This window comes from Bactrocera oleae, chromosome 2 (genome assembly GCF_042242935.1).
Source record: "Bactrocera oleae isolate idBacOlea1 chromosome 2, idBacOlea1, whole genome shotgun sequence".
NCBI classification, from domain to species: Eukaryota; Metazoa; Arthropoda; class Insecta; order Diptera; family Tephritidae; genus Bactrocera; species Bactrocera oleae.
Window position 1 is genome coordinate 36,311,772 of NC_091536.1, and position 144,179 is coordinate 36,455,950.

A 144,179-nucleotide genomic window follows, 5' to 3' on the forward strand; every position below is an offset into this window, starting at 1 on the left:
CCATTAGAATTTAGATACCCTTAAAATGCCAGAAATCGATGGTTAAAAATGGGATTTAACAAGCCGTGTGACCTTTTACTGGGGAATGATTCTATATTTAAATATGTGAAAACGATAAACATTGAAAACAAAGAAAATTATGCAGGTGCAAGTTTGTTCGTTGGAAGAAAGTGAAGTTAGTAACATTCAACTCGACCATTTAAACCCAGAAGAAAGGACAAAAATATGTAAATTATTAAAAAAATTCGAAAAGCTAATTTATAAAGAAGAAGATCATCTGACAAACACGAACACCGTTGTTCATGAAATTAGAACAACAACGCATCAGCAAATTAATTCGTGAATTTACAGATTGCTTCCCAAACATGCGGAAGAGGCGGAAATGCAATTTGAAGAAATGGAAGGCAAGGAATAATACGAAAAAGCCGAAGCATATAAAGCTCACCAATAATAAATGTGCCAAAGAAATCAGATAGTTCCGGTATAAACAAATTTCGATTAGTGGTTGATTACAGGAGGTTAAAGCAAATTACTGTTGACGATAAATATCCGGTATGGTATGAATATGTCAGGATGCCTTTTGGGCTTAAAATGCTTTAGCCACTTTTCAGAGATTAATACACGACATCCTAAGTGAGCATATTAATAAAATATAATATGTGTAGTCTATCTAGATGACATATTAATATTTTCTACGTCACTAGAAGAACATACATTGTCTTTGACTGTACAAAAGTTTAAATACACCAATAAAATTTCACTTTTTTTTGGAAAAAATTATTTTAACAAAAATTTAAGTAGGAAGTTTATTTATAGTAAATTATTTACTTACATTGAAATTAAAAAAAGCTTTCAATATAGCTTAGATAACTGTAAATTCATCAAAAACATAAAATTACGCGGGACAAAAGTTTAAATACATTAATAGAGTTTCTTATCGCGACTGAATTAAACTAAAATATAGGACATAAAATATATTTAGCATTTTGTTGGTCCACCTCGTGCTTCAATAACTGCTTTTAGACGGCGTGGCATAGATAGAACCAAATTTTCTGTTTCCGATGGCGCAATTTTCGACCATGCCTTTTTCAGAGCTTATTTCAAGGATGTTTTGCTAGTTGAAGACGTATTATCAATTTTCCGTGCCAATAGCTCCCAAACATGCTCAATCGGGTTCAAGTCTGGTGATTGTGGCGGAGTTGACGAGGAGCATAATACAACAGCCATTCCTTCACCAAACCCGCGGTATGCTTAGGGTCATTGTCTTGTTGGAATATCCAAGAACTTCCGAGGTCTAAGCAATCCACCGAAGACTGCATGTGTTGCTCCAGAATAGTTTTGTAAACATATTTGTTCATTATACCATCGATAAACGTTAGATGTCCTACGCCAGCTGCTCCCATCGCTCCCTAAACCATGACGCTACCCCCCCCATGCTTAAATTTTGGGTTTGATGTGCTGTTCCTGTTTTACGCCAAATTTTTGTACGACCATCGCTTCCGAAAAGGTTGAACTTAGATTCGTCAGTAAACAGGACTCTTCTCCAAGAAGATTCATCCATATCCTCGTATTTGTTTGCAAATTTGTTTCCCGTAAGGCTCTTGCTACAGTTTTTGGGTGTACAGATTTACCAGAAGCTGCAGCGATGCTATCGGCTATCTTTGGAGCAGTTATTTTGGGATTTGTTGTCACTTCTTTGATGATTAAACTAACATCTCGCCGAGAAAGCTTCCTTGGACGCCCAGACTTTGGCCTATTTTCCACGGATTTGTGCGTTTTCTACTTCCGAATAATATTTTGCCCACTTGCACAAGATAGATTAAGGATTTTCCCTATATCTCGGTAAGATTTTCCATCTTGAAAATGTTTAAATAATAAATTTTTAACGCCACTCTCTATTTGTTTTCCTTTACCCATTTTTTTATTCTATGTCCACTCTTGGAGAAGAAATCGCTTCTAATACCGAATAAAAATGTATAAGTTGATAAATCATCGAATATAAAGGCACTTTTTTTCTAAAGAATTTGTGAAACATACTTATGCGATGCGTATTTTTCAGTGGTTGTATTTAAACTTTTGTGTTTCTGATGAATTAATCGCTATTTGAGCTATATTGAATGTTTTTTTTTTGTTTCAAAGTTAATAATAATTTACTAAAATTAAACTTCATGCTTACATTTGCGTTAAAATACTTTGTTTGCATAAAAAGTGATATTTTGTTGGTGTATTTAAACTTTTGTCTTTGACTGTATATTCACTAGGAACATTTTTTTCAAAGCTTCAGGAAAATAACCTAAAAATCCAGACAAATAAGTGTAGTTTCTTAAAAAGAGAAACCGAATTTCGGGGCGAAATTTTGACAGAAGACGGTATTAAGTATAACCCGGAAAAAATTTTAACCATACAAAAAGTACCAATTCCAATAAAATAAAGGCAATTAAAAAGGTTTTTAGGGACCACAGGTTATTATAGACAGTTAATTAAAGATTACTCTAGAAAAGCTTACCAATGATAAAATATTTAAAGAAAGATATCAAAATAAATCCGAAAGATCCTTAATATATGGCCAGCTTTGAAAATTTAAAAACCCTTATCTCATTACATCCAATTTCAAAATTTCCTGAATATGACAAAAAAAAAGCAAGTCCAACCAATATGCTCTATCTCAAGAACATTAAACTATCATGAGCAGAAATATGCGACGACAGACAAGGAATTCCTTGCAATCATGTATGCAGTGACTCATTTTAAACCATACATATACGGAGAAAATTTAAAATAGTAACTAATCAATGCCCGAATAAGTATCTCAATAACAAGTATAAGGGAAAGAATTTGCACCACGCCATCAAAGGTAGCTTTTAAAACTCTAGGAGTACAATTACGAAATGGAGTATTTAAAGGATAAAGATAACGTAGTAGCGGATTTCTTAAGTCGAATTGAAAATTCGACTAAAATAACAGAAGGGAACGACGATGAATCAAATTTAGAAAGGTCGGATACGGTTCATTCTGCAGAAGAAGAACTGCTAGAACACTTTGCAATCAAGAAAGAAATTGTGAATAAGCATAAAATTCAAATCATATTGACGTACGGGAAAATTTGAAATGCAGAGACTCCATGGGAGAAAGATGATAGAGATCAACCCAATGGAGGAAGAGTACATAATAAAAGAGGTGTTAAGTCGGCACATTAAAGAATAAGGGATTTCGATGTTTTCACATGATAATAATTTTAAATTTGTCAAATGTACAAAAAGAGCAACAGAAATTTCGCAAAGTCAAACGGTATAGTCGCTTGAGATTTCTTTATATATATTCTGCTTGATTTGCATAGTGGAAAAGGAAAGAATCGGATGGAATTCAAAATGGTGTTATATGAGACATAAGAATAGGCGAGGTTTTTATCCGATTTCGCACTATCACATAGAAATATGAAAATAATGTTATGTACCGAGGTTGGTTGAAATCGGTTAAGCAAAGCCCAAGACATGGGTTTTCACCTAAAAGTGGGCGGTGCAACGCCAACTATCTAATTCTGAACGTGGTTCCTATAAAGTCATCTCATACCATCCCAGAGATAAAATTTAATGTGACTGGCGTATTTAGTGCTTGATTTATCGCGCTTTTATTAGTTTATAACAGTACCCTTATATGGTTAGCGGACTGGGTTGTCACCCGATTTCCCCCATTTTCTCACTGTCGATGGAGGTGCTAAAACCATATGCTTGCATGTTATGATAGATTCAGCGGTTTAGGAGATATGCACATTAAACCTATTAGGAGGACCACGCCAGATGTCACTGCATAAGCCCCTCCCTAATGTGATCTTCTATACCAAATAACAGTCTTGTATTTTATTGCGGAGCTTAGTTATGGCAATTTATTTTTTTTCGATTAATGGCATTTTGTGGGCGTGGTAGTGGTCCGATTATGCTCATCTGCAATACCAACGGTGTCACACGGTGTCAAGAAACATGTGTACCAAGTTTCATAAAGTTATATCAATTTTTACTCAAGTTACAGCTTGCACGGACGGACGGATAGACAGTCACCCGCATTTCAACTCGACTCTTCATCCTGATCATTAATATATATATAATATAACCCTATAACTAACTCCATTAGTTTTAGGTGATACAAACAACCGTTAGGTGAAAAAAACTATTATACTCAGTAGCAAGAGCTTGCGAGAGTATAAAAAATAGTTATTCATGGGTTAATGTACTTAAAGAATATGTAAAATTAATGACACCATTACCAAATAAACAAAACATGCAAATAAATAGATGAATTAATTGTAATTATAAATAAAGAACACTATGTGTATAAGGAAAATACTGTATTTAAAAAATTAACGCTGAGCACGAATTGTATCTTTTCTGATGATTGTGAATTTGTGTATAATAATACAACACTAGGTCAAGAAATAAGTGATGACACCTTAATAATAAAGAATGCACATAATGAAAGTCTCATTCAGACTTGTGATGAACTAAAATGTCTTAAAGTGTAAAATTACGATTAATCAAGAAAGCTCTAGTAACAACAAAACCATATTTATTGAGAAACTTGTACATCCTGTGAGGATGATGAATCAAACTTATGAAACAAAAATAAGCTTTGATAATATGGTATTATATAATTTTAGAAACATCAAGAAAATAGAAGAGTTAAAATATGATAAGAATATAACTTATGGCATTATCGCTACCGTAATTATAATTATAATACAAGTACATTAATCAATATAACTATTGTAATTCTCATCTCATCATCAAAAAATAAGAATATATGTTTTAAAATTATAAATAAAATAAGCCAGGCGACTTCTCAGAGTGGCTCTGGGGAGTTATGTGTAACGACGGCATGCACTGCACCACATCGCATGATCCGCCAATACGTGACTCAAACAGCGTACTCAGCATATTTTGAGTTGTTGATCTTATGCGAGAGGCATTCGGCTTGAAGTGTGAAGGGACTATATAGGACAGGAAGAAAGCACTTCAGGACCCCACAGACAAACTAATTCTAATTCTGCACGGCAACCTGTACAGAATGACACTCGGCAATCAAGACGCTCATATGGCCCAACATTCATGGATGTTGACGCTATGAGTAGAGCAGAGGAAACAAATAACAACGATACCAATTAGCCTCGGAAAATCAAAATAAAATTTTGATTTCACTCAGTCTATTTAATAAGAAATGGTGTGCATTAGTAGACCCAGGCTCTACCAAAAGCCTAATGAAAAGAGCGAGTTTTGAAAAGTATAATTTACCAGTTTTAGAAAATATAAAACAATAATTAGTACACTGAATGGAGAAATAAGAGCGATGAAGGAAAGAGTTTAGACATCATGCCCATTAGAATTTAGATACCCTTAAAATGCCAGAAATCGTTGGTTGAAAATGGGTTTTAACAAGACGTACGACCGTTTACTGGGGAATGATTTTATATTTAAAAATGTAAAAACGATAAACATTGAAAACAAAGAAATGGCATTGAGAAATGGTGTCAAGCTTCTATTCCATAGGAAAATTATGCAGGAGCAAGTTTACTCGTTGGAAGAAAGTAATGTTAGTATTATTCAACTCGACCATTTAAACCCAGAAGAAAGGACAAAAATATGTAAACTATTTAAAAAATTCGAAAAGCTTACTTATAATGAAGGAGATAATCTGACAAACACGAACACCGTTGATTATACTTTTACTCTAGAATAGCTTACACAATGATACAATATTTAAAGAAAGACAACAAAATAAATCCGAGAGATTCTTAATATATAACCAGCTTTGAAAATTTAAAAAACCCTTATCTCATGGCATCCAATTTTAATATTTCCTGAATATGACAAAAAATTTACAATTACTATGGAGGCAAGCGACTACGCTATTGGAGCTTCTCTTTCACAGCAAGGCCAACCAATATGCTCTATCTCAAGAACATTAAACTATCATGCAGTCTTCGACTAACTCTCGTGCCGATAAGACGTCTGTTTTGAATCGGAGTTCTCTTGATTAGTTAGTTTCTTCTCACCCCACTTCTAAGTGTGTTGAATATTTTCTTTAGTTATTTTTCTTTCTTGCCTATCACATAAGCATAGTTGTTGTTAAAGTAAACGTGCAAAATGGGCCGTAGGCCACGAATTCGCGAATCTAATCGTTTCGCAATACTCGATACCGGTCAAATAAAAAGAAAAAAGAAAAGTGATCTCGAAATAAGTGCACCCTTATCTGCATTCCCTTTACTCCCTGAAACCAAAATCGTTGACCCAAAATTCATAATAATTAGTACAACCGACCCATTAAAACCCCTTTCATTCTACTCCTGTTTCGCTATACACCGTGCCATCCAGCAGATCAGCAGCCAAGTGCACTCAATAACCTTCCTACGTGATGGAAAATTACTTCTTCTAGTAAAAAGCAGTGAAATCGCATACAAATTCCTCAGAGTTAAGACTCTTGGAGACATATGTGATGTGTCTGTCACATTCCATCAATCCCTAAACCACGTGAAAGGCACAATTTATGCGCCGTTCCTTAATAATGTACCTGAAGAGGAAATTATTAAAGAACTGAGCTCTCAAGGTGTCGTAGCAGCATATAAATTCCAAAAAAACATAGAAGGAAAAGAACGTCCTACGGGAGTGTTGTTGCTAACTTTTAATCTTTATAACCTACCCAGTAAAATTGATATTGCCTGGTGTACAGTTTTAGTTCGACAATATATACCCCTTCCCATGCGCTGCAAATCATGTCAGCTTCTAGGGCATACAACAAAACATTGTAACCGTTCTCCAATTTGTGTAAATTGCTCCCTTCCTCCCCATACCCCACAAGAATGCGAACGCATTCTTTGCGCCAACTGTTCCCAACAACACCCATCCTCCTCCAAAGAATGCAGTAAGTTCCTCCAAGCAAAAGAAATCCTCAAAATAAAAACAATAAATAAATGTTCTATGCGCGAAGCTATCAAAATGCACAAAGAACAACAAACCATTCAAAGCTCTCCTAGCAGCTCTTACGCTGCCATAGTATCTAACCAAAATGCAAACAAAAATGATTCTCTACCAACAACCAACAAAAACAACGAAGTAAAAAATTCAGATGAAACAAAAAATAACAAAGACAATAACCAAATTGTAAATCTTGATCATAAAGAAAACACCTCCTCCAATTATCCCCCTCCTATGGACTTGACCAACTCTCCCCACTCAACAGAAACAGAACCCACCTCATTTGTAAATCTTACTCATAACGAAAAAAACTCTTCCAATTGTTCCCCTTCTATGGACCTTACCAACACACCTCACTCTTCAGCAACAGAACCCACCTCATTTGTAGAAACAAATAATCAGGAGTATGACTTCTCGTCTTATTCCTCATCTCTTAATATTTTATATAATTCTTCATATCTCAACCAAACCAACAATGATTTCACCACAGATCAACATACTCTCACCAGCACATCCCCCTCCCACCCTGCTGAACCCCAAACTCTTTACGACCCTCTCCCTTCACTCTCACGAGTAATCTCCACTTCTCAAATGCATGTCACGTCAGACGATGACATGTGACTTACACAAAACCAAACTCATCTATAAATTAAAATTAAATACACCTCTATACATATATATATTTACATCTGCTTCCCACTATATTTTTTAATGACGTTTAAAGTTGTCCAATGGAACATGAACGGCTATATTCATAATTACCATGAGCTTGAATTGCTCATTAAAGAGAAAAATCCAGATGTTATATGCATTCAAGAGACTCATATAGGTGTATTATCCAATAACAATTTTGTTTATCCCAAACAATACCTTGGTTATTTTGCTAATTTGCAAAATATACAAACAAACAAACAAGGTGTTGGAATAATCATAAAACGGGTAATTCCACACGAATTGATACACATAAACTCTACCCTGTCTACAATAGCTTTAAAAGTAAAACTTAATTCTACACTCTGTATTGCAAATACATATATCCCTCCCTCACAAGATTTTAATGATGCTGAACTTATTAATTTATTCCTGCAACTACCTGAGCCTCTGTTGTGGCGATTTTAATGCCTGGAACCGACTTTGGGGCTCGCACAACTCCAACAGAAGAGGACTTTTAATTTAAAACTTTGTCTCAAACCATAATCTAACCATATTAAATAATGATTCCCCAACCCACATTTCAACACACTCATCTTTAACAAATGTTGACATAACTCTTTCGTCTCCACAAATCTCCCCCAGAATGAACTGGGAAGTCAGCTCCGACCTTCACGGTAGCGACCACTTCCCTATTTTAATCACTATTCAAGTCAACCTACACTCAATAAAATATAACCATCTTCCTAAGTTCAAAACAGATCTGGCTAACTGGGAGCTGTTTCAAACAGAAATTAGAAACAATCTACCCAATTCACCAGCAAATAATATCCATCAAGAAACAGCAGTTCTTACGAAAATAATACGTTCGGCGGCAAATAAGTCGATTCCCCAAAGCAAGCCAAAGTTTTCCAACTACTCACCTATTTGGTGGAACAAAGATCTTCTACAACTTCGCACTCACAAAAATGAGAGGTTGAAAATTTTCCGACGTGATATATCAAACGAAAATCTTATGGCCTATAAAAGGGCCAACTCCATTTTCAAAAAAGCGGCTAAAACAGCCAAAAGGAAAAGCCTCGAAATCTTCACCTCCAAAATTTCACCATCTTCCACCCCCAAAAAAATATGGTCGGATATTAAACGGCTAACTGGAGTCCCTCCAACACCTATAACTGCCATTCAATCTAACAATACGTTACTGATGAGCCCCGAAGACATTGCAGCCACATTCGCCAATTTTTGGCATAACCTTTCAGATGACAAAAGTTTTCCCGCGGAGTACATCCCCGAAAAGCAGCACTGGCTCTCAACACCATATAACCTGATGAATCTTTCACGATCTGCACAATATGTAGAAGACAAAATAACCTTTTGCGAATTAGAAGCCGGACTCAAGCATGCGAAAGGCAAAACTCCTGGTATCGATCGGATATCTTATCCTATGCTCTCTAATCTACCGTTACTAGCCAAACATAGGCTACTTTCTCTCTATAACTCTATTTTCTCCAAGAGCACGTATCCGCATATTTGGCGCACAGCCACAGTGATTCCAATAGCCAAACCAAGTAAGCCCATCAATTTACCCTCGTCATTCCGTCCCATTTCTTTACTGTCTTGTCTCACCAAAACGTTTGAAAAAATTTTGGCTAAAAGGTTGATGTGGTTTGTTACTAAAAAAAATCTTATCAAACATAACCAAACCGCCTTTAAAAACAAGCACAGCACAATGGACTCACTTATTCAACTCCAGCACTTTATTTCTGACTCTCTTTCTACAAAAAACCATGCCTCAATTTTAGCTACCGACTTCGAGAAAGCTTTCGACCGCGTGGGTGTTCATGCAGTTCTAAGCCAACTCGCGTCCTGGAAAATTGGTCCAAAAGCTTTCCAAATAGTAAAAGCTTTCATGGCTCACCGAAAATTTAGGGTACGCGTCAATAACGTCTTTTCAGATACACATCAACTCAAAAACGGTATACCTCAAGGCTCGCCCTTATCAGTAGTACTTTTTATTATTGCTTTCGACAAACTCACTGATATTTGTTTAAATATCAAGAGCGTCAAACTCACACTGTATGCCGATGATGCCATTGTTTATACTAACTTAAAAGATACACAAGCGGTTAATGAGACCTTCCATAAAGTACTATCAGAATTTAAAAAATGGGGCCTTAAATCAGGAGCATCCATCTCTATACCCAAATGCAAACTTCTTCATATTTGCAAAAAAGTTAAATGTAATTTTCCACAACTAGTCTTTGACAATACTATTATTCAGTCGGTATCCAATTTAAAAATTTTAGGTATATGGTTTGATAATAAGTTTACTTTTAAGCATCAATGTATTAACCTCAGAAAAAATCTTTCTAAGAGACTCAATATTATTAAGTATATATCAAGCAAAAAATCATTCATACACTCCAATACTCTCATCAATATTACAAAAGCCATAATACTCTCCAAGATCGACTATGGCTTACCTATCTTTGGCTGGTGCGCCAACACAAACATCAAGCAACTTGAACCCATCTATCACGCCTCAATTCGTCGCAGTATTAACGCTTTCCCTACATCTCCTATAAAATGCATCCTAGGAGAGGCTGGGTTTCCGGCATTGCGACAAAGAGTATACAATACCACGATTCAACTCATTCCAAAAGTTTTACATTCTCCTAACTATGAACTTCATAAGACTTTAATAGCTGCCTCCAGACACAAAAGAAGTTTCCGGCTAAAGTCGACTCTTCGTCGATGCGTCAGATATTGTCAACTTTTGAAAATCAATATACCACCGAATTTTAATAAAACCAATACGCATCCTGATTGGCTTATTAGCCAATCCATGATAGATACATCACTTCACACCTTAAAAAAATGAAACACAAGTAACACCACTTTTCAACAACGATTTCTGGAGCTAGTTGACACTTACAAACAAAGAAACTTTACACCAATTTACACAGACGGCTCCAAAGCAACAAATACTGCCTTTGCAGCCACCTTATCCAATGGAACTATTATAACAGGGGGTATTCTTACACCTCACTCGTCTGTATTTACGGCCGAAACTTTTGCTATCTACAAAGCATTAGAGTACGCAATTCATCAAAAAGGTAAATACGTGATTTGCTCGGATAGCCTCTCCTGCTTGAACGCAGTAACAAACATACGTAACAGCTCAAACGTTATTGGAAAAATCCGAGATCTATGCATTAAACATAGGCAAAAAATTGCTTTGCTCTGGGTACCTGGCCACGTCGGAATTCCCGGTAATGAGCAAGCCGATAATGCAGCGAAATATTTCGAATCAGCGCCAACCTTTCAATATGAGCCCCAGGACCAAAATGATGTTAAGAAAATGCTTCAAGAACATAGTCGCAATAAAAGTATTATGGAGTGGAGACGCTTTGAACACCGATACACAAATCTCAATCCTGCTCGGAACAAAGTCATTTACCCCACCAGCATCAGTCGCCTACAATCAACCATTTTCACTCGCCTAAGGATAGGTCATACTCAGTTATCACATCAACACATTCTCACCGGCAGGCAGCCTCCAAATTGCCCTTACTGCGGGAACAACTTGTCCATCGATCATATTTTCAACAATTGTTTGGCTTTAGAGAGTATTAGGAATAATCACTTCATCACTGAGCAGTATCATAAATTATTAACTACACCATCTTATGATAATATTACAAAGATTTATAATTTTCTAGTAGAATGTAACTTGCAAAATAGAATATAAGTTTTACTTTAGCTTTTTCTTTATATAATATATTAACATTCGGAGCCGATGGCCACCGTTGCTTGTGCTCCTCTATGTAATTAGGTCTAATATTTGTATATTATTCCTAATAAACAATAATAATAATAATAAACTATCATGAGCAGAAATATGCGACGACAGACAAGGAATTCCTTGCAATCATGTATGCAGTGACTTATTTTAAACTATACATACATATATGCATAAAATTTAAGATAGTAACTGATCACTGCCCGATTAAGTATCTAAATAACAAGTACAAAGGGAAAGAATTTGCACCACGCCATCAAAGGTGGCTTCTAAAACACCAGGATTAAAAATACGAAATGGAGTATGTAAAGGATGAAAATAACGTAGTAGCGGATTTCATAAGTCGAATTGAAAATTAGCCTAAAATAACAGAAGGGAACGACAATGAATCAAATTTATAAATGTCGGATACAGTACATTCTGCAGAAGAAGAACTGCTAGAACACTTTGTAATTAAGAAAGAAATTGTGAATAAACATAAAATTCAAATCATATAAACATACAGAACAAAATTTGAAATACAGAGATTCCATGGGAGAAAGATGATATAGATCAACCCAATGGAGGAAAAGTACATAATAAAAGAGGTGTTAAATCGGCACTTTAAGAATAAGGGATTTCGATGTTTTCACATGATAATAATTTTAAATTTGTCAAATATACAAAAAGGGCAACAGAAATCTCGCAAAGTCAAACGGTATAATCGCTTGAGATTTTTTTATATATATTCTGCTTGATTTGCATAGTGGAAAGTGAAAGAATCAGATGGAATTCAAAATGGTGTTATATGAGAAATAAGAATAGGCGAGGTTGTTATCCGATTTCGCACTATCACATAGAAATATGAAAATAATGTTATGTACCGAAGTTGGTTGAAATCGGTTAAGCAGAGCCCAAGACATGGGTTTTCACCTAAAAGTGCTTGATTTATCGCACTTTTATTAGTTTATAACAGTATCCTTATATGGTTAGCGGACTGGGTTGTTACCCAATTTCACCCATTTTCTCACTATCGATACAGGTGCTAAAACCATTTGCTCAATTTTTACTCAAGTTACAGCTTGCACGGACGGACGGATAGACAGTCACCCGCATTTCAACTCGTCTTTTCATCTAACTCAATTAGTTTTAGGTGATACAAACAACCGTTAGGTGAACAAAACTATTTTACTCTGTAGCAACAGCTTGCAAGAGTATAAAAAAAATGCTAATTTATGGACCAATATATTTAAAGAATATGTAAAATTAATTACACCATTATCAAATAAACAAAACTTGCAAATAAATAGATGAATTAATTGCATTAATAAATAAAGAACACTATGTGTATAAGGAAATTACTGTATTTAAAAAATTAAAGCTGAGCACGAATTGTATAATTTCTCATGATTGTGAATTTGTGTATAATAATAGAACACTATTTCAATATTCAGGAAATAAGTGATGACACCTCAATAATAAGGAATGCACATAATAAAGTCTCATTTAGACTTGTGATGAAAGGAACTTCATATTGCAAACTAATTAAACAATAAATTTCGCAAATTGTAAAATTCCGATTAATCACGAAAGTTCTAGTAACAACAAATATTTATTGAGAAACTTGTACATCTTGTGAGGAAGATGAACCAAACTTATGAAACAAAAATAAGCTTTGATATAGTACTAAATAATTTAAAAACATCAAGGAAATAGAAGAGTTTTATATGATAAGAATATAACTTATGGCATTACCGCCATCGTAATTATAATTACATTAATAAGTATAACTATTATAATTGTCATCTAAAGAAAATAAGAATGATAAGAATGTTAGGTTTAAAAGTATAACTAAAAGAAGTCAGGAGACAGGAGTTATGTATAACGACGGCATGCCCTGCACCACATCGCATGATCCGCCAATACGTGACTCAAACAGCGAACTCATATTTTAAGTTGTTGATCTGATGCGAGAGGCAGTCTGATTGAAGTAAGCTAATAATCAAGTTGTTTTCTTCTTTTTAGGAAAAATTAAAGAACTGAACACAATTGTTTAAATATATATATATATGTACATATAATATAAAAAAACATAGAAGCAAAGAAACCAGTGCGATTCCTGAGATTTTCCTGCTGAAACCGTAGGCCAGTCAAAATGAAGGGTTTTATAATAAACAGCAGCAGCAGCAAACAACAGTGGCAGTAAGGGCAATACAGTCAATAGCAGCAGCAGTTTTACGTGGGTAGCATTGGCAATAGTAAAAGCGGCAAGTGAATGTTATAGATTCAAAGCATACTTTTATAAGCTTATATTAATTTATATTATATAATATTATTAAAATAATTTGAAGCCTACTTTAATGAGAGGCTTAAAATACGAATTGGTAAATATACAAGATACACTTATTTGTTGAACTCTATTCTATCTATTCATAAAAATCTGTGAAGATGGCTCAAAATGTACAAGATTGTTTAGTTCCCATTACCCAATTGTTGCAACAAAACTCACATAAACAAAATGTAACATTTAGGCAAAAAGTCAAAAAGGACTTAAAATATCTAGCTCCCGTCGAATGTAAAAGAATTGCCATCCTTCATTGAGGCTATTGACAGAGCATGAAGGGACTATGTAGGACAGAAAGAAATAGTTTTTAGGGTTTACTGGGGAATGATTTTAATTTAAAAATGTGAAAACGATAAACATTGAAAATAAAGAAATGGCATTGAGAAATGGTGTCAAGCTTCTAGTCCATAGGAAAATTATGCAGGAGCAAGTTTATTCGATGGGAGAAAGTTAAGTTAGTAACATTCAACTCGACCATTTAAACCCAGAAGAAAGGACAAAAATATGTAAACTACTAAAAAAGTTCGAAAAGCTAACTTATAAAAAAGAAGATAATCTGACAAACACGAACACGGTTGTTTATGAAATTAGAACAACAACGGATCAGCAAATTAATTCGTGAATTTACAGATTGCTTCCTAAACATGTGGAAGAGGCGGAAAGGCAAATTGAAGAAATGGACGGCAAGGAATAATACGAAAAAGTCGCAGCATATAAAGCTCACCAAAAATTAATGTGCCAAAGAAATCAGATAGTTCCGGTATAAACAAATTTCGATTAGTGGTTGATTACAGGAGGTTAAAGAATATTACTGTTGACGATAAATATCCGGTATGGTATGAATATGTCAGGATGCCTTTTGGGCTTAAAATGCTTCAGCCACTTTTCAGAGATTAATACACGACATCCTAAGGGAACATATTAACAAAATATGTGTAGTCTATCTAGATGACATATTAATATTTTCTACGTCACTAGAAGAACATATATGTTCACTAGGAACATTTTTTTCAAAGCTTCAGGAAAATAACCTAAAAATCCAGGCAAATAAGTGTAGTTTCTTAAAAAGAGAAACCGAATTTTGGGGCGAAATTTCGATAGAAGACGGCATTAAGCCCAACCCGGAAAAAATTTTAGCCATACAAAAAGTACCAATTCCAATAAAATAAAGGCAATTAAAAAGGTTTTTAGGGACCACAGGCTATTATAGACAGTTTATTAAAGATTACTCTAGAATAGCTTACCAATGATAAAATATTTAAAGAAAGATATCAAAATAAATCCGAGAGATCCTTAATATATGGCCAGCTTTGAAAATTTAAAAACCCTTATTTCATTACATCCAATTTTAAAACTTCCTGAATATGACAAAAAATTTACAAATATTTCGGATGCAAGCGATTACGCTATTAGAGCTTTTCTTTCACAGCAAGTCCAACCAATATGCTCTATCTCAAGAACATTAAACTATCATGAGCAAAAATATGCGACGACAGACAAGGAATTCCTTGCAATCATGTATGCAGTGACTTATTTTAAGCCATACATATACGGAGCAAATTTAAAATGGTAACTAATCACTGCCCGAATAAGTATCTAAATAACAAGTATAAGAGAAAGAATTTGCACCACGCCATCAAATGTAGCTTCTAAAACTCCAGGAGTACAATTACGAAATGGAGTATGTAAAGGATAAAGATAACGTAGTAGTGGATTTACTAAGTCGAATTGAAAATTCGCCTAAAATAACAGAAGGGACCGACGATGAATTAAATTTAGAAATGTCGGATACGGTACATTCTGCAGAAAAAGAACTGCTAGAACACTTTGTAATCAAGGAAGAAATTGTAAATAAGCATAAAATTCAAATCATATTGACGTACGGGACAAAATGTGAAATGCAGAGACTCCATGGGAGAAAGATGATAGAGATCAACCCAATGGAGGAAGAGTACATAATAAAAGAGGTGTTAAGTCGGCACATTAAAGAAAAAGGGATTTTGATGTTTTCACATGATAATAATTTTAAATTTGTCAAGTTTCAAAAAGAGCAATAGAAATAGAAAAAGAAGAAGATATACATAAGCAAATCTCTCCAAAGAGTTAAGTCAGATAGGAAACTGATAAGACCAAAGCTTAAACTAACAGAAACACCAACAGATAAAAACGAAATAATACATGCAGAGCACACTAAGAATTATAAGAAGGCTATTATAATTGAACATTTTGCGAAATTTGGAAAACACAAACAAATCATAATGGATAATGAATTTAGGGCAGAGAAAAACTAACAGGAATTGATTATCCAAGCCTCTCACCAGAAATGAGGATTCAGATCGTTATAGGTAACTATAATGGCCAATATCACTCAACCATTAAATATACATCCAATAACGCAAAAAATAGTATAGATCCAACCATTTAAAGAATAACAATAGACCAGGTGAAACAACACATAATACAATATAATAAAAAAACATAGGTACAGAGAGGACTACGAAGAACTCAGATCGTCAGGCCAATAAAAAACTACAAACGAGTAGGACACAAGGACGAACCGTATTCCCGAATTACCTCCCTGCAAAACATTTATGTAGCAAACATAAATAGGTCATATAAATTAGCTAAAGCAGAGAAGTTAGCCACCGAAGAGGAGGATGAGAGGTTGAGTTTAATAGTACATAATAGTGACATAACAAAAATACATGTAAGAAAGGGCTAAGTTCGAGTGTAACCGAACATTTTATACTCTCGTAAAGTCAAACGGTATACGCGTTTGAGATTTCTTTATATATTTTACTTGATTTGCATAGTGGAAATTGAAAGAATCAGATGGACTTCAAAATGGTGTTATATAAGAAATAGGCGAGATTGTTATCCGATTTTGCACTATCTCATAGAAATATGAGAATTGTGTTATGTACCGAAGTTGGTTGAAATCGGTTAAACAGATCCCAAGTTATGGGTTTTCACCTAAAAGTGGGCGGTTCCACGCAAACTATCTAATTTTGAACGTGGCCTTTCGCAACCTGTTGCTACAGAGTATAATAGTTTTGTTCACCTAATGGTTGTTTGTATCACCTAAAACTGATCGAGTTAGATATAGGGTTTTAGGGGTTGAAATCCGGGTGACTGTCTGTCCGTCCGTCCGTGCAAGCTGTAACTTGAGTAAAAATTGAGATATCTTTATGAAACTTGGACTCCGCAATAAGATACAAGACTGTTATTTGGTACACAGGATCACATTAGGGAGAGGCATCTGCAGTTAATTTTTTTTAACTTCCCGCTAAGAAAATGGAAAATTTTCTAAAAATCGGGAAGATATTGGTTTCACCCCATTTTGCAAAAATCGAGTTCTCAACAGATCTCGACGTTCTGAGGGTCGAGGAAGCTTCCCCGAACATTTCTACGATGATGTCCGTATGTCTGTATGTATGTGTGGATGTATGTGTGTGTGTGTGGAGTATGTGACCCTCTTATAACTATTAAACTGCTCAACCGATTTGAATAAACTAAACGGCATTCCAAAGGGTTTCATTGCACTTGAATTTCGTGTAAGTTTGGACCCAATCGGACCAGTAGATTTCGAGAAATCTCAAAAATAAAAATTTTGAAAAATCGTTTTTTTCGAATTTTTTCCAAACGACTTGACCGATCGACACCAAAAACTAATCAGTTCTAAACCTTGAAGAAACACATCGTTTGCCGCAAACCGGGTCGAAATCGGTTGATTTACTTACTAGATATCGAAACGAAAAATTTCGAAGAGCTCAAAAGCAGTGAAAAAAGCGAAATTTGAACGTTAGCGTATGAAATTAGAGGGAAGTTGCAGGGATGGCCTTGAGGCCAACCGTTTTCCACATTTTTTTTTTAAGTGTACGTGGTCCCGCCCCTAATAGGTTTAATGTGCATATCTCCTAAACTATTAAAGCTATAATAACAAAATTCACTGGCAGCAAATGTTTTTAGCACCTCTACCTATGGTGTGAAAATGGGTGAAATCGGGTGACAAGCCCGCCCACTCCCCATATAACGGTACTGTTAAAAAATACTAAAAGCGCGATAAACCAAGCACTAAATACGCCAGAGACATTAAATTTTATCTCTGGGATGGTATGAGATGACTTTATAGGAACCGCGTTCAAAATTAGTCAGTGGGCGTGGCACCGCCCACTTTTAGGTGAAAATCCATATCTTGGGATCTGCTTAACCGATTTCAACCAAATTCGGTGCATAACGTTCTTTTCATATTTCTATTTTATAGTGCGCAAATGGGAGAGATCGGACTACAACCACGCCTATTTTCCGTACAACACCATTTTCAATTCTATCTGATTGTTGCACTTTCCCCTATGCATATCAAGGAACAATGATTATATCGGGGAAAAACTTTGCGTGAATAATACGTTTAAAGTATGCCACCTTATGATCAAAAATTGTCTAAATCGAACCAAAACTGTTCAAGCCCCTAAGTACTAAATATGTGGACCCCAGTGCCTATAGTTGACCTTCTACCGAAAATTTTAGTCAATCCACAAAGAAATCTCAAACGAGTATACCATTTGACTTCGCGAGGGTATAAAATGTTCGGTTACATCCGAACTTAGCCCTTCCTTACTTTTTTTTTTTTTAATTTCGGGAGTACAAAATGTTCAGTTACACCTGAACTTGGCCCTTCCTGACTTGTTTCATTTATGCTCTATCTTGTAGGGTGCGGTCAACTCCTCGTTCGCTACAGATTCGCAGAATTATATTAGCAATTACTTACTGTGAGCGTATTTTGTTGTCATGAACGGGTTTTTAAAAAGAAACAGCTACAAAGTTTAATTACAGCAAGGTGACGCTGATTATGTCCAAAAACATAGTATTTATTTTGGTTTTATAACTTAAGTTGATACTAAATCTAGTTACAATAATTGCTTACTATCTAATTTTGGCATATAATTATAATGAATATGTTTAATAATTATTTATTTATCCAATTCAATATTATTTTAGAAGATTTTCTGTATTTTTGATTTTTAATTATTTTATTTTTATGGATACAATTTCAACAATAGTTCATCTAATATGTATGTAGTTATATCAAGTGTACATTTTATGTGTTTTTCCATAACTCTTAACATATGTTCATTTGTAACTCATATGTCAGAGGCTATGCAAGCGCGGGGTCACACACTTGTGCTGCTAGTCCCGTTGAACGATTCTAATTAAGAACAAGTAAGGAAGGGTTCGGTTGTAACCAAATATTTGATACTTTTGCAACTTACAAGGATCAAAGACGGTGAATTCAATATTCATCTTTGGACGAAGTCGTGAATGGATAACAATCAAATGTGGAATCTTATTACTTAATATTGACGGTTATGTACACACTTAGTTTTTTTTACCATATTTTAATCGTTATTAATTTTAATCCCATTATGTGCCAACAATAGAGAAAGGGTTGGGCTAATTGCACAAACTTTTGACATTACTCAGGTATACTCTATACTACTATACTGTACTATATATGATGCCGGATCTTCGGAAATTTATACTTTAATTATATAGAGTCTAGATCAAGTTTTCACCCGATTTTGTTCATTTTAGGCATAAAGATACACTGTTATGAGTAAAACATGCTCTCTCACTGTCATTAAGAGAACTCACATAGTGGCCGATGTATACGGTATAAAGTCACCGAGAAGGAAGATATATTATTGAAATTCCTATTCCTGTTAAGAATATGTGGTATTGCCAAAAATAGATAAAATCGTGTCAATACTATTATATATATACCTAATAAAAGATTTTCAAACTTCCGGGTGGCTTTAATACTTAGTAAAATTAGCTGAAGGTGTAATATTGGATATACGATACACCTTATTTTGTTTTTACACGGCAGATTGGTTCCAGAAAAAAACGTGGTCGTATTAAAATTTGTTAAAGGGAAATGAAAATTTTTCAAGCACAAGTAAGAGTTTTTTCTTATCAAATAACATATAATATATAATGTTTATTAACACAAGCATATTTATTGAAGAGTAAAAAAAGATATGTACTCTGAGCTTAAACGTAATGTAAATTAAATATTAGGTTAAGTAAAAAGTTCGTTCGGTTTTTATCTAAGAGATGGCGTTATTGTCCATACTATACGGCGCTGAAAACGTGTTTATTCGCTAAAAGTTTGTCTTTGACAGTTTTTCGATTTATTGACTAAGTACGTTGTGAGCGCTCGTCAAAGATGGACACCAGCAAAGAGAAAATTCGCTGTATTTTACAATTTTTCTTCGATCAAGGCGAAAAAGCAGCCAAAGCGACTGAAAAAATTAATTTAGTTTATGGGCTCGATACTGTAAATGAACGTGTAGCACAAAAGTGGTTTGCTAGGTTCCGTTCCGGTAATTTCGATGTCAAAGATGCAACACACGTCGGCAGGCCTGTCGTCGAAAATTGCGATAAAATCATGAAAATAGTGGAAACAGACCATCACGTGAGCACTTATTTAATTGCTGAGGAACTAAAGATAAGCCAGAAAACCGTTTGGAACCATTTGCCTAACCTTGGATTCAAAGAGAAGCTCGATGTTTGGGTGCCACACGAACTAACGCAAAAAAACATGATGGACCGAATTTCCATCTGCGAATCGCTGCTAAATCGCAACAAAATCGACCCGTTTCTGAAGCGGATTGTGACTGGCGATGAAAAATGGGTCACTTACGACAACATCGAGCGCAAACGGTCGTGGTCAAAGCTCGGGGAAGCGGCCCAGACGGTGGCCAAGACCGGATTGACGGCCAGGAAGGTTTTGCTGTGTGTTTGGTGGGATTGGCAAGGAATCATCTTCTACGAGCTGCTCCCCTATTGCCAAACGCTCAAATCGGCCCTCTACTGCCAACAACTGGACCGCTTGAAGGCAGCACTCATTCAGAAGAGGCCATCTTTGATCAACAGAGGCCGAATTGTGTTCCATCAGGACAACGCCAGGCCACACACGTCTTTGGTGACTCGCCAGAAGCTCCTGGAGCTCGGATGGGAGGTTCTAATGCACCCACCTTATAGTCCGGACCTGGCACCAAGTGATGAAGTTGACATCCCGTTGGCAACAAGTTTACGAACAAAACGGCGCACATTGGACTTAAATCGGACAAATGCACACAAAGTTATCATCTTTTAAAAAATGAATAAAAAAACCGAACGAACTTTTTACTTTACCAATATATGGCAAGTTCAGAAACTAAAAACAATCATGTAAAACAGCAATAATAACTGAATGAATATAACATATTTTTTGGCTTTTTGGAGTTGGATAAACAAATTTGCCAATAAAATATGTCTTTACCAAGCACGTCTGATTGCACTGATATTTCACAAAATATTAATACATTTTAAATTTGCTTATATAAGGTATGGAACGACTTGGCGCATTTTAAGTCGAGAGCATGAATTGAAACCGTAAAAATACAGCTTTTGCAAGAACTCTCTTCGCTCTATGGGTTGTTGAAAAGTTCCAAGAAGATCCGATGTATTTTGTTCTGCGATGAGGCCCATTTCTGGCTCTATGGGTATATAAACAAAAAACATTGCTGCATTTGGGACGAATATAATCCTAAAGAGATTCAAGAGCTGCCATTTCATGGAGAAAAAATAATGATTTGGTGTGGTTTGTGGGCTGGTGGAATCATCGCTCCATATTTCTTCAAAAATGATGCCGGTGAGAAAGTCCCCGTCAATGGCGACCGTTATCGCGCCATGTTAACCGGCTATTTGAAGCCTTAAATTGAAACTCTTGATCTCATCGACATTTGGTTTCGACAAGACGGCGCCACTTCCCAAGAATCGCTTTAATCATTGGGTTTATTGAGAGAATACTTTAAGCCACCAATATCCTGGGATATCATGCCGTTAGACGTTTTCCTGTGGGGATATGTAAAGTCTAAAATCTATGCGGACAATCCCGCTTCGGTTAAGGTCTTGGAGCAAAACATCACGCGTGTTATTCGCCAGTTACCAGTCGAAATGCCCGAACGAGTCACCGAAATTTGGACTCAACGGAGGGACTATCTGAGACGTAGCCGCGGCCAACATTTGAAAGAGATAATGTTCAAAAAATAAATGCTAGAGAATGTTCTTTCGAATAATAATAAACAATCCCCATTAAATTAAAATTGTCTGTGTTTTTTTCTTTAAAAAGTAGGAAACCTCAAAATAGATCACCCTATGGGTTAAATTGCATTTCTTCTAAACTACTAAAGCTATCATAACCAAATTCACTCAAGACAAATCCTTGTAGCACTCCTACCGATAGTGTGAAACGGGTGGAATCGGGTGATAACCCCACCCACTCCCCATATAACGGTTTTGATTAAAACTAACTAAAAGTGCGTTAACTTATTAAATAAATAGTACAGATAAGCTTTATAAAAGCCAATACAAAAATTAGTCACCTTTAGGGGGAAGCCCAAACTCGGTATATGGTATTCTTCGCATATTCCAATAGTATAATGCGAAAATTGGGAAAATCGGACTACAACCACGCCTACTTCACATACAACGCAATTTTAAATACCATCTGATTCCTTCACTTTTCGGTTAACAAATCAAGAAGCAATTAATATAACCGCATAAAACTTTCTACGAATAGTGCCTTTAAAGTATTCCAGATAATTACTAAAAATTGTCCAAATCGAACCAAAACTGTTCAAGCGTGTGATGTATAATATAAATTCAGAGAGGATTCTGATAATAGAACGTCCGTATGTCCAAAATGGGTTGAATCGTGTCAATACTTCCCTTAGCCCCCAAATACCTAATAATATAAAGATTTTCGAACTTCCGGAACTATATACCGCACATATCGGCCAAATATGTGAGTTATCTCAGTGAAAAAGGTGGCAATATTTCAAGCTGTAATTTTTTGGCTGTGAACTTTTGTGTTTTATTTTACAAAATTCTTCAATTTTAATTAATTTTTTTAGTGATTTAATACAACATTTAGTGATTTCACTCTGAGTTGCACGCTAAGTATTAAAGTTTTGTGCATTATCTAAAAGTTTAAATTTTTGGTGCCGAGTCAGCTTTTGGTTTCATTTTGTCTCAGTGCATCTAAAACTGCTAAAACGCTATATTCTTCATATAAATCATACACTTCAACTGAGGAAAGGTGTCTGTTGCAAACAGACCTAAACAATTTGGTTGCATGGTGTGATAGAAATGATTTGCCATTGAATCTCAATAAATGTAAGACGATGTGCTTTTACCGTAGATCTGTGCACCCCTCTTCTTATGTAATAAAACACCATATTCTGAAGCAAGTTTTTAACTATGTTGATTTGAGAGTTAATATGGACACTAAGCTTAATTTTTGTCTTCATATTGACACCATGGTCTTGAACGCAAAAGTTGCCCTCATTTTTGTTAAACGTACGTCTAAAGAATTTAGAGATCCTATTATCATTGCAGCACATTTGACTTATCTGACTCACTTTTCAAAATTAAAAAGATTTTATTGTTTTTTCTTAATGAATGAAAATGTAACAACATATTATATTGTAACTATAAATCTTAGCTGTTGAAATTTTTGTTTCTGTAGCTGAGCAGTTTTATATCTCAACACTTAAAAACTCTTTTGCCTTTCCTGACTCGGCTAATTCCGCACGTATGCGGATTGCGCCCCTCGCGTCGGTTGGGAGAGAGGAGGATAATCGTTGGGTTATAATTATTATTACTAAAACACTTTATACAACTTTGGTTAGACCTATATTGGAATATGGCTCTGTTGTATGGAACCCTAGCTACCAAATCCATTCTGACAAGTTAGAGTCTGTTCAAAAACAATTTTTACTTTTCGCCTTAGCGCATTTCCGATGGGATTGTAGGGTAAGTCTACCTCCATACACTATTCATTTAAAACTTATTAATCTACCTACACTTTCTAGTCGTAGGGAAATGCTTGGCGTAATATTCTTAGTGAAATCTTGAACGGAGCAGTTAGCAGTTCTTTTCTCTTGGCTGAAATTAAATTTAATATCCCGGTTCGCTTTTCGAGGCAGTTAAGACCTTTACTGTTAAAATCCTGTAGATCAAATTTTGAACTAAACGAACTATTCCGCCGTATATGCCATAATTTTAATTCTCATTCAGCACATTTGACTTAGCTGACTCACTTTTCAAAATTAACAAAGACTTTATTGTTTTCTCTTAATAAATGAAAATGTAATAATTTATTATCTCGTAACTACAATATAAATCTTAGCTGTTGAAATTTTTGTTTCTGTAGCTGAGCAGTTTTAGATCTCAATACTTAAAAAACTCTGTTGCCTTTTCTGACTCGGCTAGGAGGAGGGTAATCGTTGGGTTATTATTATCAAAAATGAAAGAGCGTGTTTCTCTAATAAAAGTGTATCTTTTTGTCTAAAATGGATAAAATTAGGTGAAATCTTGACCTAGGCCCCATATAACTAACATAATATCACGATTTTCAAACATCCTGCTGGCTTCATGTACATATTTTGGTGATGGTAAGTGTACCTTAATAAACCTCGGGAGCATATTCTTAGTATATGGCATGTTAGTAGTATGTGATAATGCCAAACATTGATAAAATCGGGTTAATACTACGCCCAATTCCCATACACTGCTTATAATGATTGTCGTTTTTTATACTCTCGCAACATGTTGCTACAGAGTATAATAGTTTTGTTCACCTAATGGTTGTTTGTATCACCTAAAACTAATCGAGTTAGATATAGGGTTATGTATATATAAATGATCAGGATGAAGAGACGAGTTGAAATGCGGTTGACTGTCTGTCCGTCCGTCCGTGCAAGCTGTAACTTCAGTAAAAATTGAGATGTCTTTATGAAACTTGGTACACATGGTACCATAAGACGGTTGGTCGGTTGGACGGATGATTATATCGGGGAAAAACTTTGCGTGAATAATACGTTTAAAGTATGCCACCTTATGATCAAAAATTGTCTAAATCGAACCAAAACTGTTCAAGCCCATAAGTACTAAATATGTGGACCCCAGTGCCTATAGTTGACCTTCTACCGAAAATTTTAGTCAATCCACAAAGAAATCTCAAACGAGTATACCATTTGACTTCGCGAGGGTATAAAATGTTCGGTTACATCCGAACTTAGCCCTTCCTTACTTTTTTTTTAATTTCGGGAGTACAAAATGTTCAGTTACACCTGAACTTGGCCCTTCCTGACTTGTTTCATTTATGCTCTATCTTGTAGGGTGCGGTCAACTCCTCGTTCGCTACAGATTCGCAGAATTATATTAGCAATTACTTACTGTGAGCGTATTTTGTTGTCATGAACGGGTTTTTAAAAAGAAACAGATACAAAGTTTAATTACAGCAAGGTGACGCTGATTATGTCCAAAAACATAGTATTTATTTTGGTTTTATAACTTAAGTTGATACTAAATCTAGTTACAATAATTGCTTACTATCTAATTTTGGCATATAATTATAATGAATATGTTTAATAATTATTTATTTATCCAATTCAATATTATTTTAGAAGATTTTCTGTATTTTTGATTTTTAATTATTTTATTTTTATGGATACAATTTCAACAATAGTTCATCTAATATGTATGTAGTTATATCAAGTGTACATTTTATGTGTTTTTCCATAACTCTTAACATATGTTCATTTGTAACTCATATGTCAGAGGCTATGCAAGCGCGGGGTCACACACTTGTGCTGCTAGTCCCGTTGAACGATTCTAATTAAGAACAAGTAAGGAAGGGTTCGGTTGTAACCAAATATTTGATACTTTTGCAACTTACAAGGATCAAAGACGGTGAATTCAATATTCATCTTTGGACGAAGTCGTGAATGGATAACAATCAAATGTGGAATCTTATTACTTAATATTGACGGTTATGTACACACTTAGTTTTTTTTACCATATTTTAATCGTTATTAATTTTAATCCCATTATGTGCCAACAATAGAGAAAGGGTTGGGCTAATTGCACAAACTTTTGACATTACTCAGGTATACTCTATACTACTATACTGTACTATATATGATGCCGGATCTTCGGAAATTTATACTTTAATTATATAGAGTCTAGATCAAGTTTTCACCCGATTTTGTTCATTTTAGGCATAAAGATACACTGTTATGAGTAAAACATGCTCTCTCACTGTCATTGAGAGAACTCACATAGTGGCCGATGTATACGGTATAAAGTCACCGAGAAGGAAGATATATTATTGAAATTCGGTCCTTTCCTGATAATGGTATGTCTAATTGTTAAAAAAAAGTGTTGAATTGGGTAAATATTTCCTTTAGCCCCCTTATATTTAATCTAAAGATTTGAGAGCTTGCGATTGACTTCATTCCGCATATACTGGTCAATATGTGAGTTATCTTAATAAAAGTTTGTAAACGTGTTTTCTAATAATGGTGAACCTTTGTGCTGAAAATGAACTGGGTCGAAACTCGCCCTAGCCCCATATACCTAATATCAAGCCTTTCAAACATACTGCTAACTTTACTCCATATACTCGTATATTGGTCATGGTATGTGAGGTACCTTAATAAAACTCAGAGAGCACCTATTCCTGTTAACAATATGTGGTATTGCCAAAAATAGATAAAATCGTGTCAATACTATTATATATATACCTAATAAAAGATTTTCAAACTTCCGGGTGGCTTTAATACTTAGTAAAATTAGCTGAAGGTGTAATATTGGATATACGATACACCCTATTTTGTTTTTACACGGCAGATTGGTTCCAGAAAAAAACGTGGTCGTATTAAAATTTGTTAAAGGGAAATGAAAATTTTTCAAGCACAAGTAAGAGTTTTTTCTTATCAAATAACATATAATATATAATGTTTATTAACACAAGCATATTTATTGAAGAGTAAAAAAAGATATGTACTCTGAGCTTAAACGTAATGTAAATAAAATATTAGGTTAAGTAAAAAGTTCGTTCGGTTTTTATCTAAGAGATGGCGTTATTGTCCAGACTATACGGCGCTGAAAACGTGTTTATTCGCTAAAAGTTTGTCTTTGACAGTTTTTCGATTTATTGACGAAGTACGTTGTGAGCGCTCGTCAAAGATGGACACCAGCAAAGAGAAAATTCGCTGTATTTTACAATTTTTCTTCGATCAAGGCGAAAAAGCAGCCAAAGCGACTGAAAAAATTAAATTAGTTTATGGGCTCGATACTGTAAATGAACGTGTAGCTCAAAAGTGGGTTGCTAGGTTCCGTTCCGGTAATTTCGATGTCAAAGATGCAACACACGTCGGCAGGCCTGTCGTCGAAAATTGCGATAAAATCATGAAAATAGTGGAAACAGACCATCACGTGAGCACTTATTTAATTGCTGAGGAACTAAAGATAAGCCAGAAAACCGTTTGGAACCATTTGTCTAACCTTGGATTCAAAAAGAAGCTCGATGTTTGGGTGCCACACGAACTAACGCAAAAAAACATGATGGACCGAATTTCCATCTGCGAATCGCTGCTAAATCGCAACAAAATCGACCCGTTTCTGAAGCGGATTGTGACTGGCGATGAAAAATGGGTCACTTACGACAACATCGAGCGCAAACGGTCGTGGTCAAAGCTCGGGGAAGCGGCCCAGACGGTGGCCAAGACCGGATTGACGGCCAGGAAGGTTTTGCTGTGTGTTTGGTGGGATTGGCAAGGAATCATCTTCTACGAGCTGCTCCCCTATTGCCAAACGCTCAAATCGGCCCTCTACTGCCAACAACTGGACCGCTTGAAGGCAGCACTCATTCAGAAGAGGCCATCTTTGATCAACAGAGGCCGAATTGTGTTCCATCAGGACAACGCCAGGCCACACACGTCTTTGGTGACTCGCCAGAAGCTCCTGGAGCTCGGATGGGAGGTTCTAATGCACCCACCTTATAGTTCGGACCTGGCACCAAGTGATGAAGTTGGCATCTCGTTGGCAACAAGTTTACGAACAAAACGGCGCACATTGGACTTAAATCGGACAAATGCACACAAAGTTATCATCTTTTAAAAAATCAATAAAAAAAACCGAGCGAACTTTTTACTTTACCAATATATGGCAAGTTCAGAAACTAAAAACAATCATGTAAAACAGCAATAATAACTGAATGAATATAACATATTTTTTGGCTTTTTTGGAGTTGGATAAACAAATTTGCCAATAAAATATGTCTTTACCAAGCACGTCTGATTGCACTGATATTTCACAAAATATTAATACATTTTAAATTTGCTTATATAAGGTATGGAACGACTTGGCGCATTTTAAGTCGAGAGCATGAATTGAAACCGTAAAAATACAGCTTTTGCAAGAACTCTCTTCGCTCTATGGGTTGTTGAAAAGTTCCAAGAAGATCCGATGTATTTTGTTCTGCGATGAGGCCCATTTCTGGCTCTATGGGTATATAAACAAAAAACATTGCTGCATTTGGGACGAATATAATCCTAAAGAGATTCAAGAGCTGCCATTTCATGGAGAAAAAATAATGATTTGGTGTGGTTTGTGGGCTGGTGGAATCATCGCTCCATATTTCTTCAAAAATGATGCCGGTGAGAAAGTCCCCGTCAATGGTGACCGTTATCGCGCCATGTTAACCGGCTATTTGAAGCCTTAAATTGAAACTCTTGATCTCATCGACATTTGGTTTCGACAAGACGGCGCCACTTCCCAAGAATCGCTTCAATCATTGGGTTTATTGAGAGAATACTTTAAGCCACCAATATCCTGGGATATCATGCCGTTAGACGTTTTCCTGTGGGGATATGTAAAGTCTAAAATCTATGCGGACAATCCCGCTTCGATTAAGGTCTTGGAGCAAAACATCACGCGTGTTATTCGCCAGTTACCAGTCGAAATGCCCGAACGAGTCACCGAAATTTGGACTCAACGGAGGGACTATCTGAGACGTAGCCGCGGCCAACATTTGAAAGAGATAATGTTCAAAAAATAAATGCTAAAGAATGTTCTTTCGAATAATAATAAACAATCCCCATTAAATTAAAATTGTCTGTGTTTTTTTCTTTAAAAAGTAGGAAACCTCAAAATAGATCACCCTATGGGTTAAATTGCATTTCTTCTAAACTACTAAAGCTATCATAACCAAATTCACTCAAGACAAATCCTTGTAGCACTCCTACCGATAGTGTGAAACGGGTGGAATCGGGTGATAACCCCACCCACTCCCCATATAACGGTTTTGATTAAAACTAACTAAAAGTGCGTTAACTTATTAAATAAATAGTACAGATAAGCTTTATAAAAGCCAATACAAAAATTAGTCACCTTTAGGGGGAAACCCAAACTCGGTATATGGTATTCTTCGCATATTCCAATAGTATAATGCGAAAATTGGGAAAATCGGACTACAACCACGCCTACTTCACATACAACGCAATTTTAAATACCATCTGATTCCTTCACTTTTCGGTTAACAAATCAAGAAGCAATTAATATAACCGCATAAAACTTTCTACGAATAGTGCCTTTAAAGTATTCCAGATAATTACTAAAAATTGTCCAAATCGAACCAAAACTGTTCAAGCGTGTGATGTATAATATAAATTCAGAGAGGATTCTGATAATAGAACGTCCGTATGTCCAAAATGGGTTGAATCGTGTCAATACTTCCCTTAGCCCCCAAATACCTAATAATATAAAGATTTTCGAACTTCCGGAACTATATACCGCACATATCGGCCAAATATGTGAGTTATCTCAGTGAAAAAGGTGGCAATATTTCAAGCTGTAATTTTTTGGCTGTGAACTTTTGTGTTTTATTTTACAAAATTCTTCAATTTTAATTAATTTTTTTAGTGATTTAATACAACATTTAGTGATTTCACTCTGAGTTGCACGCTAAGTATTAAAGTTTTGTGCATTATCTAAAAGTTTAAATTTTTGGTGCCGAGTCAGCTTTTGGTTTCATTTTGTCTCAGTGCATCTAAAACTGCTAAAACGCTATATTCTTCATATAAATCATACACTTCAACTGAGGAAAGGTGTCTGTTGCAAACAGACCTAAACAATTTGGTTGCATGGTGTGATAGAAATGATTTGCCATTGAATCTCAATAAATGTAAGACGATGTGCTTTTACCGTAGATCTGTGCACCCCTCTTCTTATGTAATAAAACACCATATTCTGAAGCAAGTTTTTAACTATGTTGATTTGAGAGTTAATATGGACACTAAGCTTAATTTTTGTCTTCATATTGACACCATGGTCTTGAACGCAAAAGTTGCCCTCATTTTTGTTAAACGTACGTCTAAAGAATTTAGAGATCCTATTATCATTGCAGCACATTTGACTTATCTGACTCACTTTTCAAAATTAAAAAGATTTTATTGTTTTTTCTTAATGAATGAAAATGTAACAACATATTATATTGTAACTATAAATCTTAGCTGTTGAAATTTTTGTTTCTGTAGCTGAGCAGTTTTATATCTCAACACTTAAAAACTCTTTTGCCTTTCCTGACTCGGCTAATTCCGCACGTATGCGGATTGCGCCCCTCGCGTCGGTTGGGAGAGAGGAGGATAATCGTTGGGTTATAATTATTATTACTAAAACACTTTATACAACTTTGGTTAGACCTATATTGGAATATGGCTCTGTTGTATGGAACCCTAGCTACCAAATCCATTCTGACAAGTTAGAGTCTGTTCAAAAACAATTTTTAGTTTTCGCCTTAGCGCATTTCCGATGGGATTGCAGGGTAAGTCTACCTCCATACACTATTCATTTAAAACTTATTAATCTACCTACACTTTCTAGTCGTAGGGAAATGCTTGGCGTAATATTCTTAGTGAAATCTTGAACGGAGCAGTTAGCAGTTCTTTTCTCTTGGCTGAAATTAAATTTAATATCCCGGTTCGCTTTTCGAGGCAGTTAAGACCTTTACTGTTAAAATCCTGTAGATCAAATTTTGAACTAAACGAACTATTACGCCGTATATGCCATAATTTTAATTCTCATTCAGCACATTTGACTTAGCTGACTCACTTTTCAAAAGTAACAAAGACTTTATTGTTTTCTCTTAATAAATGAAAATGTAATAATTTATTATCTCGTAACTACAATATAAATCTTAGCTGTTGAAATTTTTGTTTCTGTAGCTGAGCAGTTTTAGATCTCAATACTTAAAAAACTCTGTTGCCTTTTCTGACTCGGCTAGGAGGAGGGTAATCGTTGGGTTATTATTATCAAAAATGAAAGAGCGTGTTTCTCTAATAAAAGTGTATCTTTTTGTCTAAAATGGATAAAATTAGGTAAAATCTTGACCTAGGCCCCATATAACTAACATAATATCACGATTTTCAAACATCCTGCTGGCTTCATGTACATATATTGGTGATGGTAAGTGTACCTTAATAAACCTCGGGAGCATATTCTTAGTATATGGCATGTTAGTAGTATGTGATAATGCCAAACATTGATAAAATCGGGTTAATACTACGCCCAATTCCCATACACTGCTTATAATGATTGTCGTTTTTTATACTCTCGCAACATGTTGCTACAGAGTATAATAGTTTTGTTCCCCTAACGGTTGTTTGTATCACCTAAAACTAATCGAGTTAGATATAGGGTTATGTATATATAAATGATCAGGATGAAGAGACGAGTTGAAATGCGGTTGACTGTCTGTCCGTCCGTCCGTGCAAGCTGTAACTTCAGTAAAAATTGAGATGTCTTTATGAAACTTGGTACACATGGTACCATAAGACGGTTGGTCGGTTGGACGGATGATTATATCGGGGAAAAACTTTGCGTGAATAATACGTTTAAAGTATGCCACCTTATGATCAAAAATTGTCTAAATCGAACCAAAACTGTTCAAGCCCATAAATATGTGGACCCCAGTGCCTATAGTTGACCTTCTACCGAAAATTTTAGTCAATCCACAAAGAAATCTCAAACGAGTATACCATTTGACTTCGCGAGGGTATAAAATGTTCGGTTACATCCGAACTTAGCCCTTCCTTACTTTTTTTTTAATTTTGGGAGTACAAAATGTTCAGTTACACCTGAACTTGGCCCTTCCTGACTTGTTTCATTTATGCTCTATCTTGTAGGGTGCGGTCAACTCCTCGTTCGCTACAGATTCGCAGAATTATATTAGCAATTACTTACTGTGAGCGTATTTTGTTGTCATGAACGGGTTTTTAAAAAGAAACAGCTACAAAGTTTAATTACAGCAAGGTGACGCTGATTATGTCCAAAAACATAGTATTTATTTTGGTTTTATAACTTAAGTTGATACTAAATCTAGTTACAATAATTGCTTACTATCTAATTTTGGCATATAATTATAATGAATATGTTTAATAATTATTTATTTATCCAATTCAATATTATTTTAGAAAATTTTCTGTATTTTTGATTTTTAATTATTTTATTTTTATGGATACAATTTCAACAATAGTTCATCTAATATGTATGTAGTTATATCAAGTGTACATTTTATGTGTTTTTCCATAACTCTTAACATATGTTCATTTGTAACTCATATGTCAGAGGCTATGCAAGCGCGGGGTCACACACTTGTGCTGCTAGTCCCGTTGAACGATTCTAATTAAGAACAAGTAAGGAAGGGTTCGGTTGTAACCAAATATTTGATACTTTTGCAACTTACAAGGATCAAAGACGGTGAATTCAATATTCATCTTTGGACGAAGTCGTGAATGGATAACAATCAAATGTGGAATCTTATTACTTAATATTGACGGTTATGTACACACTTAGTTTTTTTTACCATATTTTAATCGTTATTAATTTTAATCCCATTATGTGCCAACAATAGAGAAAGGGTTGGGCTAGTTGCACAAACTTTTGACATTACTCATGTATACTCTATACTACTATACTGTACTATATATGATGCCGGATCTTCGGAAATTTATACTTTAATTATATAGAGTCTAGATCAAGTTTTCACCCGATTTTGTTCATTTTAGGCATAAAGATACACTGTTATGAGTAAAACATGCTCTCTCACTGTCATTGAGAGAACTCACATAGTGGCCGATGTATACGGTATAAAGTCACCGAGAAGGAAGATATATTATTGAAATTCGGTCCTTTCCTGATAATGGTATGTCTAATTGTTAAAAAAAAGTGTTGAATTGGGTAAATATTTCCTTTAGCCCCCTTATACTTAATCTAAAGATTTGAGAGCTTGCGATTGACTTCATTCCGCATATACTGGTCAATATGTGAGTTATCTTAATAAAAGTTTGTAAACGTGTTTTCTAATAACGGTGAACCTTTGTGCTGAAAATGAACTGGGTCGAAACTCGCCCTAGCCCCATATACCTAATATCAAGCCTTTCAAACATACTGCTAACTTTACTCCATATACTCGTATATTGGTCATGGTATGTGAGGTACCTTAATAAAACTCAGAGAGCACCTATTCCTGTTAACAATATGTGGTATTGCCAAAAATAGATAAAATCGTGTCAATACTATTATATATATACCTAATAAAAGATTTTCAAACTTCCGGGTGGCTTTAATACTTAGTAAAATTAGCTGAAGGTGTAATATTGGATATACGATACACCCTATTTTGTTTTTACACGGCAGATTGGTTCCAGAAAAAAACGTGGTCGTATTAAAATTTGTTAAAGGGAAATGAAAATTTTTCAAGCACAAGTAAGAGTTTTTTCTTATCAAATAACATATAATATATAATGTTTATTAACACAAGCATATTTATTGAAGAGTAAAAAAAGATATGTACTCCGAGCTTAAACGTAATGTAAATTAAATATTAGGTTAAGTAAAAAGTTCGTTCGGTTTTTATCTAAGAGATGGCGTTATTGTCCATACTATACGGCGCTGAAAACGTGTTTATTCGCTAAAAGTTTGTCTTTGACAGTTTTTCGATTTATTGACGAAGTACGTTGTGAGCGCTCGTCAAAGATGGACACCAGCAAAGAGAAAATTCGCTGTATTTTACAATTTTTCTTCGATCAAGGCGAAAAAGCAGCCAAAGCGACTGAAAAAATTAAATAAGTTTATGGGCTCGATACTGTAAATGAACGTGTAGCTCAAAAGTGGTTTGCTAGGTTCCGTTCCGGTAATTTCGATGTCAAAGATGCAACACACGTCGGCAGGCCTGTCGTCGAAAATTGCGATAAAATCATGAAAATAGTGGAAACAGACCATCACGTGAGCACTTATTTAATTGCTGAGGAACTAAAGATAAGCCAGAAAACCGTTTGGAACCATTTGTCTAACCTTGGATTCAAAAAGAAGCTCGATGTTTGGGTGCCACACGAACTAACGCAAAAAAACATGATGGACCGAATTTCCATCTGCGAATCGCTGCTAAATCGCAACAAAATCGACCCGTTTCTGAAGCGGATTGTGACTGGCGATGAAAAATGGGTCACTTACGACAACATCGAGCGCAAACGGTAGTGGTCAAAGCTCGGGGAAGCGGCCCAGACGGTGGCCAAGACCGGATTGACGGCCAGGAAGGTTTTGCTGTGTGTTTGGTGGGATTGGCAAGGAATCATCTTCTACGAGCTGCTCCCCTATTGCCAAACGCTCAAATCGGCCCTCTACTGCCAACAACTGGACCGCTTGAAGGCAGCACTCATTCAGAAGAGGCCATCTTTGATCAACAGAGGCCGAATTGTGTTCCATCAGGACAACGCCAGGCCACACACGTCTTTGGTGACTCGCCAGAAGCTCCTGGAGCTCGGATGGGAGGTTCTAATGCACCCACCTTATAGTCCGGACCTGGCACCAAGTGATGAAGTTGGCATCTCGTTGGCAACAAGTTTACGAACAAAACGGCGCACATTGGACTTAAATCGGACAAATGCACACAAAGTTATCATCTTTTAAAAAATCAATAAAAAAAACCGAGCGAACTTTTTACTTTACCAATATATGGCAAGTTCAGAAACTAAAAACAATCATGTAAAACAGCAATAATAACTGAATGAATATAACATATTTTTTGGCTTTTTTGGAGTTGGATAAACAAATTTGCCAATAAAATATGTCTTTACCAAGCACGTCTGATTGCACTGATATTTCACAAAATATTAATACATTTTAAATTTGCTTATATAAGGTATGGAACGACTTGGCGCATTTTAAGTCGAGAGCATGAATTGAAACCGTAAAAATACTGCTTTTGCAAGAACTCTCTTCGCTCTATGGGTTGTTGAAAAGTTCCAAGAAGATCCGATGTATTTTGTTCTGCGATGAGGCCCATTTCTGGCTCTATGGGTATATAAACAAAAAACATTGCTGCATTTGGGACGAATATAATCCTAAAGAGATTCAAGAGCTGCCATTTCATGGAGAAAAAATAATGATTTGGTGTGGTTTGTGGGCTGGTGGAATCATCGCTCCATATTTCTTCAAAAATGATGCCGGTGAGAAAGTCCCCGTCAATGGTGACCGTTATCGCGCCATGTTAACCGGCTATTTGAAGCCTTAAATTGAAACTCTTGATCTCATCGACATTTGGTTTCGACAAGACGGCGCCACTTCCCAAGAATCGCTTCAATCATTGGGTTTATTGAGAGAATACTTTAAGCCACCAATATCCTGGGATATCATGCCGTTAGACGTTTTCCTGTGGGGATATGTAAAGTCTAAAATCTATGCGGACAATCCCGCTTCGATTAAGGTCTTGGAGCAAAACATCACGCGTGTTATTCGCCAGTTACCAGTCGAAATGCCCGAACGAGTCACCGAAATTTGGACTCAACGGAGGGACTATCTGAGACGTAGCCGCGGCCAACATTTGAAAGAGATAATGTTCAAAAAATAAATGCTAAAGAATGTTCTTTCGAATAATAATAAACAATCCCCATTAAATTAAAATTGTCTGTGTTTTTTTCTTTAAAAAGTAGTGAACAAATTTGTATAAAATATATTGGGCTAACCGCTTTTTGTGAGCTTTTATGACTTAACACTACGAACAACTAAAAGGAAAATACGCTTGTTGTGTACACTTTTTTCTGTTTATTTAGTTAACCATTTAGGTTCACTAATCATTTCAACCGAAACAAATTTAAATTTATCCAATCCAATCCAAGGGGAATCCGGAAAAGGGTCGTTGAAACTCGTACTCGGAAAAAAGAAGTTGACGTGGCTTAGATTCGAATGTTTAAGCTTGATGTGGCGCTCAGGCCCGTAGACGAAAACGAATGTTTTTGCGAAAAAGTCTAGGATCGCTGTATTAGCGGTCTAATAAGCGAATGGTGTTTAGCGATGATCCCGTCCTTTTTGTTAGGTGTCTTCGTGCATGTTGTACTCAGAGGTTGAGTGTGGTGGTGTCATCATGTGTAGTGTTCTCAAATGTTGAGTCCGGTGTGGTGTGTTTCATTAGGGTGTGCCAGTTTTACACAAGTAGAGTGGTGTGTATATGTAGGGGTGGCTTATCTCATTTGAACATCCTGGGCCCCCTAGGCGAATATTTTGCCTAGTATTACACGTATATGCTTATATTGCATGTATTTCGGCGTACTGCTGGTTGAGTAGCCGAGGGCGGGGCATACATGGGGATTGAGTTATATCCATATTTACATGTATGGGCAGAAGGCATATTCGGTATGCATTTTGCTGTGCGTGCAAAAGATATGTAACTTAATTTTGCAGGTTTTGAGGTTGTATGCGCTTTTCATACTTATTGTATTGCGGTTGTTTCTTTTATAATTTTATTATCTGTACTGTTTGTTTAACATTTCTTTACCATCGGTTTATTACGGTTAGCGACTCCACGCCTGGCTCAGATATGGCCTGAATGGGGGCTCCTTTGAAACCTTTGAAGAGGGATCTTGCGAGAGTGAGATTTGTGATTTTCGCCCACTTTTTGAAGTGAGGTTTACAACTTTTACAAGTGTTTCCCATAAACTACCCGTTTGATGAGCGCTTAGATAGTTGCGATAAGTGCGACCTTTGCTTTTTGCCAGTCTGGGTGCTTCACTGTATCACATTGCAAGTATGGTGACCCTTAACTTTAATTTTGAATTGTATTTGATTGTGAAAATTTAAGCAACTATGAGACACTATAGTAAGAGAAATGTCGATTTTTGGACATTCTATAACAATTACTCGTATGTTGCGGACGATATTATGTATGGAAGTGGGCGGTTGTGGCCAAGAATCGGTAGATTCTGATATCGTTAAGATTGTTTGAGGACTGTGATCATTTTTCTAAGTGAAGAATAATTAGGATTTTCGCTTGTATCATAATTGGCGAAAGCCATCCTGCGGGGTCAAAAATGTTATTGCGGATATTGATTCAGTAGGATATGAAAGCTGATCAGATATCGCATTCCATTGGATCCCCTGTAGTTTTATGTTGTACTGCCCTTTTAAAATTTAAGGAAATTAGTGTACAACAAATTTTCTTTTCGAATACTTAGTAATAAATCTCGATGATTTGGTTGAATTATAGATATTTGTGTTTTTAACACTGTAGTTTTCAGAAGAAACTCTGACATGGTTTTTTGTGCCAATTTGTAGAGTGTTGGAAGATTGTGGCTTTGGTGGTAGTCGTACGACGTACCGGCTATTATTTGATCGAGTAGTTGTGGCTTTGTAGAAGTCTTTACAATACTGATCTTCTGGGGTTGTAATTGATATGAGGGGGCGTTTTTCCAACTCCCGAAATTTTTTCAATTGTGAATTGAGGTATTCGTTTGAGATTTCCTCAACCTGAGTAGTCATGGTTGTAACTGGTTCCGTAACTAGTCCACTTATGATCCAACCGAAACTAGTATTTTGTGCCAGAAGTGTATTTGAAATTTTCTCAATACCTTCGAGTATTATCTGTGGTATGAGATCGCTGCCTAATAGAAGGTCTATTTGAGCGGGAGTGTTGCAGTTGGGATCTGCTAGCTTTAGGTGTGAAACCTTTTGCCAATGCTTGCTATTTATATGATAGCTTGGAAGCATATTTGTAAGTTGCGGTAAGACTATAGCTTCTGCTTTAATTCTCTTATCCGCTTGGGGGGAAATTAAGGTAATGGGGCAGATTTTATTAGAGTTTTGAACTACTCTTCCGCCCATTCCTGTAATTTCAAAGTTGGCTTGTTTTGTTGGCAGTTGTAGCCTATTTTGAGCCCTAGACGCTATGAAAGATCGTTGTGATCCTTGGTCTATTAAGGCCCTAAGTTTAAACAGTTCTCCTCGGTGTTCGATGGAGATGACTGCTGTGGGTAGTAATACCCTATTTTGTATTTCGCTGTGTAGCGTTTGAGTTTTTTGTGCCTTTGAGCAACATGGTGTCTTTTGGCAATTTTTGGGATTTCGGTTTTTGGGAGTTGTTGTTACCACTAAACCTGTGGTTCTTTTTGTATAAGCGCTTCTTTGGGGTGATATGGGAAATTTGCTGTAATGAAGCATTGAGTGGTGTCTTTTGTGACAATATAGGCAATTGAATTTGCTTTTACAATTTTTATATGTATGCGCATGTGACAAGCAATTTGTACATAATTTTTTTGATCTCACGAAATAGTTTCTTTCTATAATTTTTAATTTTTTGAATTTCTCGCAAGATTGTAGTTTATGCCCTCTCGTGCATAGTTCGCATGACGTATGATTATTTTGTTCGGATGTGAACGATTGAGATTTGTAAAAGCTTCTGTTTAATTTATTTTTGCTACTAGCTTGGGGTCTATTGAAGCTTCTTTTTTGGTCGTGTTGTACATTTTTTGTTTTAATTAGCTTTTTGTCTACCCTTTCAGCGATTTCGTACTGGGTAGTTAGAAAGTCTTTCATTTGTTGCCACGTGGGGCATTTATTTCGTGATGGGAGCGATTGCTCCCATAAAAGTAACGATTTTTCTGGTAATGCTGCGGTGCATATATTTACCAGAATAGGGTCCCAGCAGTCTGTGGGAATATTTTGAGTCGATAGAACCGACAAACAATTAGAAACAGTGGATTGTAGTCTAACAAATTCTTCACTTGTTTCTTTTTTAATCTTAGGCAAGTTTATTAGTGTCGTTACTTGTTTATCGACCAATATTCTTTCATTTTCATATCTTTCTTTTAGAGCTTCCCAATCTAAATTGAAATTGTCGTCATTTAGTGCGAACTGTTTGACTATGACGCCTGCTTGACCTTTAGTTTTGTATCGGAGGTGATACAATTTTTGCGCTTTTGATAATTTTGGATGGTTGATGTATACGGCAGTGAACATGTCCCGGAAGGACGGCCATTCTTCATAACCTCCATAAAATATTTCTGTGTCACATGCGGGCACCTCGAGATGGATGCCTGAACTCGCCTCTTGACTTTGAATTTGTGGCAGCTCTACTCTCGGATGTGGAGTAGGTGCCATCGCTTTTATTAGCTTTAATTGATCAGAAATCATAGCTTTTGTTTCTTCGTACTGGTCTAAGCAGTTTTCGTAAAGTGCGTAAGCCGATGATTTAAAATCGTGTGGTAGATCTGAATTGTCTACTATGGCGTCATGAGCCGTTTGGAGACGAGTCCAAAAATTGTCAATATTTTGTTTTTTTATTTCCAATAACGATTCAGAGATGTCTTGAATCGGTGAAGATGAAAATCGAGTGCAGTAGCGTGTTAATCTGTCACTCTCAGAAATGAATTTGGTGGCACACATATTTTTGCCTTTTATTTGCTTTGTGGTAACCTGTCTTGCGCGTGTAGCTTCTGCAGGTGTAATTTGATTTTTATCGTCATTAACCATTTTTGTTATGTTATTTACCGAATACTCTTTTACGTATACTTGTATACGAGTTTTTTTCGGACTAGATAAATATTTAAATGCGAAATAAATTTTTTAATTTGTAAATTATTTTAAATATTTTGTTGTGAGTGTAATTTAAATTTTCTTAATTTTATTATTAAGAATCGCTCTTTTAATTTAACAATATTTTTTATGTCCTTATTGTTGATGTATTTAGGTACACCCTAATACACGGACTTGTTAGTATATATTTATGTGCTCGTGAAATTGAGAGCTCGTTGAAGAGATCAATACACTTTGTACATAAGTATGCACGGATTGTTTGTGCGTATGTATGTATATTTTCTAATGCAATTGAGAGCTCGTTGTAGAGATCAATTTGCTTTTACTTTTGTGTACGCAATCCTGCTTGTTTGTTACAAGGGGTATTGCGGGGTGTATGCCAATGTGGACTTTAAAAATATGTTTATTTTTGTTTTTAATAAATTATTTATTATTTTTAATTTTTTGATATCTACAAGCAATTGTAGTAGTGTTAATTTTTCCACAACGTTTATTGTTTTATTTTTCATGCAATTTTACAACTTTTTATATTGTAAATTTTCAATGTGTAATTGACCCAATGTATATAGGGTATATAAGCATAGGCATAGATTATATGCCGTATGTATAAATACGTATGTTCGCACTGCGAAGAGAGCGCGAAAGCGAAGTGAATAATGTGCAGGTATTATCCCTTACGCAATTATGTTTATATGTACTTATATTAAAGTAAGTATAGATATAATAGGTATGCATATATGTATGTTAGGTTTGTTTTTTCTCTTTGTTTTCCTTTTATATTTTATAATTTTGATTTGGTCTTTTGCTTACGTATTTTATGCAATCCTGCTTATTGTTTTTTTTTTTTTTTTTTTTTTAAGATAAGGGGTATTGCTTGAGAAATGTGCAAGTATATGTACTTGAATTTGTTTTTTGTGTTTGTTAATAGGTGTGTTGGAATACACAAAGGTAAGCTTATAAGGAGTTTATTTATTACTTCTTTTTTTTTTTTTTTTTTTTTTTTTTTTTTTTTTTTGTTACAATTTTATGTTTACTAATCAACTGTAACCTTTAACATACATAAATGCATGACGACATGAAATAGGAAAAGATACGACTCACTTTATGCTCCCTCAAGGGTTTTTTGAGGGGATAATATATGTATGTACGAGTGTGTGTTCCTTTGTTGTCAATTCCTTTTCCTCTACTTCCAGTTGTGCCTGGTTTTAGTGAGTGTTGCTCTTGTTTTTATCTTTTGTTTTAAATGTGCGCCCGTATAAATTGTTGGTATTTATGTATGTTTACTAGGTATTTTAATATTTCGCGCCCGAATTGGGTTTTTGGGTTTTTGAACAATTTTGCTTGCACACATGTATGTATGTATGTATGTACATATGCATATTTTTATGTCACTGCACCCGTTTGCTTTGCCACTTTTGTTCTGTTCTTTTTGCGTCACTACATTTTTTTATTTTATTTAATCACCGCACTTTGTATATTTTTATATGTGTAAGTTATTATGTTTTTTTTTGTTTTGTTTTTCCAATAGTGCCTTTCTGTGAGGCTCGAAGGACCATGAACAAATTTGTATAAAATATATTGGGCTAACCGCTTTTTGTGAGCTTTTATGACTTAACACTACGAACAACTAAAAGGAAAATACGCTTGTTGTGTACACTTTTTTCTGTTTATTTAGTTAACCATTTAGGTTCACTAATCATTTCAACCGAAACAAATTTAAATTTATCCAATCCAATCCAAGGGGAATCCGGAAAAGGGTCGTTGAAACTCGTACTCGGAAAAAAGAAGTTGACGTGGCTTAGATTCGAATGTTTAAGCTTGATGTGGCGCTCAGGCCCGTAGACGAAAACGAATGTTTTTGCGAAAAAGTCTAGGATCGCTGTATTAGCGGTCTAATAAGCGAATGGTGTTTAGCGATGATCCCGTCCTTTTTGTTAGGTGTCTTCGTGCATGTTGTACTCAGAGGTTGAGTGTGGTGGTGTCATCATGTGTAGTGTTCTCAAATGTTGAGTCCGGTGTGGTGTGTTTCATTAGGGTGTGCCAGTTTTACACAAGTAGAGTGGTGTGTATATGTAGGGGTGGCTTATCTCATTTGAACAAGTAGGAAACCTCAAAATAGATCACCCTATGGGTTAAATTGCATTTCTAAACTACTAAAGCTATCATAACCAAATTCACTCAAGACAAATCCTTGTAGCACTCCTACCGATAGTGTGAAACGGGTGGAATCGGGTGATAACCCCACCCACTCCCCATATAACGGTTTTGATTAAAACTAACTAAAAGTGCGTTAACTTATTAAATAAATAGTACAGATAAGCTTTATAAAAGCCAATACAAAAATTAGTCACCTTTAGGGGGAAACCCAAACTCGGTATATGGTATTCTTCGCATATTCCAATAGTATAATGCGAAAATTGGGAAAATCGGACTACAACCACGCCTACTTCACATACAACGCAATTTTAAATACCATCTGATTCCTTCACTTTTCGGTTAACAAATCAAGAAGCAATTAATATAACCGCATAAAACTTTCTACGAATAGTGCCTTTAAAGTATTCCAGATAATTACTAAAAATTGTCCAAATCGAACCAAAACTGTTCAAGCGTGTGATGTATAATATAAATTCAGAGAGGATTCTGATAATAGAACGTTCGTATGTCCAAAATGGGTTGAATCGTGTCAATACTTCCCTTAGCCCCCAAATACCTAATAATATAAAGATTTTCGAACTTCCGGAACTATATACCGCACATATCGGCCAAATATGTGAGTTATCTCAGTGAAAAAGGTGGCAATATTTCAAGCTGTAATTTTTTGGCTGCGAACTTTTGTGTTTTATTTTACAAAATTCTTCAATTTTAATTAATTTTTTTAGTGATTTAATACAACATTTAGTGATTTCACTCTGAGTTGCACGCTAAGTATTAAAGTTTTGTGCATTATCTAAAAGTTTAAATTTTTGGTGCCGAGTCAGCTTTTGGTTTCATTTTGTCTCAGTGCATCTAAAACTGCTAAAACGCTATATTCTTCATATAAATCATACACTTCAACTGAGGAAAGGTGTCTGTTGCAAACAGACCTAAACAATTTGGTTGCATGGTGTGATAGAAATGATTTGCCATTGAATCTCAATAAATGTAAGACGATGTGCTTTTACCGTAGATCTGTGCACCCCTCTTCTTATGTAATAAAACACCATATTCATCATTCAACATCCATTCTGACAAGTTAGAGTCTGTTCAAAAACAATTTTTACTTTTCGCCTTAGCGCATTTCCGATGGAATTGTAGGGTAAGTCTACCTCCATACACTATTCATTTAAAACTTATTAATCTACCTACACTTTCTAGTCGTAGGGAAATGCTTGGCGTAATATTCTTAGTGAAATCTTGAACGGAGCAGTTAGCAGTTCTTTTCTCTTGGCTGAAATTAAATTTAATATCCCGGTTCGCTTTTCGAGGCAGTTAAGCCCTTTACTGTTAAAATCCTGTAGATCAAATTTTGAACTAAACGAACTATTCCGCCGTATATGCCATAATTTTAATTCTCATTCAGCACATTTGACTTAGCTGACTCACTTTTCAAAATTAACAAAGACTTTATTGTTTTCTCTTAATAAATGAAAATGTAATAATTTATTATCTCGTAACTACAATATAAATCTTAGCTGTTGAAATTTTTGTTTCTGTAGCTGAGCAGTTTTAGATCTCAATACTTAAAAAACTCTGTTGCCTTTTCTGACTCGGCTAGGAGGAGGGTAATCGTTGGGTTATTATTATCAAAAATGAAACAGCTTGTTTCTCTAATAAAAGTGTATCTTTTTGTCTAAAATGGATAAAATTAGGTGAAATCTTGACCTAGGCCCCATATAACTAACATAATATCACGATTTTCAAACATCCTGCTGGCTTCATGTACATATTTTGGTGATGGTAAGTGTACCTTAATAAACCTCGGGAGCATATTCTTAGTATATGGCATGTTAGTAGTATGTGATAATGCCAAACATTGATAAAATCGGGTTAATACTACGCCCAATTCCCATACACTGCTTATAATGATTGTCGTTTTTTATACTCTCGCAACATGTTGCTACAGAGTATAATAGTTTTGTTCACCTAACGGTTGTTTGTATCACCTAAAACTAATCGAGTTAGATATAGGGTTATGTATATATAAATGATCAGGATGAACAGACGAGTTGAAATGCGGTTGACTGTCTGTCCGTCCGTCCGTGCAAGCTGTAACTTCAGTAAAAATTGAGATATCTTTATGAAACTTGGTACACATGGTACCATAAGACGGTTGGTGTTGCAGATGGGCGTAATCGGACCACTGCCACGCCCACAAAACCCCATTAATCAAAACAAATAAATTGCCATAACTAAGCTCCGCAATAAGATACAAGACTGTTATTTGGTACACAGGATCACACTAGGGAAGGGCACGCGCAGTTAAATTTTTTTTTGAAGTGGACGTGGTCCCGCCCCTAATAGATTTAATGTGCATATCTCCTAAACTATTAAAGCTATAATAACAAAATTCACTGGCAGCAAATGTTTTTAGCACCTCTACCTACGGTGTGAAAATGGGTGAAATCGGGTGACAAGCCCGCCCACTCCCCATATAACGGTACTGTTAAAAAATACTAAAAGCGCGATAAACCAAGCACTAAATACGCCAGAGACATTAAATTTTATCTATGGGATGGTATGAGATGACTTTATAGGAACCGCGTTCAAAATTAGTCAGTGGGCGTGGCACCGCCCACTTTTAGATAAAAATCCATATCTTGGGATCTGCTTAACCGATTTCAACCAAATTCGGTGCATAACGTTCTTTTCATATTTCTATTTTATAGTGCGCAAATGGGAGACATCGGACTACAACCACGCCTATTTCCCGTACAACACCATTTTCAATTCTATCTGATTGTTGCACTTTCCACTATGCATATCAAGGAACAATGATTATATCGGGGAAAAACTTTGCGTGAATAATACGTTTAAAGTATGCCACGTTATGATCAAAAATTGTCTAAATCGAACCAAAACTGTTCAAGCCCCTAAGTACTAAATATGTGGACCCCAGTGCCTATAGTTGACCTTCTACCGAAAATTTTAGTCAATCCACAAAGAAATCTCAAACGAGTATACCATTTGACTTCGCGAGGGTATAAAATGTTCGGTTACATCCGAACTTAGCCCTTCCTTACTTTTTTTTTTTTTAATTTCGGGAGTACAAAATGTTCAGTTACACCTGAACTTGGCCCTTCCTGACTTGTTTCATTTATGCTCTATCTTGTAGGGTGCGGTCAACTCCTCGTTCGCTACAGATTCGCAGAATTATATTAGCAATTACTTACTGTGAGCGTATTTTGTTGTCATGAACGGGTTTTTAAAAAGAAACAGCTACAAAGTTTAATTACAGCAAGGTGACGCTGATTATGTCCAAAAACATAGTATTTTTTTTGGTTTTATAACTTAGGTTGATACTAAATCTAGTTACAATAATTGCTTACTATCTAATTTTGGCATATAATTATAATGAATATGTTTAATAATTATTTATTTATCCAATTCAATATTATTTTAGAAGATTTTCTGTATTTTTGATTTTTAATTATTTTATTTTTATGGATACAATTTCAACAATAGTTCATCTAATATGTATGTAGTTATATCAAGTGTACATTTTATGTGTTTTTCCATAACTCTTAACATATGTTCATTTGTAACTCATATGTCAGAGGCTATGCAAGCGCGGGGTCACACACTTGTGCTGCTAGTCCCGTTGAACGATTCTAATTAAGAACAAGTAAGGAAGGGTTCGGTTGTAACCAAATATTTGATACTTTTGCAACTTACAAGGATCAAAGACGGTGAATTCAATATTCATCTTTGGACGAAGTCGTGAATGGATAACAATCAAATGTGGAATCTTATTACTTAATATTGACGGTTATGTACACACTTAGTTTTTTTTACCATATTTTAATCGTTATTAATTTTAATCCCATTATGTGCCAACAATAGAGAAAGGGTTGGGCTAATTGCACAAACTTTTGACATTACTCAGGTATACTCTATACTACTATACTGTACTATATATGATGCCGGATCTTCGGAAATTTATACTTTAATTATATAGAGTCTAGATCAAGTTTTCACCCGATTTTGTTCATTTTAGGCATAAAGATACACTGTTATGAGTAAAACATGCTCTCTCACTGTCATTGAGAGAACTCACATAGTGGCCGATGTATACGGTATAAAGTCACCGAGAAGGAAGATATATTATTGAAATTCGGTCCTTTCCTGATAATGGTATGTCTAATTGTTAAAAAAAAGTGTTGAATTGGGTAAATATTTCCTTTAGCCCCCTTATACTTAATCTAAAGATTTGAGAGCTTGCGATTGACTTCATTCCGCATATACTGGTCAATATGTGAGTTATCTTAATAAAAGTTTGTAAACGTGTTTTCTAATAACGGTGAACCTTTGTGCTGAAAATGAACTGGGTCGAAACTCGCCCTAGCCCCATATACCTAATATCAAGCCTTTCAAACATACTGCTAACTTTACTCCATATACTCGTATATTGGTCATGGTATGTGAGGTACCTTAATAGAACTCAGAGAGCACCTATTCCTGTTAACAATATGTGGTATTGCCAAAAATAGATAAAATCGTGTCAATACTATTATATATATACCTAATAAAAGATTTTCAAACTTCCGGGTGGCTTTAATACTTAGTAAAATTAGCTGAAGGTGTAATATTGGATATACGATACACCCTATTTGGTTTTTACACGGCAGATTGGTTCCAGAAAAAAACGTGGTCGTATTAAAATTTGTTAAAGGGAAATGAAAATTTTTCAAGCACAAGTAAGAGTTTTTTCTTATCAAATAACATATAATATATAATGTTTATTAACACAAGCATATGTATTGAAGAGTAAAAAAAGATATGTACTCCGAGCTTAAACGTAATGTAAATTAAATATTAGGTTAAGTAAAAAGTTCGTTCGGTTTTTATCTAAGAGATGGCGTTATTGTCCATACTATACGGCGCTGAAAACGTGTTTATTTGCTAAAAGTTTGTCTTTGACAGTTTTTCGATTTATTGACGAAGTACGTTGTGAGCGCTCGTCAAAGATGGACACCAGCAAAGAGAAAATTCGCTGTATTTTACAATTTTTCTTCGATCAAGGCGAAAAAGCAGCCAAAGCGACTGAAAAAATTAAATAAGTTTATGGGCTCGATACTGTAAATGAACGTGTAGCTCAAAAGTGGTTTGCTAGGTTCCGTTCCGGTAATTTCGATGTCAAAGATGCAACACACGTCGGCAGGCCTGTCGTCGAAAATTGCGATAAAATCATGAAAATAGTGGAAACAGACCATCACGTGAGCACTTATTTAATTGCTGAGGAACTAAAGATAAGCCAGAAAACCGTTTGGAACCATTTGTCTAACCTTGGATTCAAAAAGAAGCTCGATGTTTGGGTGCCACACGAACTAACGCAAAAAAACATGATGGACCGAATTTCCATCTGCGAATCGCTGCTAAATCGCAACAAAATCGACCCGTTTCTGAAGCGGATTGTGACTGGCGATGAAAAATGGGTCACTTACGACAACATCGAGCGCAAACGGTCGTGGTCAAAGCTCGGGGAAGCGGCCCAGACGGTGGCCAAGACCGGATTGACGGCCAGGAAGGTTTTGCTGTGTGTTTGGTGGGATTGGCAAGGAATCATCTTCTACGAGCTGCTCCCCTATTGCCAAACGCTCAAATCGGCCCTCTACTGCCAACAACTGGACCGCTTGAAGGCAGCACTCATTCAGAAGAGGCCATCTTTGATCAACAGAGGCCGAATTGTGTTCCATCAGGACAACGCCAGGCCACACACGTCTTTGGTGACTCGCCAGAAGCTCCTGGAGCTCGGATGGGAGGTTCTAATGCACCCACCTTATAGTCCGGACCTGGCACCAAGTGATGAAGTTGGCATCTCGTTGGCAACAAGTTTACGAACAAAACGGCGCACATTGGACTTAAATCGGACAAATGCACACAAAGTTATCATCTTTTAAAAAATCAATAAAAAAAACCGAGCGAACTTTTTACTTTACCAATATATGGCAAGTTCAGAAACTAAAAACAATCATGTAAAACAGCAATAATAACTGAATGAATATAACATATTTTTTGGCTTTTTTGGAGTTGGATAAACAAATTTGCCAATAAAATATGTCTTTACCAAGCACGTCTGATTGCACTGATATTTCACAAAATATTAATACATTTTAAATTTGCTTATATGAGGTATGGAACGACTTGGCGCATTTTAAGTCGAGAGCATGAATTGAAACCGTAAAAATACTGCTTTTGCAAGAACTCTCTTCGCTCTATGGGTTGTTGAAAAGTTCCAAGAAGATCCGATGTATTTTGCTCTGCGATGAGGCCCATTTCTGGCTCTATGGGTATATAAACAAAAAACATTGCTGCATTTGGGACGAATATAATCCTAAAGAGATTCAAGAGCTGCCATTTCATGGAGAAAAAATAATGATTTGGTGTGGTTTGTGGGCTGGTGGAATCATCGCTCCATATTTCTTCAAAAATGATGCCGGTGAGAAAGTCCCCGTCAATGGTGACCGTTATCGCGCCATGTTAACCGGCTATTTGAAGCCTTAAATTGAAACTCTTGATCTCATCGACATTTGGTTTCGACAAGACGGCGCCACTTCCCAAGAATCGCTTCAATCATTGGGTTTATTGAGAGAATACTTTAAGCCACCAATATCCTGGGATATCATGCCGTTAGACGTTTTCCTGTGGGGATATGTAAAGTCTAAAATCTATGCGGACAATCCCGCTTCGATTAAGGTCTTGGAGCAAAACATCACGCGTGTTATTCGCCAGTTACCAGTCGAAATGCCCGAACGAGTCACCGAAATTTGGACTCAACGGAGGGACTATCTGAGACGTAGCCGCGGCCAACATTTGAAAGAGATAATGTTCAAAAAATAAATGCTAAAGAATGTTCTTTCGAATAATAATAAACAATCCCCATTAAATTAAAATTGTCTGTGTTTTTTTCTTTAAAAAGTAGGAAACCTCAAAATAGATCACCCTATGGGTTAAATTGCATTTCTTCTAAACTACTAAAGCTATCATAACCAAATTCACTCAAGACAAATCCTTGTAGCACTCCTACCGATAGTGTGAAACGGGTGGAATCGGGTGATAACCCCACCCACTCCCCATATAACGGTTTTGATTAAAACTAACTAAAAGTGCGTTAACTTATTAAATAAATAGTACAGATAAGCTTTATAAAAGCCAATACAAAAATTAGTCACCTTTAGGGGGAAACCCAAACTCGGTATATGGTATTCTTCGCATATTCCAATAGTATAATGCTAAAATTGGGAAAATCGGACTACAACCACGCCTACTTCACATACAACGCAATTTTAAATACCATCTGATTCCTTCACTTTTCGGTTAACAAATCAAGAAGCAATTAATATAACCGCATAAAACTTTCTACGAATAGTGCCTTTAAAGTATTCTAGATAATTACTAAAAATTGTCCAAATCGAACCAAAACTGTTCAAGCGTGTGATGTATAATATAAATTCAGAGAGGATTCTGATAATAGAACGTCCGTATGTCCAAAATGGGTTGAATCGTGTCAATACTTCCCTTAGCCCCCAAATACCTAATAATATAAAGATTTTCGAACTTCCGGAACTATATACCGCACATATCGGCCAAATATGTGAGTTATCTCAGTGAAAAAGGTGGCAATATTTCAAGCTGTAATTTTTTGGCTGTGAACTTTTGTGTTTTATTTTACAAAATTCTTCAATTTTAATTAATTTTTTTAGTGATTTAATACAACATTTAGTGATTTCACTCTGAGTTGCACGCTAAGTATTAAAGTTTTGTGCATTATCTAAAAGTTTAAATTTTTGGTGCCGAGTCAGCTTTTGGTTTCATTTTGTCTCAGTGCATCTAAAACTGCTAAAACGCTATATTCTTCATATAAATCATACACTTCAACTGAGGAAAGGTGTCTGTTGCAAACAGACCTAAACAATTTGGTTGCATGGTGTGATAGAAATGATTTGCCATTGAATCTCAATAAATGTAAGACGATGTGCTTTTACCGTAGATCTGTGCACCCCTCTTCTTATGTAATAAAACACCATATTCATCATTCAACATCCATTCTGACAAGTTAGAGTCTGTTCAAAAACAATTTTTACTTTTCGCCTTAGCGCATTTCCGATGGAATTGTAGGGTAAGTCTACCTCCATACACTATTCATTTAAAACTTATTAATCTACCTACACTTTCTAGTCGTAGGGAAATGCTTGGCGTAATATTCTTAGTGAAATCTTGAACGGAGCAGTTAGCAGTTCTTTTCTCTTGGCTGAAATTAAATTTAATATCCCGGTTCGCTTTTCGAGGCAGTTAAGCCCTTTACTGTTAAAATCCTGTAGATCAAATTTTGAACTAAACGAACTATTCCGCCGTATATGCCATAATTTTAATTCTCATTCAGCACATTTGACTTAGCTGACTCACTTTTCAAAATTAACAAAGACTTTATTGTTTTCTCTTAATAAATGAAAATGTAATAATTTATTATCTCGTAACTACAATATAAATCTTAGCTGTTGAAATTTTTGTTTCTGTAGCTGAGCAGTTTTAGATCTCAATACTTAAAAAACTCTGTTGCCTTTTCTGACTCGGCTAGGAGGAGGGTAATCGTTGGGTTATTATTATCAAAAATGAAAGAGCGTGTTTCTCTAATAAAAGTGTATCTTTTTGTCTAAAATGGATAAAATTAGGTGAAATATGGACCTATTCCCCATATAACTAACATAATATCACGATTTTCAAACATCCTGCTGGCTTCATGTACATATATTGGTGATGGTAAGTGTACCTTAATAAACCTCGGGAGCATATTCTTAGTATATGGCATGTTAGTAGTATGTGATAATGCCAAACATTGATAAAATCGGGTTAATACTACGCCCAATTCCCATACACTGCTTATAATGATTGTCGTTTTTTATACTCTCGCAACATGTTGCTACAGAGTATAATAGTTTTGTTCACCTAACGGTTGTTTGTATCACCTAAAACTAATCGAGTTAGATATAGGGTTATGTATATATAAATGATCAAGCTGTAACTTCAGTAAAAATTGAGATATCTTTATGAAACTTGGTACACATGGTACCATAAGACGGTTGGTGTTGCAGATGGGCGTAATCGGACCACTGCCACGCCCACAAAACCCCATTAATCAAAACAAATAAATTGCCATAACTAAGCTCCGCAATAAGATACAAGACTGTTATTTGGTACGCAGGATCACACTAGGGAAGGGCACGCGCAGTTAAATTTTTTTTTGAAGTGGACGTGGTCCCGCCCCTAATAGATTTAATGTGCATATCTCCTAAACTATTAAAGCTATAATAACAAAATTCACTGGCAGCAAATGTTTTTAGCACCTCTACCTACGGTGTGAAAATGGGTGAAATGGGTGAAATCGGGTGACAAGCCCGCCCACTCCCCATATAACGGTACTGTTAAAAAATACTAAAAGCGCGATAAACCAAGCACTAAATACGCCAGAGACATTAAATTTTATCTATGGGATGGTATGAGATGACTTTATAGGAACCGCGTTCAAAATTAGTCAGTGGGCGTGGCACCGCCCACTTTTAGATAAAAATCCATATCTTGGGATCTGCTTAACCGATTTCAACCAAATTCGGTGCATAACGTTCTTTTCATATTTCTATTTTATAGTGCGCAAATGGGAGACATCGGACTACAACCACGCCTATTTCCCGTACAACACCATTTTCAATTCTATCTGATTGTTGCACTTTCCACTATGCATATGAAGGAACAATGATTATATCGGGGAAAAACTTTGCGTGAATAATACGTTTAAAGTATGCCACGTTATGATCAAAAATTGTCTAAATCGAACCAAAACTGTTCAAGCCCCTAAGTACTAAATATGTGGACCCCAGTGCCTATAGTTGACCTTCTACCGAAAATTTTAGTCAATCCACAAAGAAATCTCAAACGAGTATACCATTTGACTTCGCGAGGGTATAAAATGTTCGGTTACATCCGAACTTAGCCCTTCCTTACTTGTTTTTTTTTTTAATTTCGGGAGTACAAAATGTTCAGTTACACCTGAACTTGGCCCTTCCTGACTTGTTTCATTTATGCTCTATCTTGTAGGGTGCGGTCAACTCCTCGTTCGCTACAGATTCGCAGAATTATATTAGCAATTACTTACTGTGAGCGTATTTTGTTGTCATGAACGGGTTTTTAAAAAGAAACAGCTACAAAGTTTAATTACAGCAAGGTGACGCTGATTATGTCCAAAAACATAGTATTTTTTTTGGTTTTATAACTTAGGTTGATACTAAATCTAGTTACAATAATTGCTTACTATCTAATTTTGGCATATAATTATAATGAATATGTTTAATAATTATTTATTTATCCAATTCAATATTATTTTAGAAGATTTTCTGTATTTTTGATTTTTAATTATTTTATTTTTATGGATACAATTTCAACAATAGTTCATCTAATATGTATGTAGTTATATCAAGTGTACATTTTATGTGTTTTTCCATAACTCTTAACATATGTTCATTTGTAACTCATATGTCAGAGGCTATGCAAGCGCGGGGTCACACACTTGTGCTGCTAGTCCCGTTGAACGATTCTAATTAAGAACAAGTAAGGAAGGGTTCGGTTGTAACCAAATATTTGATACTTTTGCAACTTACAAGGATCAAAGACGGTGAATTCAATATTCATCTTTGGACGAAGTCGTGAATGGATAACAATCAAATGTGGAATCTTATTACTTAATATTGACGGTTATGTACACACTTAGTTTTTTTTACCATATTTTAATCGTTATTAATTTTAATCCCATTATGTGCCAACAATAGAGAAAGGGTTGGGCTAATTGCACAAACTTTTGACATTACTCAGGTATACTCTATACTACTATACTGTACTATATATGATGCCGGATCTTCGGAAATTTATACTTTAATTATATAGAGTCTAGATCAAGTTTTCACCCGATTTTGTTCATTTTAGGCATAAAGATACACTGTTATGAGTAAAACATGCTCTCTCACTGTCATTGAGAGAACTCACATAGTGGCCGATGTATACGGTATAAAGTCACCGAGAAGGAAGATATATTATTGAAATTCGGTCCTTTCCTGATAATGGTATGTCTAATTGTTAAAAAAAAGTGTTGAATTGGGTAAATATTTCCTTTAGCCCCCTTATACTTAATCTAAAGATTTGAGAGCTTGCGATTGACTTCATTCCGCATATACTGGTCAATATGTGAGTTATCTTAATAAAAGTTTGTAAACGTGTTTTCTAATAACGGTGAACCTTTGTGCTGAAAATGAACTGGGTCGAAACTCGCCCTAGCCCCATATACCTAATATCAAGCCTTTTAAACATACTGCTAACTTTACTCCATATACTCGTATATTGGTCATGGTATGTGAGGTACCTTAATAAAACTCAGAGAGCACCTATTCCTGTTAAGAATATGTGGTATTGCCAAAAATAGATAAAATCGTGTCAATACTATTATATATATACCTAATAAAAGATTTTCAAACTTCCGGGTGGCTTTAATACTTAGTAAAATTAGCGATACACCCTATTTTGTTTTTATACGGCAGATTGGTTCCAGAAAAAAACGTGGTCGTATTAAAATTTGTTAAAGGGAAATGAAAATTTTTCAAGCACAAGTAAGAGTTTTTTCTTATCAAATAACATATAATATATAATGTTTATTAACACAAGCATATTTATTGAAGAGTAAAAAAAGATATGTACTCTGAGCTTAAACGTAATGTAAATTAAATATTAGGTTAAGTAAAAAGTTCGTTCGGTTTTTATCTAAGAGATGGCGTTATTGTCCATACTATACGGCGCTGAAAACGTGTTTATTCGCTAAAAGTTTGTCTTTGACAGTTTTTCGATTTATTGACGAAGTACGTTGTGAGCGCTCGTCAAAGATGGACACCAGCAAAGAGAAAATTCGCTGTATTTTACACTTTTTCTTCGATCAAGGCGAAAAAGCAGCCAAAGCGACTGAAAAAATTAAATTAGTTTATGGGCTCGATACTGTAAATGAACGTGTAGCACAAAAGTGGTTTGCTAGGTTCCGTTCCGGTAATTTCGATGTCAAAGATGCAACACACGTCGGCAGGCCTGTCGTCGAAAATTGCGATAAAATCATGAAAATAGTGGAAACAGACCATCCCGTGAGCACTTATTTAATTGCTGAGGAACTAAAGATAAGCCAGAAAACCGTTTGGAACCATTTGCCTAACCTTGGATTCAAAAAGAAGCTCGATGTTTGGGTGCCACACGAACTAACGCAAAAAAACATGATGGACCGAATTTCCATCTGCGAATCGCTGCTAAATCGCAACCAAATCGACCCGTTTCTGAAGCGGATTGTGACTGGCGATGAAAAATGGGTCACTTACGACAACATCGAGCACGAACGGTCGTGGTCAAAGCTCGGGGAAGCGGCCCAGACGGTGGCCAAGACCGGATTGACGGCCAGGAAGGTTTTGCTGTGTGTTTGGTGGGATTGGCAAGGAATCATCTACTACGAGCTGCTCCCCTATTGCCAAACGCTCAATTCGGCCCTCTACTGCCAACAACTGGACCGCTTGAAGGCAGCACTCATTCAGAAGAGGCCATCTTTGATCAACAGAGGCCGAATTGTGTTCCATCAGGACAACGCCAGGCCACACACGTCTTTGGTGGCTCGCCAGAAGCTCCTGGAGCTCGGATGGGAGGTTCTAATGCACCCACCTTATAGTCCGGACCTGGCACCAAGTGATGAAGTTGGCATCTCGTTGGCAACAAGTTTACGAACAAAACGGCGCACATTGGACTTAAATCGGACAAATGCACACAAAGTTATCATCTTTTAAAAAATCAATAAAAAAACCGAACGAACTTTTTACTTTACCAATATATGGCAAGTTCAGAAACTAAAAACAATCATGTAAAACAGCAATAATAACTGAATGAGTATAACATATTTTTTGGCTTTTTTGGAGTTGGATAAACAAATTTGCCAATAAAATATGTCTTTACCAAGCACGTCTGATTGCACTGATATTTCACAAAATATTAATACATTTTAAATTTGCTTGTATGAGGTATGGAACGACTTGGCGCATTTTAAGTCGAGAGCATGAATTGAAACCGTACAAAATACAGCTTTTGCAAGAACTCTCTTCGGTCTATGGGTTGTTGAAAAGTTCCAAGAAGATCCGATGTATTTTGTTCTGCGATGAGGCCAATTTCTGGCTCTATGGGTATATAAACAAAAAACATTGCTGCATTTGGGACGAATATAATCCTAAAGAGATTCAAGAGCTGCCATTTCATGGAGAAAAAATAATGATTTGGTGTGGTTTGTGGGCTGGTGGAATCATCGCTCCATATTTCTTCAAAAATGATGCCGGTGAGAAAGTCCCCGTCAATGGCGACCGTTATCGCGCCATGTTAACCGGCTATTTGAAGCCTTAAATTGAAACTCTTGATCTCATCGACATTTGGTTTCGACAAGACGGCGCCACTTCCCAAGAATCGCTTCAATCATTGGGTTTATTGAGAGAATACTTTAAGCCACCAATATCCTGGGATATCATGCCGTTAGACGTTTTCCTGTGGGGATATGTAAAGTCTAAAATCTATGCGGACAATCCCGCTTCGGTTAAGGTCTTGGAGCAAAACATCACGCGTGTTATTCGCCAGTTACCAGTCGAAATGCCCGAACGAGTCACCGAAATTTGGACTCAACGGAGGGACTATCTGAGACGTAGCCGCGGCCAACATTTGAAAGAGATAATGTTCAAAAAATAAATGCTAAAGAATGTTCTTTCGAATAATAATAAACAATCCCCATTAAATTAAAATTGTCTGTGTTTTTTTCTTTAAAAAGTAGGAAAACTCAAAATAGATCACCCTATGGGTTAAATTGCATTTCTTCTAAACTACTAAAGCTATCATAACCAAATTCACTCAAGACAAATCCTTGTAGCACTCCTACCGATAGTGTGAAACGGGTGGAATCGGGTGATAACCCCACCCACTCCCCATATAACGGTTTTGATTAAAACTAACTAAAAGTGCGTTAACTTATTAAATAAATAGAACAGATAAGCTTTATAAAAGCCAATACAAAAATTAGTCACCTTTAGGGGGAAGCCCAAACTCGGTATATGGTATTCTTCGCATATTCCAATAGTATAATGCGAAAATTGGGAAAATCGGACTACAACCACGCCTACTTCACATACAACGCAATTTTAAATACCATCTGATTCCTTCACTTTTCGGTTAACAAATCAAGAAGCAATTAATATAACCGCATAAAACTTTCTACGAATAGTGCCTTTAAAGTATTCCAGATAATTACTAAAAATTGTCCAAATCGAACCAAAACTGTTCAAGCGTGTGATGTATAATATAAATTCAGAGAGGATTCTGATAATAGAACGTCCGTATGTCCAAAATGGGTTGAATCGTGTCAATACTTCCCTTAGCCCCCAAATACCTAATAATATAAAGATTTTCGAACTTCCGGAACAATATACCGCACATATCGGCCAAATATGTGAGTTATCTCAGTGAAAAAGGTGGCAATATTTCAAGCTGTAATTTTTTGGCTGTGAACTTTTGTGTTTTATTTTACAAAATTCTTCAATTTTAATTAATTTTTTTAGTGATTTAATACAACATTTAGTGATTTCACTCTGAGTTGCACGCTAAGTATTAAAGTTTTGTGCATTATCTAAAAGTTTAAATTTTTGGTGCCGAGTCAGCTTTTGGTTTCATTTTGTCTCAGTGCATCTAAAACTGCTAAAACGCTATATTCTTAATATAAATCATACACTTCAACTGAGGAAAGGTGTCTGTTGCAAACAGACCTAAACAATTTGGTTGCATGGTGTGATAGAAATGATTTGCCATTGAATCTCATTAAATGTAAGACGATGTGCTTTTACCGTAGATCTGTGCACCCCTCTTCTTATGTAATAAAACACCATATTCTGAAGCAAGTTTTTAACTATGTTGATTTGAGAGTTAATATGGACACTAAGCTTAATTTTTGTCTTCATATTGACACCATGGTCTTGAACACAAAAGTTGCCCTCATTTTTGTTAAACGTACGTCTAAAGAATTTAGAGATCCTATTATCATTGCAGCACATTTGACTTATCTGACTCACTTTTCAAAATTAAAAAGATTTTATTGTTTTTTCTTAATGAATGAAAATGTAACAACATATTATATTGTAACTATAAATCTTAGCTGTTGAAATTTTTGTTTCTGTAGCTGAGCAGTTTTATATCTCAACACTTAAAAACTCTTTTGCCTTTCCTGACTCGGCTAATTCCGCACGTATGCGGATTGCGCCCCTCGCGTCGGTTGGGAGAGAGGAGGATAATCGTTGGGTTATAATTATTATTACTAAAACACTTTATACAACTTTGGTTAGACCTATATTGGAATATGGCTCTGTTGTATGGAACCCTAGCTACCAAATCCATTCTGACAAGTTAGAGTCTGTTCAAAAACAATTTTTACTTTTCGCCTTAGCGCATTTCCGATGGGATTGTAGGGTAAGTCTACCTCCATACACTATTCATTTAAAACTTATTAATCTACCTACACTTAGCAGTTAGCAGTTCTTTTCTCTTGGCTGAAATTAAATTTAATATCCCGGTTCGCTTTTCGAGGCAGCTAAGACCTTTACTGTTAAAATCCTGTAGATCAAATTTTGAACTAAACGAACTATTCCGCCGTATATGCCATAATTTTAATTCTCATTCAGCACATTTGACTTAGCTGACTCACTTTTCAAAAGTAACAAATACTTTATTGTTTTCTCTTAATAAATGAAAATGTAATAATTTATTATCTCGTAACTACAATATAAATCTTAGCTGTTGAAATTTTTGTTTCTGTAGCTGAGCAGTTTTAGATCTCAATACTTAAAAAACTCTGTTGCCTTTTCTGACTCGGCTAGGAGGAGGGTAATCGTTGGGTTATTATTATCAAAAATGGAAGAGCGTGTTTCTCTTATAAAAATGTATCTTTTTGTCTAAAATGGATAAAATTAGGTGAAATATGGACCTATTCCCCATATAACTAACATAATATCACGATTTTCAAACATCCTGCTGGCTTCATGTACATATATTGGTGATGGTAAGTGTACCTTAATAAACCTCGGGAGCATATTCTTAGTATATGGCATGTTAGTAGTATGTGATAATGCCAAACATTGATAAAATCGGGTTAATACTACGCCCAATTCCCATACACTGCTTATAATGATTGTCGTTTTTTATACTCTCGCAACATGTTGCTACAGAGTATAATAGTTTTGTTCACCTAACGGTTGTTTGTATCACCTAAAACTAATCGAGTTAGATATAGGGTTTTGTATATATAAATGATCAGGATGAAGAGACGAGTTGAAATCCGGGTGACTGTCTGTCCGTCCGTCCGTCTGTCCGTCCGTGCAAGCTGTAACTTGAGTAAAAACTAAGATATCTTTATGAAACTTGGTATACATGTTTCTTGGTACAGTAAGACGGTTGGTATTGCAGATGGGCGTAATCGGACCACTGCCACGCCCACAAAACGCCATTAATTAAAAACAAATAAATTGTCATAACTAAGCTCCGCAATAAGATACAAGACTGTTATTTGGTACACGACATCACATTAGGGAGGGGCATCTGCAGTTAAAATTTTTTTTAAGTGGGCATGGTCCCTCCCCTAATAGATTTAATGTGCATATCTCCTAAACTACTAAAGCTATAATAACAAAATTCACTGGAAGCAAATGGTTTAAGCACCTCTATTGACGGAGTGTAACTTTAATGTGCATATCTCCTAAACTACTAAAGCTATAATAAAAAAAATTCACTGGAAGCAAATGCTTTTAGAACCTCAACCTACAGTGTGAAAATAGTTGAAATCGGGTGGTAACTCCGCCCACTTCCCATATAACGGCACTGTTAAAAGCTACTAAAAGCGCGATAAATCAAGCACTATACAAGCCAGAGACATTGAATTTTATCTCTGGGATGGCTTAAGATGAGTTTATAGGAACCATGTTCAAAATTAGACAGTGGGCGTGGCACCGCGAAAATGGGCGAAATCGGACTACAACCACGCCTATTTCCCATATAACACTATCTTCAATTCCATCTGATTCTTTCACTTTACACTATGCATATCAAGCAACAATGATTATATCGGGGAAAAACTTTGCGTGAATAATACGTTTAAAGTATGCCACCTTATGATGAAAAATTGTCTAAATCGAACCAAAACTGTTCAAGCCCCTAAGTACTAAATATGTGGACCCCAGTGCCTATAGTTGACCTTCTACCGAAAATTTTAGTCAATCCACAAAGAAATCTCAAACGAGTATACCATTTGACTTCGCGAGGGTATAAAATTTTCGGTTACATCCGAACTTAGCCCTTCCTTACTTGTTTCTAATAAGTATTATGCCGAAAATGTTGGTCAGTAAATGTTGTTAATATATAAAATATGTTCTCGAGTATACTGAGAATACTAGCTTCAGCAGCCCTAATTAACCGCGTGGCAATAGAACAGCCTGAGTTTGTCCTTATTCAGGAGGATTGAGTACAATGAAATTGTGAAGGTAAAGTTAGAGCATGCATAATGGCAAAGAAAAACTTTAACGTTTTTATCATACATTATTATAGCAACAATGACAGAGCAGCAGTATGCTGGGATCGGGCACAAGAAGTTACCGGCTCGTGTCGTGCTTTATGCCAAGTACTAGATATCACACTTGTGTCAGAAGAACTACTTAACAGTGTAACCCAATGCAGAGTTCTCGAAGAACACTCCTTTTCAGACCACCGATATATTGAATGTATGATAGAGGAAAGGGCCGATAGACGCAATAACTTCAGGAATCATAGAAAGTGAACATGCAAGAGCTGGAAAAACGTATCGCTATGATTTCGCCGTTTCAGTCCAAAAGTAAGGAAGATCTCGACATCCTCGTTAATCGATTCACGGAATCTTGCCGGCAAGCATTAGAAGTGGCTTGTCCAATAACACAAAGTAGGGGTAGAATTAGGCCCCCATGGTGGTCTCCCGAATTTAAAAAATTACAGAACGAACGCAGAACGCGGAGTTCAATTTAGCTAAGCTATCCCAAAGCGAGTCAGACTGGGATTATGGTTATAACCTCCTAAGCTCATACCAAAAGGAAGTTAGAAGAGCAAAAAGAAATTCTTGGAAATCTTTTTTTTAATGATATCGAGAACACGGCGGACGCGTCTCGATTTAGGAAAATAATGGCACAATCGGTGCATAGTATTGGATATCTTCAGAAGGCAGACCGCAGTTGGACGGTATCCAGGGAAGAGTCACTAGGTTTACTAGGTATGGATACCCACTTCCAGGGTAGCTCTGAAAGCCATACTGTTGAATATACTCAAGACCGCGGAGCAGAAATAGACTCCACTCCTATAAACATAGTGTCAGAAAGTAACGTACGCTGGGCAATAAATAGCTTCAAGTCGCCGGAATCAGACGGTCTATTCTCAGCTCAATTACAGCAGTCGCAGAATTAGATAATAGATTGGCTAGTAACTATTCTTAAGGGAGCGCGACAATTAACCTACATATATCCCTTCGCTTTGAAGGGTAGTCATATAATTATAAGGCAGGCAAAAGCTCGCATACAAGTCCAAAGGATTTCAGACCAAATAGCCTCTCCTCAGAAAAGTTGGCTGGTTCGCAGCATGGCTCTAAGCTCTGTGGTGGCGGAGATTGAAAAATCTCTGAAAGTTAAAGAACACACTCCAATTGAGTTCTTAGATTTAGAACGAGGCTTCAATAATATCTAGCCTAGGGTCATACTGAGTGCGGTTAAGGGTCTGGACATCTCTGAACGCTGGGAGCGTCAACGATGTGCAGATCTGTCCAAAGGGGTACAGCTCAAGGAGGCGTGTTATCCTCACTTCTCAAGATTCTGACAATGAATAAGTTGCTGTTGGATCTAGAAAGAAGGGTGTACATGTGCGGCCTACGCTAACGATGTGGCAGTTTCGGTTAGAGGTAAATTCTAGAATACTCACGCTTAATCTTATCCCAACAATTTTAGACGATATAAAACGTTGGGCAGTATCGTGCGGACTAAACCTAAATGCTGGTAAGACGGAACTAATATTGTTCACCAGAAAACACAATACTCCAGTAGTTACGGCATCAATATTAAATGGTTGATATTGTTAATTAAAGTGCAAGTTTGTACAAGATGCGTTCCAAAGTAAACAGTAAAAAAGTAACAAAGTAAACTCTAGTGGCGTCATCTATATGTCGACTAGTGCGTTATAATCTGCTATCCTTTATCGACTTCCAGTAAAAATTAGTGAAGTTATTGCGTTTTAAGTGTCAGTATGTTTTTGTCATCGGTGCGAAAATGAGCTTGGAACAAAGAGCCAACATTAAATTTTATTTTAAAATTGGTAAAACTTTTACCGAAACGTTTCAATTGATGAAACAAGTTTATGGCGATGATTGCCTATCCCGTAGCAGAGTGCACGAGTGGTTTCAACGTTTTCAAAGTGGTTGTGAGGGCATAAATGAGAAATGAGCCGAAACCCAAAAAATCGCACCTGGAGAAGTCAAAAGTGAAGACAATGCTGATTTGTAGAGTATTGTCCACAAAGAATTTGTTCCACCCGGCCAAAACGTTAATGCGGTATTCTTCCTTGGAGTTTTTAAGCGTTTGTTGCGCCGTATTCGACGTGTTCGGCCCGAATATCGCGAAGATGGAAGTTGGCGTTTGTTGCACGATAATGCGCCGTCTCATCGATCGACGCTTGTGGCCGATTATTTGACCAAAAATCACATTTTAACAATCAACCACTCCCCTTATTCACCTGATATGGCACCGTGCAACTTCTACCTTTTCGGAAAAATGCATTTGCCGATGAAAGGAAAGCGTTATGCAGACGTGGAGGACATTCAAAAGGGTTGTACCGGCATACTGGCGGCCATACCGGGAAACGAGCTAAAACACTCGTTCGACATGCTTTTGGACCGTGCAAAAAGCTGTATTAAAGCAGAGGAGACTATTTTGAATAAAATTAATTGATCTTGCCGTTAAAACCATTTGTTTTTTCTTTTTTTTAAAGTCCTGTTTACTTTGGAAAGTACCTTGTACAAGTATGTATATATACGGATAGCCAAGTGGCCTTGAAATCACTCAAGTCTCCTATGGTTTCATCAAAGATAGTAAAAGAATGTCTTGATCTATTACGGGATTTAACATCCTACATCTTGTTAAACCTACAATAACTGCGAAGCAGATGAATTAGCCAGAACAAGTGCTATTTTACAATAAACTTCCGAAAAAGAGGGAATTTTTATGCTTCTGGCAACTTGTAAACACTTAATTAGCGAAAATGTTATAAATCTAGCTGAATCTCAGTGGAGACAATCACTAACATGCTCAAATAGCAGAAAATCGTGGCAGGAATGGAGCATGAGCCGCACAGACCGACTATTAAAATTCAAAAGAAATGAAAAGCTCTTATAGAAGTACTAACAGGTCACTGTCTAATTAGTTGACATTCCAGCAGGCTAGGTGTACCTTACAACGACTTTTGTACAATAAAAGAAGAGGAGGCTGTAAAATATCTTCTATGCGAATGTAAGGCTCTATACAGGAAAAGAATCGCAACTATTGGTCGAGGGTTCCTTGACGACATATCAGAAGTTGCTCATGTAAAACTATTTATACTGATGAACTTCATAAGAAACACAGGTTGGTTTAGAGAGGAGACAATAGAGTGAGGAAACATTTGTCCTGGTGGTATCTTAATAGGTGATGGACAACCACTCTACCTACCTATTAGACCTGAGCAATGTCATAATTAATATATTCAGCCCATCCCTTTCTCTATCCCAAATATATCTCATAAAATGATTTCTATCTTTCCACTTGATTTAAAATCATTTAGGTTGGACAAAATGTGTAGTGTTTTAATAAATTAATTGGAAAAGTTTTCCTAAAAATTATGAACATCGTTTACAAATTCTTCAACTTTATTACGAAAATTCAATGCAGCTTGTTCAAAAACTGAAGTCGCTCGACCTTCCCAAGCGACATCGCTTCGCTCAATGGGCTTTTGAAAAGTTTCAAAAAAATCCGACGTTTCCGAGCCAAATTTTGTTCAGCGATGAGGTCCAATTATGGATCTATGGGTATGTAAACAAGCAAAATTGCCGCATTTGGGACGAATGAATCATCAGTTCATATTTCTTCAAAAATCATGCCGGTGAGAACGAGACCTGCAATGGATTTATTGAGAGCAAATAATTTCACGTTTCGGGCCGATCGAATGGCCACCAAGATTGTCTGATATCACACCGTTAGACGTTTTCCTGTGGGGATATCTAAATTCTAAAGTTTATGCAATAAACAATCCCGCTTCGGCTTAGGCCTTGGAGCAAAACATCACGCGTGTCATTCGCCAGTGTTACCAATCGAAATGTCATCGAAAATTGGACTCAACGGATAGACCATCTGAGATGTAGGCGTGGTCACCATTTGGAACAGAAAATTTTCAAAAAATAAATGGCAAAGAATGTTCTTTCGAATGATAATAGGCATTCCTCATTAAATTAAAATTTTCTGTGTTTTTTTCTTTAAAAAAGAAGGGAACCTCGAAAGGGATCGCCCTATATAATCAATTCCGATCCTCTGGTTGGCGTTTTGGACATCAACTCAATATATTAAAATTAACGTATTCGTTTGAGTTTATGTCACATATATCTCATATGAGAATGATTTTAATATAACTTTCGGAAGTAAAATATAGTTACAAAACTATGACCTATATAATAAGTTAATAAGATATCAAATATCAATGAATGGTGAATTCTGTTTATATAAAAATGTGCCAATACTTGAAGGTATTTATCCGGCTTTGATCGTTGGAAGTTGCAAAGTATAAAATGTTCGGTTGCACCTGAACTTAGACTTCCTTACCTTTTTAAGTAATATTTTTTTTTTTTGTTATGATTCATGAGCAGAAAATGTTATTCTAGAAATGAAACCGAACAAAACCTGGAAATACTTTCAAGTGTTGGCAAAACTATGTATTTATTAAAAAATGTTGCGAAAGAATTTAACGTTCATTGTTCGGAGAAACCGAATGGTTTACAATCAAATTTGTCAAGGACTCGTATTTTATAAATAAATGACTCATATACTGACCGACATATTCGGCATACGGTTTGTTAGAAAAACGAAAATTATTACATAATTACAGATATTTCCGGCATTAAACTGAAGTATACCCAATATTACACGTTCAGTTAATTTTGCAAAGATATCTTGCATATTGAGCGGTATATACGGTATAAAGCCAATAGGGAGTTTGAAAATCGTATATTAGGTATGTAGAAGATAGGGTAGTATTGACCCGATTCTATCTATTATATTTTTGGCATTACCACATATTATGATGCCCTCTGAGTTTTATTAAGGTACCTCACTTACCATAACCAATATGTTAGGAGTAAAGTCTACCGGATGTTTGAAAGTTTTGGTATTAGTTATATGGGGGCTAGAGCAAGTTTAAACCAATTTTTATCAATTTAAAGTAAAAAGATAAATTATTCTTAGAAAATAACGCTGTTTAATTTTTATTGAGAAAACCCATATATTGACCGATATATATGTATATGCGGTAAAAATTTAGTCAGAAACTCGAAAATTTGTCTATATTAGGTATATGGGACTAAGAAAATTGTTGAACCGTTTCAATCCATTTTTGACGTACGGGCATACTATTATCAGAAAAGGTTCACCCGAAATTTTAAAATATATCTCACAAATTGACCAATATTTTTGATAACGTACTTACACAATACTCACTTCAACAAATTTTCACAAACTTATTTTAAATTTTTGGTACACGTATTACTTTCAATTAACAGTCTTCAGTTCATGACACCCGAATCCCTGATTCTAAGTTTTCGATGACATTGGATGCTGATCACTGTTATGTTTCTGCTCACTTTCATAGGATTTTGGAATGTCTACGTCGTTCTCATCAAGCCATTCAACATAATGGTGCTCTAAATTTTGAGTAATGTACATCAGTTCATTAGCACGACGAGCAGCGACTCTTACAGTCCTAACTTTTATATTCGTGTGCGTGTTTACTTTTTTATGGATCTTATCGATGGGACGATTAAGTGATTTAACGGATATGATGAAGACCACATGTTTTTCATGCTAGACTTAATAGGTTAAATTTTACCGTCGGACAAAGATGATCGTAGGGCATTTGCATTGAAAATTGCCCTCTCCCAAGTCATCAACTGTTTATTTTACTTTTATTGGTGGTGGAAGAAGCTTGTTGTTTCGTAATCCAAATAGTCCACTTCTTGAATGACAGCTTTCTATGTTTCTATATTTTACATTTTGAAGCAAGTATTGGCTTTCACGCACATTTTCTGAAAATCATTTAATGTCTGGAAAATCAGGAAGATTATATTCTCCCGGTACCCATCGTCAATTTCCTTTGTACTCCATACTTCTGCAAACTCGAAATTAGATATTTTTAAATGTTGATTAACTGTAACGCCATGTTCATCCGATTGAGACCCAAAATGGTCAGCAGGCAATATTAAAACGCCATTTCCCGACTAAAAGGAGCCATTCTAAACTATACTCTATTATACGCACTTCTAGATCAACCAATCCATGGTCACTTTTAGCCAATGGTTGAAACTTTTCAAGTTCGAGAAGCGCTCGAACTCCTGAGCATGAATATTATCAGTAGATGAACTATACTCTCCAATTCGGCTTGCGGTTGTCCTAACCTACTATAAGCGACTTTGATACCAGATAAGCAGATGGTATTAATATATGCTGCTCAGCTATTTCCCGGTCGTGATCACGCAATTTGATTCTATACGCCATTAGAAGAGGTGCTTGCTTATTTGCCGCAATTACATCAATAAGGACTCGAGCTTTATCATCTTGTGATATGAAAAATACTTGATCTGGTACAAGTATAAATGATATGTTCTCTAAAAAATTAATTGATCATTCAGCGAAACTACTATCCAAGTTGCTTTTGTGGTGATCAGTCTTAGCCCAAAGGAGCTTAACAGGGACTATCGATACATGTCTTCGTCCTCTTGCAGCATTGGAATTCTGGGAGTCAATTGAATTTTTTTTACGTAATTCTTGTATGAACTCATCAAGAGGTTTTTTACGCTGCGAACAGATTCGGTTCGCCTGCTGCACTCTCAGATAAAGCAATACCCGCAATTGTTTTCAAGAGTAATTGTTGATAATTTGCTGGGACAGGATGTCCCACTGAATCCCTCAGGGATAGTTTTCCTTTTTTTCTGGTTTTTCATGTCTAGGTTTAAGCGTAGTCTCCCAAAGAACCAGACCCTATCTGAGAGCTGGGTCTGAAAACTGAGCTGTAAAGTGAGTAGTCGCTGCGGTTACTCCTGGCCGCTCACTTTCCGTTAATCCCATCTATGGAAGAAGTACCCCTTGGAGAGCTTCAAGAAGGCTATAAAGCCTTCTCAGCCGACGGCATTATAACAGCACGGCTTCAGAATGCAACAAATCATGCAATTGGATGGCTCCCATCTACGCGAACTGTGTCAGATTAGGTCACATTCCGGTGGCTTGGACGCAGGTTATAGTGGCGTTCGTCCGGAAGGCCGGTAATAGCTCTTATGTCACTGCCAAGGACTCTAGACCTGTCAGCATCTCCTCGTTTCTATTGAAAACACTGGAGAGGCACAAAGTACCAGCCAGAGTACTGCCAGAGGCGATTATTCAGCTCAAAATACTTTTTTGCTTATCAATCTTATTTTATATCATGATTAAAATATTAAAAATTAAAGATTATTTAAAAGCCACACCCGGTAATTGAAGAAAAATCTATATAATAAATATTACCTCTATACTTCGGGGTAGACCATAATATCTTGTAATCATTAAACATCTAAATTTTTGTTTTATGTATAATAAGCAAAAAGAAAGTTTTTGGCCATTTCTCATATTATTTCTAGTTCTTATACCGAAAATTATTTCATCACTCATCCTGAAAAAAAAATGTAGAACATTGGATTTATTCTTAGTCGCTGCTTGTAATTATTCTTCAATTCTCTTAGATATAATAATCAAGTGCCTTGTATGACTTTGCTTGTAATTTATTATTACACCACATTTCGTTAACTAAACTTTGTACATTTTGTACTTTGTATGAGGTTTTTTTATAACTTTCGAAAAATTTTTGGTCCAATTTAATCTTTTCTATTTGAAACGACATCTTAATAACCCATTAAATTGAATCAACTGTAAGATTCTAAGCAAATACCTAAACTTATATATTATTTGTGGGAATCCCCGAAAATGTTTCCAAGCATAGACAATGTGTACGTTGCCATATGTCTAAAAAGGTAAATAACAAAATATGGACCACTCAATTTTATCTATGCAGTTTTAGTATTACTAAACAAAGTTACAAACATACAGGTGAAAGTAATAAAAGCGTTATAAAGTGTCTAATTTGTTATGAGATATTTTATCTAAACCTATCTAATGTACTTAATAATAAGTTTAAAATTTTAATATATTTGAAGTATGCAAAGTTCTCAGTACAGGTGGTCTTTGCATGGTAATTTGCCAATGTGTGTTCAAAACGAATATCAAACGGATGTGTTTACTTCCAGTTGACTTAGACTCTAGGTCTTAGCGTATATATACCGAGGGAGATATTAAATGATTATTTTGGCTCAACTTGGTTTAATGCCAAAAGTTGAAATCGATCTGGCAATTGGTTTACATTTTCACTAAATAAGGAGTGCTTTATTATATGCAGCATTATACTCTCACAACATGTTGCAATAGAGTTTCTAGTTTTTTTCAACTAACGGTTGATTATAACTCCTGAATCTAATATAAAGTTATTTATATTTATACATAAAAATTAGGATAACGAGAGGAGTGGAATTCCAGTCGACTGTCAGTTCGTTCGTCCATACAACCGATAATTTGAGAAAAACGATATCTTTATAAGTTCGTTACACGTGCACTATAAGAAGGCGTTCCATAGATGGGTGGAATCGAACCATTACATAACACATAAACTACTAAAAATTGTCGCGATCGAACAAGATACCAGACTACCACCTGCCGATATGTGGACCTCAGTGCCTATGGCTAAATTTTTACCGAAACTAATGTGGTAATAGTATAACGTGTTGTCAAACATGGATAAAGTTACTCCAATACTTCCCTAAGAACCCATATAACTAGTATAAGAATTCCAAACTTCCGGTTCGCTTTATACTTTCTACATAAGTATACATATAATATTTAAGTAAACATATAATATTGGATATACCATAGAATTATTCCAGCTCCCATATATAATATTATACATATACAACTTTTTGCAAAATACGACGATTAGTGTGTGAGTTCTCTTCATAAAAATGCGTGAAAATATGTCCAAGTTAATCAGTTCATCTTTCGTTAATATTGGAAATATTTTAATGTGGTTAAACGCTGAATATGAATGAAATCTGTGTAGAACATGGGTGACCAAAAAATTTAACTTCGTAGTCACACGCCAATAAAAATTACAAAAACAACATCGTAATGACAAAATATAATTCGCCTCAAAACTATATTTCAATGTGAGGGAATGACAATCCCGTTAGTTTCGAGTGAGCCAGCGCCAGTCAGACGGCGTCAACACAAATCACCTTGCTCGCTTTTTAAGCATTCCATGTCAACTTAACTCTTTCAAGCGGTGGTGCCAGAAAATTTCCATGAAAAATCTGTCAAGTGAAGATGAAATTGAACAAATTTGAGAAAAAAAATATTTTTCCAAAACAAATATCTATTTTAAACGTTTTAATAAAAAAAATCTTCAAATTTATTTATAAAATAAAAACTTGTGTAACGTTAAGTATAATAAACAAACAAAAAATTAACAAATGTAATTCAGCATAAAAAGGTAGCAAAAAGCTGGGATAAATTAAATTTTGTACATCGTAGTTTTTAAATGTTTTAATAAATTTTTCACTTGAGTGTATATTATTATATTCAATTACGATTTTTTTGAATGCCGTTTAAGGTTGTGGTTTCCAGCTTGTTACGAATTTAGTTTTTATTTATTTTCTTTCGCTGTTGATACCATCAAGGTCAATATGTTAAAAACATTTTTTTTAAGTGAAGGAAAAATAATAAGTGTCATACATTTTTTTTTAAGTTTAATATAATAGAACAAAACTTCTCAAGATCCATTTGTAAGCTAATACGTAATTCCCTCTAATCAGAATCTATCACTTGTATGTTTCGCATTTAAAAAAAATCAAGGGTTTACCGATGTATAACATAGCTATCCTGTTTTCGCATGTGCAAAATTAAATAGCTGACAAAGTGACAAATTTGTGTATCAACTATAAGTATTACCAGATATCTTGATAGTGAAGATATTTTTGTATGAAATTTTGATTTCGTTTTAATATCTTTACTGTAAGATTATTTTTTACAAAAGCATTTTCATTTTGAAGATAAATCTTCACTTCTGGCAGCACTGCTTTCAAGTTGTAAGGATATCCATTGCTCGACAACGACAGTACTTAGCGATTCCTTACCTTTTTCATTTAAACTTATTTTTCGCGTTTAGGCAACATGGTAACTTATTTAGTTCGTATTTATTTTTCCTATTATTCAATGTCATCATAATTAAATTTTTTATAATTTTAGACGAATCGAAAGAGCCATCATGTAATTGATAATTAAGATTATGCAAGTTTGTTCGAATTTGAAAACTTTACTACTGTGCTATGTCACAAGATCAAGTAATTAGTGGCGACAAACTTTTGTATATTTGTAGCGAAAAAAAATCTAAACAGAAAATACGTAGAAAAATTTAGAAGATAAACGTTTTTGGCGCTCTTACATACATCTGTGTGTTATACGTATTTGATTCAGTAAAAAATGTATTATGTACACACGTTCATATACTCGTATAAGAAAAAAAAATCACATAAATAATATAAAATTGTTTTCGTCGAAATCAGCGGCATCCTTCAACTTTAAGCTTTCAAAATAATATACATATGTATGTACTCATTATTGCTATATTGATATTGAATAGCCTTTTCTGCAGAGGAAAATAATGAAAAAATCATTAGAATTAAAAATGTTTAATTATCTCATACTTTTTTCTAGACGTAATATCAATGGAATATTTTCTTCGGTAATTATGTACTTAATGACCCCCACTTCGGAGGGGGTTGGGGTTGCAGATGGTATGGGAAGGGAGTCTGTGAAATACAATTTCAGTGGATTTAGCCGTCGGCCGCTCTTCAAAAAAATTATATCAAGGGTTAAAATTTCGTGAAAACAGCATATTCCCAAATTCAACCCTGGTCGGTCAAAAACCGGGGTGTTCATAATTCAATCGCGTCAAACTCCTTTCTGCACTGGCGGCCTTCGGCCGCGCTTCAAAAAAATAACCCTGGTCGATCCAAAACCGGGGTGTTCATAATTCAATCGCGTTAAAATCCTTTTCGCTGCTGTTTGTGCAGAAAGGAGTTTGACGCGATTGTATTATGAACACCCCGGTTTTTGAGCGACCAGGATTATTTTTTTGAAGCGCGGCCGAAGGCCGCCAGTGCCGAAAGGAGTTCGACGATTTCCGATATTCATTCATTCCATAAAAACGCGGCACAAAAGAAATTTTGACTATTACATTTCTTCAGTATATTTTTTCATAAGAAATTGTTTAACACACTGAACTGTTAATTACAGCTAAGAGATCTGAATTCTACAGAATTTTGCCGCTACAACAACAACAACAACTAAGTGACTTGAATATGTGATATGTGCAAAGTGTGTAAATAAATATTGAAAAATATACATAAATTATTGAAAAAATTCACTTTCCGCTCACGGATTTGTAATCTACATAACGTTTTTTAAGGGGTGACCGACGGGTAATTCCTTCGAATTCATAAAAAGGACACTTAATTGTGTCACCCCTTACAACCCCAACCCCCTACGAAGTGGGGGTCATTAAGTACATATTTACCTTTTCTTCTACCTCTGGTAAAGAACACATCGTTGCTTTTATGATGTACATATGTACATGAATGTATGTCTATATGAAAGTATTATGTTCGTATTTGAATAAAGGTAATTATTAAATATTTTAATTAAATTTAAACATTTGAAACAAATTAATAAAATTAGACATCCAAATTAATTTTGAAATATTTTGATTCTCTAGATCATCTGCATACCTTCCACCAAATTGCACGAATTTAGTAACTGCAACTGTCGTTAGGAATAAAATTACATGATTAGACACCCTAAGAAATATTAAAATAAAATCAGAACCCTTAGCAACAAAGCGCTCTTATTATGTATATATTTACTTATGTGTGTAGTCTGACAAGTTTGTAGAGAAACTTTTATTAACAAATATGTACATATGTGTGCCCGTAATAACCCCCAAATTTGTGCACGTGGCTTCAGACACGTGCTTAACATTTAGGTTAAATTTGCGATTATTTTAATCGCTGATTAGTTATAGAAGTATTAGGAAGTTAAACAAACACTTCATTTGCAGATGCGAAAATTTTCGCTTTTCAGTATACAATACTTTAATTCTGTATGTAAGTATGTATGTACGTATTTACTATATACATACATATATACGACATACCCATAAAACATATATGTACATATAATATTTAAATTTGTGATTATGTAATGTATGCAATGTAATTGGAAAATATTTAAAAAAAAATTTACATGAAACTATCTCGAATCAACAATCAGTTCCAGATATCTCTATAAATCAATAAAGATATCGGAATGAAACCTTGCACAAATAACGCTTTCTAGTTGTGACCACTGTGATTTAAAATATAGTCGAATTTTGTCGAATAATGAATGTTAAATTCATAAGCAACATTCCTCCTCGCAGCATGTTTGACCGTGTTTAGTAGTTTCCTCCTAGTAATAATTGTTTATAAAACCATCGAGTTATATACATACATAACAACAAAGTTCATTTGTAAGCGAACATTTCATACGCTTGCAACTTGACAGGATTTAAGCCGGGAACAATCCTTCAGATGTTACCAAAATTTTATTTTAAAAATGTTGCAAAGGAATTCAACATTCATTGTTCTACGGATCGTGAATGGATTACAATCAAATTTGTATCTTATTAACTTATATTAAGGGTCATAGACTAAATTAGTTGTATAACTATATTTTACATCCCGACAGCGTAGTATTGGGTAGTATTGACCCGACTATATCTATTTTTTGCATTACTACATATTATTAAAAGATGCTCTCGGAGTTGTCTTAACCTACCATACCATCGACAATATATAAGGGATAAAATTAACAAGATATTCAAAAATCCTGGCAAGTTTTCACCCGATTTTATCTATTTTAGGCGTAAAGATGCTCAGTTATTTGAAAAACACTAACATTTGTCGATAAATGCGGTATTAAGTGAGCCGGAAGTTCGAAAACCTTTCTATTAGGTATATGGGTACTAAAGGAGTGATTCATCCGATAAAAGGATTTTATCGGAATTTCTATAATATATCTCAAAGATTGACCAATATTTTCGATGAAAAGTACGCAATTAGAACTGAGGTAAACATTTTCGGTATTTGGGGCTTGAATATTTTTGGTCCGAATTGGACAATTTTTGGTCATAGAGTGCCACACCCAAAACGCACTATTCGTGCAAAGTTTAATCAGGATGACATTTCCCGAGCTAATGGTTCTCACCTAAATGTGAGCTGTGCTACGCCCATCCTCAAAATTTTAAACCGGCTCCTATAAAGCCTTTTCGTACCATCTCTATGTCTCTGGCGCATTTGTTTACATATTTATCGCACTTTTAGTAGTTTATAACAAAACAGTGCTATGGGGAGTGGGCGGGTTTATAATCAGAATTGACCCATTTTCACAGAGTGGATAGGGATGCCAAAAATATTGTCTCTGATCGAATGTGGTTATTATAGCATGAATGGTTACGGTTGACATGTAACTTTTTAAAAAAATTTTAACCATAGATATCCCTCTTTAATGCAATCCGTTGTACTAAATAATTACCTTGGTAAGACAGACAGAGACCAACATCTTGCAAGAGTATAAAAATATATCGAAAGAATTCCATACTCTTTGTTCGGTGAAATCGTAAATGGAATACGATCAAAATTCTTATTTACTTATCTTATAGGTCATAAACTCACTTAGTTATATAACTATGTTTTACTTTCCGTCAGCGAAAATCATAATAAAATCGTTTTCATATGAGATATATCTGGTTTTCCAATCTAAGTGCCCTTTCGGCCATTTTAAATATTATATGTCACGATATGTAATTTTTTTTTATTGTATTCAGTAATGTTTACAATTTCATCATGGAAAGATATACATATGTAAGAACAACGTTACAAATTATTTAATTCTATTATCAAAATAATCGTTCTCCAATAGCTAATTTAATAAAGTCATCTGCTCCGATAACCGAATTATTCCGAGAAAAGTTTAGAGATTCGATAATTTCAAGAAATTGTGGCATTGAATGGCCTCTAAGAAGTTGTGATCTAACACCATTAGACTACTTCTTGTGGGGTTATTTGAAGTCATTGGTCTTTAGTAATAAACCCGGCTCTCTTCAAGCTTTTGAAGTTAATACTGAACGTGCTATTCATGACATACGACTTGATTTAGCGGAAAAAGAGAAGTCGTGGGAGTCATTTGAATGATTATATATTTAGAACATAATTGTATCGATTGTACTTCACATTAAAGAAAAAATATTTGAACTTCCTTAACAATTAGTGTGTTTTTTTGAAAAAAATCAGAGGATAAATCTACTATATTGAGTTGATGTCCAAAACGCCAGAGGATTGGAATAATTATATTAAGGATATGAGGTTCAAAGAAAGGTATAGACTAATTCAATTAATATTCGGCGCTAAACCACGTGATATATTCAGAAAACTTGTTCACTTAATTTCTTTAAATTATCAAACATTTTGACCAACTTAATAGGTTTAAAGTCTAGTGGAAAGTCGGAAATCACTGTATAATGTGTGGGGGCAGAGAAGTTTGGGATGGTTGCATTAACTTTTGACATTAACATTTTAAGAGAACGGAACATATGACAGAAAACGGAGCAGATGAACTGTTTATTAACGATAGCAAGAAGTATTTTCACACATTCTTACTTATTTAAATTTATTTACACAAAATTTAAACTTTATTTTCTTGTACTTATTTTAAATTTAATGTTTAGCCTATCTTATTTCCTTAAGGATACAAATAATTAATTGATTACATCGCCTTTGGCATCAATGCCTGGTGGTGGTACCAGCAAACTGGTTAAAATTGATTCAAACAAATTGTGCGCAAAGTCAATTGTAAATTTGGACCAAATTTCGGATATTTCAGCAATTGTGTCATTGCTTTGTCGGTCCTTATCAGTTGTCCTTTGACATTTGACAAAGTCCAAATATTTTCTATAATGTTTAGGTAGTCCAGCCTATCCCTATTAATTTGCGACATTCCCTTTGTGTCATCACCGGTGTCCACTGCTCTGATTCAAAGCAAATCAAAGAATAAGTGCTAATTCGCATTATGTAACTACTTTTGAAGCACTAAAAATAAATGTAAGTACTTTTGATTACCGTTTTTGGTCCTAGCGGTTACAGTGAAATGTGTGTCATTGTGCAAATACTTTTCATTACCTCTGTATTTACGAAAATTATTATATGTAGTATATGGAAGCCGAGGTAGTTCGTAGACCAATTTCACATATTTTCGACTTCGATTCTATTAAACTATAGTATATCCAACGTTATACGCTCTGTTAATTTTGCTTTCTTATATATTAACCGATATATACGGTATCAAGCCCACCGGAAGTTTAAAAAACTTACATTAGGTATATGGAAAATAATTCTGTATTGAACTGATTTTATCTACCTTTGGCATAACCACACATTATAACAAAAATATTCTCTCTGAGTTTCATTAATTACCTCACAGCCAACACTAATATACATATATAGAAGGTATAAAGTCAACCGAATGTTTTAAAATACTGATATTTGTTATATAGGGCAAGTTTTCACCCAATTCTATTCATGTAAGGCACAAAGATGCATTGTGAAAAAACACGCTATCTCAATATCATTAACATAACTCACATATTCAAACTACACTGGAAGTTCGAAAATCTGCATATTAGGTATATGGGGGCTTCGTTTCTACCCATTTCCCACCTGTTTTTAAATCCGATCCTCTGGTTGGTGTTTTGCACATCATCTCAATATGTTTTATTAAACTTAGCCTCTTCGATTGAGTTTGTGTCAAATTTTGTCTTATTTGAAGTTGTTTTTAATATAATATAATTTCCGCTGACGGCAAGTGAAATATAGTTATAAAACTAATTTAGTCTATGACCTAACATATAATATAAGTTATAAAATACAAATTTGATTTTATTCCAATCACAATTACGTTGAACAATGAATGTTGAATTCGGTTGTTTGTATCACCTAAAACTAATCGAGTTAGATATAGGGTTATGTATATATAAATGATCAGGATGAAGAGACGAGTTGAAATCCGGGTGACTGTCTGTCCGTCCGTCCGTCTGTCCGTCCGTGCAAGCTGTAACTTGAGTAAAAACTAAGATATCTTTATGAAACTTGGTATACATGTTTCTTGGTACAGTAAGACGGTTGGTATTGCAGATGGGCGTAATCGGACCACTGCCACGCCCACAAAACGCCAATATTCAAAAACAAATAAATTGCCATAACTAAGCTCCACAACAAGATACAAGACTCTTATTTGGTATACAAGATCACAATAGGGAGTGGCATCTGCAGTTAACATTTTTTTTTAAAGTGGGCGTGGTCCCGCGCCTAATAGGTTTAATGTGCATATCTCCTAAGCCGCTCATATTATAATAACAAAATTCACTGGAAGAAAATGTTTTAGACCTACAGTGTGAAAATAGTTGAAATCGGGTGGCAACTCCGCCCACTCCCCTTATAACGGTGCTGTTAAAGACTACAAAAAGCGCGATAAATCAAGCACTAAACACGCCAGAGACATTAAATTTTATCTCTAGGATGGTATGAGATGACTTTATGGGAACCGCGTTGAAATTATACAGTGGGCGTGGCACTGCCCACTTTTAGGTGAAACCCCATATCTTGAGATCTGCTTAACCGATTTCAACCAAATTCGGCGCATAACGTTCTTTTCATATTTCTATGTCATAGTGCGAAAATGGGCGAAATCAACTAACTACAACCACGCCTATTTCCCATATAACACCACATTCCATCTGATTCTGTCACTTTCCACTATGCATATCAAACAAAAATGATGGTATCGGGGTAAAACTTTGCGTGAATAATGCGTTTGAAGTATGCTACCTTGTGACCAAAAATTGTCTAAATCGAGTCAAAACTGTTCAAGCCTCTAGGTAATGAATATGTGGACCCCAAGGCCTATAGCTGACTTTTTACCGAAAATATCGGTCAACATAGAACAAGGCGGCAAGATCCACAAAGAAATCTAAAACGAGTATACCATTTGATTTTGCGAGAGTATAAAATGTTCGGTTACATCCGAACTTAGCCCTTCCTTACTTGTTAAATAAAGTTTTGTCAACACCTAAAGGTACTTCCCCGGATTTGATCTTGGCAAGTTGAAAGAGTATGAAACGTTCGGTTACACCCGAACTTAAACCTTCCTTACTTGTTCAGTATTATTTTCAGGCAACATGACCAAATTTTTCCACAGCTTTCGCTTCATCTTAGAAGTTTTATGCCCTTTAGTATCATAAAGGTAACAGCAAAGTATATTTTTATTGTCGTATTAAGATATCTTATTTTCGAATGATTTCCTTTTACTAATTTTCTTGCTATTTTTCCGAATTGCTTCACCCACTATATATTTTCTCTAAATTGCCTCATGTTTAAATCATTTTTGGGGTTAGGGGTAGTCAGAATTTTCAAAAAATGATTTTGCATTTTCGTTAAGTGTAATATCTTGAAAATATTCTCTGAAAATTTCAAGTTGATCCGATAATTGCTTTTTGAGCTATTCGACAAAGAGCGCTCGGGCACTTCAAAGCGCTCGGGAGTATGAAATTTTAATTGCGTTTTTCTCAAAACTATGTTTTTTGAACTAGTGACAACTGTAACTCGAAAACCGTTCAGTAGACTTAAAGGAAATTTATACAAAAAACAAAGCTTCGATCAGGCCCAGGATTATCTATTTATAAATACTAATTCATCCGGCTGATTTTCGATAAATCTACAAGGACTTATAAATGTCTCCGCAAGGACCGTTTTTTTGGAACTGGGTCAACACAGACAGTTATAACTTTGGAAATTAAATTTTTTTGTTGTAATTTTTGGGACTTCAAGTCAAAACATTGTATAATAATGCCATATTACTACTTTTGAAAATAACATGATTTAATTGCAATAAAAAATACTGAAAATTCTAATTTTTTCGTGCCTCTGACTACCCCTAACCCCTTATACCCTCAATGTCGTACTATGTCAATCCATTGATACAATGTTGTCACTATGCATTGCCAGTTCTTTTATACACTAAAGAAATTTTGCTGAATTTTTTCTACTCTTTTAATTTTTCTAGCAACATGGCCCAACAGAGTTTAAAGTGTGACGATATAAGGTCTACAAACACAGAAATGACCAAATGAGATATAAGTAAAAAAGTTAAATGATCATAGACGATTTTTCGAGAAATTCGCTACAATAGTTTTGTTCACTAACAGTTGTTTGTAGCACCTAAAACTAATCGAGAGAGATTTATTTGTATTTCAATTTGAGATTCCCTACTGAAGCCAGAAGAAGTTATTTCAGTAACGTACTAAAACGTATAAAAATATCCTTATCGATAACAAACAAAACAATAAACATTAAAACACCTTTCATCAACAACAAGCCAATGTACCTTAAAAAATGTATGGACTTTCATGGAAGCAATAAAGGACTCAATCAACATCCGAAATATTACAGTGCCCCAGGAATTGAGAAAACAAAAAACACAGGATACGCCAATCAAAACACAAAAATGGATTCTTATTCAACAACCAACCGGTTAGATCAAGGGGGGCTACCAAAATTATTAATAACAATACAAATACATACTTGTACACACAAGTATACTTTTATATACATATATTGTTTATTGCTTTATCAGAGTACATTACTCCCTTATAGCAAGAGGTTAGGTAATATTTACATAAATTATCTGTTCAATAAAAAGCATATATAATACAACACAAAATTATAAAATATTTAGAGTTTACAGCATCAAATTTGTCTCTAAATACACTCAGTTTCATACCAATCATAGTTCTAACATGTACAGTATAATTTCTTTTTTTTTATCATACATATGTAAATATGTAAGTAGTTCTCAGAATGATAAGAAATACGTCGCCTCATAACTGAATTTCTACTGAACTTACAACAAAGCAATGATTGCTTTAACTAAGTGAATGCGAGCCAAGGCCTGCCAGTACTGAATGCATGACGATTATCTCGTTAGTTTCGAGCAAGCTATCGTCAGAGGTAAGACTTGCTAAATTGCTCGATGTGATCATTTTGAGTGGGTTTCTGAAAATACTGTGTTATTTATGTATGTACTCACTTATGACGTGAGGGTTAGCCTACACCCTGGTTCGGCTTTAGTATTTTCATTCCACGATTTCAGAGTTAAAAGGGGTACGGTTGGATGGAGTAGATTCTCCAGATTAGGAATATATTATAGCTACCGGAAACTTATAGTTTTTGAGATATTTGCATTTTAAGTTGAATTTAGTTAAAAATTATAAATTATTTTTTTGAAGCACGGTCCTGCAAAGTTTCCTCTACATTATTGCTGATTATCGTCTTTTATGTACATACGTGTGGTTATATAAAATCGTACAAAGCAGAAACATATTTGCAGTATTCTATAGCAAAGTATCCAAAGCACTCAATTTAGCATTATACAAAACTGAGATGTTCGGAGACCGAAATAATGTATCTAAGAAGGCTTATTCAAACCAGGAATCAGTCAGAGTATTCGCAATCTTTAAGGATGACAACTATCCCCTAGAGTAAACGTGGTGCTAACCCGAACCATGTTTGCTGGAGTCAGCGACTCTGCTGGGCGATTATGTAGGTCAAATTTTGGACTCTGCACGCGATGCTTCGCTTGCATCGAACTAAGCCAAGGCAAAACAAAAAAAGTAGCGAGAACAAGTAAGGAAGGGCTAAGTTCGGATGTAACCGAACATTTTATACTCTCGCAAAGTCAAATGGTATACTCGTTTGAGATTTCTTTGTGGATTGACTGATATTTTCGGTAGAAGGTCAACTCTAGGCACTGGGGTCCACATATTTAGTACTTAGGGGTTTGAACAGTTTTGGTTCGATTTAGACAACTTTTGGCCGCAAGGTGGTATACTTTAATTGCATTATTTACGCAAAGTTTTACCCCGATATAATCATTGTTACCTGATTTGCATAGTGGAAAGTGAAAGAATCAGATGGAATTGAAAATGGTGTTACATGGGAAGTAAGCGTGGTTGTAGTCCGATTTCGCCCATTTTCGCACTATGACATAGAAACATGAAAAGAACGTTATGCACCGAATTTGGTTTAAATCCGTTGAGCAGATCTCAAGATATGGGTTTTCACCTAAAAGTGGGCTGTGCCACGCCCACTGTCTAATTTGGAACGCGGTTCCTATAAAGCCAATTTATACCATCTCAGAGATAAAATTTAATGTTTCTGGCGTGTTTAGTGCTTGATTTATCGCGCTTTTAGTAGTTTTTAACAGTACCGTTATATGGGGAGTGGGCGGAGTTGCCACCCGATTTCAACTATTTTCACACCGTCAATAGAAGTGCAAAAACTTCCAGTGAATTTTGTTATTATAGCATTAGTGGTTTAGGAGATATGTACATTAAACCTATTAGAGGCGGGACCACGCCCACTTTTTAAAAAAAAGTTCTAACTGCAGATGCCCCTCCCTAATGTGATCCTGTGTACCAAATAACAGTCTTGTATCTTATTTCGGGGCTTAGTTATGGCAAGTTATTTGTTTTTGATTAATGGCGTTTTGTGGGCGTGGCAGTGGTCCGATTACGCCCATCTGCAATACCAACCGTCTCACGGTACCAAGAAACATGTCTACCAAGTTTCATAAAGATATCTCAATTTTTACTCAAGTTAGAGCTTGCACGGACGGACGGACAGACGGACGGACGGACAGACAGTCACCCGGATTTCAACTCGTCTCTTCATCCTGATCATTTATATATAACCCTATATCTAACTCGATTAGTTTAAGTGATACAAACAACCGTTAGGTGAACAAAACTATTATACTCTGTAGCAACAGGTTGCGAAAATATATGTATTTAAAAATACATATCGTATGCACACTAATTTAATACATATACATATATTAACATGGCCGTGCTGCCACCCACTCATGCCGAAGTTCATTAAGCATGATAACTCAACCTGCTTGTTTGACATTTTGTATTGTACGTTTTTCTATTCCTTTAATGGTAAATAAATCACGAGACGCGTCCTCTTTCTTCTTGGCAACGTGTCCACACTAACCTATATGTAAAGGGTGTTTTTTTAGAGGCATAGAATTTTAAATCGCAATGAAACAACGATAGATTAGTCGATTGACATAAATTTTATTTATCCGAAAGATAATCTTGTGACATTATATTTTAAATATGACCTCTGGCATATGACCGCCACGGCTGGCTTGGATGTAGTCCAATCTGAACGTCCAATTTTCAATGAATTTTTCGAACATTTGTGGCCGTATATCGGTGATAACACGGCGAATGTTGTCTTCCAAATGGTTAAGCATTTGTGGCTTATGCTTATAGACCAATGACTTTACATAACCCCACATAAAGTTGTCTCGCGGTGTTAAATCACAAGATCTTGGAGGCCAATTCACAGGTTCAAAACGTGTCTTTCAATAAATCGATTGTGACACGAGCTGTGTGACATGTAGCGCCGTCTTGTTGGAACCAAAGCTTCTGACATCATGGCTGTTAAATTCAGGAATGAAAAAGTTAGTAGTCATGGCTCTATACCGATCACCATTGACTGTAACGTTCAAGCCATCATCGTTTTTGAAGAAGTACGGACCAATGATTCCACCAGCCCATAAAGCGCACCAAAGAGTCAGTTTTTCTGGATGTAACGGTGTTTCGACATACACTTGAGGATTAGGTCGCTCCAAATGCGGCAGTTTTGTGTGTTGACGTAGCCATTCAACCAGAAGTGCACTTCATCATAAAATGAACGTAGTGCGCGATACATATTCCATAAAGAACCATTATTTTCGAAATAAAATTGGACTATTTACAAGCGTTGTTCATTCGTGAGTCTATTCATGATAAATTGCCAAACCAAATTGAGAATAAATCCCTTGGCAGCTGTTAAATCGGTCGCCATCTTGAACAGCAATGCCAACTTAAAGTTCTATACCTCGAAAAAAACACCCGTTATATGTACCATATATTCATTTTATTGAGCACATATGTAAATGACAAAAAATTTTAATACACCTGCAGAAGTTAAGCGCTTAAAACAAGTTGGTACAACGCCAAAAAATGCAATGATTTTACAGGTGATACATTTACTTCTGAAGATGACAGTTTAATAAGATACTGACTTGACTTTAAACTTCAGAGTTATCCTGATTCGGTATTAGAAATCAAAAATCAAAATCTTGACAATTTTCTCTATGATTTCCGATCAATTTAAGCTATTAAAGCCAATTGCTTCTCTACATCCTAGAGTAGAGCTGCCACAAATACGCCACACAGGTGACACAGAAATATTTCATTTTGGTTTTGAACAATGAATGTCTTTCCGGGACATGTTTACAGTCGTTTGCCTAAACCATTTAAAATTATCTCAAACACAGAAGTTGTAACGCCTCCGGTACAATACAAAAGGTAAAGCAAGCCTAATAGTAAAACAGTGGAAAGCTCTAAAAGCAAGATACGAAAATGAAGGAATATTGGTTGATAAACAAGTAACGATACCAATGAACTTGTAAAAAATTCGAAAAGAAACCAATGAAAAATGTACTAAGCTACAACCCACTATCTAGTACGAATTTGAAAAAAGGGAAGACTCCTGACAGGGACATGAACTCAAAGAAGCTCCAATAGACCCCAAGCTAGTAGCAACAAAAACTTAAAGAGACTTTTTACAAAATGCAATCGTTCACATCCGAACAGAATAAACAATCGTCATGCGAACTATGCATAGGAGCGCATGAAATTGAAATCTTGCGATATATTCGAAACAATAAATATCAATGATAGAAAAAATTTAGAATAGGGTATTGTTACAAACAACACGTTTCCATCGAACACCGAGGTGAACTGTTTAAGCTTAGGGCTTTAATAGAACAAGGATCACAACGATTATTAATAGTGTCTAAGGACCATATTAAGCTAAAACAACACAAGCCAATTATGAAATAACTAGAATAACCGGAAGAGCAGTCCAAGACTCTAATAAAATTAGTTGCATTATACCAATTTCGCTCCAAACGGATAAGCGAACTAAAGCACAAGTTATATTCCTACAGCAATTTTCAAATGTGCTTCTAAGATATATAAACGATTGGCAAAAGTTTTATCTAAAGCTGGTAGATCCCATCTGCAGCACCCCCGCTCTAATCAACATTTGGTTGGGCAGCGACCTTATACCGCAAATAATACCTAAAGGAATTTCAAACACCCTTCGAACTCAAAACACTTTCGTTTTGATACTACCTAAGTGGACAAGTTAAAGAAACAGTTTCCACAGTTTCAGAGTTTGAAGAATTACTCCATATTAATTACAACTCCATAAGATCAGTATCATTTATACCACATGTTTATTACTGCAAATCACCCAAACATATTAAAAAATATTTCAAAAGAAATATTTTTGGGCATTAATTTCCTTAAATTCAAAAAGGAAAGTTCAACAAAAACTCTCAGCATCCAATGGAATGCCATATCTGACCAGTTTTCATACAGTAGTGGGTCTGCATTATCCGCTATAACAAAAAGACAAATTTTATCTTCAGTGGCTGTTTGACCCTGCAGGATGTCTTTCGCCTTTGCCAACCCATTATATCAAATTTTAAAATTAGAATTGCGCAAATCTCTGACACAGATGAATTCGTTTCTTCGTGTAACCGGTAACTATCGGAAATTTATAAAAGATTTTTCAAAGGTAGCTTACCCTATGATAACATACACGAACCAAAGTGTTATATATTAACTCATTCGGAAAACCTAAAAAAATAATTACAGGGTCGCCGGTACTTATGTATTCAGATTTTAAGAAAGATTTCCAGCTCGTGACAGATGCGTGTTTCGACGCTCTTGGTGCAGTTTTACAAAGGGATGATCACCTAATATGTTATGCGAGTAAAAAGTAAAACGATCATGTTAAAAATTATTCGTATACCGAACGAAAACTACTTGTTGCTATTGTTTGGTCTACGAATTATTTTCGACAATACCTGTACGATGCCAAGTCCTGTCAGATCATCATTCATTGCAATGGGTTATTATCAAATCGCAAGGAAAAATGAGTCCAAGGCTACATCATTGGTTAATCAAATTAAGGGAATTTAATATTAATATGTCTTACATTAAAGACAAAAATAATTTTGTAGCGGACTACCTTAGCAGAATTAACGCAGACACTAACGAAATTTTATATAATAACATATCAAACGATTTTGACACAATTCACTCATAATCTGACCACATGCCAATTTTGGAAATTGTTGTAAATATGTAAGGTTTAAAACTCTAATTATTTTAACAGATCATAAAACTAAAGATACGGAAGTAAAACATAAAAATTAAAGGATTTATATAAGCGTTTTTGATTTAGAAAACAACTTAGAAATAACTTGCTTGGAGGATGTAAAAAGCTTAAATTCGTTCGTTGTTCATACCAAGCAAAATATATCGAAACAGAAGAAGAAGCCTTTAACCTAATTAATAATTATCATAAAAACGAAACTGGTCACACTGGTATTGATAAAAACTATTTTGTTTTAAAAAAGACAATTTATATTCTTAATTTGAAATTTTTAATCCAAAAATACATTAATAATTGCTCTTTTGTACCAAATCTAAATTTGATCGAAATCCAATTAAAGCCAAATTCCATTTGACTGAAACTCCAACAGATATAAAACGAATAATACATATAGACGTCTACACCAATACAAGTCAACATTTATTGATCGTTTTCCGAAATTTGTTGTTACCTTTTATCTCGAAGATATAACCAATCAAACTACAATAGAAAAATTAGAGTTTATAAATTTCAAAAGGGGCATTTCACTAAATTAATTGGCCATAATGAATTCAAAAGTGTACACATAAAAGATTATTAAAAAACAGAAAATATAAATTTTCATTTAGTGAAGCCAGACAACCACACTGGCAAAGTCGATGCCGAAAGATTACATAACATTACTTCTGAAAAAATTAGAGTATTACTGATAGTACAAAAATCCCTTAGTATTAAAGAAAAAGTTAGCAAGGCAATAAAATCTTATAATTATTCATATCATTCGGTAAAAAAAATGCCAATATACATTGAATTAAGAAATTATACAATAATAAGAGGAAAGTTTATGAAAATATTTTAAAAAGAAAACATAAATAAATGAAATTAAAATAGAGAATTTTATAAAAAACAGAGGTCTGATGGATAGATGATAAAACATTCATAGCTCTAGTATTAAAAGGAAATTAAAATTCAAAAACACTATTAGAATCTAAGATATATCTTCAATTCTAACGATGGAAATGTTACATATTATAATAATTCACCATATATATTTTTTGTAGTTACATATTATAATAACTCACCATATATATTTTGTAATGTTACTTTTGTACATAACTTTTCTCTCTCATTTATGATCATCAATTTCTTTACTTTACTGTAACTTTCAAATAACCTTTAGAAATGATGTACTCTCATTTGAATTCTTCTTACCGTTGTATAATTGAATTTGTCCTTCATTCTTGTGGTCGACATATAAGTGAAAAGTTTAATGTAATGTATTTAAGCTGTTGAACATATTTATAAAATATGATGTATATACTTGTATATATATACTACCTGACCCAGTAAACGTTGTTTTGCCATACACCTTACAATTTTTTCAATAAACATTTTTTTAGGAAAAATTTTTCAAAATAACTAAGTGTTTCGGGGATTTAAATAAAATTGAAATCGGAATGAAAAGTTGTAAATAAATAAAGTATACTTTGTCTAAGTTAGTAAATTAAGAAAAAAGAAACGAATATCATATATATTGTATTAATTTACAATTATTGATAGTTACCTATACATCGAAAGTTGCTAAATCTTCTGCTACTAATTATGGCAATTATAAAAATAAACAATGATTAATCTCTCAACGCAATTGTAAATACAATATTTTTGGTCAGTACGTTTTAATGAATACAAATAAACTGGACAAGATTTGGCCTTATCTAATTGGAAATTGAGAGCGTTTAAATATAATTTGCCCTTCTGTAGGAATCATGGGAATTCGTGACAGCAATACATTTTCGTCTCGGAACCTGACATTAAAAATTTGACTTGGTAATTTTTTCCATTAATTTTTTATACTCTCGCAACAAGTTGCTACAGAGTATAACCGTTTTGTTCACCTAACGGTTGTTTGTATCACCTAAAACTAATCAAGTTAGATATAGGGTTATATAATATGTATGTAAAAGATCAGGATGAAGAGACGAGTTGAAATCCGGGTGACTGTCTGTCCGTCCGTCCGTCCGTGCAAGCTGTAACTTGAGTAAAAAGTGAGATATCTTTATGAAACTTGGTGCAAATGTTTATTGAGGGGCATCTGCAGTTTCAATATTTTTTAAAAGTGGGCGTGGTCCCGCCTCCTAATAGATTTAATGTGCATATCTCCTAAGCCGGTAAAGCTATAATATCAAAATTCACTGAGAACAAGTGTTTTAGCACCTCTATCGGCAGTATGAAAATGGGTGAAATCGGCTGACAACCCCGCCCACTCCGCATATAACGGTAGTGTTAAAAACTACTAAAAGCGCGATAAATCAAGCACTAAACACACCAGAGACATTAAATATTATCTTTGGGAGGGCATGAGATGACTTTATAGGAACCCTGTTCAAAATTATACATTGGGCGTGGACACCGCCCACATTTAGGTGAAAACTCATATCTTGGGATCTGCTTAACCGATTGCAACCAAATTAACACTACACCGTACATAACATTATTCTCATATTTTTATGTTATTGTGCAAAAATGAGTGAAATCGGATTGCAACTACGCCTATTTCCCATATAACACTATTTTAAATTCCATCTGATTATTTCACTTTTCACTATGCAAATCAAGCAACAAAGCTTTGCGTAAATAATGCGTTTAAAGTGTGCCACCTTGTGACTAAAAATTGTCTAAATCAAACCAAAACTGTTCAAGCCCCTAGGTACTGAATATGTGGACCCCAGTGCCTATAGTTTTATACCGCATATATCGGCCAATATGTGAGTGAAAGTGTGTTTTACTCATAACACGGTATCTTTGTGCCTAAAGTGAATCAAGTCAGGTGAAAATTTTACCTAGCCCCCAAGTAACTAATATCAGGATTTTCGAACATTCGTCTGACTTTATTCCATTTGATTGGTGGTGGTATGTGATGTAACTTAATGAAAAAGTGGGAGCATTTAATTAGTCTGTGGCATGTTTGTAGTACGTGGTATAGGCAAAAATTTATAAAATCGGGTTAATATTACCCTCAACTCCCATATAATACTTATAATGCTTTTCGTTATTCTAATTCATTTCTATTCAGTTTTATGCCAAATATGTCGGTCAGTGAATATTAATATTTTTTTTTTTTAATATAATATAAACTGCTGCGAAATATGTTTTCGAGTATAGCTGAGAATTATCAAAATTAATATCTTTCTCTATCCCAGATGTTTATATGATTTTCGTCTCTCCACCTGACTTCAAACCATTCCAGTTGATCAAAATGTGATATTTTAACGAAATTAAGTGGATAGTTTTCTTAGAAGTTATGTGGTTTGACGCTGAATTAGAATGAAAATAGTATATACCTTAGTCTAAACCCCACACATTCATATAATGAATTCCGACTCTCTGGTTGACGTTTTCCACATAAGCTTATAATATAAAATTTAGCCACTTTAGTTAAGTTAATATCACCTTCATACTTATGTATATCGCACTTCAAGACTAACTAAAATATAGCAATAAAACTGAGACTAAGTTTATGACCTTTAATATATGTCAAGAAGACACCAAATTTGATTGTAATTTAATTACGCTTTCATTTAATAATGGATGTTTAATTCTGTCTCAACATTTTTTTTAATATAATAAATTAAATGGACAGGCCACTGAACTCATGCGTCAGCGGAATATGTTTGGAGCAAATAAGTAAAGTTAAGTCCAAGTTTCTTATATTATTTGTGTGCGATTCTTATGTGTTAACTACTTCTCTCTCAAGTCTATGACCGTCCTCGGTTGTTGATGAACTTCTGTACCTCCCGCGAAGCTTGTCTTCTCTTTGAGAGTTGCCATATGATGATAAAGCCACTTAAGTTGACGCTGAGAGCAACACCGGCGATAATCCATGTATTGAATGAGTCGGCGGACGCCAGCTAGTCTTTGACATTTTGGATGGCACGTGACCCCGCTATGCCTGGCTTCCTATTTAGTATCTTACTAATTTACATATTTCGAGCCGTTGATGATTTTAGAGAAACAGAAGGTGACGAGGTGCGTCCCGTTCGTAATGATCTCTGGGTCATCGTCTGTACATGATTTCATCATCTACTTGTGAAATAGGCTTCAGGTGGCTTGGCTGAGTGCGGCAAGAGGCCACGCCGCTAGCATGCAGGGCTCGTGCACAGGTGTCTTGTGCCATTAACTTACAAATGGATACGAATGTTATTTTTATGCATTCGTTAACCGCTAGTACGTCATCGTCGCATTCGTCTACGGTGTTATCTTGTAGCTGTAGTGTTAAATGTTAATGTGATACCGGGAAGATGGCGACACTGGTACAGATAAAATTAATTCTAGGGTAGGCTATAAGTATACGAATTATATTCTCGGACTGTAGACTCATTATTATTTGCTTTAACTATTTCATTTATCGTATCTATGAGTTTATTAATTTGTTTCTGAATTAATGACTATTTGTCTATTAATTGCATCGACTAACTTTGACTCGGACCATCTAACTTTTTTAAAATCGGCCGCATCTAGCATGCCGGCTATTACTTTGAGTGCTGAGTCTAGGAAATCCTGACTTCTTGCCATTCTATGGTGCATTTTTATTAAGGACAACAAATTTCTAATATGTTCTATATCCACGTATAACAACTTTCGCATATGCGATTGAGGGAATAAACCCTGCTGATTCTGCGGTCTCATATAACATGCTAGCAAATTCTGTCAGGCTACTTGAATGCCTTAAATAGTCCCTTAGTTCCCATACCAACACTTTCCCGTCTATCACGAAATATAATTGGAATGAGAGTAGTCGCCTGAGTTAGCTTTATGGATCGATTGTAGGCTATTGTTGCCCTCAAAACTAACTCGGCTGTGTCATCACACATGTTTTCTAGTTTAAAGGATCTAGCTATGTCCGCAAGAGTGCCATGGAAGCGTTCCACTTGTTCATTTGAACAACTGTGAAGAGGTGGTGCATTCAAAATGTCTATTTCATATCCGTTTTTTAACAGTGATCGAATTGTCTCCGAACTGAAAGCGGCTTCATTGTCGCAATAAATTGTTTTTGTTTGAGGAAAAAAATTTAGAAGTTGAATAATGGACATTTTTACATCCATTATCGTGCGAGACGCGAACTTGTCAACTTAAGTAAGGAACGATTTTGTGTCCGTTGAAAAAATGTCAATGTGGAGCATTTCTTTAGCATATGATGAATTGGTGTTACCCCAAGCATTTGTTTTTTGGGGTGCCTGTCGTGTTTCGCTTTGGTACATGTTTTGCAATTGATCATCACCTCATTGGCTAATTTTACCATTTTCGGAAAATAATATTCACGAAGGATTTGTTTTATATTTTCCTGAGCGGCCCTATGCGCGCGATTGTGTTCAGTGATGATAATTTCAGTTTTTTCACCTTTGTTTGTAATGTCGACAATGTCTTGCAGTGTCAGAGCTTAGTTGCCGGAAATATTAACACCAAATCATGTTGTATACTGGCCAACGTCGGAAAATCACAGTTAATCGCGTTTACTGAGTTGGTACTAACGAGTGCTTTAATTACTTCGTTTTTATCTGTAAAATTTATTACGTGGCGTAGTTTTCTGCCAAAGAGTATGATGTCTCTTTTTAACGGAAATTTGGCTTCTTCGAGAACGATATCTCACTGTGAATTGTCGCAGTTCTGACTGCACTTTATTTTCCAGATTGTGCTCATCAATGTATGATTTCCATCTTTTGATTTTTGCATTTGTGTTCCTATCAGACACAGCCAAGGTGGGGGGTTGGTTGTTTGTAAAAATGTTGATTTCCTTTGACCCGTATAGGTAATTTTGCAATTTACCCAAAGCCAGACAATGGCTAACAATTCCCTTTCGTTTGTGGCATAGTGCGCTTCGCTTTGTTTTAGCGTTAGTGAAACCATGGTAATTGGTTTGTCTCCTTGAGACAGAACCGCACCGATGCCGCCCATGGAGGCGTCAGTCGTTAAGTCAAAAGGTTGTTTAGAATCTTGGTACATGAGAATAACATCCTCGGATGCCAAGATATTTCTCAAACTTTCAAAGACGCTTCGTTGAATTTCATTTAACTCAGTTTTTACCATTTTGGACATATGTTTGCTCACCGTGCCATTTTCTGCTTTAAGAATGTTGGTCAAAGGCCTCGCTATTGACTCGAAGCCCTTAATGAATCCCCTGTAATAATTAGTTAGGCCAAGGAATGATCGTAAACTGAATAAGTTTTTAGGCACAATATATTCCCGTATGGCCCTAACTTTTTTGGGGTTAGTTTTTGAGCCGTTTTTGGTTACTAAAAAACCCAAGAATTCGATGGTCTCTTTAAAAAATTTCGTTTAATTTTGTGATACCTTTATATTGGCATCGCATAGGCATTTTAAAATTGTGTCGATATCCTTTATGTGGTCGAACTCATTTCGGAAAAAGTTATGACTGCATCCACGTAACATAGCATATTTTTCCTATGTGTTCCCTCAAAATGTCGTCAATGGTTCTTTGAAAAATGCCCTGCATTTTTCAATCCAAAAGGTAGACGGCAAAACTCGTATTTTCCACCGTTTACCGAGAACGTGGTACCCCGAGTTTACATCTAGGGTTTGATTCACAAGAATCATTGGAATGCTCGGCTTCGGGTATCGATCGGCTATGGTTCTCTCATTTATCTTCCTAAAGTCGGTTAGCAACCGTTTATTTTTATTGCCATTGTTATCAGACCCTGTTTTCTCAACAACCCAAACATCTTTGAGCAGTTGCTTCATTTCGTTGTTTACGAATTCAGAGACTTCGTTTGGGTACAGACATAATTTGGCATAGATTGGTTCATTATCTATTGTGCGGATTATGGCAGTGACCGAAGTGTTAAAGGGTAATGCCTCATTGCTCTGATTTGTTTTGGTATTTGATATTGCTATTTTGTAAGTCCAATGCCGCTGCTGCTTGTGTTAACAAGTCAAAGCCTTGCCGCCCCTGTATCGATTAATATTTTTAAAATTCTTCCACCCAGCTGTCGTTTGATGTACGGCAGTCGGGATTGTTTCCTAAATAATGCAGTGAGTCATTGTCACACAGCGACTCAGAGTCCTCTTTTATTTCAATTGCAGCAGCCTCACACAGTGACTCAGTGTCCTCTTTTATTTCAATTGCAGCAGCCTCTGCTGCGTTTTCGTATCTTAGTTTCTCAGCATTAGGGTCACTCTGAACAACATTGTTCAGCTTTTGGCGCCTTTGCGCTATCGTTCTATAGAACGTATTTGATCTCTTTTGAACATGTTGATTGCTTTGGATTTCCATTGGATCTAGGGCCTATCCCTGCTCAGCTCTTGCTCAGTTGCCTGCACCGCTTTGTGTGTCATTACGATCTTGTTTGTAACCAGAGTTAGTTTTCTCTCAACTTCGTCATAATACTCTATTGAGGTCAAGTCACCTTGTCTAACCATCTCGGGGCCTTGCCTCAGAAGTCATAGGGAGGTTTTGTCAGCGTTAGAGCAATCTAGTGTGTTCAGGACAGTATTGTGTGATACTAATACCGCTTAGGCTACTCCTAATGCGTGCAGCTACCGTCAAAAAGTGTGAATAATTCGTACGCATCAACGGCTGATTGCCTCCATACTATGTATTTAACTTGTGGTGCTTCGATATTCAAGTTATTTACCTGCCTATTCATAGCGTTAAGCTGAGTTTGAAATCTTTGTTCTTGCTGTGTTAATGCTTCGCTAACAGCGGTCACTATTAATGCTTGCACTTGGTTTACGTCCATGGCGAAATTCGTTTGGTTAGGGACTTGGCTATCGTTGTTTTCTATGTCTCACTCAATATCACTGTCGTACTTGGTTTTTATATCTCATGTGCTCATGTGTATAAAACAAATTCTTAGAGCGGCTTGAATTTATTTTAGAATGCATTTTTTTTTGTTTATGAAATAATTATGTTAGCTGACACAAAGCATATATTTTTTTGTTAAAAATATAACTCGATATTTCACAATCACATCTGTTACTGTTAGTAGTTTATAACTACAATAATTTGGTGCAAGTAATTTGGAGATAATCTTAAACGAACTTACATGGTTTGGAAAGTAGAGTAACTCTAGTTCTATCTAGGGTGTGAATCCTTGTAGGTTAGGCGCTAGTTAATGAGTTGCACTCCCGGTTGTTGATCGCTGTTTAACAACTCGTATCTCGCAGTAAATGTGCGAGATGATTATAGCTAACTTCTTTGGTCTATTACGTTGGGAGCTTTATTTCGCTCTCTTATCGCTGACCTTGGGGCGTAGTGATTATAACAATAACAAGAAGGTATATTATAACGGCAAAGCCGGAGCAAGTTTGTTTATTGAAAGTAAAATACTAACTAATTGATATTCCAAAAATGGACTTAAAGCTAAACCTACCTTTCAAAAGGTACCATAGATCCCCCTGTTTTAAATAGCGTTAGATAAAAGCAATTTACGGAGGATTTTCCGAGCACTTAATTTCAATATAATGAAATAAACTCCTAATTTCTAAAATATAAATATAACTAAATATTGTGTATTGTTATGCTAGTGATTATGTAAGTAATATGTAGGTGTACAAAAATAAGTAAGCTGTGTGTACAAAAATATACCATAACAAAACTATTATACTCTGAAGCAGCATGTTGCAAAAGTAAAATAAATATCAGTATACTGTGTTTGTAGTTTCAGTTACACTTGATTTCTTGACCAGCAAAGTGCTTAGTGTTTAATACTTATATAGTTTTAATACATACATATGTGCACACATTTACACCAATTCAACCTATACACCGAACAAGAAAGGAGTCATAGCAAGGACTCAATTACAGTGAAGCAGAGCAGCATTTAGGATTTAGAATTGTATATATTCAACTCTGAAGAGCAATTAAGAAATACTCGAGGTCAGAGATCTCGTCGCGAAGACCCCGAGGTTCGATCTGTTGAGCAAGTTGTAAATACTGTTCAACATAGAACAAGGTGGCAAGATCCACAAATTCGCTCTGAAGAGCAAATAAGAAATACTCGAGGTCATAGGTCTCGGCGCGAAGATCCCGAGGTTCGACTTGTTGAGCAAGTAGTAAATCATGTTCAACATAGAACAAAACGGCTAGATCCACAAATTTGCTCTGAAGGATAAATAAGAAATACTCGAGATCATAGATCTCGTCGAGAAAATCCTGAGGTGCGTTATGATGAGCAAAGTAGGAACACTAGGGATCATAGAGAACTTCGCGCAAGAAATCCTGAGTGTAGTAAATTATAGCGCATTCGTGATCAAATGCAAGATGAAATTCTAAAATAAGGAGAGAGGAGCGGGATAGAGAAACACAACGTCAATAGCTTAGTAGGAGGGGTATGAGAATTGAAGAACGTATCATAATGCTTAGATTGCCTTTTATGACAATCCGTCCGTTAGGATATCAAGGTCAGAGTTTGCTCAATGGTGCTGTTGTTAATACAAGTATACCAATTTCTGTTAACAATATTGTGACATCACTACCAGGGTACTTTGATGAGGCTCATTTGAAATACAATCATGATTACATGATCGATACCATACGCCAAGCAAAGATTATGGAAGCTTTGTAATTCTTAGTGAAAACCCCTTTGTATCGTGAGAACAATATACATATTAATGCGAACTGGATTTCAGAATTTAATAACTGGTTAAACGAGTGAAGCCTCTCTCTAAATGTACACACCACTCTACCCGAAAAAACTGACCCACCCTACTAATAAACTCCCCACCTATGAACATTAAATATGATCTCTGGCATATGACCGCCACGGCTGGCTCGGATGTAGTCCAATCTGAACGTCCAATTTTCAATGAATTTTTCGAACATTTGTGGCCGTATATCGGTGATAACACGGCGAATGTTGTCTTCCAAATGGTTAAGCATTTGTGGCTTATGCTTATAGACCAATGACTTTACATAACCCCACATAAAGTTGTCTAGCGGTGTTAAATCACAAGATCCTGGAGGCCAATTCACAGGTCCAAACCGTGAAATTAGGCGGTCACCAAACGTGTCTTTCAATAAATCGATTGTGGGACGAGCTGTGTGACATGTTGCGCTGTCTCGTTGGCACCACAGCTTTTGGACATCATGGTTGTTAAATTCAGGAATGAAAAAGTTAGTAATCATGGCTCTATACCGATCACCATTGACTGTAACGTTCTGGCCATCATCGTTTTTGAAGAAGTACGGACCAATGATTCCACCAGCCCATAAAGCGCACCAAAGAGTCAGTTTTTCTGGATGTAACGGTGTTTCGACATACACTTGAGGATTAGCTTCACTCCAAATGCGGCCAGTCAACCAGAAGTGCGCTTCATCATAAAATGAACGTAGTGCGCGATACATATTCCGCACAGAACCATTATTTTCGAAATAAAATTGGACTATTTACCAGCGTTGATGATGAATTGCCAAACCAAATTTAGAATAAATCCCTTGGCAGCTGTAAATCGGTCGCCATCTTGAACAGTAATGCCAACTTAAAGTTCTATACCCCGAAAAAAAACACCCGATACCATTCCAAAGTTGTTCTATTGTTACAAAAAATTAGAATTGCTACAATTTAAGAATAGTACATATAAACCGAGTTACGATCCAAAATCTATTAAACGAAAACTTTGTTCAAAACTTGATTCAACACGATGATGGTTACAAGGTTTTGAAAGGCGTTAGATCCTCTTCTGCGCACTGAGAAGCTGAAAAGAAAAAGGTAATTGCTTTTGGTCATCCTCTCTAAAACTGTTGATTCTAAAGATATTTCTGAAGAAAAAGCTAATAGTTAAACAACCCAAGATAGATATCGCTTAATTCGGTCAGACGCGATTACTTGTGCTAGATATTTTGTCTACTGCTATCGACAAATTCTTAAGCTTTTTAAAGATAACGCCGGAAATTTTGTAGAGAATTCAGTCACAAATTTCTACTGGAGAGTGGAGTTTCAACAGAGAAGTTTCCCGTATGTGCATGGCAAGAATTGGCTTAATAATGCTCCCAGGACCAACAAGATCCTCCGACATTCCCGGATGTTATTAGTTTTATTGACAATTATATTTTTACAGATGGTTCGGTTAGATACTTAGTAATTCATTTGGGTTATCAAAAGCATAACCACAGTCGGTCTTGCACTAGGGAAATAAGAGGACAACAGTTTTGTCGTTTTGGTATACCATAACCACTAATGCCTTCAACGCAAATACTGTTAACTCTTACAGAAACAAGTGAAAATTCAAAAAGACACAAGGAAAACTTTTTTCAAATTTAAAATATGGCTACAGAAGACATTTCTAATTTAATCGATTTTAACCATTTCCTGTCTGATAGTAGAATAAATATGTCTTTTGATGACTATTTGTTAGCCCTTAGGTCAAGTTTAACAAAACCCAAAATTTTTCTAAAAAGAAAATTACAGGATCGTTTTATAAACGCTTATAATCCTTTGATTTTGGAACTCCATAAAGCAAATATGGATATCCAATATATACTGGAAGCATATGCTTGCTGTTCACCTGTAATTAATTATATTAATAAGTCTAACATGGAAATTTCTAGGCTCTTAAATGAAGCTAAACAAATAGGTCACAAATTTATGTCAGGCACAGAAATATTTGTACAAAAAGCAGTATATTGCTGCATTGGGCTCCATCTTTCGGAAGCAAGTAATGCAGAAATATTTATTAATACCTCTCGACCTGAGGAACGTGTTCGAATGGTAAAACCTAGAGCAGAACTTCAGAACCTTCCTTCAGGTTCGACTGAAATATTCGTCGCCGGTATTTTAGACCGTTATGTTCAAAGATCCGATCAGTTAGAAATTCTTTGTTTAGCTGATTTTGCATCTAGGTATAAATATTTTAAATCTAGTTGAAGAGCACAAGAAAGTGATTACGATTTTTTAACAGAAAGCGGGGTTGTCATGCCTCTTAAAGACGGTAGCGGTTTTGTTAAAAAACGTGCCAAACCTTGTATAATTCGGTGTAAAGGGTTTAACCCAGATTTGGCCGTAGTTGTGTATTTCCGCGAAATTGTAGTGCTTATTCTAATTGAGGAAAACCAAAGAAAACACGATGGTTTTGAGCAAAGGGAACTTGAAAATGTTCTAGAAAGTATTTATAATGAAATTTACTTAGAGGAAGGTGCCCAAAATGAACTACCTATCGCGGAAAATGAGTTTATATTGTTGGCACTTCCAGAAATAAACCCACATACAGATAAATTTGTTAAACTTGCATGGTGAAGATTCAACAGATAATTTCCTTTAATTCCGGTTGAGGAATTATTGTCTTTAATTCAAAGTCTAAATACTAAGCAAAGAACCTATTTTGATGCACCAGCTAAAAACAAATCGCCTATTTTATAAGTTCATTGGCGGCGGTGCAGGTGTAGAAAAGAGCCGTTTGATATCTGCAATATATCAAGCTGTTAACTATCGTTACAATTTTACACCTGGATCCAACCCAAGCTCCTTACAAGCTCTTCTTTTCGCACCAACGGGTAAAGCAGCATTCGGAATAGGTTGACTGACGCTTCATTCAATATTCTCTTTACCAGTTAATTAATTGAATAGAGATGTGAGGCCACTTAGCAATGACACAGTTAACTTATTGCATTCCAGACTTATCGATTTAAAATTAATCATAATTGATTAGATATCGATGGTAGGTGCTCGTATTTTAGCCCTGTTGATGCGAGACTAAAACAAATTTTCAAAACAGACAGCCCCTTCGGTGGTATACCGATCATCGTGTTTGGTGATTTGAAGCAACTCTCACCTGTTGGAGATAGGTGGATATTCTCTCCTAATCCCAATGATGCATACAGCACTTTAGTTTGTTCCCATTTGTGAACGTTATTTAAATACTTTGAATTAACAGAAATAATGAGACAACGGGAGGATCAGGCCTTTGTAATTGCATTAAACCATATGGCATCTGGTACTATGACAAATGAGGACATATCACTCATTGAAACTCGAGTAGTTAATTTCGAAGAATACATACATTTAATTTGGTCCAATGAAGAGACAAATAACTTCAATGCCCTAAAACTCAGTGGAATCCCAACTGAAGCTATCCTTTCAACTGCAAAAGACTCAGTTAAAGGAATAGGTATAAGTGAAAATGAGAATATTTTGGAAAGAGTTAAACTATTCAAAACTTCTGAAACGCAGGGACTGCCCTATGAATTGACACTAAAAACCTCCGCTAAATATATGATTACAGTAAATATAAACTGTGATGGCTTGGTTAATGGGGCAGCTGGACAACTTATGCAAATTGATTTCTCTTGTTCTTTTCCAACAAATCTGTGGATTAAAATTTGGAACCTTCTGTTCGTTTGATAGCATGATCAAAAAAAGCCTCATCCTTTAGAAAGTGATGGCTTGGTTAATGGGGCAGCTGGACAACTTATGCAAATTGATTTCTCTTGTTCTTTTCCAACAAATCTGTGGATTAAAATTTGGAACCTTCTGTTCGTTTGATAGCATGATCAAAAAAAGCCTCATCCTTTAGAAAGTTCTTGGACACCAATTGAAACAATTCTAAAATCTTTTCAATATAAAGAGATATAGATATGAAGGAATAAATATTCATAAAAGTCAGGGTGCCACATATAATAAAGTTGTAGTTCATACTTGACCCAAAATGCCTAGAGCTTAATATAAGTCGCTTCTAGTCGAGCTACTTCTGCAGAAGGTCTTTTCATCATAGGAAGTTTTATTCCTCCTAACAAGTTTTCTGATTCGGATCCTGTATTTAGGGAACTGAAGAAATTGAACACAAATAAAGCTCTGACAGCAAGTTTCGCTTTTAGGATTTCCCGAAAATCAGGACATCAAATTTTATTCTATAATGTTCAGAGTCTTCACGCTCACATTAACGATATAAAAAGCGACTGTTTGATTTTATCTTCAGATATTTTATGTTTTGTAGAAACTTGGAGTTATCCTGGCGAAAGCTTTGATATACCATGACTTACTCCAATTAACGAACTGAGGATAGATAGCACGGAAACAAGCAACAGAAATAAACGGGGCTATATAATACCTATATGCAAAGCATAGTATTGCTAGCTCTATAGAACCAAAGGCTGTAAAGAAAATTTATTCAGGCTGCAAAGTTTTAGAAGCGGTTTTGTTGAAATGTATCAATATTAATATTCTGATTCTATACAGAAATTCAGCTTACTCTGTCAGACATTTAATTGTAAAACTTTAGGAAGTCCTTACTTCTGAGTTATGCAATTAAACTGTGCTAATTGTTGGAGATTTTAACATTTGTTAAATGCCTGCAGGGACTACAATAGGAAATCTGTTCCAAGAAAAAAACTGCCGATACACAATAGTTCTTCATTTTTTTTTAATATAGTCGAATTATTTAATATAATCGAAAATTTAAATTCTGTGTTTAATTTGTTATTATATAAAACATTATTGTATAAATATATGATAAAAATTAAATAGTACAAGCATAAGGAGAAGCGAAATATAATATATATTCCGCTTTTTTGTCTTTTGAATTTCGCGGCTATGTACAAAGCGCTACAGAGCTCGTATCTGGCAACACTATACATAATTTGAAAGGTTTTGACATAACCTACAAAACAGCGCTATGCATGATTAGTTTGGATATTGCGTTCAACAGTTATAGACGTGTAAACATGGAGTTCACTAACGCCGAAATTCGCGCTATTTTAAAGTTTTCCTTCGTTAAAGGCAAATCCGCTAGAGAAACGTTCCGTGAGATTAATGGTGTTTTGGGGGATGGTACTCTATCACTTCGAACCGCGGAGGAATGGTTTCGACGATTCAGAGCCGGTGAAAACGACACCATGGATAAGCCAGCCGGCGGAAGACCTGTGACGACAAATACCGATCAAATCATGGAATACATCGAGTTAGACCGGCATATGGCATCTCGTGACATCGCCCAGGAGATGGGAGTTAGTCACCAAACTATTTGAACCATCTGCAGAAGGCTGGATACAAAAAAAAGTTTGATGTTTGGGTGCCGCATAATTTGACGCAAAAAAACCTTCTGGACCGAATCAACGCCTGCGATATGCTGCTGAAACGGAACGAACTCGTCCCATTCTTGAAGCGGATGATTACCACCTGTTCCTGTCCATGGCGAATGCCCTTGGTGGTGTGAAGTTGAACTCAAAAGAGGCTTGTGAAAAGTGGCTGTCCGAATTCTTCGCAAATAAGGAGGGGGGCTTCTACGAGGAAGGTATTATGAAGTTGCCGTCTAGATGAAAACAGATCATCGAACAAAACGGCGCATATTTTAACTAAACCCGATCACTGTAACACTTTTTATAAAGCATTGAATGAAGAGCAACAAAGGGAAGGGAGATACCTTCCAACCTTATATTTACTATTTTTAAGCTAAACATGTATAATAATATCGATATAATAAATAAAAAGTTTTATTCATTGTTCAAAAAGGATTTCTTTTCATACTCCTCAATACAGTCATTCTATATTAAATCAGTTTTAATCATATACAACAAAACACAAGAACGATTTCTCATAATTTGAGTAAATTTAGTTTACAAATTACTCTAATTCATTTCACTCTGAACGTAAATAACTGAGGCAACCGTTCCTATTTCTAATTATTAAAATATATAAAGAAATCTCAAACTAGTATACCATTTATCTTTGCGAGAGTATAAAATTTTCGGATACGTCCGAACTTAGCCTTTCTTACTTGTTAATTACTAATTTTTAGCCATTGCAAAGCCGTGTGGGTTCAAATTATGAATCAAAACTACCCGACATTTAACTCATGCCCAGCGTATCCAATGAACTCCAAATTGGATAATTCATAGCCTCCTTGACGTCGATAGATTTGCGTCCCCCGACAACAACTGTTGTATCATTGAATTTAATTCATTGACATCCACATTTTTTGCTGCCAAAATCGCTCTGTCTGCCATCCATTCAAGACTTTTATATTTTGTGTGTACACTGTGTAATATATCGGCGATGAGAGTATTTTGTGAGTTAATATTTATGCAGAAGTCAGTAATTTTATGCATCCAGTATTTTTATGTACAGCAACTTTTCTGTTGCCAATATCTAACAGTTGTTTTGAGAAAGTTCCGACAGATGAAACTGGAGCATAGGAACACGCATGGTCACTGTCTGTTTTACTTTTTTAACATTACGCCACATTCCCTTTGATATCATCAGCGTATATTAAAAGTGTTTGAAATCACGTGAAAGAAGTAACAGAGTACTGCCAAATAGTTTGTTGTGGTTTTTTTTTATTTAATATCCTATCCAATGCCCCAAGCGAATGTTTGTGTGACATAGTGCCATTTTGGATGTATAAATGATATTTTTATACAATTTCAGCACTGTGGCACACTGCATCTGGGTTATTTTGAACTTTAAATGCTGAATGAACTATTCTGCTCCTATACTATACAATAACATTCAGCTTATTAACCGGCCGAATTGGTAATCGTTATTTTATCGCTTTCATTTTGTGGAGAAGCATTTTCATTAGTATTTTCAATTCTAAATTCACTTTCTTTATTCACACACTTGCAAATATATTCGATGCTTTTCATCGAACTGCAGAACTCAACATTAATATAAGTATTGAATGTTTTACCAGAGAATGTTCATTAACATTTTTCAATACTGAGTCATGTAAAAATTAAAACAAAAAATTTTATGCAAAAAAAAAAAAATAATAATAATATTTGGGGTGGACCACCCTAAATATTTAGGAGCATAAAAAATTTGATGTTCTCAGACTTACCCGATAAGCACACCAAATTTCATTAAAATCGGTCCAGTCATTTTGGAGGACTTTGGCAACAAACACCGTGACACGAGAATTTTATATCTTAGAATAACTCTCTCACACATCGACTAAAACAGCTGCATTTTTTACCACTGACACTGGATAACTTCTTTTTAATCCCGTACGTATAAAATAAACCAACGTTTTTCAACACCTGAAGGGGCGGTTGATGCGTTCAGAACGCGTGTTTTGGAGATACCTCAATCAGAGTGGCAAAAGTGCTTCGACAATTGGTTCAAACGAAAAACAATAAAGCGGTTTTCGATGATTAATATTTGTTTTTGTTCTCTTATCTCGAAATATAAAAGGCAAACCTCGTATCAAAATCACAGTATATAAATGAAGCAGCATTCAATTGATTAGAATGAAACCTTCCATGAATAGTATATATTAGGTACGAGTATACCATTTAATCTCAAAAAAAAAAAAATATGAAATCAGTTTATAACCTTTCAAATGCGAGTCAATGAAAAATTTTCGTCCCATTAGATGCGAGTGAGCCTGACGGCCCAGCGCAAGTCACTTGTTTGATGTGATAATTTCGCATATTATTCTTAAAAAAATGTTGTGTGTTGTAAGTAATGTTGTTAAGAGCCAAATGGAGTCAAGTGAGTTTATACCTGAGCTCCCCCGTTCTTAACCACCATTAATGATAGTACCTCATATATGTATATGAGTTTTTTAGACATACATACATATTATATGTATGTACGTCAATTATATAAACAGGGTGGCTCACGAATCATGATACAAAAACAAACCGTAAGAATTTTTTTTCTGTGTGAGTGATCGGTATACTTGTGTTATTTTATTTCGCAGGGTTTTTTTAAAAATGAATGCTTGGAATACCTAAAAGAGGGTTTGTATAGTGCCGCGGTACCATGTTTTGCAAGTAGATAGACCATTATAAGGTTGGTAAACATGTTTTCCGAATCTGGAAGTATCGCAAGAAGACCGTACCATCGAGATTAGAATGTTCATGTTCAAGAAACAAACGGCTGTTGCATCGTAGTTTCGGCACAACTTGTAGTTAGAATACAGTCATTACAACGGATAATTCATGATGACTTAAACATGTTTCCGTACAAAGTTCAAACAACAATCCGGTTAAATACTCTAGATTTGCCTGTTCGCCTAGAATTTTGCCAAAAAAATGATTGAAATGGCCGTAAAAGATAATTTGATAAATTGCCTGTTTATTTCTGGTGAGGCCCATTTTGACCTAATCGGAAATGTAAACTGTGTGGCGCGCAGTTTCATCAAAGTGTATTGTCGGGCCATGCTTCGTGTAACAGTAGCTCTCAATGGGTATTATTATTTTACATTCTAAAAGAATAACTAAACTAACATTAAAATTAAGTTTCATATTATGGTTTGCGCTGGTTCAGTAAACGCATTTATTAGCTTATCGACGCTGCTCGAACCAAAGATTTTTAAGCTTCTCCAAATTTCTGTGGGTTATTTGATAGGCCGTCTTTTTTAACCTTGACCGCAAACTGTAGTCAAATGAATTCAAATCTGCACTTCCAGAAGGCCAATAATCTGCAGCTATGAACCAGAAATGTTGCTTTTAAACCACTGCTGGGTGGTTTTGTCTTGTGAGCTGGAACAGAAAAGAGTATTGCTTAACTGCTTTGGCATGCCTTCTAATACATCCTGCTGGTACACTTTTGCAGTTTTAACCCCTATTTCACAGAAGTGTAACACCTTTACTGGAGACTTTCCACCAAACCATTAAAGCAGATGGATGGTGATCAAGGTTGAATACTTAAAATAACATTGTTTGCGTCTTTAAAAGTTTTTCCACAGACTTTGTCGTTTTACTTACTTAAAACTTCTTCAAAAGTGAAATTTTTCTCTTCTGTAAAAGCTTTAATGTCGAAATCATCTAGAATAGCTAATGACATTAATCTGGTCGATGTCGGTAGAGTAGTTACAACTTTTAATTTTCGCTATTTGTATTTAGTATTTAATATCAAATCTAATAAACAATCTTGAATTCATATTTGAAATATATACAGTCATACTTAATTATAACATTTGGACATTCTTGACATCTCAGAAGTTGGATCAAAATCCTAATATAGGCAACACGCCGGTGCAAATAATTTTGTAAGCAAAAAGAACTACATCAGAGCGCCGACGTAACCAGCCAACGAACGAAGAGGAAAACCAACACCAACGGCAATAAGAATTTATCTGAATCATCTCAATGCTAAACGAGAAACGTAAATTCTCAACGAGCAAAGGGTTAACGTAATAGCACAAACAGTCACCGACGCAAAACCGTGAACCGAATCAGCTGATACGACCTATCTTATGAAAGCGCAATGTAAATGAACAGTCAGCACGGCTTCTACCGTCCGCTTCAACAGACCGTACGGTAGGATATCCGCGAAAATTGGATTTTTTCCGTAGAAACGAGTCAGCTGAGAGTAAGAGAGCAATCTCTTGCAACGCTGGGTTGCCAATCTCGCTATTTTGTAGTAATTAAAAACTGATCTTGAATATATTTAAAATATTCTTAAAATTACTCAAAATCACAGTCGAATATACTTATTTATAAATAGGTAAACTGGATTTTAGGTTTTAGCTTTTACTTGAAAAATTATAACTAAAAAACTAAATGTGTGAAAAATCGTGTATGCAAATAGAACAGTGGCAACATTGGTGAAATGAAAACAAAAGAGAACAATTGATTTCTGCGTTGCAAATACGGGCATAACTCTTGACAAATTTGGTTGGATACGGGCGGTAAGTACGGAAGGAAGGAATGTCGGCGACTGCTTGTGCTATAAGATATCGTAAATGGCTCTATACATTTTAAGAGAGCATCGCAAAAGAAAGTGCCAGTTCACAAACGGACTCTTTTGTAACCCAAACCGGATTATTGTGGGCGAGGGGATGAGAAGGAAAGACAAAGGGGCCGTGCCACTCATGCTCGAGTGGAACGCTTTGTGTTCTTGTTCGTAACAGGTCGCTGCTACGTAATTCAGCATTCCTTTTAATTTTGAAATTATTTTCATGGTTGCAGTAGCCCTCGGTTTCAAATGAATATATACGCTATGTTAGGAAATTTGAATGTCGTTATCTAATTTTTGTATGTTATATGCAAATATGTATAAATAGAACAATAAAAATATTTAAAAAAAATTGTGGCTAATGAGAAAATTAAGATACTCAAAAATATTTGAATTAAATTTTTAATAACATTTAGCGGTATTAAATGTAATAATATATACATAAATGAATTCTAATAAAAGTTAAGTTAAATTTACTTTTTTATATTTACATAAAATATTAAGATGCTTTCATATTTATTTCTTTTAATCGCAAATTGTTTAGTTCAAATATCATTTTATTTAAAATAATTGTAATTAAATTATGAATGTGTTATAAAATGAGAAAAAATTATGGGTTTTTAATACTTCCTGAAAGATTGAGAAATTCCTGTCATCAATTTGGTCTTGAAAATATTAGTAGCGGGTATTATTTTGGTGGATTAGGGAATTCCCGACTTAAATATTTCTTTGAAATTTGGGTATTATGCATACTGTTCTACCACAGTCATGGTAATTCCTTGTAAGTAATGTAAGACCGCCATCCCAACCTACAAATGAAATATGCAGCAATGACAGAAAAACTCGATTCGTGTTGCTGGACGTTGTTCGTGTCAACGCACAAAGCGACACCAAAAGAGAATTTGCCGGTAATGAGCGACAAAAGAGTCCCCATGTAAATTGTTAACGGGGCAGTGGTCTTACATCTTTGCCAAGGAGGACGAGGACGACCATCTCTTTCTGTCAACAACTGGAGCCGTTTGGGATAAAACGATCAATAGTGCGGTAAACAAACACTGTCGAAATATTAAGTATTTGGAAAACTCATAAATTTCAATTGCGTTCAAATGCATTTACTATATATAGGCTTTATTAATTTTTTCAGAAAAAGACAAGAACAATTTCATTACTTCTTTCGGAAAAAATCAGAATTTTTTTTTAAAGGAACTGCATTTTCCTTTGAAAACTAAAATTAACAATTTTCATGTACTTTTCATACTATTTATAAATAAAAATTGGGATATACCTATAAAGATAACATAAAGTATTACAAATTTAGGTACAGAATTTACACAAGTCTTTTTTATGTTCGCCCCATATAAACTTATTACATTTTAAGTAAGCCTTATGTTTGAAGGGCAATATGCACAATACCATTTTTTATTTGGTTCAGGTTCTTCTCTGTTTTCATTTTTGTCTTCTTGAGTTTGTCCGTAAATGCATCTTTTATATCACGTGTTAAAACTTTACCCAAACAAGGAGCCTCCCATCGTTTCTGCATCCAAGGCGAAGTCAATGAGCCATATCGGGATTTGTGATCCATTGTGAGCAGATCGGATGTTGTTGCAATATATAATATACGAATTCTATGGTGAAAATTACGTAAAATATTGCCCAAGGCCACCTCTTCGTCTTCCTAGAATACAATATGATTGAGAACATTTGGTCCATCGTATCCACACCATCTTTGATTCGGTTATAATTAGGGGACTCACAAATTGACAAAACGCATCGTAATATCAGAAAATCATTAACTTTTTTACTACAATAGTTGCATGCAAAAATAAATTCACGCAAATAAAACTCTGTACGCTATATTTTCGGTTCGTTATAAATGATCACCTGATTTCTGTTTACTTCAGATTGCTTGTGTTGTTGTGGTTAGATTTGTGTTTAAATTATAATTTCTTTATTATCTTTATTTGCTATTTTTGACGGTTTTTGGCTAAATGGAACAGTTTAATATTGTACATATTAATATGAAAATGCATAATAAATACAATTTTACTAATGAAATGTGTTTTTAGCAGTGACCGTAATGATTATAAGTTGTATTTTAAAAATAACGATTATGCATTGAGTTTTATTCTTTACCGATAAATTTTACAATAAATCATAATTAGTTATTATTTTTTAGCAAACAAATAAAAATCAAAATATATTAGTTCTTAATGCTTGTTTTTTTGTGCTCAAAATGCAATTCACTTTTGATCATATGTTTTTTATGAAGTTGTTTTGCTAACTTTGCTTTATGCCCTTTTTGAACAAAAGTATATATCCTTTTCTCTTTTGTGATTAACACAAAAATTTAAAAGGCTAGCGGTTCCAAAAGCAGTAAGATGGCGAGTCGTTAATTCATATCACGACGACGCATGGCATTTTCAGAAGAGAAGACATTACAACGATTACGTAAATACTTCTGGATCCAGGAATGAGACGGTATGTAAAATCATGCATACAAGCATGGAATGAATGTTGCTTAAATAAAGGTCCATTTCAACGCAGTAAATAAGGGTTTTTATACATATTTGTAATTACAGTATATGCGGTTTCAGTAAGTATATAATTCTAAAGGCTGTCCGAAATACCAAAACGGGGCCATTACTTGAAGATATGATGGCACTTTTTCGATCGAGGGCATTCACCTCGAAGAATTTTTAGGATAGGTATTTTATCCAACACAAGATAACTGATTCCCAACGGGCAGGCCGAACGAGTCCAATGGATTATCAACTCTCAACGTAATAAGGTCACCAAATTCTCGCCAAATGAACTCGAGTTTAATTTTTATCGTAGAGATGTAACAGTAGTAGCAAAATGTCGGTGCTACCCCATTTGGTGAAAGGAAAATGAAATGAAAAAATGGTGAAAGGAAAATATTATATATACATACACACATATGAATATATGCGTGACCGCAAGTGTATAGTTTCCGGTTTTATAGTCTGTACATTGTGTGTGTGTGCGTGTGGTGGGACTTTTGTTTTTCGTATGGTAAAAGTGCATGAAAACTTTTTGAAAGCACATTTTGTTGATATTTTTAATTTAAGTGCAAGTTTGTAGGTATGTACATTTTTGAAACCACTTAAATAAAGTGAATGAGAATTTTTTGAAAGCACATTTAGTTGATATTTTTAATTGTAGTGCAAGTTTGTATGTACATTTTTGAAACCTCATAAATAAAATGCATGATTATTTTTTGAAAGCACATTTTGTTGATTTTTTTAATTTGTAAAAAGTGTAAGTTTGTATATAATGCATATTGGTTATTTTGTTTTGTTCTTCACGAACATATGAAAAGTTTACCATTAAAAGTATATTTCATTATTAAGAACGCATAAAACGCTTACCATTAAAAATATATTTTATTATTAATTTTCATAATGTTTGCGACAGTAGATGTTCATGGCTTCAAAGCCTATAATAATAAATTTATTGTAAAGGAAATAGCTGTCGTCTTCAACAATAAAGAATTTCACTGTTTCCACATCAAAGCTCCGTTTGAACTCAGACGTGAGTAAGGATAATCAACGGCAAGCTAATTGGTTAATATTACACCACCATAATTTATTATGGTCCTATGGAAGTGATAGTTTTAAAGCTGTAAGGAACTATTTGATATCAGTGTTAAAAACCTTAAACGTTTATGTTAAGGGGCAAGAAAAGCAACAGAGGATAGCGGAGTTCCTCCAAAAGCCGGTGTTTAACATTGAACAGGAGAGTACAGAATGTAATGGAATAAATTGAATGAAATTGAATCTCAATGAATTTTAAATAATGGTGACATTGAAAAGGTTCCAGTTCAGGATAATTTATATAAAAGACCAAATGTAGAAATAATTGATGTTAAAAACTATAGCCAATAATATAATATGGTCATTGCATTACGTATGTTAGTCGCATGTATATGGGGAAAAAAATGAAATTGACTAATTTTATAAAAACTCTACTTCTACACCTGCTGTATTTAAGTTCTGGAACAAGCTACTACTATTATCAATGTATGAACGAATATCCAAATATTATAAATATAAGCAGCTTTAAAAATTTTGAAAATAGTAAACAGGCTAGTTTTGAATACAATATTCCAAACACTTCTTTACGTTTAAAAATAAATGTAACAATTCAATTGATGGATAAGAATCTTCCTGAGCAGAACCCATCATTATTAAAAACAACAACAACAACAGGAAGGCCTTGGGGATATATTAGACCAACTTACTACGATCAAAGAAATGAGTCGTATAGTGCGAAAGGAAGTGTATCACCATACTTAATGCTATTGACGCTTTTAAAAAAGATTTAGTTGAGAAGGAAAAGAGAATTGGACGTATTCTTGAGAGTCCAGGTGTTTTCCATCGACATTTCAATTTAGTTTACGATAATTGTGAAATTCGAAGTGAATGCTCTTATTATAGCAATTATGTAAAGCGTACTCCAAATATAAATTCATTGAATTTTCGAAAACAATACAGAAAAATTACATGAAGAAGCATTAAATGAGCGCGCTTCATAAGATATAAACCCAACAATAATTAATATTGCTCGTTATTATCAGACATTGCATATGAAATTTCAGTAATCCAAGACATGCCGTCGACAGCAGTAGATATATTTAATTTTCAAAAAAACTTCGAACATATTTTACCTAAAGAACAGAAGAAAAGACTTTTGGATATTCATTCAAAATTCGAGTATAGAGATAAGGTCAGAAAAAATAAAGAATCGTTTCGGTGAACATTACGAAGACTGCGTTTGGTCGAATTCCAATTGTAGAGATGGTCCAGACATTTGCCATAGCTCATACCTAGAGCGCCTGGATGAGGAAGCCTACAACATTTTGAACACTTTTACTAAAATTTACAACCAATTTCACACATTGTAAATCACTTCCATCTGTAAATACTTACTTTTTTGTAAACAAAAATCCTCCTCTATAAATAAAAAGAATTTTTATTTTAAGGTTAAGAGTATGGTAATGTGGTTTCATAAAATTCTAAAAATTGAGATATCTTTATGAAACTTGGTACACATATTTCTTGATACTGCCAGACAGTTGGCATTGCAGATGGGCGTAATCGGACCACTGCCACGCCCACAAAATGCCGTTGATCAAAAACAAATAAATTGTTATAACTAAGCTCCACAATAAGATAGAAGGCTGGTATTTAGCACACGGGATCGCATTAGGGAGGGGCATCTGCGGATAAAATTTGTTTTAAAAAGTTGGCGTGGTTCCGCCCCTAATAAGTTCAATGTGCATTTCTTCTAAACCGCTAAAGCTATGATAACCAAGTTCACTGGGAGCAAATGTTTTTAGCACTTCTATCGGCAGTATGAAAATGGGTGCAATCGGGTGACAACCCTGCCCACTCCCCATATAACGGTACTGTTAACTACTACTGTAAGCGCGATAAATCAAGCACTAAACACGCCAGAGTCATTAAATTTTAATACAGGGATCGTATGAGCTGACTTTATAAGAGCCGCGTTCGGAATTAGAAAATGGGCGCGGCACCGCCCTTATTTAGGTGAAAACCCATATCTTAGGATCTGCTTAACCGAATTCAACCACATTCGGTACATAATATTCTTTTCATATTTCTATGTTATAATGTGGAAATGGGCGAAATCGGATTACAACTACGCCTCTCTCCCATATAAAACAACATTTTAAATTTCATCTGATTTTTTCACTTTCCAGTATACAAAACTTTGCGTGAATAATACGTTTAAAGTATGCCACCTTGTGACCAAAAACTGTCTAAATCGAATCAAAACTATTCACGTCAATACGTACTGAATATGTGGACCCCAGTGCCTATAGTTAACCTTCTACCGAAAATATCGGTCAATCCGCAAAGAAATCTCAAACGAGTATACCATTTGACTTTGCGAGAGTAAAAAAGGGTTCGGTTACATCCGAACTTGGCGCTCCCTTACTTGTTTAAAATAATTTTAACTGTAGATAAGACCCCCTAATGCAATTCATTATAATAAATAACACTCTTGTATCTTATTGGGGAGCATATTTATAGCAGTTTATTAGTATTCGATTAATATCGTTTTGTGGAAGTGGGAGTCGGATTACCATCTACAGCACCTTCTTATTGTGCCAAAAAACACGTGTACCAAGTTTCGAGATATCTAAAATTTTACTCAAGTTACAGTTTGTCGGACGCCGGACAGACAGTATTATAGAATTAGTAACATTATATTTATTAGAGTTTTTAAAATTATCAACAAATTTATTTAATGGTTTTGAAATGGGTTTAAATGTATCCTTCAACAAGTTTATTCTATCCAATTCTCCCAATTTCATTCTTTTTATACTCTCGCAACCTGTTGCTACAGAGTATAATAGTTTTGTTCACCTAACGGTTGTTTGTATCACCTAAAACTAATCGAGTTAGATATAGGGTTATATATATAATATATCGCACTTCAAGAATACTAAACTTCAAGCGAACACTTCAAGCTAACTAAAATTTAGCAATAAAACTGAGACTAAGTTTATGGCCTTTAATATAAGTCAAAAAGATACAAAATTTGATTGTAATTTAATCACTATTTTATTTAATAATGGAAGTTTAATTCTGTCTCAATATTTTTTTAATATAATAAGTAAAATGGACAGTTTTTCTTAAAAATAATGTGGCTTATGGCTGCATATGAATGAAATTGGTCTAGACCTTTGTTAAAACCTTATTACCCTAATATACTAATTTTTGCTTCTCTGGTAGAATAGCAATCACATATACCCCACATATTAAATCTAACCCCTTTGGTTCAGTTTATATCACATATATCATATTTGAGTTAAATAGCTTCTTTTTATTAAAGTTAGCATATCGGAGAAAAAAATAGTATTGACACTAAATAAATGATCAATAACATAAGTTAATAAGATAATAATAGAATAATGAACGAATCGAGATAGATATAGATTTCTATACATATTTTTATATGTATTTCTTCTAATATTTGATGATAATCAGTGGATAGGTATATTTTTTCAGTCATCATGTTGAACTTACCTATAACAAAAACAATGTAAAAAATTTTTTAGAGTGCCAGACTTTGCATAGAGCAAAAATATCTTTCTAGAAAAAATCGCATGAAATAAATATTAGTAGTGTAGTATCAAAAGGGTAAGAACCACTTTTATGTGGTAATAGATAAACTGCGACCCCATCAGTTTAAATGCTACTGTCTATTATTTCAGGTTTGCGACACATTTTAATATGAAGGTCATGAAGGGAACTATAAACTCAAGAAAATTATATTTTTACCCAGCGCCGTTGGCACCTTATCAAAGGTTTATATATTAAGTTAATGCGTTGCAGTCCCGCGTTCTTGATGGCTGTCTAACAACGCGTGCTAGCTTAGATGTGGTCCAACGCAGTCGGTCGCTGTCCAGGGATCTCGCAGTCAATGCGCGAGATGATTATAGCTAATTTCTTTGGTCTTTTACGTTGGGAGCATTACTTCGCTCTCTTATCGCTGACCTTGTGGCTCAGTGATCACAACAATAACAAGAAGGTATATTATAACGGTAAAGCCGGATCAAGTATGTATATTGAAAGTAAAATACAAACTAATTTATGTTAAAAAATTGGACTTAAAGCATAACCTAAAAGTTGGAGCCATAAGTTACAAAACTACATGCCGACTCAGCATAAGCGATAACATAGACATTTGCAGCATAGTCAAATTTCAGGTTACCGCAGCTGACCTGCTTGTCAGGCCACTGAACTCATGCGTCAACGGAATATGCTTGGAGCAAATTAGTAAAGATAAGTGCAAGTTTCTTATATTATTTGTGTGCAATTCCTATATGTTAACTACTTTCCTCTCAAGTCTATGACCGTCTTCGGTTGTTGATGAACTTCTGTACCTCCCGCGAAGCTTGTCTTCTCTTTGAGATTTGTCATATGATGATAAAGCCACTTAAGTTGACGCTGAGAGCAACACCGGCGATAATCCATGTATTGAATGAGTCGGCGGACGCCAGCTAGTCTTTGACATTTTGGATGACACGAAGATTGACATTGTTCATTCTATGGAGTTGCGGCATACTCAAGACTAGGTCGTGACTAACGATGTTAAGCAGCAGTGACCCCGCTATGCCTGGCTTCCTATTTAGTATCTTACTAATTTAAATATTTCGAGCCGTTGATGATTGTAGAGAAACAGAAGTTGACGAGGTGCGTCCCGTTCGTAATGATCTCTGGGTCATCGTCTGTACATGATTTCATCATCTACTTGTGAAATAGGCTTCAGGTGGCTTGGCTGAGTGCGGCAGGAGGCCACGCCGCCAGCATGCAGGGCTCGTGCACAGGTGTCTTGTGCCATTAACTTACAAATGGATACGAATGTTATTTTTATGCATTCGTTAACCGCTAGTACGTCATCGTCGCATTCGTCTACGGTGTTATCTTGTAGCTGTAGTGTTAAATGTTAATGTGATACCGGGAAGATGGCGACACTGGTACAGATAAAATTAATTCTAGGGTAGGCTATGAGTATATGAATTATATTCTCGGACTGTAGACTCATTATTTTTTGCTTTAACTATTTCATTTATCGTATCTATGAGTTTATTAATTTGTTTCTGAATTAATGACTATTTGTCTATTAATTGCATCGACTAACTTTGACTCGGACCATCTAACTTTTTTAAAATCGGCCGCATCTGGCGTGCCGGCTATTACTTTGAGTGCTGAGTCTAGGAAATCCTGACTTCTTGCCATTCTATGGTGCATTTTTATTAAGGACAACAAATTTCTAATATGTTCTATATCCACGTCTAACAACTTTCGCATATGCGATTGAGGGAATAAACCCTGCTGATTCTGCGGTCTCATATAACATGCTAGCAAATTCTGTCAGGCTACTTGAATGCCTTAAATAGTCCCTTAGTTCCCATACCAACACTTTCCCGTCTATCACGAAATATAATTGGAATGAGAGTAGTCGATAATCCGACAATACACGACTCCTGACAATGAAAGGACTGCAAATTTAACCCTGCAAAGATAGAAGAAGAAGGAATTAAGACCGTTGCGTGCTTAACTATGAACCTTAGCCTGTGCGTGTGTGAGTAAGTGCTACTTAAAGTTTTCTTTGTGGACCGCCCTCCCTTTAATAAGAACAGACGTTCCCAGGTCTGCTTGAATCGTTTTATTTTTTATGGTCCGCCTGAGTTAGCTTTATGGATCGATTGTAGCCTATTGTTGCCCTCAAAACTAACTCGGCTGTGTCATCACACATGTTTTCTAGTTTAAAGGATCTATCTATGTCCGCAAGAGTGCCATGGAAGCGTTCCACTTGTTCATTTGAACAACTGTGAAGAGGTGGTGCATTCAAAATGTCTATTTCATATCCGTTTTTTAACAGTGATCGAATTGTCTCCGAACTGAAAGCGGCTTCATTGTCGCAATAAATTGTTTTTGTTTGAGGAAACAAATTTAGAAGTTGGGTAATGGACATTTTTACATCCATTATCGTGCGAGACGCGAACTTGTCAACTCAAGTAAGGAACGATTTTGTGTCCGTTGAAAAAATGTCAATGTGGAGCATTTCTTTAGCATATGATGAATTGGTGTTACCCCAAGCATTTGTTTCTTGGGTGCCTGTCGTGTTTCGCTTTGGTACATGTTTTGCAATTGATCGTCACCTCATTGGCTAATCTTAGCATTTTCGGAAAGTAATATTCACGAAGGATTTTTTATATTTTCCTGAGCGGCCCTATGCGCGCGATTGTGTTCAGTGATGATAATTTCAGTTTCTTCACCTTTGTTTGTAATGTCGACAATGTCTTGCAGTGTCAGAGCTTAGTTGCCGGAAATATTAACACCTATTCATGTTGTATACTGGCCAACGTTGGAAAATCACAGTTAATCGCGTTTACTGAGTTGGTACTAAAGAGTGGTTTAATTACTTCGTTTTCATCTGTAAAATTTATTACGTGGCGTAGTTTTCTGGCAAAGAGTATGATGTCTCTTTTTAACGGAAATTTGGCTTCTTCGAGAACGATTTCTTACTGTGAATTGTCGCAGTTCTGACTGCACTTTATTTTCCAGATTGTGTTCATCAATGTTTGATTTCCATCTTTTGATTTTTGCATTTGTGTTCCTATCAGACACAGCTAAGGTGAGGGGTTTGTTGTTTGTAAATATGTTGATTTTCTTTGACCCGTATAGGTAATTTTGCAATTTACCCAAAGCCAGACAATGGCTAACAATTCCCTTTCGTTTGTGGCATAGTGCGCTTCGCTTTGTTTTAGCGTTCGCGAAACCATGGTAATTGGTTTGCCTCCTTGAGACAGAACCGCACCGATGCCGCCCATGGAGGCGTCAGTGGTTAAGTCAAAAGGTTATTTAAAATCTTGGTACATGAGAATAACATCCTCGGATGCCAAGATATTTCTCAAACTTTCAAAGACGCTTCGTTGAATTTCATTTAACTCAATTTTTACCTTTTTGGACATATGTTTGCTCACCGTGCCATTTTCTGCTTTAAGAATGTTGGTCAAAGGCCTCGCTATTGACTCGAAGGCCTTAATGAATCCCCTGTAATAATTAGTTAGGCCAAGGAATGATCGTAAACTGAATAAGTTTTTAGGCACAATATATTCCCGTATGGCCCTAACATTTTTGGGGTTAGTTTTTGAGCCGTTTTTGGTTACTACAAAACCCAAGAATTCGATGCTCTCTTTAAAAAATTTCGTTTAATTTTATAGCATATCTTTCCTACATCTATGTGTTCCCTCAAAATGTCGTCAATGGTTCTTTGAAAAATGCTCCCTGCATTTTGCAATCCAAAAGGTAGACGGCAGAACTCGTATTCTCCACCGTTTACCGAGAACGTGGTACCCGGACTTTAAATCTAGGGTTTGATTCACAAGCATCATTGGAATGCTCGGCTTCGGGTATCGATCGGCTATGGTTCTCTCATTTATCTTCCTAAAGTCGGTTAGCAACCGTTTATTTATATTGCCATTGTTATCAGACCCTGTTTTGTCAACATCCCAAACATCTTTGAGCAGTTGCTTGATTTCGTTGTTTACGAATTCAGAGACTTCGTTTGGGTACAGACATAATTTGGCATAGATTGGTTCATTATCTATAGTGCGGATCGTGGCAGTGACCGAAGTGTTAAAGGGTAATGCCTCATTGCTCTGATTTGTTTTGGTATTTGATATTGCTATTTTGTAAGTCCAATGCCGCTGCTGCTTGTGTTAACAAGTCAAAGCCTTGCCGCCCCTGTATCGATTAATATTTTTAAAATTCTTCCACCCAGCTGTCGTTTGATGTACGGCAGTCGGGATTGTTTCCTAAATAATGCAGTGAGTCATTGTCACACAGCGACTCAGAGTCCTCTTTTATTTTAATTGCACCAGCCTCACACAGTGACTCAGTGTCCTCTTTAATTTCAATTGCAGCAGCCTCTGCTGCGTTTTCGTATCTTAGTTTCTCAGCATTAGGGTCACTCTGAACAACATTGTTCAGCTTTTGGCGCCTTTGCGCTATCGTTCTATAGAACGTATTTGATCTCTTTTGAACATGTTGATTGTTTTGGATTTCCATTGGATCTAGGGCCTATCCCTGCTCAGCTCTTGCTCAGTTGCCTGCACCGCTTTGTGTGTCATTACGATCTTGTTTGTAACCAGAGTTAGTTTTCTCTCAACTTGGTCATAATACTCTATTGAGGTCAAGTCACCTTGTCTAACCATCTCGGGGCCTTGCCTCAGAAGTCATAGGGAGGTTTTGTCAGCGTTAGAGCAATCTAGTGTGTTCAGGACAGTATTGTGTGATACAAATACCGCTTAGGCTACTCCTATGATTTTATTTCTAACGATTGTTACCGCTTGGCAATGCGTGCAGCTACCGTCAAAAAGTTTGAATAATTCGTACGCATCAACGGCTGATTGCCTCCATACTATGTATTTAACTTGTGGTGCTTCGATATGCAAGTTATTTACCTGCCTATTCATAGCGTTAAGCTGAGTTTGAAATCTTGGTTCTTGCTGCGCTAATGCTTCGCTAACAGCGGTCACTATTAATCCTTTCACTTGGTTTACGTCCATGGCAAAATTCGTTTGGTTAGGGACTTGGCTATCGTTGTTTTCTATGTCTCACTCAATATCACTGTCGTACTCGGTTTTTATATTGCGTAACCCGTCTGAATAATTAGACACTCACACAAAATATTATGAACAAAACACCCCTGTAACCTGTATACGTAATATTAATTTATTAAATTATATTTATTAACGCAATTAGATAATAATTATAATTCGTTTGCAAACGCTGTACGAGTGGAAGCACGGATCGAAAATAGGTAGCGTTGAAGGCGGAAACCGTGGAATTCCCTTAGTAGCAAAGATGAGCCAAACTGGAAGCGTATTGGCTGACGTGTATAAGCCAATGAAGGTATCGCACTGGATCGCGTTCGTATTGAATGACGTGAAAAAGCTGAGCTGACCATCCCTTTTGTTAGCTGGTGATGTCCACGCTCGGTGTTGTGGTGTTTTGTATTGTCCTGTGTGATGTCATCTGATGTGGTGTATTGGTGAGTATGTGGTGGGCATTATTAGGGTGCGCCAGTTTTTGCCGAGTAGAGTGGTATGGTTATTGACTGAGGCCTAGCTCATTTAAATATCCTGGGCCTCCTATTCGAATATTTTGCCTACTACTTGTATTGAACATATTTGCAGTAAACGTTCCAGGCATCTCGGCGTACTACTGTTGGAGTAGCAGAGCGCGCGGCATGCATGATAATGCAGTAGTGGTATATTAACCTGTACGTGTAGGAAGCAATTTTGATTTTTAAATGGTTATTATGTGTTTTTATTTGGAAGTTAGTGCGTTAGACAAGCAACGTTAGTTTTCATTTATTCGATTGGTGGTTGTGACGACGTATCATTAGATGATATATTTTTGTTTATTCATTTTATTGGCGGTTATTTACTATTACTTTTTATCGGCTTATAGGATAGCGACTCCAAGCCTGGCTTAGATTTGGCCAGAATTGGTGCTCCTTTGAAATTTTTGAAGAGAGATCTTGTGAGAGTAAGATTTGTGATTTACGGCTACTTTTTTAAGTGGATTTGCAGCTTTTACAAGTATTTCCCATAAACCATCCAAATAGTGAGCGCTCAAATACATGCAATAAGAGCGATCTTTGCCTATTGTAAGATGAGGCACTGTATTGCATTGGGAGTATGGTAATCCCTAAACTTTATTGTTGAATTGTATTTGAGAATGTGGCTAACTATTCTAAGTGCTCGGGGGAACGGTCAATCGCTCAAGGATGTGAGTATCATCCAATATTGTGTATTGTGTCGCACATGGACGACTGTACGTGCAATTGGATACATGTTTTCTAAGCATAGAGTGTTTTTTCTAATCAGGCTAGAATAATTTCGTAATCGGAGTATCGAGATAATTTATATTTATTTTGCCATGTTGAAATGCGTGTGCACTGTGGACACTTATTTGGCAATACCACATAGCCCAATTCGAATTTTGCGAGGTATGGATTTTTGTGGCGTCGCCGAAGCAATTTGGTTTGCGTTGGTAATTTGAGAATAGTTCGCCCAACGTGGTACTTGGATCTGCGAAATTGCGGTAAAATTATGTGTAAATTGGGATCAGTTTTCTAAGCGAATATGTTTCGCTTGTTCATCCCAGTTGGTTCGTCTAGCCATAATTCTTTTTTGAGCTACTCTTCCGCCCAATCCTGTAATTTCAAAGTTGGCTTGTTTTGTTGGCAGTTGTAGCCTATTTTGTGCCCTAGACGCTATGAAAGATCGTTGTCATCCTTAGTCTATTAAGGCCCTAAGTTTAAACAGTTCTCCTCGGTGTTCGATGGAGATTACTGCTGTGGGTAGTAATACTATATTTCTTATTTCGCTGTGTAGTGTTTGGGTTTTTAATGCCTTTGAGCAACATGGTGTCATTTGGTAATTTTTGGTATTGTGGTTTTCGGGATTTGCAGTTGAAACTTAACCCGTGGTTTTTTTTGTACTAATATATGCGGTTCTTTGGGGTGATATGGGAAATTTGCTGTAATGAAGCATTGTGTGGTGTCTTTCGTGACAATATAACCAATTGAATTTGCTTTTGCAATTGTATGCGCATGTGACAAACAACTTGTACACAGTCTTTTTGATCTGACAAAATTATTTCGTTCGTTAACTTTTAAGTTTTTAAACTTCTCGCAAGATTGTAATTTATGCCCTCTTGTGCATAGTTTGCATGACGTATGTTAATTTTGTTCGGATGTTAACGATTGCGTTTTGTAAAAGCTTCTGTTTAATTTGTTTTTACTACTAGCTTGGGGTCTATTGAAGCTTCTTTTTAGGTGGTGTTGTGCAATTTTTGTTTTAATTAGCTTTTTGTCTACCCTTTCAGCGATTTCGTACTGGGTAGTAGGAAAGTCTTTCATTTGTTGCCACGTGGGGCATTTCGAGAGCGATTGATGAGAGCGATTGTTGTGGGAATATTCTGTGTCGATAAAACCGACAAACAATTGGAAACGGTGGATTGTAGTGTAATAAATTCTTCACTTGTTTCTTTTTGAATTTTAGGCAAGTTTATTAGTGTCGTTACTTGTTTATCGACCAATATTCTTTAATTTTCATATCTGGATTTTAGAGCTTCCCAAGCCAAATTGAAATTATCGTCATTTAGTGCGAACTGTTTGACTATTACCCCTGCTTGACCTTTTGTTTTGTATCGGAGGTGATACAATTTTTGTGCATTTGATAATTTTGGGTGGTTCATGTAAACGACTGTAAACATGTCCCGGAAGAACGGCAATTGTTCATAACCATCATGAAATATTTCTCTGTCAAATGCGAGCACCTTGAGATGGATGCCTGAACTTGCCTCTTGACTTTGCACTTGTGGCAGCTTGTGGCAATTGCTTTTATTAGCTTTAGTTGATCCGAGATCATAGCTTTTGTAGCTTCGTACTGGTCTAAGCAGTTTTCATTATTGGCGAAAGCCGAGGTTTTAAAATTTTGTGGTAGATCTGATGACTCAGTTTCTACTATGGCGTCATGAGCCGCTTGGAGACGAGTCCAAAAATTGTTAAGAATTTGCTTTTTTATTTCTAATAACGATTCTGAGTTGTCTTGAATCGGTGAAGATGAAAACCTAGTGCAGTATCTAATTAACCTGTCACTTTCTGAAATAAATATAGCAACCTGTTTTGAGCGTGTAGCTTCAGGTGTATGTTGTTTATTATCAACATTTATCATTTTATTTATATGATTAAATAAGTGCCAAAAGGAATTAAAATTTTCTCAGTGTATACAGATTTGAATAAAGCAGTAAAGTTTATTACTCTTTTCGGTAAATAAGTATTTGTTATTTGTATTATATTGGTAAAACGTTTATTAATACAGTTTCGTACTTTCTTGCAATATTATTATTGTTATTACTAGATATATATATATATATATATTCAATTTTTTCATGAAACCGCACTTTTAATTATTAATATTTTTTATGTCCTTATGTTGAAGAATGTAGGTACACCCTAATATGGGGTTGTTTGTACGCAGTTAGGTTCTTTTGCTATTGAGAGCTCGTTGAAAAGATCAATGCGCTTTGTACATAAGTATGCACGAATTGTTTGTGCGTATGTATGTATGTGCTTATATGTATGTATGGGGTATTGCTGGATAATTGCCTATGAGGACTTTGAATATATGTAAAATTGTATACCTATATATATATGTAACATATAATATTTATGTAAGTATGTTTTTTTTTGTATTCTGTTTTTAATAATTTTAATTTTTAATAAATTCGTTTATCATATATGTATTTGCTTTGTCACCGTTTGAAAATATTCGAAACTTATGATAATTGTTTCTTTTTTTTAAATGGATATTAAATAATTTTATTAGGTCCCATAGTAGGGTATAAAGTTACAGATATATTAATTGCCGTTTGTTTATATAAATGTGTATATAGGTATACGTATGTATGTATGTTCGCACAGCGAAGTGAATATTATGGTATTCTCCTGTATGTATTATGATATACTTGTAGTATGTATATATTTATATATGTCAAATATAATATTTATGTATATGTATGTATCATAAATTGGATGGGCTTTTATGTATGTACAAGGTGCGTTCCAAAGTTAACAGGACTTTTAAGAAAAAGACAGAACAAATGGTTTTATCGGCAAAATGAATTAATTTTATTCAAAATAGTCTCCTTCTGCTTTAATACAGCTTTTTGCACGGTCCAAAAGCATGTCGAACGAGTGTTTTAGCTCGTTTCCCGGTATGGCCGCCAGTATGCCGGTACAAGCCTTTTGAATGTCCTCCACGTCTGCATAACGCTTTCCTTTCATCGGCAAATGCATTTTTCCGAAAAGGTAGAAGTTGCACGGTGCCATATCAGGTGAATAAGGGGAGTGGTTGATTGTTAAAATGTGATTTTTGGTCAAATAATCGGCCACAAGCGTCGATCGATGAGACGGCGCATTATCGTGCAACAAACGCCAACTTCCATCTTCGCGATATTCGGGCCGAACACGTCGAATACGGCGCAACAAACGCTTAAAAACTCCAAGGAAGAATACCGCATTAACGTTTTGGCCGGGTGGAACAAATTCTTTGTGGACAATACTCTACAAATCAGTATTGTCTTTACTTTTGACTTCTCCAGGCGCGATTATTGGGTTTCGGCTCATTTCTCATTTATGTCTTCACGACCACTTTGAAAACGTTGAAACCACTCGGGCACTCTGCTACGGGATAGGCAATCACCGCCATAAACTTGTTTCATCAATTGAAACTGTTCGGTAAAAGTTTTATCAATTTTAAAACAAAATTTAATGTTGGCTCTTTGTTCGAAGCTCATTTTTGCACCGATGACAAAAACATACTGGCACTTAAAACGCAATAACTCCACTTCCAATAAATGAAATGTCATGAAATTTTTACTGGAAGTCGATAAAGGATATCAGATTCTAATGCACTAGTCGACATATAGATGGCGCCACTAGAGTTTGCTTTGTTACTTTTTACTCTTTACTTTGGAACGCACCTTGTATGTTAAATTTATCTTATAAGTTTTCGTTCTTTTTTTTCTTTGCTTTTGATTTGCCTTTGCTTATTTTACGCAATCCTGCTTATACTTGATAAAGCATAAGGGGTATTGCTGGAAATAGGTGCAAATAAATACTTGAATTATTTTGTTGTAGAGATATTTTTGTGTGTTTGAACACAACTGTAAGCAATTAGGCAATCAAGAGTTATGTATTTAGATATATATTTTTTACCAAACTGTTTTATCTTTTTGCGGTATTTCGGTTTTTACCGGAAAACAAACCGAAATATTGAAATAGTTTGGTAACCATACTTTTTTGTTATTGCTTTTATTAAGACGGATTTATGTAATAAATAAACCGCAAAAACATAAATTTTAACATACATATAATACTAGGATAGATACAAATACTAAATGGAATCGATATGACTCACTTTGGGGTCCGCCAAGAGGTTTTGGGGACAATATTGTATACCATATGTGTGTATGGTAACTTGTGTGTTGCTTTTTCTGCTTGTGGCTCTCTCCCAGTTTCTGCTTCGCTGTGCTGATTTAGGCTGATGTGGTTGTTGTTGTGTCCTTTGGAGGTGATTATGTTTTTATACCCTGAACAGGGTATATTAAGTTTGCCACAAAGTTTGTAACACCCAGAAGGACCCTATAAAATATATACATAAATGATCAGCATGATGAGCTGAGTTGATTTAGCCATGTCCGTCTGTCTGTCTGTCTGTCTGTCTGTCCGTTTGTCCGTCTGTCTGTATATATACAAATTAGTCCCTCAGTTTTTATTCTATCGATCTGAAATTTTGCAGATTTCCTTTTCTAACAAAGAAGCTGCTCATTTGTCGGAACAGCCGATATCGGACCACTATAGCATATAGCTGCCATACAAACTGAACAATCGGAATCAAGAGTTTGTATGGATAACTCTTTCATTTGACGAAGTATCTTCATGAAATTTGGCACGTTTTATCATTTGAGGCAACAGTGTAATCTCCGAAGAAATTATTCAGATCGGATGACTATAGCGTATAGCTGCCATACAAACTGAACAATCGGAATGAAGTGCTTGTATGGAAAACTCTTTCATTTGACGAGGTATCTTCATGAAATTGTGCGTGTATTATTATTTATGGCATTAATCTAATCCTCGGAGAAATTGTATAGATCAGATGACTATAGCATATAGCTGCCATACAAACTGAACAATCGGAATCAAGTGTTTGTATGAAAAAATCTTTCATTTGACGAGGTATCTTCATGAAATTTTGCGTGTATTATTATTTAAGGCATTAATCCAATCCTCGAAGAAATTGTATAGATCGGATGACTATAGTCATACAAACTGAACAAACGGCATCAAGTGATTATATGGGAAACTCTTTCATTTGACGAGGTATCTTCAAATTCAGGTAATTTCCGAAGAAATTATTCAGATCGGATGACTATAGCGTATAGCTGCCATACAAACTGAACAATCGGAATGAAGTGCTTGTATGGAAAACTCTTTCATTTGACGAGGTATCTTCATGAAATTGTGCGTGTATTATTATTTATGGCATTAATCTAATCCTCGAAGAAATTGTATAGATCAGATGACTATAGCATATAGCTGCCATACAGACTGAACAATCGGAATGAAGTGCTTGTATGGAAAACTCTTTCATTTGACGAAGTATCTTCACGAAATTTGGCATGTATTATTTTTTAAGGCATTAATCTAATCTCCGAATAAATTGTATAGATCGGATAACTATAGCATATAGCTGCCATATTAACTGAACGATCGGAGTAAAGTGCTTGCATGGAAAATTTTTTTATTTGACGAAGTAGCTTCACGAAATTAGACACGAGTTATTGCTTAAGGCAACAAATTATTCTCCACAGAAATTGATCAGATCAGATCACTATATTATACAGCTGCCATACAAATTGAACGTTCGGAATCAAGTTCTTGTAAGGGGCCTTTGTATTTGTGAGGGTATTATAGTTTCGGCGCAACCGAAGTTAACAATTTGCTTTTTTCTTCTATGAGTATACTTGTATGTATGTCAGTTCACTGCACATCACTTTTTAGTCACTTGTTATATATATATATTTTTTGTTTTTTGTTTATTCGTTTGTATGTATACTTGTATATTAACGTTTAGCCACTTCACTTTTTTTTTCTTCTTTCGTTTTTATAGGTTTTTTTTTTGTTTACTCCATAGTGCCGCTCACTATGGCTCGAAGGACCATGAATAATTAGACACTATCACAAAATATTGTGAAAAAAACACCCCTGTAACTTGTATACGTAATATTAATTTATTAAATTTTATTTATTAACGCAATTAGACAATAATTATAATTCGTTTGCAAACGCTGTACGAGTGGAAGCACGGATCGAAAATAGGTAGCGTTGAAGGCGGAAACCGTGGAATCCCCTTAGTAGGAAAGATGAGCCAAACAGGAACCGTGTTGGCTGACGTGTATAAGCCAATGAAGGTATCGCACTGAATCGCGTTCGTATTGAATGACGTGAAAAAGCTGAGCTGACCATCCCTTTTGTTAGCTGGTGATGTACACGCGTGGTGTTGTGGTGTGCTGTATTGTCCTGTATGATGTCATCTGGTGTGGTGATTGGTGAATATGTGGTGGGCATTATTAGGGTGCGCCAGTTTTTGCCGAGTAGAGTAGTGCGGTTATTGACTGAGGCTTAGCTCATTTAAACACCGTCTAACCAACTCGTGCTCATGTGTATGAAACAAATTCTTAGCAGCGGCTTGAATTTATTAGAATTTTATTTAAGAATGCATTTTTTTTGTTTATAAAATAATTAAGTTAGCTGACACAAAGCATATATTTTTTTGTTAAAAATATAACTCGATATTTCACAATCACATCTGTTACTGTTAGTAGTTTATAACTACAATAATTTGGTGCAAGTAATTTGGAGATAATATTAAACGAACTTACATGGTTTGGAAAGCAGAGTAACTCTAGCTCTATCTAGGGTGTGAATCCTTGTAGGTTAGGCGCTAGTTAATGAGTTGCACTCCCGCGTTGTTGATAGCTGTCTAACAACTCGTATCTGGCAGTAAATGTGCAAGATGATTATAGCTAACTTCTTTGGTCTATTATGTTGGGAGCTTTATTTCGGTCTCTTATCGTTGACCTTGGGTGGTAGTGATTATAATAATAACAAGAAGGTATATTATAACGGCAAAGGCGGAGCAAGTATGTTTATTGAAAGTAAAATACTAACTAATTTATATTCCAAAAATGGACTTAAAGCTAAACCTAAAAGTTGTACCCATAATCTACAAAACTACAGCCGTTAAGCTGACTCAGCATTATCAATACAAATCAACATAGCACCATGCGGTAAAATCTCTAGGTACGGTCTTTTGAACAAAATTTAAATACTGTTCAACATAGAACAAGGCGGCAAGATCCACAAATTCGCTCTGAAGAGCAAATAAGATATAATCGAGGTCATAGATTTCGACGCGAAGATCCCGATGTTCGATCCGTTGAGCAAGTTGTACATACTGTTCAACATAGAACAAGGCGACAAGAAGAAATACTCGAGATCATAGATCTCGTCGAGAAAATTCCGGGGTACATTATGATGAGCACAGTCGGAACATTTGGAAGCATAAAGAACTTTGCGCAAGAAACCTGAGTATAGGAATTTAGAGCGCATTTGTGATGAAATCCTAAAATAAAGAGAGAAGAGCGTGATAGAGAAACACTACGTCAATAGCTTAGTAGGAGGGGTATGAGGGAAGAAATTTTGAATCAGAGACGTCTTAGATAAAGTCAAGTTCGCCTTCGTAGAGATAGCCCGGTCAACAGAAAAATTTGAAACGAAGGCAGTCTCAACGAATTCGATTAATAAGGGAAAATAATGTTATAGAAACTGATAATAGTGACAATTTAGCAGATTACAAAAACTTTTATTTCCAAAATTTAAAGAGGGGCCCTACTGAAATATGTATTTGTTGCGGCGGATTATAGTTTTCACACCAAGCTCGTTAATTAAATTTCGAAACTGTTGCGCAAGTTCTCCGCTGCATCCGCCTTGTTTTTAATGCAAAAATTTCCTTCAGAAGATAAAAATTATTATTGTGAAAAAGAACGATCCAAAAATATGTTTGGCTAACGGTCTAGACTTTTCTGAAATACCGGACTGTTTGAAAGACTTACCCCCCATCGAAGAACGTCTCATAATGCCTAGATTGCCCTTTATGACAATCCGTTCGTTAGGTCAGAGTTTGCTCAAAGGTGCTGTTGTTACTATACCAATTTCTGTTAACAATATTGTGACATTTCTACCAAGGTTCTTTGATGAGTCTCATTTGGAATACAATCATGATTACATGATCGATTCCATACGCCCAACAAAGATTATGGAAGTTTTGTTATTCTTAGTGAATACTTCTCTGTATCGTGAGCACAATATACATATTAATGAGAACTGGATTTCAGAATTTAATGACCAAGAAGGAGTTCGGTTTGTTGCATCTGCAGAGGATTCCCCATTGGTTCAATTTTTTCATGCGGAATAATCCCTCAGGTAATAATATTCCTACGGGTCTTCTAACTTCAGAGCTAAACCCAGGCGATAAAGAAACTCTTTCGAACAATATACCATCCTTAGTTATTTTATGATTACAAAAGATTAGAACTGCTACAAATTCAGAATAGTACATCCATTTGTCTTAGAAAGTTTTCGGGTCGGAACCGAGTTACGGCCCGAAATCTATTAAACGAAAACTTAGTTCAAAACTTAATTTAACACTATGTTTCACCAATTTGGGCTTTCAACCTTCTTTATAACCTTATCGGCCGCAGAATCTCAAAGGGTTGAGCTTTTGGTCATCCTCTCTTAAACTGTTGATTTTAAAAATATTTCGGAAAAGGAAGCCAACAGTTTAACAACCCAAGATAGATATCACTTAATTCGGTCAGACGCGGTTACTTGTGCTAGATACCGCTATCGACAAATTCTTAAGCTTTTTAAAGATAACGCCGGCATTTTGGAAGAGCATTATGTAACAAATTTCCACAGGAGAGTGGAATTTCAACAGAGAGGTTTCTCGCATGTAGATGGCAAGTATTGGCTTAATAATTCTCCCAGGATTAACCTTTAAGATCCTCAGACTTTCCTTGATGTCATTAGTTTTATTGACAATTATATTTCTACAGATGATTCGGTCAGCCACTTAGAAAATTATTTGGGTTATCAAAAGCATAACCACAGCCGGTCTTGTACTAGGGAAATAAGAGGACAACAGTTTTGTCGTTTTGGTATACCATATCCACCAATGCCTTCAACACAAATACTGTTACCTCTTACAGAAACAAGTCAAAATTCAAAAAACACAAAGAAAACTTTATATACACATGACTACATAAGACATTTCTAATTTAATCGATTTTGAACATTTTCTGTCTGATAGTAGAATAAATATGTCTTTTGATGACTATTTGTTAGCCCTTAGATCAAGTTTAATAAAACCCAAAACTTTTCAAGAAAGAAAATTACAGGATCGTTTTATAAACGCTTATAATCCTCTGATTTTGGAACTCCATAGAACAAATATAGATATCCAATATATACTAGAAGCATATGATTGCTGTTCACATGTAATTTATTATATTAATAAGTCTAACATGGGAATTTCTAGGCTCTTAAATGAAGCTATATCAGCGGTAAATGGTAGAAATTATACTGTTAAGCTAAACCTTAAACATATAGGTCACAAATTTATATCAGGCACAGAAATATCTGCAGAAGAAGCAGAATATTGCTGCGTTGGGATCAGTCTTTCGGAAGCAAATAATGCAGAAATATTTATAAATACCTCTCGACCTGAGGAATGTGTTCGAATTGTAAAACCTAGAGCGGAACTTCAGAACCTTCCTTCAGGTTCGACTGAAATATTCGTCGCCGGTATTTTAGACCGTTATGTTCAAAGATCCGGTCAGTTAGAAATTCTTTGTTTAGCTTATTTTGCAGTTAAGTATAAATATTTTAAATCTAGTAGAAGAGCACAGGACAGTGTTTACGAAGAAGAAGAAAAGAGGGAAAACGATAATTTACCAGAAAGCGGGGTTGTCATGCGGTTTTGTTAAACAACGTACCAAACCTTGTATAATTCGGTATAGAAAGTTTAACTCAGATTTACCCAGAGTTGCGTATTTCCGCGAAATTGTAGTGTTTTACTATCCATGGCGGAATGAACAGCAAGATCTCATAAGCAGACTTGCCTAACACATCGTATTCTAATTGAGGAAAATCAAAGAAAATATGATGTTTTTGAGCAAAGGGAACTTGAAATTCTTTTGGACCTAGAGGAAGGTGCTCGAAATGAACGACCTGTCGTGAAAAATGAGTTCAGAGTGTTGGTACTTTCAGAAATAAACCCAAATATAAATTTGCTGGACTTGCATGGTGAAGATTCAACAGATAATGGCTTTGAATATGATTGCAGTATTGTACTTATTTAACTACCCCCTTTAATTCCAGTTGAGGGACTATTTTCTTTAGTTCAAAGCCTCAATACTAAGAAAATAACCTCTTTGACACATGTGATGCACCAGCAGAACACAAATCACCATTGGCGGCGGTACAGGTGTAGGAAAGAGTCGTTTAGTTAAAAGATCTTATTTGCGCACCTTCGGGCTGCTGTTAATCAGTTGAATAGAGAGTTGAGGCCACTTAGCAATGACACAGTTAATTCATTGCATTCAAGACTTATCGATTTAAAATGTATCATAATTGATGAGATATCGATGGTAGGTGCTCTTAAGTTTAGCTTTATCGATGCGAGATTAAAACAAATTTTCAAAACAGACAGACCCGATCGTAGTGTTTGCTGATTTGAAGCAACTCTCACCTGTTGGAGATAGGTGGATATTCTCTCCTAATCCCAATGATGCGTACAGCACTTTAGTTGGTTCCTCTTTGTGGGAATTATTTAAATACTTTGAATTAGCAGAAATAATGAGACAACGGGAGGATCAGACCTTTTCAATGGCGTTAAACCATATGGCATCTGGTACTATGACAAATGAGGACATATCACCCATTGAAACTCGAGTAGTTAATTTCGAGGAAGTCCCGATGATGCCATACATTAATTTTGGCCCAATGAAGAGACAAATAATTTCAATGCCCTTAAGCTCAGTCGAATCCCAACTAGAGCTATCCTTTCAACTGCAAAAGACTCAGTTAAAGGAATAGGTATGAGTGAAAATGAGAATATTTTGGAAAGAGTTAAAGTTTTCAAAACTTCTGAAACGGAGGGACTGTCCTATGAATTGACACTAAAAACTTCCGCTATAATATAATAAAATAAAGTTGTTCTTTTCCAACAATTCTGTGGATTAAATTTTTGGAACCTTCTGTTGGTTCGATAGCATGATCAAAAAAGGCTCATCCTCTAGAAAGTTCTTGGACACCAATTGAAAAATTTCAATATAAAAGAAATTAACAAATTTTAATTGAAAGAAATCAGTTTCCAGTTGTTACGGCTAAGGGCATAACTATTCATAAAAGTCAGGGTGCCACATATAATAAAGTTGTAGTATATTCTCCTAGAGCCATAGCCTAGAGCTTCAATATATGTCGCTTGTAGTGGAGTTACTTCTGCTAAAGTCTATTCATCATAGGAAATTTTATTCTTACTAACAAGTTTTCTGATTAACGAACTGAGGATAGATAGCACGGAAACAAGCAACAGACATAAACGCGGCATTATAATATAATATATGCAAAGAATGACTTTGCTTTATAACTATAAAACCATGAAGTAAAATTTTTTTTTACCGTTCGAGGGAATTCAAACCAGGGATATTTGCCAACCAGGTGCTTTATGGTCTCAAGAGCACAGTCTCAAAATTTTGCTGAATTAATCTTGTTACCCGAAGATATGATGTGCAACAAACGCACATCTGGTTGAATGGCTACGTCAACAAAAAACAACTGCCGCATTTGGAGTGAAGCTAATCCTCAAGAGTCGAAACACCGTTACATCCAAAAAAACTGACTGTTTGGTGCGCTTTATGGGCTGGTGGAATCATTGGACCGTACTTCTTCAAAAACGATGATCACCAGGACGTTACAGTCAAGGGTGATCGGTATAGAGCCATGATTACTAACTTTTTCATTCCTGAATTGAACAACCATGATGTCCAATAGCTGTGGTTCCAACGGTGCAACATGTCACATAGCTCGTGCCACAATCGATTTATTTAAACACTTTTGGTGACCGCCTAATTTCACGTTTTGGACCTGTGAATTGGCCTCCAAGATCTTTAGATTTAACACCGCCAGACTACTTTCTGTGGAGTTATGTAAAGTCATTGGCCTATGCGCATAAGCCACAAACGCTTAACCATTTGGGAGACAACATTCGCCGTGTTATTGCCGATATACGGCCACACATGTTGAAAAAAGTCATCGAAAATTGGACGTCCAGATTGGACTACATCCAAGCCAGCCGTGGCGATCGTATGCCAGAAATCATATTTAAAATGTAATGCCACAAGATAATCTTTCGGATAAACAAAATTCATATGCTATGTGAAGAAAACTTGTCCCTAACCCCAAAAGTGGGTCCAACATCCCATTAAACGAACTGATTAAAATGCAATAAATAAATTAGTAGCCACATAAATGTTAATTCTAGAAGAAACTCAAAAAAAGACAAGACAATTTAATGATATAATAACTTAAGCAGCTATTTTAGCAACACCAAACAAAAACAATAAGCCGCCTGTCTTAAGAAAATTCAAAAAAAAAAAAAACTAGGTTCGCAAATCACCTAGATAAGGTATTTCAGCCTAATTCTTAATAAAACCACTTTGAGCTGCCAACTTTTCCCGACACTGCTACCAGGTGGTTAGAAATATTACAAAAGAGATAAACCCAAAAAAATCACTAGGACACCATAAATTTACTCCAAATATTGCTGTAGTAATGCTCTCCTTACTTTTTAATGCAGTTTTTAGAGCGGTTATTATCCAATTTCATGGATAAACTCGCAGATCTTCATGATAGATAAACCCGGGAAGGACTTAACATAGGCGTCTTCTTACAGACCAATAAGCCACCTACCCTGCCTTTCCAAAATATTTGAAAAAGTGTTACTATCAAAGTTGTCTCCTTTCCTCCATGAAAAGAATACAATTCTAACACACCAATTCGTGTTTCGTACAAAACTGTAGAGCAAGTTCACAGAATCACTAACAAAATTAGAAAGGCATTCGAGTACAGAGAGTATTGCTCAGCGATATTCCTGATGTACCTCAGGGAGTGTGCTAAGATCAACACTAAATATCTTATATACAGCAGACATTCCAACTGGTAAAAATATTGACATCGACTTTTGCGGATGACACAGCTCTAGTATACCGTAATTAATATTTCATCAGTGCGTCAAGGGTATTAGAGGAGTATTTAGCTTTGGTTGAAAAATGGCTTGCCAACTGGCGAATAAATGTAAAGGAAAAAAAAATTAAACTCTGGTTGACATTATACAGAAGTTCCAGCCAAAACATCAACAAAGATCTTAGTAATCCTATGGTAAACAAAGAAAGAGAGGTCAGCAGAAAGAACTATGAGCTTCCGTAATCCGTAATCATTCAAATCCATTAGATTGGCCTTGGTACATTGCTGTACTCAAACTCTCTTAAAAAAGAAGATCTACCAGCCCTCAAAAAGCAACGATTCACCAAACAGGCTCAACTACAACCTTGAGTTTGTCTAGTTTTAAATAGATTTAAGATTTTATTATTTATTGTCAAGCTTCGAACACAATATCAATAAATAATGATATTTTATAAAACACAAAAAACAGCTTAGGATAGACTAAGTTCAAGTGTAATCGAACATTTCACTCTCTTGCAACTTTCAAGGATCAACTCCGGGGAAATACCTTCAGATGTTGACAAAACTTCATATTAAAAAATGATTAAACATTCATCATTTGACGAGATCGTATATTATTATATTATATTATAGGCCATACACCCAGTTAGTTTTATAACTACAAGTATACTAGTATGCTACTTGCCGTCAGCGAAAATTATATTAAAATCATCCTCAAATGAGATATATCTGACATAAACTTAACTGAAGAGGATAAATTTAATATATCGAGTTGATTTGCAAAACGTCAATCAGAAGATCGCAATTAATGGTATTAGGGATATTAGATTAAGACCTTGGTCTATACCAACTCCAATCATTTTCAGCGTTAAACTAATGTAAATCCAATATTATACATTTAGTTAATTTTTCTAAGATATCTAACACTTAACCAATATAAACGGTATAAGGCTAACCAGAAGTTTGAAAACCCTTTATTAGATATATGGGAGATTGACACGATTTTATCTTTTTTTTGCATTACTACTAGGGTGTTTTTTATACTCTCGCAACCTGTTGCTACAGAGTATAATAGTTTTGTTCACCTAACGGTTATTTGTATCACCTAAAACTAATCGAGTTAGATATAGGGTTATATATATATAAATGATCAAGATGAAGAGACGAGTTGAAATCTTGAGTAAAAATAGAGATATCTTTATGAAACTTGGTAGACATGTGTCTTGGTACCGTCTGCCACGCCCACAAAACGCCATTAATCAAAAACAAATAAATTGCCAACAAGATACAAGACTCATATTTGCTATACAGGATCACGATAGGGAGGGGCATCTGCATTTAAATTTTTTTTTTTTAAGTGGGCGTGGTTTACTATGCATATCTCCTAAACCGCTAATGCTATAATAACAAAATTCACTGGAAGCAAATGTTTTTAGCACTTCTATTGACGGTGTGAAAATGGGTGAAATCGGGTGACAACCCCGCCCACTTACCATGAAACGGTACTGTTAAAAACTACTAAAAGCGCGATAAATCAAGCACTAAACACGCCAGAGACATTAAATTTTATCTCTGGGATGGTATGAGATGACTTTATAGGAACCGCGTTCAAAATTAGACAGTGGGCGTGGCACAGCCCACTTTTAGGTGAAAACCCATATCTTGGAATCTGCTTAACCAATTTCAACAAAATTCGGTACATAACGTTATTTTTATATTTCTATGTTAGAGTGCGAAAATGGGCGAAATCGGACTACAACCATGCCTATTTCCCATATAACACCATTTTTAATTCCATCTGATTCTTTCACTGTCCACTATGCATATCAAGCAACAATGATTATATCGGGGTAAAACTTTGCGTGGGTAATACGTTCAAGTATGCCACCTTGTGACCAAAACTAGTCTAAATCGAACCAAAACTGTTCAAGCCCCTAAGTACTAAATATGTGGACCCCAGTGCCTATAGTTGACCTTCTACCGAAAATATCAGCCAATCCACAAAGAAATCTCAAACGAGTATACCATTTGACTTTGCGAGAGTATAAAATGTTACATCCATACATATAAAGGTTACATCCGAACTTAGCCCTTCCTTACTTGTTTTAGCTATTTTTTTTGCGCTCCCATGGTGAAATTTTGTTGGAAATACCAAAAAAAAAATTACCTGAGAGTTTGAGTTCTTAATATTAATATTAAGTACTATTTTATTCCCAATATTACATATTTTCGGCAGTGCTCTATAGTATGTCCAATATTATCCGTTCAGTTAATTTTATTAAAATATCTTACGTAATGACCGATATATACGGTATAAAGCCAATCAGAAGTTTAAGAATCTTATATTATGTATATGGGTGATAGGGGTAGTATTGACCCGACTTTATAAACAGAAAACTACCTATTATTAACAGAAAAAGATGCTCTCTGAGTTTCATTGACCATCTACAACATATTTCACATACCATCAACAATATATAAGAAGTGGACCGAATGTTTCAAAATCTTTATACAAAGTGGCTCACGAATCGTGCTACAAAAAAAAAAACCGCAAGACCATTTTTTCTGTGTGAGTAATCGACGTAATATTTTTTATTTGGCAGCATACTATTTAGGTATTTTAAAAATGAATGCCTGGGATAACGCAAAGAGGGTTTGGTTAGTGCCGCGGTACCATGCTTTGCAGTCCGCCATTTCCGTCCAATTTAACGGATGTTAAATGGGGTTTTTAGACAGAACTGCGCTGAAGACGTATTCCTTTCAATAGCGTTTGGTTCCAGCAAGATGGAGCAACTACACACATAGCCAGACCGCTTATTGCAGAGCTCCAACGAAATTTGAAAACAAATTAATATCAAGAAACTCCACTATCTGCTGGCCTCCCAAGATCACCTAGTCTGACGGCACCAGACTTTATTTGATGGGGTTATGTTAAGCCACAGGTGAACAAACCAAAACCCAGAAATTTAACTGAATAGAAGCAGTTAATTAATAATAATAAACCCAACGATTACCCTCCTCCCGCCCAACCGACGCGAGGGGCGCAATCCGCATACGTGCGGAATTAGCCGAGTCAGAAAAGGCAAGAGAGTTTTTTAAGTGTTGAGATCTAAAACTGCTCAGCTACAGAAACAAAAATTTCAACAGCTAAGATCTAAAGTTACAATATAATAAATTGTTACATTTTCATTTATTAAGAGAAAACAATAAAGTCTTTTTAATTTTAAAAAGTGAGTCAGATAAGTCAAATGTGCTGGAATGACAATTAAAATCATGACATATACGGCGGAATGGCTCGTTTAGTTCAAAATTTGATCTACAGGATTTTAGCAGTAAAGGTCTAAACTGCCTCGAAAGGCGAACCGGGATATTAAATTTAATTTCAGACAGGAGAAAAGAACTGCAAACAGTTCCATTCAAAAGTTTCACTAAGAATATTATGCCAAGCATTTCCCTACGACTAGAAAGTGTAGGTAGATTAATAAGTTTTAAACGACTTGTGTATGGAGGTAGACTTACCCTAGCATCCCATCGGAAATGCGCTAAGGCGAAAAGTAAAAATTGTTTTTGAACCGACTCTAACTTGTCAGAATGGATTTGGTAGCTAGGGTTCCATACCACAGAGCCATATTCCAATATAGGTCTAACCAAAGTTGTATAAAGTGTTTTAGTAATATACGGATCTCTAAATTCTTTAGACCAACGTTTAACAAAACTGAGGACAGCTTTTGCTTTCAAGACCATGGTATCAATATGAAGACTGAAATTAAGCTTAGGGTCCATATTAACTCCCAAATCAACATAGTTTAAAACTTGCTCTAGAATATGGTGTTTTATTACGTAAGAAGAGGGGTGCACAGATCTACGGGAAAAGCACATCGTCTTACATTTATTGAGATTCAATGGCAAATCATTTCTATCACACCATGCAACCAAATTGTTTAAGTCTGTTTGCAACAGACACCTTTCCTCAGTTGAAGTGTATGATTTAAAAAGCTTTACGTCGTCAGCGTATAATAAAATGTTTGAGAATTCTATTACTTAAGAGATATCGTTAATAAACAACAAGAACAGAATCGGGCCAAGATGACTACCTTGCGGAACACCAGAAGAAACATTAATTGTATCTGAAGGTGTATCCTCAAATATCACTCGTTGTGTTCTATTATAAAGATAGGAAGATACCCATTGAAGGAATCTTGGCTGAAAGCCCAGCAGATCAAGTTTATGTATGAGAATCGAGATATTTACTTTATCGAAAGCTTTGCTAAAGTCTGTGTATATAACATCCGTATGCTTATGTTCCCTAAAACCCAATGATACATGGTTTACAAATTCAAGTAAGTTTGATATAGTCGAGTTCCCTTTACGAAATCCATGCTGAGATGGGGAAATTAACGGAGAAATCGAAAAGGTTATATGGTCAGTGATGATAGCTTCAACAAGTTAAGGTATAACTGATAGTTTTGCGATACCTCTATAGTTTTCAATGTTGGATCTAAATCCACTTTTATGCAAAGGGATTATAAATGACTGTTTCCATATTGAAGGAAATATACCGTGCTTAAGAGAGGAATTAAATATCCTTGTCAAAGGCAAATAAATATATTTGGCACTATCTTTTAGGAAGCATGAGGGTATCATGTCTGGGCCATAACTAAAAGATGGTTTTAACTTATTTAAATTAAAAAGGACGTCTTCTTCAGAAATAACTGGGGCGTTAATTAAAGTATTCGAACACAGCACCTGCTGATAAGAAAAAGTTTTGGAAGAATTATTACAGTAGTTTGACTTGAAAAATTCTGCAAACATATTGGATATAATATCATTGTCACTTGAAATGAATGATATTAGAATAGTCGACAAGTGAACCGGTTTTTTTAAAATGTTTAAAGGCTCGAGTTTTTCTGTTTTTCAATTTATATAACTCTTTCGAAAACCACGGACTTATACTTTTGTTTTTGTTAACAATTACTATTGGAACATACTTTTCAAATTGGCTAAATGAGTTACGCCTCCCCCCTCCATACGCGCCACTGAGCGCCAACACACCACACCAACACGATCCACAAGAAGACTCCACCCACTAACACACACCATCACACCACGCAGACATCACACCCCACAGACACCCACACATACACATCACATCACACAACTCTACACAACTCAACCTTCAAAAGGGGCTAACAGAGGACAAAACGGCTCCTTTTTTCGTTAGCGATCAAACCGACGAGACGTCCGAGATATTCCGCCCGTGCTACCCTTTTGTATACGCCGTGTTTTTTACTTTAAAGTGAAAAAGGTGAGTGAGAAGTGAAACGAATAAATATTGGTCCTTCGAGCCCTAGTGGACGGCACTATGGGCAATTAAACATAAAAAAAAAAAAAAAAAAAAACAACAAAGTGCAGTGACAAAGTGCCAAAAAGTGAACAAAAACGAGTGTGAGAAACAAAAAAAAAAAAAAAGTAACAAACACATATAGTGCAGTGCAGTGACACAAACATACATATATACATAGCTACGTACAAAAAAAAAAAAAAAAAAAAAAAAACATAAGTGCTGTGCAGTGCAGTGGAAAAACATATACACATACAAAAAAATAGAAAAAAAACAACAAAACCAACAACGTGCGCGAAATAATAAAAAAAAAAAAAAAAAAAAATTACGAACGGGCGCGAATTTCAACAAAAAAAAAAACAACAACAAAATTACATACAAAAAAAAAAAAAACGGGCGCGAATTAAATAAAAAAAAAAAAAAACATGCCACTCTACAATAACAACCACACCAGCTCAACATAGTCAGCGCAGCCAAGCAGCAGAGGACTGGGCCACAGAAAGCACACGCACAAGCACATACGCATACAAATACCCCCAAATACCCTTGAGGCGGTACAAAGTGAGTTGTATCGATTCCATTTAGCATATGTATATATTCTCTTTTTGTATGTATGTTGAAATTTATGCCTTTGCGGTTTATTTTTTACAAAAACCCATCTTAATAAAGGCAATAACAAAAAAGAGCGGTTACCAAACTGTTTCTATATTTCGGTTTATTTTCCGGTAAAAACCGAAATACCGCTACAAGATAAAACAGTTTGGTAAAAAATATATATCGAACGAACTCTTGATTGCCTAACTGCTTACCGTTGTGTTCAAATACACAAAATATCTCTAAAACAAATAATTCAAGTATTTACTTGCACAAATTTCCAGCAATACCCCTTATACTTTATCAAGTATAAGCAGGATTGCGTAAAATAAGCAAAGGCAATCAAAAGCAAAAAAAAAAAAAAAAAAAAAAAAAAAAGCGAAAACGTACAAAATAAATTTAAACATACATATACATATTATATTTAACATATATAAATATATACATACATACTATATTAGGAGAAAAACCTACAACATACATATAATACTAATACTTGCTATATACACATATATTATTAATAATTGATATACATACGTATATACATAAATTTCAATCGTATACCTGCGGTACATTTTTCTACTTTTCGCGGTCTTTTCGCACTGCGTACATATATTCCGTACAAATATATTACGTGAAATACATACGTATATACATAAATTTTAATCGTATACCTGCGGTAAATTTTTCTACTTTTCGCGGTCTTTTCGCACTGCGTACATATATACACGCACCGGTATACAAACATACATAAGTACTTCGCTTCAAAGTCCACATTGGCAAATATTCCGCAATACCCCTTGTTCTTTGTTAAACAAAAACAAGTAGGATTGCATATATACATATAATATTCTAAGTCCACATTGGCACATACTCGCAATACCCCTTGTTCTTTGACCAACAAAAACAAGCAGGATTGCGCAAAGCATATTAAAATACAATATTACATACATACTTTATGTAAAAAGTGCATTGATCTCTAAGACGAGCTCTCAATTGTGCATAACGACAAGTACATATGTATCAGCTGATCCGCTTATAGGTATACCCTATAGGAATTACGGACACATTATACATACAAATAAAAGTAAAAATAAAAACATTTGCGATTAATATTATTTAATTAAATAATATAAAAAAAAAAAAAACGATGAAAACCCGAAATACGCGTAATATATTCATTTAATTAAATAAAAACTCTTACTATCATAAAAGAGTTAGGTACTCAAACGTGTTTAAAAAACGATATTAATTTGTTAACAAAAACCCTTATTTTCTTAAAAGAGGTTTCAAATATACATATATTTCTTACATTGGAAATATTTTATTTTATTTGGGCACATCTCTTAAATGAGCTCAGACTCGAAAGATTCGAAAACAACTCAGTTGCTAAAAGTTCCAAAAATGATTTCTGAAGAAAAGAGTCCATGTACACCTGCAGAAGCTACACGCTCAAAACAAGGTGCTACAAAACAAAAACGGGTGAAAGATATTTCATACACCAAATTTATCTCTGAGAGTGACAGTCTAATACGATACTGCACTCGATTTTCATCTTCGCCGATTCAGGACAATTCTGAATCGGTATTAGAAATTAAAAAAGACAATCTTGATAATTTTTGGACACGTCTCCAAGCTGCATATGACGCAATAGTAGAATCTGACGACTCAGATCTACCTGAAAATTTTAAATCCTCGGCTTACGCCAAATACGAAAACTGCTTAGACCAGTTCGAAGAAACAAAAGCAATGATTTCTGATCAATTAAAATTAATCAAAGCAATTGCACCTACTCCACAGCCAAGAGTAGAGCTGCCACAAATCCAAAGTCATGAAGCAAGTTCAGGCATCCATCTCAGGGTGCCCACATGTGATACAGAAATCTTTCATGGTGGTTATGAACAATGGCCGTCCTTCCGGGACATGTTTACTGCCGTTTACATAAACCATCCAAAATTAACAAATGCACAAAAATTGTATCACCTCCGATACAAAACAAAAGGTCAAGCAGGCGTTATAGTAAAACAGTTCGCACTAAATGACGATAATTTCAATTTGGCTTGGGAAGCTCTTAAATCAAGATTCGAAAACGAAAGAATATTGGTCGATAAACAAATATCGATATTAATGAACTTGCCAAAAATTCAAAGGGAAACTAGTGAGGAATTTATCAAACTTCAATCCACTGTTTCAAATTGTTTGTCGGTTTTATCGACACAAAATATTCCCACAGACAGCTGGGATCCAATACTGGTAAACATATGCACTGCCGCATTACCAGAAAAATCATTACTTCTATGGGAACAATCGCTCTCATCACGAAGAAAATGCCCCACGTGGCAACAAATGAAAGATTTCCTAACTACCCAATATGAAATCGCAGAAAGGGTAGATAAAAAAATGGTCAGAACGAAACCCGTTCAACATGACCTAAATAGAAGCTTCCACAGACCCCAAGCCAGTAGCAACAACAATTTAAATAGAAGCTTCTTCAAAAATCAAACGTTCACATCCGAACAGTACAAGCAAACGTCATGCGAACTGTGTACAGGGGGGCATAAGCTCAAATCTTGCGAGAAATTCAAAAAAATGAATATTACCGATCGAAACAATTATGTACGAACAAAAAGGCTTTGTACAAATTGCCTTTCACATGCACATACACTTAAAGAGTGCGAAAGCAAATTTAATTGCGTTTATTGTCATAAACGACATCATTCAATGCTGCATTACAGCACATTTACCAGCTCATCCCCAAACAGCGCAAATATGAAAAGAGCCACGGGTTTAGTTGCAACAGCAAATCCCGAAGTGCGAAATCCCGAAAATTGCCAAGAAGCACCATGCTGCTCAAAGGCATTAAAAACCCAAACGCTACACAGCGAAAATCAAAGTAGAGTACTACTACCCACAGCAGTTGTCTCCATCGAACACCGAGGAGAACTGTTTAAACTTAGGGCCTTAATAGACCAAGGATCACAACGATCCTTCATAGCGTCTAGGGCACAAAATAGGCTACAACTGCCAACAAAACAAGCCAACTTTGAAATTACAGGAATGGGCGGAAGAGTAGTTCAAAACTCTAATAAAATCTGCTCCATTACCTTAATTTCCCCCCAAGCGGATAAGCACATACAAGCAGAAGCTATAGTCTTACCGCAACTTACAAATATGCTTCCAAGCTATCATATAAATAGCAAGCATTGGCAAAAGGTTTCACACCTAAAGCTAGCAGATCCCAACTGCAACACTCCCGCTCAAATAGACCTTCTATTAGGCAGCGATCTCATTCCACAGATAATACTCGAAGGTATGGAAAAAATTTCAAATACACTTCTGGCACAAAATACTATTTTTGGATGGATCCTAAGTGGACTAGTTTCGGAACCAGTTACCACCATGACCACTCAGGTTGAGGAAATCTCAAACGAATACCTCAATTCACAATTAAAAAAATTTTGGGAGTTAGAAGAACTCCCCCCCATATCAATCACAACCCCTGAAGATCAGTATTGTGAATACTTTTACAAAGCCACAACTACTAGATCAGATAATGGTCGGTACGTCGTACGACTACCACTAAAACAACAATTTCCTAACACACTCGCCTTAGGTCACTCTCGCACCTCTGCAATACAGCAGTTTTTAAGTATGGAAAAAAACTTACTTAAAAAAGGTGAGCTTAAGCCAGAATACGATGGCGTGTTAGAAGAATACCTCCATTTAGATCTCATGGAGGAAGTAAGCCCATGCGAAAAAATCATAAATGGCAAATATTACTCATTTTACTTGCCTCATCACGCAGTAGTAAAGCCAGACAAAAAAACAACTAAAGTAAGAGTTGTCTTTAATGCATCAAGATCTACTAGCTCGGGGAATTCCCTAAATGATATTCTATTTACGGGACCCACGCTCCAACCAGATTTAATGCTACTCATTTTAAATTGGCGTATATTCAAATACGTATTTAACGGAGACGTCGAAAAAATGTATAGGCAAATAGTCGTACATAAAGACGATCAAGATTTTCAGCGAATTATTTTCCGAAAATCTCCCAATAGTCCACTACGCGACTATAAACTTAAAACAGTTACCTTTGGCGTCAACTGTGCTCCATATTTAGCCATTCGAACACTCCACGAACTGGCAGAAAACACAAGGTCAGAATTTCCTCTGGCAACCAAAGTGTTAAAAACACAAACATATGTAGACGATATCTTGTCTGGAAGTCACAGTCTTCCACAAGCATACGAGTCACTCTCACAAGTGGTAAAAGCCCTCAAAACCGCAGGGTTTCCGTTGAAAAAGATAACGGCGAACCACCCTAATATCTTAAAGGACATACCTAAAGAAAATCTGTTGGATACCAATTTCCTTAAATTCGAAAAGGAAAGTACAACAAAAACTCTGGGGATCCAATGGAATGCGATATCTGACCAGTTTTCATACACTACAGAGTCAATATCTGCATTATCCGCCATAACGAAGAGACAAATTCTATCCTCTGTGGCGAAACTTTTCGACCCCGCAGGATGGCTTTCGCCAGTTATGATACAAGCAAAAATTCTAATACAAGAATTATGGCTAGATGGAACCGACTGGGACGAACAAGTAAAACCACTTCGTTTAGAAAAGTGGTCCCAGTTTGCAAACAATCTAAACGATATCTCACAGATACAAATCCCACGATGGGTAAATTATGCCCCAGAGCACAAAGTCGAACTACACGGCTTCTGTGACGCTTCTGAAAAGGCATATTGCGCAACTATATATGTTCGCACGCAAAGCGACTTTGCGACCACAAGCCACTTGCTAGTAGCAAAAGCAAAAGTAGCTCCGTTAAAAACAATAAGTCTGCCACGACTTGAACTGTGCGGAGCGCTACTACTAGCCAAACTAGTATCCATGGTGCAAATGCATTTAAATATGGCAAAATACAAATTGTATCTGTGGTCCGATTCTGAAATTGTACTAGCCTGGTTAGAAAAACCACCACATGCATGGAAGACGTATATTTCCAATCGAACGTCTCAAATACTTGACCTAGTGGGATCAGCCACTTGGCGACACGTAGCCACTGCTGACAATCCTGCCGATCTAGGTACAAGAGGGTGCAAACCGCTGCACCTTACCACCACCACCCTCTGGTGGAATGGTCCCCGATGGTTAACAGAATCTCCCGATTCTTGGCCACAATCGCCCATGCGCAATATAATAGCCCCAGAAAGTCGAAAAATCGACTCCTTTCACATAGCAGTGGAGGATACTGACATCCTTGAGCGATTTTCATCGTTCTCCCGAGCCCTCAGAGTAATCGCCTATATGTTAAAGTTCATAGAGCGACTTAAAATTAAAGTTAAGGGAGTTCCCTCAGAGTACCCCCAATGCGATACATTGACGCACCTAGAATTGCAAAAGGCAAAGGTCGCTCTAATCGCATCAACTCAAACGCGCTACTTCAGCCGCGATATAACACTATTAAGAGAATCAAAACCCATTGACAAAAGGAGTTCACTCTTAGTTCTTAACCCATTCCTAGACACGAAAGGTCTGCTTCGTGCGAATGGTCGGCTTGCCAATTCAAGCCTCACGTATAATGAACGCCACCCTCTAATCATATCAGAGAAATCTCGACTTGCCACTTTACTCCTCAATTATATCCACCTACTTATGCTCCACGCAGAACATCGCCTAATGCAACATATAGTCCGCCAAGAGTTCTATATTCCCCGACTTAAGCCCAAAATAAAAAAATGCATTTTCATGTGCAAGATCTGCACTCTGCATAAGCAGAAGTTGCGCACGCAGATTATGGCAGCACTTCCACCGGAACGCTGTAACTTCGCTCTGCCTTTCACAGTCACAGGTGTCGATTTTGCTGGGCATTTTCAAATAAAGGCGTCCATGCTAAGGTCGCCCACCATAATGAAAGGCTATGTGGCTGTCTTTGTCTGTTTTACGACAAAAGCAGTGCACCTCGAGCTATGTACAAATCTGACTAAGGAGGCTTTTCTCGCGGCATTTGCTCGCTTCGTCGGACGACGCGGCTTCCCATCAACTCGAATTGAAGCCGTTCTCAATTCACGGCCACTCACAACACTCTCGCAAGATCCCTCCGACTTCACAGCCCTAACTCCAGGGCATTTTCTCAAAGGAGCACCCATTCTGGCCATACCTGAGCCAGGCGTGGGGTCGCTATCCCTATTAAATCGATGGGAAAGAATCAAAATTCTCCATCATGATTTCAGCTGCCGATGGAAGGAAGAATACATCAAGGACCTTCATAAAAGGTACCGATGGAAAACTCCAGAAAAGGCACCACAGCTTGGAGACTGTGTTATCATACACAATGATTGTCTACCCCCCACAGAATGGCGGCTTGGCCGCATAGAAAAACTATATTACGGTTCCGACGGTCATATACGAGTAGTTGATCTCCGTACTCAAAGCGGAACGCTGACAAGACCGCTCGTGAAATTATGTTTTCTGCCAACCGTATCTAATGACAAAACCGCAAATAACAAACAATCCGCTGATATTACCGCGACGCAAATGAATTAGTCGTATAACTAACCAATAAACCCGCAAACGACAAAACCGTTATAAACCAACCATTCTAACCGCAATGATCGATCAAATTGACGATCCATTCCTGCCACATACCGTGGCACATTCGCCATACATTTACATGCCACAAATGTATAATCATTCCAACTTCTTCAAGATCAATATGGAAGTAGATATGGCAGCAACACCGACGCCAGCTGTGAGGTCCGCCATGAATGTGCCGCGCCCTGGGGCAGCTCCAACACCACGAACCGCAGCGGCAATCGTCCCTGCAACCGCTCCCCGTAATGGCGCGCGACCACTACCACCTTCTCAGCACCGGCAACGGTGCCGCAAAGCAGCCGATGCCCACTGTGTCGACGCACACACCGGCTGCAACACTGCAGCATTTTCCGAAGCATGCAGCCACCACAACGTCAGCAGGTTGCCCAAGCGCACGGGCACTGCCTAAACTGTTTGGCTACGCTCCACACGACACAGGAGTGTACGTCGTTTACGCTGTGCCAACTGTGCAATAGACAGCATCACACCATGCTGCACCGCACCCCAAAGCGGACCGTCGGGCGACAACTCGCCCCAAGCCGTAGATCGCAGCAGAGCAGCCATCAGGATCGCCCCCGAAGACAGGCGGCTCCACCTCCCTCCAGACCAAGGCGACAGGAGGCATCAACGCGGCGTCGGCAGCCCAGGCCAACATACCGCCGCTCCACTGGCCTCAGCAGTGTTGTTGCTACGCTGCAGCAACTACAGCGATTGCTAGGCTAAAATTCGCCTAGGGGGGCCGGGATGGCTAAATGAGTTTCGCCTCCCCCCTCCATACGCGCCACTGAGCGCCAACACACCACACCAACACGATCCACAAGAAGACTCCACCCACTAACACACACCATCACACCACGCAGACATCACACCCCACAGACACCCACACATACACATCACATCACACAACTCAACCTTCAAAAGGGGCTAACAGAGGACAAAACGGCTCCTTTTTTCGTTAGCGATCAAACCGACGAGACGTCCGAGATATTCCGCCCGTGCTACCCTTTTGTATACGCCGTGTTTTTTACTTTAAAGTGAAAAAGGTGAGTGAGAAGTGAAACGAATAAATACAAATAATTTCATAATAATATTATTAAAATGAGAGACACTCAATTCAATGTCACCATTATAATTAGGCCATGTTATTGTAGAAAGTTCTATATTTAATTTTTTGAAATTAGCTTTTGCAAAGTTAAACCGAGTACAGAAGCACGAAGTTTGATGATTATTATCCCGTACAATGCCTGAGATTTCGACAGATATTTCCAAAGCAGGATGATATGAGTCCTCTGGTAGAACAAGAGGATTACTCTGAATAACGGAACACTTTGCAGAGGTATCAACGTATACTAAATCTAAGCATTTACCAAATTTATTCGGAATCAAATTAATTTGGTTCTGACCCAACTCGGACATTTTTTCGAAAAACTCATTAAAACATGACCGATTGCAAATCGGCACGATATAGTCATCGAATGGTTTCCACGACGAAATGTAAGATTTAATGTCCTCCACCAAGGTATCTTTGGCAAGTCTCGAAATAAATATAGACTTTTTAGGTGGAATAACTATCAAGTTATTAACTGATGCTACTAAGTTAATAGGGGGAGCTTCTGGAATTGTGAGACACTTATTACTATTAGATAGAGCTTTTGGGGAATTGAGCTCTTTGGAAGTTGACGGCTTATCACCTTGAGGGCAAGGAGAAGAGAGATTTATTAGGTCATTGGGAGGAGACGTTCTTTTCTGAACAGAAGAACTAAGTGTTACTTCATCGGAAGGACGTTTACGCTTAGGAGCAGGTTTAGAGGATTCGTGAGAATCATTCAGGCACTTAAAAGATTTGAACAATTT

General features: G+C 35.8%; 5 pseudogenes; all 5 read left to right on the forward strand.

The window, feature by feature from the left end:
• Positions 1-21,167: 21,167 nt before the first annotated feature.
• LOC138858864 (uncharacterized) lies at positions 21,168-21,835 on the forward strand (annotated as a pseudogene).
• Positions 21,836-27,972: 6,137 nt separating this feature from the next.
• LOC138858865 (uncharacterized) lies at positions 27,973-28,779 on the forward strand (annotated as a pseudogene).
• A 6,248-nt stretch (positions 28,780-35,027) lies between these two features.
• LOC138858866 (uncharacterized) lies at positions 35,028-35,540 on the forward strand (annotated as a pseudogene).
• A 12,482-nt stretch (positions 35,541-48,022) lies between these two features.
• On the forward strand, positions 48,023-48,623 carry LOC138858867 (uncharacterized; annotated as a pseudogene).
• A 6,353-nt stretch (positions 48,624-54,976) lies between these two features.
• Positions 54,977-55,489, forward strand: LOC138858868 (uncharacterized; annotated as a pseudogene).
• Positions 55,490-144,179: the final 88,690 nt, after the last annotated feature.